At 34.3% G+C, this 144,179-nt stretch overlaps 10 protein-coding genes, 3 long non-coding RNA genes, 1 other non-coding gene and 1 pseudogene across 20 annotated transcripts; 8 read left to right on the top strand and 7 right to left on the bottom strand.

The window, feature by feature from the left end:
* Positions 1-17,965: 17,965 nt before the first annotated feature.
* LOC110808773 (BOI-related E3 ubiquitin-protein ligase 1-like) lies at positions 17,966-19,409 on the bottom strand. The gene is made up of 3 exons (XM_022034379.2): positions 19,219-19,409; positions 18,776-19,121; positions 17,966-18,633 (listed from the first exon to the last, which is right to left on the bottom strand). Exons 1-3 carry the CDS (start codon positions 19,272-19,274, stop codon positions 18,088-18,090), a joined length of 948 nt encoding a protein of 315 aa, XP_021890071.2. The 5' UTR covers positions 19,275-19,409; the 3' UTR covers positions 17,966-18,087.
* A 20,263-nt stretch (positions 19,410-39,672) lies between these two features.
* On the top strand, positions 39,673-40,452 carry LOC110808757 (Bromodomain transcription factor). The gene has a single exon (XM_022034358.2). The coding sequence runs from the start codon at positions 39,673-39,675 to the stop codon at positions 40,450-40,452; it is 780 nt and encodes a 259-aa protein (XP_021890050.1).
* Positions 40,453-42,247: 1,795 nt separating this feature from the next.
* LOC110808759 (FKBP-like peptidyl-prolyl cis-trans isomerase family protein) lies at positions 42,248-43,678 on the bottom strand. The gene is made up of 4 exons (XM_022034363.2): positions 43,321-43,678; positions 43,111-43,233; positions 42,740-42,856; positions 42,248-42,554 (listed from the first exon to the last, which is right to left on the bottom strand). The coding sequence occupies exons 1-4, from the start codon at positions 43,624-43,626 to the stop codon at positions 42,432-42,434; spliced, it is 669 nt and encodes a 222-aa protein (XP_021890055.2). The 5' UTR covers positions 43,627-43,678; the 3' UTR covers positions 42,248-42,431.
* Positions 43,679-43,720: 42 nt separating this feature from the next.
* TRNAK-UUU (transfer RNA lysine (anticodon UUU)) lies at positions 43,721-43,793 on the bottom strand. Its single transcript has one exon. It is a non-coding gene; the product is annotated as a tRNA-Lys (tRNA).
* Positions 43,794-44,328: 535 nt separating this feature from the next.
* Positions 44,329-50,867, top strand: LOC110808770 (LOW protein: exocyst complex component-like protein). Its single transcript, XM_022034377.2, has 7 exons — positions 44,329-44,589; positions 45,071-45,165; positions 45,859-46,906; positions 48,556-49,062; positions 49,634-49,822; positions 50,211-50,347; positions 50,425-50,867. Exons 1-7 carry the CDS (start codon positions 44,488-44,490, stop codon positions 50,669-50,671), a joined length of 2,325 nt encoding a protein of 774 aa, XP_021890069.1. The 5' UTR covers positions 44,329-44,487; the 3' UTR covers positions 50,672-50,867.
* A 1,098-nt stretch (positions 50,868-51,965) lies between these two features.
* Positions 51,966-66,716, top strand: LOC110808750 (ribonuclease H2 subunit C-like protein). Of its 3 annotated transcripts, none has more exons than XM_022034349.2 (4): positions 51,966-52,305; positions 52,381-52,473; positions 62,622-62,800; positions 66,114-66,274. In XM_022034349.2, exons 1-4 carry the CDS (start codon positions 52,158-52,160, stop codon positions 66,156-66,158), a joined length of 465 nt encoding a protein of 154 aa, XP_021890041.1. In that variant the 5' UTR covers positions 51,966-52,157; the 3' UTR covers positions 66,159-66,274. The 3 variants fall into 3 exon arrangements, with proteins under 3 accessions (XP_021890041.1, XP_021890042.1, XP_021890040.1); XM_022034350.2 differs by having other exon boundaries at positions 66,069-66,269; XM_022034348.2 differs by lacking the exon at positions 66,114-66,274 and adding an exon at positions 66,288-66,716 and having other exon boundaries at positions 51,968-52,305.
* On the bottom strand, positions 62,989-71,025 carry LOC110808751 (uncharacterized). Its single transcript, XR_002538678.2, has 2 exons — positions 70,291-71,025; positions 62,989-63,371 (listed from the first exon to the last, which is right to left on the bottom strand). It is a non-coding gene; the product is annotated as an uncharacterized LOC110808751 (long non-coding RNA).
* A 180-nt stretch (positions 71,026-71,205) lies between these two features.
* Positions 71,206-72,807, top strand: LOC110808775 (uncharacterized). The gene is made up of 2 exons (XR_015817172.1): positions 71,206-71,259; positions 71,564-72,807. It is a non-coding gene; the product is annotated as an uncharacterized LOC110808775 (long non-coding RNA).
* Positions 72,808-77,854: 5,047 nt separating this feature from the next.
* Positions 77,855-79,414, bottom strand: LOC148268927 (uncharacterized; annotated as a pseudogene).
* A 10,548-nt stretch (positions 79,415-89,962) lies between these two features.
* Positions 89,963-91,012, top strand: LOC110808762 (protein PHLOEM PROTEIN 2-LIKE A9-like). Its single transcript, XM_022034370.2, has 3 exons — positions 89,963-90,123; positions 90,240-90,340; positions 90,435-91,012. Exons 1-3 carry the CDS (start codon positions 90,046-90,048, stop codon positions 90,841-90,843), a joined length of 588 nt encoding a protein of 195 aa, XP_021890062.1. The 5' UTR covers positions 89,963-90,045; the 3' UTR covers positions 90,844-91,012.
* Positions 91,013-93,331: 2,319 nt separating this feature from the next.
* On the top strand, positions 93,332-94,359 carry PP2-A9 (phloem protein 2-A9). Its single transcript, XM_088213774.1, is given in 2 exon segments — positions 93,332-93,710; positions 93,952-94,359. Coding segments are annotated over 2 exon segments (384 nt in total). The 5' UTR covers positions 93,332-93,703; the 3' UTR covers positions 94,329-94,359.
* Positions 94,360-95,601: 1,242 nt separating this feature from the next.
* Positions 95,602-97,122, top strand: LOC110808745 (lectin-like). The gene is made up of 3 exons (XM_022034343.2): positions 95,602-96,028; positions 96,147-96,268; positions 96,460-97,122. Exons 1-3 carry the CDS (start codon positions 95,783-95,785, stop codon positions 96,833-96,835), a joined length of 744 nt encoding a protein of 247 aa, XP_021890035.1. The 5' UTR covers positions 95,602-95,782; the 3' UTR covers positions 96,836-97,122.
* Positions 97,123-97,124: 2 nt separating this feature from the next.
* Positions 97,125-130,611, bottom strand: IMPL1 (myo-inositol monophosphatase like 1). Of its 5 annotated transcripts, XR_015817170.1 has the most exons (13): positions 130,158-130,611; positions 127,732-127,799; positions 127,264-127,301; positions 127,043-127,171; positions 121,042-121,130; positions 117,898-117,955; positions 117,678-117,730; positions 116,810-116,908; positions 116,581-116,694; positions 99,368-99,505; positions 99,035-99,247; positions 97,692-97,793; positions 97,423-97,510 (listed from the first exon to the last, which is right to left on the bottom strand). XR_015817170.1 is itself a non-coding variant. In XM_088213771.1 (11 exons), exons 1-11 carry the CDS (start codon positions 130,461-130,463, stop codon positions 97,412-97,414), a joined length of 1,155 nt encoding a protein of 384 aa, XP_088069897.1. In that variant the 5' UTR covers positions 130,464-130,604; the 3' UTR covers positions 97,181-97,411. The 5 variants fall into 5 exon arrangements, 3 of the variants coding, with proteins under 3 accessions (XP_088069897.1, XP_088069898.1, XP_088069899.1); XR_015817169.1 differs by lacking the exons at positions 99,035-99,247; positions 99,368-99,505 and adding an exon at positions 97,125-97,166 and having other exon boundaries at positions 97,340-97,510; positions 130,158-130,604; XM_088213771.1 differs by lacking the exons at positions 99,035-99,247; positions 99,368-99,505 and having other exon boundaries at positions 97,181-97,510; positions 130,158-130,604.
* On the top strand, positions 107,809-109,942 carry LOC148268926 (uncharacterized). The gene is made up of 3 exons (XR_015817171.1): positions 107,809-108,692; positions 108,772-108,878; positions 108,990-109,942. It is a non-coding gene; the product is annotated as an uncharacterized LOC148268926 (long non-coding RNA).
* Positions 130,612-132,003: 1,392 nt separating the features above from the next.
* On the bottom strand, positions 132,004-137,498 carry LOC110808755 (alpha/beta-Hydrolases superfamily protein). The gene is made up of 11 exons (XM_022034355.2): positions 136,920-137,498; positions 136,624-136,715; positions 136,156-136,274; positions 135,594-135,729; positions 135,368-135,419; positions 134,585-134,685; positions 134,234-134,416; positions 133,700-133,857; positions 133,489-133,543; positions 133,192-133,245; positions 132,004-132,733 (listed from the first exon to the last, which is right to left on the bottom strand). The coding sequence occupies exons 1-11, from the start codon at positions 137,161-137,163 to the stop codon at positions 132,305-132,307; spliced, it is 1,623 nt and encodes a 540-aa protein (XP_021890047.1). The 5' UTR covers positions 137,164-137,498; the 3' UTR covers positions 132,004-132,304.
* Between the last annotated feature and the right edge of the window lie 6,681 nt (positions 137,499-144,179).

Genomic DNA, 144,179 nt, shown 5'->3' with positions numbered 1-144,179 from the left:
GGTCATAATCTATGGGTTCAGACAGTTGAAGAGTCATGAGAAAAACTATCTCACCCATGACTTAGAACTGGTCGTAATTGTCCATACCTTGAAAACTTGGCGCCATTATTTGTATGGAGAGACCTTTCAGATCTATTCTGATCATAAGAGTTTAAAATACATATTCACTCAAAATGATCTCAACATAATTCAGAGAAGATGGATAGAACTCTTCAAGGACTACAATTGTGACTTCTTGTATCACTCGGGTAAGGACAACGTGGTAGCCCATGCGCTCAGCAGAAAAAGTGCAGGTACATTAACTCATTTGATAGTTTCAGAAAGCAGACAGGTCAAGGCGTGTATGATGGCGACAAGCTCTAGGTCATGGGTGAGATAGTTTTTCTCATGACTCTTCAACTATTTAGACCCATAAGCTATGACATTCCCATGCTGCATCAGAATACAACTCAATCCTACGTAGGAGGCATCATTGTAAACTATATATCCACCCGATCCACTCGGCAAGACCAACACAGATGCAGTAGTCAACTACTTCTTTAATTCTGAAAAACTTCTTTCACAGTCCTCATCCCATTAAATCTTGACATTCTTCTTTGTGAGCCGAGTCGGAGGAGCAGCTAAACTAGAAAACTCTTCCACAAACCTGCGGTAATAACTTGCCATCCTCTGAAAATTACGAATCTCCTTATCTCATGTCATTTTTGTCAAATCGAGCACTGCTTCAACCTTTTCGTGGTTCATTAACACTCCATCCTTTGATATGATGTGTCCCAATAAGGTAGTCTGTTCAAGCCAGAACTTGCACTTACACAACTTCGCAAACAGTTTCTTTTCTCTAAGGACCTATGAAACTTGAGTTAGATGGTGAGCATGTTCCTCTCTGCTTTTTGAATAACCCAAGATGTCATCGATGAACACAATAACAAACTGATCCAAAAATTGTCTAAAGACCCTGTTCATCAAGTTCATAAAGATGGCTGGGGCGTTGATAGTCCAAATGGCATGATCAGGAATTCGTAGTATTCGTACCTGGTTCGAAAGGCTGCCTTGGGGATGTCTTCTGTCCTTATTTTCACCTGATGCTAACCTGAACACAAATCTATTTTAGAGAAGATATAGGCACCCTACAACTGATCGAAGAGGTTATCGATCCTGGAGAGGGGATACTTATTTTTTATTGTGACTCTGTTCAGATCTCTATAATCAATACATAGCCTCAATGTCCCATCTACCTTTTTGGCAAAGGTGACTCTAGCACCCCAAAGGGACACACTATGTCAGATAAACCCACTGTTCTGCAATTCAGTGATCTGTTTCCTCAGTTCTTCAATTTTAACATAGCTCATGCGGTAAAAAGCAACCAAAATGAGTTGGGTGCTTGACTAGAGGTCTATGGTGAATTCGACTTCTCTGTCCGCTAGCAGTCCAGGTAGTTCATCCGAAAACATATCTAGAAAGTCTCGGACTATCAAAATCTCTCGAATACAAATTTTCTTCTTGGGTTTGCCTAGTTAGAGAAAACAACAAAGTTAAAGTACTCAATAATAAGAAAATTTGTCATGATGGAATAAATGCTAAAGGATTTTTATTAATTTGTAAATTGCTCCTAATTAGGAGGATTAAATACAACTTTCTTGCTAAAATAATATACAATGGCGTGATACACTGCTAACCAGTTCATTCCTAGAATTACATCAAAGTTCTTCGTGTCTAATTCTATTAGGTCCACACTCAATTTACTATCTACTATATCTATGACACTGGCTCTGTATACAACTTCTCCTAATAGTGTCATACTCCAAGCAGAAGACACAAATGATACAGAATCAAGTTTATCAGGTAATACATTAAATTTTGATGCAAAAATAGGTGAAACATATAAATGTGATACACTAGTATCAATCAAAAGATGAGCAAGATGGTTACAGATAGTGTACGTACTCTGTACCACGTTCAGGTTGGCTTCTACATCCTGCTGGGTAAGATTGTAAGTTCGGCCTTCGATAGGAGGTCTGGCATTATTTTGGTTCCTCGGGCACTCCCTCGTATAATGTTGGGCACTACCACATATACGACAAGTGTTGTTGAGGCGATAGCAGGGTTGGTCCCATGATCCCTTTCATAATGCTGACCGATCTTATTGCGTCCTGCCATTAGAGCTTGATGGGGAGCTTGGATCATCAGCCTAGGCCTCTTGTTCTGTTTAACAGGTGCAGTAGGAACTGGTCTGCGGGGTGGAGCTGAGAGTCTAAGGTTCCCTGCTGCCTGAGAGAAGGTTTGAAAGCTCTTCTCCACTAACTGTGCCTTTGACAGAATAGCTGAATAAGTCGTAAGCTCCAGCATAAACAACTACTATCTGATCTCTAGGCGGAGACCCTACTCGAACCTTCTAGCCTTCTTGCCTTCATCCAACAATGTCTGAAAGGAATATCGGCCCAACTCTAGAAATTTGCGAGCACATTCTGACACAGTCATGTTCCCTTCGACAACCTGTACAAACTCCATCTACTTTAGATCTCAGAGATTCTCTGAAAGGTACTCTGCATGAAATGCTGCTACGAACTGTTCCCAAGTAACTGGAACAGGCAAGGGGGTATGTTTGAGTTCCCACCAATGATCTGGTTCTCCCACAGGCATGTAGGTGGTAAGGGTGACTTTCTACTCGGGAATCACTCTTAGGGTCTTAAAGGCCTTCTCTGTCTTCACTAACCAGTACTCTACATCTTCAAAGGAGGATCCCCCTACAAAGGTAGATGGGTTTAATCTTTTATACCTCTTTATGTAATCTGGGTCCATCATGGGAGGAGCTGGGTCCCGTGGAAAAGGGACTGGGCCATGCTGAGGATGGACTGGGTGGCCCTACTGTGCTACTTGTTGATACGGTAGGGGCACCGAATTATACTGTGGTGGTACTGTGGCTGGGGCACTGGATCATACTGTGGTGCCGTCGGGTGGCACTATAAAGGAGCAAGGTCGTACCGGGGTGGCTCGGGATCCTCTCATTGTAGGGGTGGCTCAATCTATGGCAGCAAGGGAGGGTCAGGTAGCTCCCTCCTTTCCTCCCGGCCCTGCTAGGCCGCAATGAGTCTCTTCAACAACTCAAATATCTGGTCAACATTTTCTCTAAGCGAACCATCCTGGGCTGCTCAGTTTAGTGGGGGTCTTCCTCTCTTCATCTATCTGTACCTACATTTCACAAGAGAAGGTTGAGTAATGATCTATTGTTTTGGTGTTCCCTGAGGATTTTATGTAAGGAATGGGTTCGAGAAACGCGGCTCTAATACCAACTGTAATGACTCCGAAAATATCCAAATGAAATAAAAGATAATTAAAGTGCAAAAGCGTAATAAATATTCAGGGTTTACATTTCTAACAAAAATAATTGAAAGTACCAAACAGTATTACAGAATTCACCATTTTGAAAGAAATACAAGAAATAAATAAAAAATAAAGAAATCTAAAATCTACTCACAATCCTTTTGCGAATTGGGCTCTGGAACCTGGTACTCTTGATCTGAAATGGTTAAACAACTGATGAGCTAATCTAGCCCAGTAAAGATATCACACTATATCACCGATACAGAAATAAATGTTGGTATAAAATCAAAAAAATACTAATGGAGCACTAAATTTAGCAAACTCATTTATTGATCATAAAAATTATTTACCGTTCACTCACCGGTATGAGAAAACCACGGTAGGGTATCCTATATCCCCAGTCCCTCTGCCATCTCCCAGAATATCCAATAAGGCTGTCATTTCATCTACTCATTTCATCACACAATTTTTACCGTTTAACCTTCTTTTTTTTTTCTATTCAGCAGTAAACACATACAATAAACCATACATGCATTTAAAGCTATAAAATTAATTAATAAGATATTAATATGTATTTGAATTGTAAAACAATTAACAAAGCAACAGTAGACAATTTTCGATTTTGGCTTCATTAGCAATCCGTAATTAATTATGCACATTTTTTAAATTTATATAAATAATGTATTATTATTTATTTAGACTTCAGTCCTATAATAGGGAATAGGGTGAGGGATCCTTACTAGATTTAATGCCCGAAAAATTAAATTGTTCGACTGTGCCTAGGACGATTCTCGATTTCTCTGAATTTTTCTTCGGGAATTAAAACGAGCTAATAGTACCTAAAAATGTCCCAAACAAACCCAAAATAAGTCCCAGAGCTCACTTGGCCAATTTTAGAATTCTGGCACGACGGCTCCGCCATGCTCTGTTGACGGCGTCACCGCCCGTATCGGCTGTCCGCCTCGGGTCGGCTGTTTTCAGCCGATTCTGCATTGATCTCTACGAGAAAACACACTAAAGGCCATCGGTTGGCCGAAAAAAATACAAAAAATCGAAACTCACCAACGCCAAGGCTCTCCGGTGCGGTGGCTCCTCCAGCTCATGTTGCGGTTGGGTATTTTGCTCTTGTCAACCTATAGAGAAGGACACAATGATCACAACGGTGAAAAAATTACACAGAATGGAAAACGAGAAGGGCCTCATCAAAGGTGTTTTGTGAAATTCTCCAAGGCGGCTCCACCAGGCTTTGCCGGCATTTTTCGGGTAATTGGTTGATCTTTTTGCTCTGATTTGACCGTGGGTGTGCTTAAAATTGAATTTCGAGCAAAAAAAATTTTTTTACCTTTTTTGGCGGTCGAAAAAAGCTCCAGTGCGGCGGCGAGTGATGGTGGTCTCCTTCCCGGCGGCCGGGTCTTCTCTCTGGTAAGGGGTTCTGGCTGCTAGGGTTAGGGTTTGGTGCGAATCGAGATTATTTATATCTATTTAGTTTTGATCTGGGCCACCCATCGCGTTTGATCTGTACCGTCTGATCGCGATTGAATAAGGAGTGATTTTGGACTATCCATCGCGTATGATCTGTACCTTCTGATCTCGTTTAAATTTGGCAGTTCGATCGTGTTTGGAGAGGGAACGCATTTAGGCTGTCCATGCACACGGGAATGGATTTGAACTATTTGATCGTGGACATGCGGATCGCCCGCATGGCACTGCATCAGTGTCCGCTGCCACACGGTGCGTCCTGATTGATCAGAGCTGTTGACCGGATGTCCCACGTGGTAGAACTTTCCTAAATTGTAGTTTAACTCCTAGTTTTCGACTTTTCTTTCAAAAATACTCTTAAACCCAAATTATTTTCAATTTCATCCTCCTTCAATTTTTACTTCATTTTTATCCTAAATTAAATGAAAAATAAATTAACAAATTATATTTATTAATTTTAAATTACATAGAATTTTATTTTGCGGTGTTACATTAATAGGAGTCGGAATTGATACTAACCAATATGTTGAATATTAATTGATATTTATCTCGTACAAAATTTTATTGGTGTTGTATAAATTTAATTGTTAATAGTAACTTATACTGATCTCTCTTGCATAACAAGAATGAGGTTTGAGTGACTTTAAGTATTGTTTGTTTTCATTCTTTCCAATATAAATGTACTTAGTAAATAGCAATGTATTCTTCAATACTCAATCCGATAATTAGTCAGATATGTTTTATTATTATCAAATAAAAAATGCATTTGTAGAATTGTATTGACTCTGTTCATTACTTTTAGGCTATTTTTCATCATAAATTTAAATTTTGTTTCAAATTATTTATACTTTAATATTTTTTTGTCAATTAGATGATAAATAATATGCTCTAAAATGATAAAGTTTGAAATTTATTATTCTTATTTGGAATAATTTTTTTTAAAAAAAAATCAATTTGTATAAGATAGTTATGTATTTAATTAAAGTAATTAAATATAAATATTTATAAAATGATTTGACACAAATTTTTAAAATAGAATTCTTAGCATAATTACAAGTGGCATTTTTTTTTTTTCCTCGAATGATAATGACATCAACCGAATGCATGAAGAATTTTGTTTAGGAAATTATGAGCTTCAATGCAAATAAGTAGGTGGTGATATTTTTTTTAGAAGCATCAAATATTAATTGATTATTTTTAAGGAAAAAAACTAATTATCTATTTTTTTAATAAATAAAAAAAAGGATATTTTTGTTTTTTAAATTTAATTTTACATAAATATTTCAAATAAAGCGTAATAATTTAATTTATTTATATTTTTAAATTTAAATTTCATTTAAAAGTCTTTACAATATTATTAACAAAATGGTGATAACTAAAGTTTATCTTTTTAACTTAGATTTAAATAAGACATCTCGTGTGTGTGTGTGTGTACATGAAATGTGGTTCTTTGAATCTATATGTGAGTGTGTGTGTGTGTGTGTGTGTGTGTGTGTGTGTATATATATATATATACACACATGAGTGTAGGAATAAGAAGAAAATTTCAATGGGACAGGCAGGTAAAGAATTTTGAATGATCTTTTTTATTGGCCGGCGGATTTTGTTGAATTTGTTTTTCTTCGTTATTTTGTGAAAACATCTCTTTCAACGACTAATGTCATTCTATCTATATAAATATATATCTATCTATGTATGTATATATAATAACTTAAAGCAGCGGTCGTAATAAACTGAAGTTTTATTACATTGACTTATCTTATTTTATTTATTCTTTTAAATGGAAATCATTCACACTTTGGCGAGCATCTAATTTCTAGATATTTGCCCACAAATTTTCTTCATTTTAAAATTTACTTCCATATAGAAATACAAAAACAACGATATATATTGAATTTTAATATAATTTTAAATTTGTACCTATCTCATTGAAAGTGAAATCAAATTTAATTCAATAGTATTATTCTAAATTCAATAATAATATAAAGTAGGAATATGCCATTAATTAAGAATATAATAATGACAAGAACTTTAATACTTAAATTAATCTCAACATTTACATAGTATGCAAAGCAAAATCATGGATGATGATCAATAAACGTCTCAACATGTTCAAAGAAAGAAAGAAAGAAAAATTCAATAAAACTAAAACAGAAATAATGGGATTTTTGGAGGAATTCTTTTGTAAAGAAAATTTTCTAAATTCTTTATTAAAAAAAAAAAAAAACTTTTAATTCAAAGGTGGATCCCCGACTAATTTATGAGACTTTAGACGTGCTTCTTGAAATAGTGTTGTATAGAAAATCATACCCAATGTAGGTTGAGGTGTGTAATTGGTAGATTGGTTGGTGAATCTTATTATGCTTTTGTTAAAGGGAGACAAATGTTGGGTTGTGTGCTAATTGGTTTAGAAATGGTTAATTTGATTCGAATAATAATAATAATAACAACAACAACAACGAGACTGGGGCACTTTTAAAGATTGACTTCAAGAAAATCTACGATATGATTAATTGAAAGTTTTTAGAATTTTTTTTTTTTTTTTGAAACAAATGAATTTTGGGAATAAATGGGTGGAATGGATCATGAAATTATTTCTTTTGTTGGAATCTTCATTTTAATTAATGAATCTCCTTTGAGACAATTTTGAATAGAAAAGTGGATCCATTGTCCCCTTCTTTTATAATCCAAAATTGTAAATAACTAGTGATTTTTTAAAAGGTTAACCTTTTTTTTTTTTTTTTAATGATTGTGGGGCCAGGAGGGGAGGGGGAATGTAAATGAGAATCAAATTATAACTCCCACGAGAGTGTTGAGATGTTTTGAATTTATTTATAATTTGAAAGTTAATTTTTAATAAGTAAGATTTTTGGGGTTGGTATAAATAATGTATGGTCATGTAGAATATTTAATCAAATTACGCATAAAGTAGATTCGTTACCTGTGTACATACTTAGGCTTTCCTTTTAAGAGTTTATCTTACTTTTATTTTATTACGCCAACAGATATTTGATAAGTTGAAAAAGAGGTTAACAGTATAGGAGAGAAAATATTTATCAATAAGGGATAGAGTGAGTTTGGTAGAGATGGGTTTTAGAGTCGACTCCTTTATTCTTTACATCACTCACAAAAATATTGATTAGTGTAAGTAAAAAAACAAAATATATTATTAAGAATTTTATAGAATAACTCACAAGATCATAGAAATTTGCATCTAATATCATGTAAAATAATATACTTAACAAAGAGGGAGGAAGGCTTAGGGCTTGGTATTATTAGGGAAATGAATGGTGCATTGTTAAATAAGTGGATGTATATGTTTCGTAACAAAAAGAATGTGCTATGGAGGAGATCCATTTATGATATCCACATATATGATGAATGGAGGGATTTTAAATTTAGAATGTAAAATTTGAGAACAAATCTTTTTGTTATTAAAAGAGATATAAAAACTTAGTTTGACATTATTTTGAGTAAGATAGGATTAAATAAAGAATATAATAATAAATTGGTTTGGAGATTTAGTGGGGATGAGATTTATCGATTGAGGAATGAAGGAGGAAAGCTAGGATCTTTTCAGGTGATGGAGAGAATAGAGATCTTGAGCCTTCTATCTAGAAGTCAAAAGTGCCTCATAAGGTGAAGATTTTTTTCTTAGGAACTGATTAAAGGAAGAATGTTTGTGTTAGACTATTTATATAGTTATCATATTCGCATGGGCACACCTAATGCTTATCTTTTATGTGAATGTGGTGTAGTCATGATGGATCGTGTTTTTCTTCATTATAAGAGGAGTTTAAAAGTGTGGGGTATATGTCTAGGTTGGTAAGATATCAGTTGGGTAGCTTCAAGCACCACTGGGGAAGTTTTGGCTTGTTGGAAGTCCTTTTTGGTTGAAAAAGGGAAAGAGAAAGTTGAGAACTTTTTATTGTATGTAATATTTGAGTGTATATTAGAGAAAATTGATAAAATATTTAGGCAAAAAAGAAATGGTTTTGATGGATTTGTAAATATCATTAGAATTAGGTTCGCATGGTGGCTTAAATCTTTCATTTCCACGTTGCCTTTGAACTACATTTTTATTTTAAATCTAATTATGCCAAATAATAAAATGGTCTCCCAAATTCAGACCTATCATATCATCTGGGATCATCCTCCTGTTGGATGTTAGTAGTTTAATGTTGGTGGTTCCTCTTTGGGAAAATCGGGTCTTGGTGGAGTTTTGAGAGATTTGTGTGGTAATATAAGAAGTTTTTTCTTTAAAAAAAAAAAAGAAATTATGGTTTTATGGACTCAATAAAGCTAAATTAGTAGCAACTAAAGAGGTTCTTGATTTACTTGTCACTCATTCTGTGGAAGGACGGGTATAACTTTATGGTAAAAAATTTGGCTGTGACATGTGGGTTGTTAGTTTGGCCAATATCACAGCAATTTAGGGATCTTTTTATGGCCTCGGTGAAAAGAGAGTGGTATTGGTAAGAGAAATTGATCCTTTGGAATCTTGTGACCCAATTGAGCTTCTTACTAATATGATTTTATTTTTTATATTTCATGTTTTGCAATGTTTTAGCGGAAACTTGGAGGAATAGATTGTTTATGAATAAATAAAGATAATTGAAAAATAGAAAGGAAAATAAGGTGAGAGATCAAAAAAGATGAATCTTATTTTGTCAAGTTATGGCTATTGCATTTCATTTTAATAGGTGTAGCACTTTTTTCTATCTTTTTTGTTTCTTTATGTGTTTTGTAATACCTGGACCCAAAGAACGACCTGAGAAAAAAAAAATTAGTTATTAATTTAAAATAATTGATTAATTTATTTTATTTTTTATTTAAGTAGAATTTTGAGAAAAAATGAAATAGGGACAAGATTGAAAATAAATTTAGAAAAAAAAAAGTGAAAATTTAGGTTATAAGGGTGTTTTTAAAAGAAAATTTAAAAACAGGAGGTCAAAATATAAATAGAGAAAGTTTGGCTGCGTAGGATCGCCCAATCAGCAGCCTCGACGAACTAAAGTGAGTCGCGTGGCAAGGCGCGCTGACGTCGGTGCCACGCGGGAGGCCACGCTAGCGATCTGCATGCCTTGCGATCGAACGACTCGTGATCAATCCCGCGCGCATGGATGGTTGAGATTCATTTTTCCTTTAGGGACGATCAGATGATCGAGATCAATCGCGATGAACAATTTATATTCGTTTCCTCCTTGGCCTCGATCGAACGAACGAGATCGATTGCGATGGATAGCCCAAATCAACGCGGAATGGTTATAAATAGTTCGCATCATACGGGAACCTAAACCCTAGCTGTCAGCCCCTGCCAGAGAAGAAGAACCAGACGCTGGAGAATGAGGTCGACCGTCGCCGCACTAGAGCCATCACCAACTGCCAAAAATAGTAAAAATTCTTTCTACCCACTGGGAATTAGATTCTGAGTACTTTTGTAGTCAAATCAGAGCAAGAAGTACGGTGGGTGAGCCAAAAACTGCGGGTAAAGCCCAGCAAAGCCACAGCGGCTAAAACCTCAAATTTCTCCGATGAACTCCTTTCCGATTTCTATTTTATGTAATTTTTTTATCATTATGTTCACCGTCCTTTTCTGTGCAGGGTAGCCGAAGAAAGAACCTCAACCGCAAAGGAGGGCCTACAGAGCCGCTGCACTCTGAGGTTTCCACTGCCGGTAGGTTCTTTTTTTGTGATTTTTCGACCAACCGAGGCCCCTAACGTGTTTTTCTGCAGAGATACGATCAAAACCGAAATCGACTAAAACTGGACAGGCCGAAATTGCCACTGTGGGCGGCAAAGTCAGCGCCACCGTGTCAAAACCCCAAAATTTGTTGTAATGAATTTTGAACACCGATTTTGGATTTTTTGAAGTATTTTTAGGTATGTCACGAGCGTTTTGAATTCTACAAAAAAATTCACAGAACTCGATACTTGTTAGGTAGCGCAGTAAACAGTTCAACGTCTCGAAATACCGATCTGGGTCAGGATCCCTTACCATATCCTCCGTTACGGTAAATTGAGAGTTAACGATGTATAATTTTGTATTTTTGTAAAAAATTAAAAAATTTTAAAAATAATTATAGGTTACTAGTGGAGTCAGAATCGGTTAGTTCACAATTGTCTTGATTTTCTGTTTATTTTTATGTACTATTCTACTTGCTTGATTTTCGTATAGTACATGTTCTTAATTTATAGTTCAATAGTTTTATCAACTTATTTAGTTATTTTAGTTATATACCGTCAGCATGAATGTAGTTTAATTGGTCTGTGAATGTGATGTAAGATATTGGTATGAGTTTGTTGGTTGTTTTATTGATAATAATATGTATGTGAAAGATTTATTGATTATCCAGGAAAAGGGCGGACGGGTCTGATACATCAGAAACCCTTCCGTGAATGTTATCTCAGTCGGACAGAGCTGAGAAGTATCTTACTAGAAAGGTTTGGGAGATATAGTTCACCTTCATAACGAACGTGGTATCGAGGTGATAGAATGTTTGGTGTCCATTACCAAACAGGGTATGGGGACAGTCGGTCGATTGTAAAATTATATATTAGGTTCCCAAGTAGGGGGGACACCCCTATGCACCCTAGGAGTACCAATAAGCAGGTAAAAATGAAAAATTATTGTTTCTCGTTCTCTTATGCATGAAAGTAAAAAGTTATCTGGATATGGATCTTCATAGGTTGTCTTTGAAAAACTCGTTATGGTAAGTTTTAAACAATTTTTTTTAAGTTTCAAATGTATTTAAATAAAGTAATGGCTCCATTAGTTATTTTTCTGATTCTTTTACCAATATTCAGTTTTCCGTATCTATTATTAGTATGATATTCTTACAAGGTTAGTGTAGCTCACTCTTTCATTAATTATTTCATATCAAAATGATTAAGATTCATATCCCGATTAATAAAAAGGTTGTGAGTAGTTCACTATCCGGACTCTCTTCAAGTGCTAGTAAAGATTGTCCTAAAATGTTTAGTTATTCACTTTTTATTTTATTTCTTTAATTTTCATTTGTTTTTTACAAGGAACATTCATGTAGCTCTATTTGGCATTCAAAATTATTGTGTAAGAAATGTAAATTCTAACTCTATTAATTGTTTCCGCATTTAATTTATAAATTTATTTCTTTTAGGGTTCTGAACATTTACAAATTTTATCATTATAGTATATTAATAGTAATATAATTATGTTTGAATTTATATTTATAGCTATAATTACATAGATAATAAGTAGGTCAAATTTAGACAGGTTTTGAGAAGCCAAACTCGAATTTATCTCGTCCTTAACTCTCTATTTAAAACAAAAAACAAAAAAAAAAAATCATATAGGATTGAATTAAAACATATCGGATCAACAATGTCATTCTTAAGCAAAAAGAAGAGTTTTATTAATGCACATAATTGTATTTTATGTCGAGTTGGAGAGAAACATTTGGGCCCTTGTCTACGAAAATAAATAAAAAATTATAATTTCCCTGGAGCAACCTATTGGGCCAATGTTTCCAAAACAATAGAGGAGGGAATCCGTTGGGCCCATGGGCCTGCCTGTTGAACCTCCAACCATACAATCATTTGTGGGTAACGTGAACAAAATATTTTTAATTACAATCGAATTAGGGTAAATTACTATCTTCTAATCTGTGATTTGTTTCAAACTCTAATGTTACGATACATGAATGTAAATATAATAAACAATAATATTTATGTTATTTTTTAAACATGTACAAAAATAATAATAATATATTGTTATCGAATTAAAAATAAAAATAAACTAATCTAATTATACATCAATTATATACATCATAATTAATTTATATTATCTATAATTTTTACTTATTAAATAATTAAAATTTAAAAACAAGTTAATAAATAACGGCTAATACAGGCTGTGCCTTGGGTCATCGTCTTGATCCCCGAGTTCTTCGGTCGTGTCAAGCCTAATGTCCTTCATCTACCTCCACCCTCGAATTCCCATGCCGTCAGCTATATTACTCGCACTATATTTATGTGTGTGTGTGTGTGTGGTAGGTATGTACTGTTTGGGAATCTACGGCGTCGTTTTTAATCTGTTATTTGAGAAATGCAGGAGGCCAACGAATCTTGGGGGGGGGGGGGGGGGGGGGGATTAATGCAACTGAAAAATTGGCAGATGGAAAGATTCAAGTCAGATTGTTTTACTGTCTGAGTGGGCGTAAGGAGAAGAGGAATCCGGCGTGCGGCGGCGGCTGCCGGAGGACCATTGAATGAAAGTAGAATAAAGAAGAGATTTCTTTATTCGATTGGGCTTTCATAAAAACACAATCATTCTGGACCCGACTCATAAAGGAAATCACCATCTTTGCACCAAATAAATCATAAATTAAAATATTGCTAAAAATATTGAAATTTCTATAAGAAAAATGTTGAAGATTAAATCTATGCTACATTCGTTAAAAGAAATTAATAAAACCGTGTTAAGTTATTTATGTATATTAATTTCTAACGCTATTCACAATATCAAAACTAATAATATTTTTTTTATAACAATAAAAATGAATTGGGAAAATAAGAGGGAATTCGAGGAAGAAAGAATATAACCTAATCACAATAGTCTTTTTGAGTAAATTTGTTCATATAAAAGGAGTTTTTTCTTATCTTTTTATGCAGAATGAAAAGGTTATATTCTTATTCGTGCTCTTCAAAATTGTGGAATTCTTGTCTCATTATTTTTTGTAACTTATATGCACTCAATAATTCTAACACACACCCTACCTATACTTACTTGCCAATTTCCCAATGTTACTCATCTTAGGTATAGTGTTTTTTTTTTTTCTCTTTTCACTTTTACTCCTTAACGAAAATGATAAAATCTCTACAATCATAACTCATGTTGTTATTGTCATTCTTACTGTTATTATATATATATCTGTAATTATCTTTATTTTCACTATTATTACTACTGAACTCATTATTTTCTAGTTATTATTGTCACAACCACAATTATTATTATATTCATTTTTCTACTATTTTTACTAAGTATATCGCTGATGTTATGAATTTACCACCATTATCAATATTATTATAGTCTCATATTTATTACAATGACTATTATTGCCAATATTATTATCATCTCTTCATCTTTGTTATTATTGTCATCGCTATTATTGTTGATACTCGTTACTATTATGTTCACATTATCTTTATTATAATTATTATTTTATTATTGTTAATATTCATACTACTATTGTTATTGTTGTAATTGTTTTAACTGAAATTTTTTACATCGATCGCTTACATTATTCTTAAAATCACTATTAATTACACGAATTAAATAAAAAGTAAATAATATTTTTCTTAAACGTATAGTAAGATAGAATTTCATAAAGGATTCTAAGCAATTAAATTTTTCTATATTATCTGAGTATTTTATGTAATGCGAAACATCACCTAAATTCCAATCTCACAAAGATAGGTACCTACTTTTCTTTTCTTTCTCGTAATACTCTTAATTTTAAATTTAAATTAAAAAAAAAAAAAAAAAAAAAAAAAAAAAAGTGAATTACTACTAGTTAAGGTAAGTAATATCGCTTCCTGTGCTCCAAAACCATTGACCAAGAAAAGCCTGTTTGCAATCTAACCTTCGTTACAGCAATGCCCATAAAATAGAGATAATCCCATTATTATTCTAACTACTTTTTCTTTTTCAGAAAAAAAATAAAATAAAATAAAATAAAAAATACGGACAGCATAATTACATTTTCTTATGCGGTAAAAAAAAAAAAAAAAATCATTTTTCTCCTTTTAAAGAAAAAATATTAATTGAAAAAGAAATGGAAATATATACATACATGTATATATTATATATTATATATTGGAATTGAAATGAGTGTATTTTGTGTACGATGGGTCAATTCTCGGTACCCACTTTGCCAGTTTGCCTATTGAGTAGTTACATAATCTCCTCACCCACTCTCTCTTTACTAGCAATGATGTAAGGTAGTATCACTTTACACATTTTGAGGTTTAAAAAGAAAGGCTCCACCCACCGTACTCGTTGCTTATTTTTCCACTAACTATTTATATGTATAAATAGTTTTGAATTGAAAAATGAACCGAGGATGGATAAGAAAAACGAAAAAAAAAAAAAAAAAAAAAAAAAAGGGTAATTGAAGTAGGATAATATATTTGTTTTAATATATATTGATATATGATGCGTAGGCACTTCGTAAAAATAGTAGTAGGTTAGAAAGAATAGGTTTTGAACTTTTGGGGGTATTGATTAGGGTTTCTTGGAGGGTGAAATAATTAGATATTTGGCTTTAGTTCTACTCTACTCCATTCACCCACTATCCAAATTCCCATATAAAAAACAAAAGGACATGCATTGAGGAAGAATGCGAGTGGGGTCATTCATTCCTTTTTTTTTTTTTTTTTTTTTTTTTTTTTTTAAATATATATATATATATTTTTAACAGGTCTCATTTCCTTCTTCCTTGTTGAGTCCTCTTTATACTCTCTCTCTCTCTATATATTTATATATATATATATATAAAAGTAATTGTGAATTGCTATAATTAGTGGTGGGTCACATTTTTGTAAAGTGAAAAGTATTGTTCCAAGGGAACAACACCCATTATTTTAAATAAAAAAAAAAAAAAAAGAATTGATTGATTCATGTATTGGGGGACCACAACATTTAATTTACCCAGAAGAAGAAGAAGAAGAAGAAGAGGAAAAATCCCAAATTCAACATTTCATGCCATCTCAATCAAACCCCACCCACCCAACTTCATGGATAATTCTGCACCAAAGTGGACTCTACTCTTACCTTTTTTTTTTTTTTTTTTAAAAATATATATTATTATTATGACACACCCTTTCTTCCATCTCAGTATGTATGTATGTATGTGTGTATGTATGTGTGTATGTATGTGTGTATGTATACAAATATATATAAATAATTGTATAACATCATCATGCCCAATCAAAACATTCAAAGACACAGACATGGGCTTAGATACTATGGGATCCCGTATGTCTTTCTTTCTTTCTTTCTTGTGGGCCCCTCTCCCCAATAGTACTAAAACCAATTAGGTGGCCCCCTCCACTCTTTTGTCATTTTGGTACTTTGCTTCAAAGTATTAGAGGAAATGGGTCCCACCCTTAAATTTTGTGAAAGGACAAATTCTATTCTCGCATTATCATTCCCCCCCCCCCCCCCCCCTTTTTTTTTATAATATTTTTTTAGTTTGATGTCAACATGTGATTCTTCTTCCTTCTTATCACAAATTTTAATTATCACAACAAACCAAAACCAATACATTCAACTACTAATAATTATCTTCTTCGTATTTTATTTATATTGAAAATTTACAATTTCAAATTAATTATTCAATATTGACATCATGCTTTGGTTTCTTAGTTCTTCCTATCACGAATTCCTCCACACACACACATATATATTTTATTTATAAACAAAGTCAAGAGAATATGTTTTTCCATTTATAATAAATAAAAATCACTTAGTTTTTTCAATAATCGAAAGTGGGTTTATAATTATTTTATTCATCCCTCAAAGTGAAGGAGACATGAATGGTTGCTCTACCTCGAAAATTATAAAATAATTTAATTTCCTCAAATCCACGGGAAATATTAAGGCGGCCAACGTACTCACTCGCAAATCTTTTAAATTAATTAGCTGACTAATCCTAATATTAATTGGTCCTAATCAACTGTTATCTTAGCCAAGTAATTAATGAATGTGAACGAGAGTTCTGGGGAGATGGGAGATTGATGAGATGCCGGTCACAGAGGGACAACAAACCAGTGGGTCCCATTTAATCAGACGTTACTTTCCTTTTTTTAAATTTATTTATTATATAATCTTTATTCTCTTGCTTCTTATGCGTGCACGTTCATCACACGTACGAGAGACATTTAATTATAAATACTTAACCCAAAGTTTCTTTAATCGAATGCTTACTTTTTGATCCACGCATCTTTTAATTGAAACATTGATTTTGATAATATTTTAAAGTCTAATAATTACATATGCTTGTTATAAATAACAGAGTGTTGTCTTTGATTGGATTGGATTACTAGACTTTGGCATGAAATTTTTGATATATGTCAGCCAAACCCAATCACAAGTTGTGGAATATTAGCAAGAGCCTAAACAAAACAAGCAAAGGAATGAAAACAGAGCCTACCACCATTCTAGCATGCATCAAATGTACTTGGTAAAGCACATGTCGTCTGCATAATTTGTGGAGCGCACACATAATCCCTAAAACCATATTTAGTTCTATTTAGGTAATTTATGTCTAGAGTGAATGTATTTTTTTATTTAAAAAAAAAAAAAGATTGAAAATGTATCATGGGAAAATAAAATAATTAATATTATATTAAATAAATAATAAAATTATTAACAAGTAAGTAATATGGAAATTTACAGAGGTTTGATCGGGTAAAAGGTGAAAAGGGTATGGTGTAATTACATTAAAAGTACACAAGGTAAAAAGTGAGATGGGGAGTGGAGTAAACGTGTCGATAGCAAAAAGCAACAACCTTTTCACGTGGACCCCTTTTGTCCGTATTTAATTAAAAAAAAAAAAAAATGTATTAATTTTGGGAAAAGTAAAGTTTGTGCGTTACCATAACTCATAAAACTGAAATATTTGTCGCCTTTGCACCCCTCCAATTTTTGCACTAAATTACAGATGGGTAGCCACCAACGTACGTTTTCTGGCGCAGGTACTCGCCGTGTTTCAAGGGTCCTCTTTATTTATTTTATTTTATTTTTTATTTCAAAATTCAAAACTCACCCAAAATACTACTATTTTTTATCAAATAAAAAGAATCCAAAGTACTTGAATAAACCTTATCCACTAATATTTAATTACTTTTTACAAATAAGAAAATTAATTAATTGGAGTGCACCTGACTCTGTCCTACTCACGTGGTGGTCCCCGCTCTTTATGTCTGTGACCCTGACGTGGCCCACTTGCCACGTGCTCCTTCTTAACGCTCCCACGCTCCCCCGTTTTATTTTCTTTTTTATTTTTTATTTTCTTTTCTAACGTGCGTCTGAGATTTTTATAGAGAGAGAGAGAGAAGCATTCAAATTGGAATACCAACAAAATAAAGAAATCAATCAAACGCGCTAATTATGTAGAGACACTGAAAAGAATTTTGAACTGTATTTCCTATCTCTCCAAAAACAAAATTTTTTTTTATGTATTTTCCTCCCCTTTTTTTTTTCTCTTAAATCTTTTTTCAATTAACTAAAAATTATAAAGAAAATTACGACATGTTAACATGTACACTTGCGTTCATGGCGGAATTACACACTGGGCAAGCGCGTAGCAGACTTGACCCACAAACCGTACACAGACACAGATGCCTGCATGGCAGCAACAACACACTCGATTCTCTCTCCCCACACTTTCTGCACATCCGATTCCCACCACCATTTCTCCCTTCTGCTTCTTCTCCTCTCTCCGATTCCTCCGCCGGATTGCAGCTTCCACAGTTCGATTCCGCGTCGTCTGCCAGGTCGTTGCCGCCGGTGGCGTGACGGTCGTCGGATACGTGCGCGAGGACTTGCTCCAGGTTCGTGCGCAAGGAGTTGGCGGTGGCTTCATTTGTCTGGGCTAAATCTCTCCAGATTTGATTTTCGACGTATAAACTCTTGACCCTTTCTTGAAGAACCCAGTTCAGTTTTCCCATCCTCTGAATCTCCTCGTCTTTTTCCTTGAGTTTCTTGATTACCCCTTCTTGGATTGCGGCTATCAGCAGTCTCGATTGTCTCTTTCTTCTCTCTTCGAGTTCGATTCTCACTTTCTCAGTCTGTCAAATTTCACATAACACCAACCCCAATCAGGAAAATCCACCAGCAGGGGAAAGGGGAAAAGGGAGAATCGGGGAAAAATCAAAAAGAAAAAAAGCATCGAACAACATAACTAATGAGAAGAAAGGAATGAATGATTACGTGTTCGGCAATGAAGCGGTCAATTTCTGATTGCTGTTGTTGGATCTGGAAGATTACATTTTGGTCGATAATGGATGAGAAGGGAGAGATTTTGTGTTTCTGAGAGGCAGCGAGAGCATCGAAATCATCAACAGAATCTCTCGGCCTCTTCTTCGGCGCAGGAATATTGTAGGTGAGACCGCTATCAGCTTTGTTGTTCATGGAGGCCTTGGCCGAATTGGGATCACAAAGAAGTGCTTGGTAGAGAGGGAGTTGTTCAGGCATTGCAGTATTGGGTAAAGCAATCCCATTATTCATCTGGGCATTGTACACGTTGCTGTTTCCTTGATTCGTCTTGATGAAATCTCTGCAAAACATTTTTAAAAAATTAAGAAAAAAGACTCGAATACATGACGGGTATCAGGGAAAAAAGAGAGTGATTTGAGAGACGGTGATGTATATACCTATTAGCGAGAAACTGAGGAGCGAAGATATTCATGTGGCCAGCCTCAACCGCCATGGAAGACGATGTGGTTTTCTTGAGCCGGGGTTTGTTCTGTTGTTGTTGGGTTATAGAGGGAGAGGAAGAAGGGGAGAGGTGAGGGGCAAGAGATGATGATGATGAGGACCAAAAAGGGCATGCAAAATAGAGGTGGCAGCACTCCGGATGCTACTCTATATAGCTTTATTTTTTATATATATTTTTTACTAGAGAGAGAAAAGTCAAAGAAGATTTATATTACAGAGAGAGAAAGATTGAAACCAAAAAAAAAAAAATCCTGCTTTACTGATGAGTTTTAAATTGATTATGATTACAAATATATATAATGTCCTGTCCACACAAATTAGTAAAAAAAAATATATATATATATATATTAATAGTTGGTAGATTTTGTTCCTAGATTCGCTTTTAATCTCTTATTTTTCTTCTACTTTTTTGGCACACAAGTAAGTAAATACGCCCCCCCAGTTTTAAAGCTTTCGTTTCCCCAAGTAAAAAACTAGAAGGGTATTTAGAGAATTTCGACGTTGAAAGTCAGTAAAAGGCGGCCTCCTCTCCTAGACTTGTCAGTCACGGGACAGAGTTTTGTATGTATCTGACGGTTGGTGACGTGGGAAAAATCTGCCACGTGTAGACACGTGCCACGTAAGCAGATACCCAGCAATTTAATTTCTAAACACATAAAATTGAGCATCTTCTAACCTACCAGTGGCAGGGGAGCAGTGGTAATTACTTACTTCCCTCCCCCCAAATTTATTATTTATTATTAATTAATTAATTAATTTTATGGTGGGGGCCCACTTGTCCCACGTGTGACTCGTGGTGGGAGTGGGGTGATGGACCGAGGATAGTCGGGTCTTTTGGCCTTTTTTGGAAAAAAGAAAAAGAAAATAAAATAAGTGAATAGAGGAGATGCCCACGTCGTCTGGATTTGGGGGTGGGTGGGGCCCATCTGAGGTTTCCCATTTTGCTACCTTGTCTGTCCCCCGCTTTAATTGGTAACGCCAAGTGTATCTCTGTACGGACAACCAGGCATACAATGATTCGGTGCGTTTTATTTTTATTTATTTATTTTTTTTCAATTATTAATTATTAATCAAATCAAATGTATGAGATTCAGAAGATAAAAATGCATTGAATGGGTTTTGATTTTAAAAGCAGCAGCCTTCCATTATTATTATTTGCATTGACAAACACAAGGTTCAATAGTTCGTTTGTAGAATATATTTATTTGGAAAAAATATCAAATAATTTTTACTAATTAAATATAATTTAAGAAAGAGTATATGAGAGGAGTTGGGGAGGGCCATAGGCAATTTAAATCAGTGTTTCTGGTAAGTTTCATTCGGTACTGCCTGCCCATAAGCCATTAATTTTCTCAACAAATATAAAAATTCATAATTAATATTTGATAAAGAGGAATAGTTTAAGAGATAGAGATCACATTGCATAAAAGCAATATGTCTTGTCTACTTTATTGGGGGAGATGCAACCTTATTATTATTGCATTTGAAACCATCTCCATGCCTTTTTTAAAAAAAAAAATTTATTTTTAAGATTATATAAAATTCTTTCATAATTTTATAGCAATTATTGAAGATTGTACCTAATTTTCTTCACATTGCAAAGCACACATACACCATTAAAAAAGCAAAATGAAAGCTTACCTAAATGGAGATTACACTTTCCACCTCTAATTATACTACCCATATATATATATAATAACTAGAGAGAGGAGGGCAACTATGTAATGATATTTTTTTAATTGTGAAACATAAGCATCTCTCTTTTTAATGTCTTTACACTTTCTTTTCCACCCTCAATTGAAGAAAATAAAAGAAAAAAAAAAAAAAAAAGGAGAGATCTTGAACCTTGATTCTCAAGATAATATAAATCTTATCTCCTTCAGCCTTTCGTGACAATTTTTTCCTTTTTTTTTTTCCAATGTGATAAACCACAACTCATAATTCATATCCCTGTCCAATACACAAAACACTTTGCACATGCTTCTTTTTTTTTTTTTTATAAATAAAATAAAATAAAAAAGAAGAATGTTAGTCTATTTCTTATAATTATAATTATAATTATTAGGGTAAAGTGTTTATAATGCCTATATTTCAAATTACCTACAATGATGTAATCCCCACCAAATTAAATAATTATTTACCATTTTCAAATGTCAAAAAAGAAATATAATTTCTTTATAAATAGCCAAATGACATTACCATTTGTTGTTTGAGTGTCAAATTTTCACTTTGCCATTTGTTGGCATTAGGAAAAAAGAAATCTTATCTTCCACCTATTTAATTTAAGTCATTTCAATTGTGATTCACATACATATATATATATATATAAATCCCAATTGAAGTATATATATATATAAATATATACATATAGAGGGAGAGAATGGGTGAGTGAATAAAGGAAGATGTGAAATTAATGAGATCCAAATTCTCCAGCACAAACCAAACATGGTCCCCCTTCCTCTCTCTCTCCCTCCCTCACTAAAAAGTTGAAAATGATGGGGAAATCAGTATAATGGGTAATTGACCAAAAAATTGAATGGGATGCAACAGTCAGCCCCCATTATGTCTTTAGACCATCTAACATTGGTCTTTAATTCCCTCAAGCATTCACTTGGAATTAAATTTTTCTAAAAAAAAAAAAAAAAAAGTAAATGGAAAAAAGATGTTGCCACCAAAAAAGGTAGCAAATAAATGCAGAGACAGATGGATTCCCACACCCATCGACACCACTCCTCTCCTCACTCTTTTTCTACCTCTTCATAATTGCTTTTCTCTTTTCTCTCCCCCCCCATTTTCATTATTTTCTTTTCTTTTTCCTTCAACCTAGTGGCATACACAGAGGAGTATGTATCAGGGAAAATGGAGACACAACACACTGCTATACAAACCACAACTAGTATAGATAAAAGAGGAATGATTATGCTTCAAAATCAAATCTTTATATATTATCTTACATTTATACCACCAGCAATCTAATGGGTATTTGCAGATTCTTGAGATGAACAAATGCGTGATTATATTTTAATATATAAGTAGAGAGATGGATGAGTAAATTTGTCTTGTATGAATTGCCCACCACCTGTTTGTGGAAATGCGTTTCTTGCTTTTTCTTTAACTATCAGGAGGAGTGGACCATTTGTCTTAATCATATCTTCTTTTATTTATTTATTTATTTTATTATGATTCCTGAATTGAGAGACACCATGTTGTATCGGGGGAATAATATACATATTTGTTATGTGCCAATCAAATTGGGTGAGAATATTAGAAAAAATTCATTTGTAAAAATCAAAGTTTGTTGGAAGCACTAGCCTGGCCACTTTCCTTTTAAAGCTCAATTTTATATGCCAACCACTAGGAACTTCCTTTTATGATCATTCAACAAAAGCTCTCATTTCTGGGATCCACAGACTCAAATATAATAAACAAAAGATTTAATTTTTAGTTTTATTCAAGAGAGTTTTTTTTGTCAATAAAAATTCTATTTAGCCAATATGGTTGATAAAATAGAAGCAATTGATAAAAAGTAGAGATGCTTTTTCCTCTACCAAGGCCAATGGAGGAGGGTACTGGGTCCTCATCAATACCTTTAAAGTTTAGGGCATGTGCACTTCTTGCGGTTTCTTTTTTATTTATTTTAAAAAAATTATTGGTAAAATAAAAAAACAATTAATGCATATACATGTATACATACATACATGCACATATATATATATATATAGATATATATAGAGAGAGAGAGAGATAGGGGCAGTTAGACATGAAATGTGCTCCTTTCTGGGATCAAATGATTTGACACCACCATACAATGATGTCCCTATGTGCCAGCCGCCTTGGCATTATCACTAGTTTGATGTTAAATTCCATCTCAAAATTTGCCATTAATTTAAACATTTGCCTAACCCACAACAAATCATGTCCCTAAATTTAACCCCTAATTGCTTCTCAGTTTCACATGACTAATCTATATCCTTAAAATAATATTCTTAGGTTCCTTCTTTCTTTATACTCAAAAATTCATTTGTGTTTTTTTTTTTTTTAAATTCCCCAACATGTAAATTTGCCCACTTCATTAATTTTACCTAACTTCTCAAACTAATGATATATTCATTTTTAGTTTATACTCCAACTAAATTTTAGTTGACAAGTTTGATTAAAAATAATAAAATATAATAAATTTTTTAAAAAAATTCATTTCATTTTTTATTTTAATCAAAATCGTACCCAAAAATGCCAATCTGATTTGTATCAAAATTGAAATGGTTCGGTCTAAAGTTCAAATTCTCACCCTTAGTTAGATCTTCAATTTGGTACCATTTGAATATTCATAATTTTTGTTTACCCCTGAGTAGTGAAATATTACCAATTAAATATATTATAATATAAGATTATGCACATATATATATAAATATTTGAGTTGTTGGAAACATCCAAGAAAGTGGATGGTGTGTATTATTAAAAAGAAAAGGTGAAAATAGTGAGGCATGATGAAAGATGAAATTGAAATTGGTAGAATCCCATGTGATGTCTAAACACTTGCTTAATTACTCTGCTAATAATTAATCACAATTTAGTTTAAAAATATTCAATTTGGGTGTGTGTGTGTTTATATATATAACTGCCGTTAAAACAAAATTAACAGTGAAATATTTCCAATTAAAATTAGACAGATTTGAGATTTGTCAAATCAAACAATATTAATTCTCCCCCCCCCTTCTCACGGTCACTGGTAAAGACAGATGAGACGAGACGAGACGAGACATTAATTTGGGAATCTCATCAGAAATTGTTTTTTTCCTTTAAAAAAAAAAAGAAAAAAGAAAAAAAAGAAGAAGAAAAAAGGTTATAATAGATTAATGAAAGTGAAAAGGATGTGGAGCGACGTCGTTTTCTTGGAATTTCTCATTTGGAGGCTGCTTCTGCCGTGACAAAACCACGGATGATGATGGATACAGAAAACGACATGTCGTTTTGCCTTGGGGTTGGGACTTTGGCTTAACTCAAAACCCTTTTTTTTTTTTTTCTTTTATATAAATATAATAATATTACCTGTGTTGTCATTAATCACTCATCTTTATTTTCAAAGAAATTTTAATTTGCACACCCACTCCAAATCCCAACTCAAAAATAAAATAATTTATTATTGAGTACATATATATATATATATATGTATATATATGTGGAGTATTTGTAGAGTAGTAATTTGTTTGTTTGTTTGTTTGTTGAGACAAATTTAACATAAAAGGTGACAGCTTGTTGGCCTCTTACTCATAAAAAGACATGCATGCATACACACCATGTCCTTTCCATATCACCAATGCCTAAAACCATTAAAATACAAACAACTTAAAAGTCATATTTTTTTGATTTATTATAGGGTTAATTTTTATTTTTTCTTTTAACCTAAAATTCATAATGATAGGTCATTATCATATATATATATATATATATGCACATTAAACTGGTGATGATGGGTTGTGAAATTTGAGAGGCTTAGGTTCGTAATCGTCTTGGCTAAATTCCAAAAAACATGACTTGTAGGATGAGAGTTCTAGTATGTAAGGTAACCTATAAATCACATTAAATCATTTCTAGCTTTTTATTATTTTTCACACTTTCCCTTCTCTTTATATCCATTTTGGGTAAACATAACCTAATTAGCAAATACAAAGCTTAATTTTTAATTTTTAATTTCAAATCAACTTTTTTAAAAAAATACAAACTTTGTATGAGGTAGTTTTATTCTTTCAAGTTGTAAATATGATACGGCGCGGACTCAATGAATAAAAAAATTTATCATTGAAAATATTAAAAAAATTTAAAATTTAAAATTATCAATGAGTAATGGATGAAGATATCGAATGTGAAAACATCAAAGTAGAAGACAAAATTTATAGCAAGATGCTTAATTGAGAAGCTTCACAAATCTTTTTTTCTATGTATATATATATATTTTTTTATAAAAAAAAAAAAAAAGCAAATAGCTTGATAATTGATTAGAAGCTTACCAAATCTAGATCACTACAAGACTTTAAACACAAGAGACAAACAAATATGTTGTAATTGTACACGCCATAATGGAGGAAGAAAGTTGTAGATGCCGAGTAGAAGTTGGAAAATGAATAGAGATGTCAACAAACGACAATCTCATTCAACACAAACAATTTCATCTTCTTAAGCACGAATCTAATTAAAACCCTAATCCAAATGATCCCAACTTCAACAAATTATACAGTTACATATGTATAATCGTTTGCATATCGTTGGAAATATGAAATATTGGGTAGTAGACCTCCGGGGGGCTACTAAATCTAAATGAATATTTTTTCTTTTTGCTACAATCGAGAAAAGCATCCCGTAACTATTCTTAACTAATATTAGTTTAACAGGACTAATTAATTAGTATTAATTAATAAAATGTGCACGTCATGCATACTAATCAATGTTGTAAAAATATTAAAATCAACATTTTTTTTTTAAAAAAAAAGGAAGAAAATAAGATGGGATGAGGATAGGTACTACTTTTTTTGGTATTTCAATGCGGCAGAAAAATCCAAAATGGGATTTATTTGTTTATTAGATAATCTTATTTAATTAGTCTGCTAATCTATTTGTTTAAATGCCTCAATCAACTAACCTTTTAATTTGTTTGTTTTATCTTGTCAATTATTTGTTCCAAAGTTAAAATTTTATTACCATGCGCTTTTGGAAAAACCAACATGTTGCATTCAGAGAAAAACCATTTTATGTACACACTGTTTCCTTTTATCGTTAACTATATTCTTGAACTATCCCATTTTTTGTCCAACATTCAAATTTTAGTTTATAATAAAAATATAATTTTTTGACTCTCATTTAATTAAAAAATTAATATATATTGTGTTGTATTGAAAAATATTATTTCTAAAATAAAATTTTTAACTTTGATATTTAATTTTTATTTTTATTTTTTATCACATCGTCAAAACAAAAGACGTAGAAACTCAAATGTTTAAGTATTAAACTACCCTATCAAATGCACTAAACTATTTATATCACCTTAAACTAATTAATTTGATCTACCGATAGACCATATAGTATATATATAATTCTTAACTGTGTTAATACACTAAATTTACTAGCTAATATGTAGCTAATAATAGGATATAATGGATGAGAAGCGCAAAGAGGCTTCCGTGTAGATTTGATCTCTTCATTTGTGAATGTTTTTTTTTTTTTTTCAGCATTCTCAATTTATTTGTTAATCACCCTTACAGGTTCTAAGGAAGCAACGTAATTATAATTGAGAATATCTTGATTCTTTCATATCCAGAATATTCATATTGAGAACACAAAAATGATAGTTTATGACACTTGTCCACCCATAAATATAGATACAAAGATTAATAGTAAACCGTTGACATCCCTCTTGTTAGAGAAATCAGTGTGAATATGAAAAGATATCAAAGTCGTCCAAATGAAATAAATCTCAGGATCATCTCTAAGAACATGTAGGAGGGATTTTGTCCCACTATGACAATCACAAATCATGATCAATGGTTTACAAGATCTAAGATCACATCAGCCTAAAATCACCTAGTTGACGCATGTTATAATTATATATATATATAATATTGTCTCATGCCCAAATACCATAAGTTAAATAAATTTTTGGTTAAAATAACTAATACTCAAAAATTTAAGTCCATATTATTAGATCACATCAGTCTAAAGTCATCTAGTTGACACATGTTCTATATATATATAAAACATTGTCTCATGCCTAAGTACCATAGGTCCAATAAATCTTTGGATTAAAATCACTAACGCTCAACACTTTAAGTTCATGTTATTGTTAGTATATTACTCGAGTTTATATATAAAACTCAACAATCATATAAATTTTTAAGAATATTTAGGATCTCTTGTTGATCCCCCAATATTCTAATTGATATCCAATATAAATGTGACAATAATAAAGCTTATGTTCTCCAAATATGAGATATATTCTAAGAGGAATAATGGAGATTCTTTCATTTGAGTATTTAGACCTGGATAATGTTTTTCTCGCAAGTAACTGTAACCCAAGTTCATCAAAAGAAGACTTCATTCATCTCTCTAGCATTCCGAATATATAAATTGCTATGTCGATTTATATGATTTTATCCTATTGAATGTTTCTTTCACTCTTTGTGAAGCCCTAGATGAACCCCAAGTTTCATCTTATAAGGAATGCCTTTAGGGAAAAAGGTTTGTCTACTTCACGTGATCAATTATAATACTAATACATGAAATCAATCATCTCGAGTTTCCAACTAAGGATAACTTGATTTACTCTCTCATGGATTAATAAGATCTCTATATATTTTCAAATATCAACTATAAAAAAATGCTATAAAATTTGAAAAACACACTAGTGGTAATCATGCTTGATTTATTGGCATTCACCAATATCCCGAGCGTAAACAAAAAATACAATGCCATTATTTCATAAATCAGAGCTAACCATGTGAAGCTTCCACAATAAGATTATCAACGAGAAAAAGTAAGTCTTAAAGTTTTTGACAAGTCATTCTTTTTCTTGACTATTAAATCGTAATGTGTTACAATCTTTACATTTAGATGATAAAGGTGTAAATGAATAATGACTCTCTTAATGGATGCCTCAAGATGATTTGAACTCCTTTATCTATTCTTCATTAATTATGTTTTCAACTTAGTTGCCAAGATATAACTGCTAATGACAATGATCTAATATTTTAATAAGTTTGTAAGACAATGTGTTTAAGTAATAAAGTCCAAATTCTGTTTGCCATAAACTCTTTTGATATTGAATTCGATAGTTATACCTTTCTTTCCTTTTTGATTCTCATTCATTGCATAATCTCCTAGGCAACAATAATGTTTCTTATGATTTGGTAGCCATGGATAAAGATAGATTAACTTGGGGCACTTAGACCATTCAAAATGCTTTGAGCCTATTAAAAATTACTACAATCACTAGTTATTCTAGATTAATGTTTGTTTTTTTTTTTTTAAGTTTATTAATCCTCGTTGTTGTTGGCTTTTTTTTTTTCTATGTTTCTTATTTGTTAGTCTTTTGACTTCTTAGAAGGAAAATCTTATTTATATGAGGAACTACGTTACGGGACCCCTTTTGGTCTTCTCTTACAAAAAAAATGAGAATTTAAAACCTATAAATTTTTTTCTGACACTTTTGTATCAAATTTAAGTGTGTTAGTATTAGTTAAAATTATATATTTAATATTTATTAATTACTAGATAAGTTGAATGTGATTCACGAAATTAAACAACAATTTTTTTAAAAAAAAAATTGCGCAACTATGCAATATTTTTTTTACTAAGATAAGCATGATTATGAAAAAAAAAATGTTTTGATTTTGAGGACATTAAATGATTGTAAAATATTGGGTGTAAATGTAAAAATGGTGTTAGATTATCAAAAAGGGAAAAAGGTTACAAGTGATCTTTAATGCTGCAATTAGTATAAACCCACCATCTCTACAGAATCATTTTGAGTTATTTGATGCTTTCTAGAGAGTCAAAAACAGATGATGGAAATTTCAATTAATAAATCGAAATTCAAATAATGGAATGGTGATGGCCGTAGAGACTTACTAAAAAAAAAATTAGAATCAAAATCAAAACCATGTCACCTGTCATGTCTAACACTTAAAAAGATAATATATATATATATATATATTAATGTTATATCATCCCAACCTACATATGAATATATATATATATATATATATATATATATAGGCATGACATTACATCACAACCATAATTTTGCACACAATATTGATGGTATTCTCAATCACCCTTTCAATCGTCTACTTAATCTTCTCTTTAAGGAAAAAGAAAAAGAAATCAAATCGTTTTCGAAGCATCCATTTCTTGGAAGCTGAAACTATGCCATACATACGTCTAGGATAGAACCAAACAAAGTTGATGTATCTAAAAAACCTAATTAATTTATGTATCAAATAAAAAAAACGTTAGGTGGTTAATCGCCATTTTCTTGCTGTATATTACACATACTATACATACAACCGACTTTCTCTTACAAAATTAACCACGACACGCCATGGTTCATGCATGAAAACCAGCATGTTTAATTTTATCACCATTTGACCTAATCAAAACTGCACCTAATAATTTTTATTTTAAATTAAAATGTCCTGTTCTTTATATAACAAATGAAGACTAACTGTATATTGAAACATCGTCTGGGAAAAGAAAAAGATAGATAAGCTAATATGTGAATATATATAATAAATTAAAGAAAATGTAAATTGGAAAAGTCGAGTGCATGCATTATTCATGTGAAGGGAGAAAGTTGTTTGTTTACTTGGTTTCTTGGACTTTGGTACATATACCTATCTGGTTGTTAATTGGTCAATTTTCATTTAATAAGCTTTCAAATTAAATTATATATTACAATGTGTATATATATGTACATACGTGCATATATCCAATTATTTCAAGAGTCCACCTAAATCCTTATCATCTATGGAAGATTAAATCAATGCCTTGATTTCGGATATGGGTACTTACTATATAAATAAATCTACTAATCTTTGAAATTTTTTTTTTCTTTGATAATCATATAACAACATTAATTACGTTAATTAAAAGAGCAACTAATATTTTTGAGACTGTCAATGACACGAAACTCTCATTACAAAATTGATGAATTAGTTTAAATTTGATAATTACACTGTCAAAAATAAAAATAAGTTATTTATTGAATTTATTAGCATATATAAATTATAAATTCTAAAAATTTTATATTTTCTTATGCAATGCAAGGAGAGAACAAGAGTCTTTCCATTAATAGAGGAAAATAATCTTACACCTAGAAGTAAAAATGAATAAGAAGGGCAAAGAGTTCATTGATCCAGTAGGAGAGAAGGTGGAACCCCAAAGACGAATAGTGGCTAAACACCAATGGAGTAGTGGTACAAACCTACTATATTTTAATGGTTATAGTAGACATATTTTGACAATAGAATCTCAAATTTCATCATTACAATAAGGTAGTTTTAACGATGCTTTTACTATTTATGAAAATGATTAAAAAATATTATAGAAAAAATACATCGAACTTTCTTTGAGTGAGAAAAAGGTTGTTAGGAAACTTTTTCTCTTTAATTAAAAGATGACATATCAAGACAAAGAAAATATTTTGTTAATGTACAACTTATGCATGACATGAATAATGTATGGACATTGGGGTGGAAGGTTGTTAAGAATGAGAACCCATTCTCAGTTCATCTGCTAAAAAAATTTGGCAAATGAAGATTTCTTATAGCCTTTTAGAGGCAAGAAGGAGTCTATTATTGGAATGTGCATGTTAAAATGTAAATCCCTTGTACCCTTAGTCATTCATTAGATAGTGTGAAACTAAAATAAAATCTATATGACTTGGTAAGTGGCTAAGACCAACCCTTCTTATAGAATGTTTTAGGTTCATAATGGATGAGAGAGAATGCATGTTGAAGGTCAGAAATATATATAGATAATTATGGATGCGTTTAGTTACAGTATGTTTGACTTAAAATTCATTGGGGTATATTGAAGAAATTCATAGAACTGCATATATAAGGTGCATTAGCATACAAGGTGGATATTTATGAGGTTTATCTAATAATAGAAATTTTAATTTCAATTGAATGTTGAAATTTTGAGTAGAGCCACCAAACATAGTGATAATTGGAAATGGATATGAAAAGTGAAGGGCCCTGGATGCGTGAGCATGATAAGTTGCTCGCGGATGTAATGCTTAAGCAAGTCTACATAGGGCAATTGTCATTGCTTATAGATGTGAACCTAAGTGATCTATTTATGACAAGGATGAAGCTTAGGTGAAACTAATTAGAGATCCGAACTAGCTAATGTTGAAAAATCAACATATAAGTTGTGGTTAGGGGTGAAATGCAACTCGAATTTTGAGCTAGTCGGTTCTACTCGAAATGCATTACAACGCAACAGTTGACTGGATATATACAGGTAAAACATTATTTTGATGCAGGCCACGAGAACGGTACCAAACCAAGACAAAATTTGAATATTAGATATGATAATCAAAACAATAAGGGTCAATGTAAGGATGATGGGAGGATAAGCTGCATCTTCAAAAGAGAAATAACCCGGATCACCAGGTAAAGAACCTAAATAACTGCTTAGTGATAAAGGAGATAGAGATACTAATATAGTCAGGAGAGTTTCTTAGAAGTAGCCACCCTTAAAAGTGTGCATAATAGCTCATTGACCGTGCATTCTTATGCTGAAGATGAACGAAGATTATTTGAGATGTATCAACAAGATGTAATCGAGCCTCCTTGCATTATGCGATAATATAGTGGATCCAAATTATCTCTTTTAACATGATGTTTTCTTCTTTATTAGTGATATGCTATGACTAGCAAAAATACAATTTGAGTATGGTGAGAAAATGTAATAGGAACAAGTGGTGTGTTCTTTTCATTTATGCTGCTTGGATGTTATGGATATCAAGTAATAGGGTTATGCTTGATGAGTGTCTCATATCTTCAGATTTTAGTATTATACACTTCAATAGCATATATAATGATATGATTGAAGTCATAGATGGTAAAGGGAAAGATAAGGCGAATTCTTGTTTTAGGTGGAAAAAACTTGAGCTGTGATAGATTAAATTGAATGTTGAGGGGCTAATGTTGTTGGAGCTGGACATGGAGCGGCTGTGCTTAGTGTTACTTTTGTCCATCCTTCTTTTTCAAGGGGGAAAAAAAAAAAAAGCAACCAATATTTGTTGTTTTCATATTATTTATATGTATATGTATAATATTTTATTTTTGAGAAAATAACTACAAAATTAAGCAATGTGTGATAAATAATAGTAGCAATTGGATCTCAAACTTAATTAATAAGGTAATTAATTAACATTAACACTAAACTTATCGGGTGGAAATCTCGTGCATATGGCAATTATTATTGTAGATTGCACGAAATATTTAATATTTAATAGTCATGGCCATCATAATTATGATTTAGAAAGTTTGATAACCTATACGGGAGCAAGGCCGAAAGGTTAGTAATTATCATATTATTATTTGGGTGAAATGAAGAGATGGCCCGTCACCGGCGAAGGCGATTCCAAAGGCATAAACGGTGTCGTTTCGCCACCTAATTTTTCATAAATATATTATGTCATTTCGTGTTTAATTAATTAATTATACATTGTTGATTCTTTGGGCCAATATTCAGTATGTGTATATATTTATATGCAAGTTATAGTAGTAATTTATAGTTTTAATTTTTTGGAATAAACTGATTAATTTTATTGGATTCGAGACCCTCCCCCCAAAATAATCACACGCATGTTACATTGCCAGAGGTGTTGTTCCACTTTAATTAACATCTTAATTTTATATTATAATTACAAAAATTGTACCTTGCAAAATTAGAATATAATAATTGTGTTTGTTTCCATAAACGTTTACTAACAAAAATAAAAAAAAAATAAAAATTAGCTAATTAGTTAATATAGTTAAGGTGATTATTAATGAAGGGGGACCCAATAAATTGGGACATGTTGTTTCTGAGTTATAATATAAAATACCCACAAGTTGCCTCCCCTCCTAGTTATAATAATATTATTTTATTTTACGATTAATCCATATAATATTATATTACTTTAAAATAATAATATATGACAATCATCAATTATCTTCCTTCAAAACCACGTATATGTTGTTTAGGTTAGGTATTATCTTATATTTTATTATTATACGTAACACACACACACATATATATATATATATATATATCTAATCCAGTTTAACACACATAATTAAGCACGCAGACCAACAGCATGATAATGACCACTTAGTTACTATTATTAAATATCATAAATAGTGCCTCGATCATATCAGATGCAACCATACAATTAAATATGCATATGTACATGTATGTATATATATATATATATATATATAATATCCATGTGTATCTGTTACAGCAATTACATAATAATATCGTAAAAGAAATGCCTTCTTCATCAAACATTCATTAAATCCATTAAAGACGAGCTTTCTCTGAATTGATTAATGGAGAAAGTTGACCAAAACTATTTGAATTTCCGAACATTACATTAATCTTTATAATTTCAAGTCAAAAATTCCACAACGCACTAATCTTCATCTGGAATTTACTTTCCCATGAATAAAGAAAAACATGACTTGGACGTACCCAGATGAATTTAACAAATTCTTTTGGTGTTAGATATAATTTGACCAACTAATTCATATATATATATATATATGTATTATAAAGTAACATTTTGATTACCAACTTACTAAACCACATAAATTAGGGTATTAATCATAATAATTTACCCCCAATTAAATCATTCATAATTTCAACATGACTAGCAAAACAATTAAGCATTACGTATAGATAACAGCATTTTTATGATGCGTAATTTAACTAATAGTGAGGTATGTACATTTTTAATCTTTGTCGCTTAAATTCAATTGTCAATTTTTTTATATAATCTTTTCGAAACAAAATATCGAATGCACACACAAAGCACAAAACTGTAAAGACCCGAAACTTTAAAGAAAATAAATTTATCTTTTTAATACGAAAGTAAATAATAAAGTTAGCGTTTACATTTCTTGCAAAGTAAATTAGAATGTCCAATAAACCTATAAGAATGTTCCTTCAACATTTGTTTATAAAAAGACAAATAGTAATTAAAAATAAATATATAGATATCCTAGAGGTTAACCTTCACTAGCACTTGAAAGGTGTCCGAGAGGTAAACTATTCACAACCCTCTTACTGATCGGGATCTGAATTTTGGTATTCTTAATCTGAAATGGTTAATAAGAAGCAAGTTACATTTCTTATACAGTAAATTGGAATGCTCAATAGGGTTACGACAATATCCCTTTTACATTTGTTCATAAAAAAACAAACAGTAATTAAAAATAAATAAATAAATATCCTAGAGGTTAATCTTTACTAGCACTTGAATGGAGTACCGGGAGGTGAGTTACTCACAACCCTCCTGCTAATCGAAATCTGGATATTGGTCTTCTTGATATGAAATGGTTAATAAGAAGTAAACTGCATTTCTTACACAGTAAATTAAAATACTCAATAAGATTACAAGAATGTCTCTTCTACATTTGTTCATAAAAAGACAAGCAGTAATTAAAAAAAAATATATAGATATCTTAGGGGTTAACATTCACTAGCACTTGAAGGGAGTCTGAAAGGTGAACTACTCACAACTTTCATGTTGATCAGGATCTGAATATTGGTCTTCTTGATCTTAAATGATTAATAAGAAATAAGTTATATTCCTTTTACGGTAAATTTGAATGCCCAATAGGGATACAAAAATATTGCTTCTATATTTGTTCATAAAAAGACAAATATAATTAAAAAAAAATAAGTAGATATCCTAGAAGTTAACCTTTACCACCACTTGAAGGGAGTCCCGAATGTGGGCTACTGATTACCCTATTGGTAATTGGGATATGAATTTTAGTCTACTTGATCTAAAATAGTTAATAAGAAGTAAGCTATATTATCCCAATAGGAATATCACACTAATCACTGATATGAAAAACCAAGGGTTGGTAAAAATCATAAAAAAAGCTAATGGAGCCATTGATTTAAGTAAATAAATTTAACTCTAAAACGTTTTATTTCATGCTTACTGTTACAAATTTTCCTGAAATCAACATATGAACACAAATAACCAAGTGACGTTTTATTTTCGTGCATAAGATAAATAATTCTTCATTTTAACCTAGTTATTGGGACCTTTGGGGGTCCATAGGGATATTCATCGATTCGTGTATCAAATATCAAGATTTGACAATTAACCCGGCCGTCCTCGTATCTCGTCCAGTAATGGACGCCAAAAAACCATCTTCTCGATGCCCTGTCCGGTGTGAGGGTGAACCATATCTCCCAAAACCCTTACAATATGAGATTTCTCAACCTCGTCCAACTGAGATAATGTCTACGGTATGGTTCTCTATATACTGGGTCTATCAATCTTTTCCCAAGATGTTTAGTAAGCTTTCATTTACTTAAATTTTCATCATCCAAACAACTACCAAAGTATACTAATGTCTCATTTCATATTCATCGATTAATTGAAAAAATCATAAAAATTATCAATTTAAATACGCACAATATAATAGTAAGCAATTTAGACAGTACAAAAAAGTAAATAAATAATCAGGACAAATGTGAACAAACCAGTTTCAACTCTATCATTGACCTCTAATTATTTTTAAGGTTTTTCTAATTTTTCACAAAACACACTATTATCGATTATTAATCCTCAATTTACCGTAACAGATGATAAGGTGAAGGATCTTTACCTGGATTGGTATTTCGAAATGTTTTACTATCTACTACACCTCTTAACGAGTCTCGAATTTTTTGAATTTTTTCTGCGTGAATCAAAATGCTCATAATATACCTAAAAACTTAAAATCAGTGTTGAAAATCCTTTTCAGCAGATTTTAAAGTTCTGGCACAATGCTGTTAGCTCCACCGCTATGGCAGTGGTTTGCCTCGGCTTGATCAGTTTTGACTAATTTTATACGTATTCCTATGAAAAAATACGTTAGGGGTTCTCGATTGGGTAAAAAATTAAAAAAAAAAACTGAACCTACTAGTGGGGGATCTCGGGGTGCATCGACTTTACCGATTCTCTTTTGTGGTTGAGGTTTCTCTTTCGGCTAATTTGTACAGAAAATGACAGTAAATACAATGATCGAAAAATTGTGTGAAACAGAAAATGGGAAGGGACTCATTAGAGGGGTTTTAGGGTTTCGACTACAGCGGCTCCGCTAGGCTTTGCTCCCAGTTTTTAGCTCACCCACCATTCCTTTTGCTCTGATATGACAACAGGGAGACTTGAAATCGAGTTTCGAGTGGGAAGGGAAATACTTTACCTTTTTTGGTGGTCGCTGGTGGCTTCGGTGTGACAGCGACTAGGGGTCGATCTCCTTCTCTGATGTCTAGTTATTCTTCTCGAGCGAGGGTAGGTTCGACTAGGGTTAGAGTTCCCTGAGACGCGATGTTTAAATACTCATTTCACGTCAATCTGGATTGTTCGTCTGCCTCAACAGAAGTGGGAAGAGTCGTCTGATTGTTGCTTAGTTAGGCCGATCGCGTAGGTGAATTTGAGGCATTCATTGCGATTGATTTCGTTTGTTCGATCGCGCCTAAAGAGAAAATGCATATGAGCTGTCCGTGCGCGCGGAACGTGATCAGGGCCGTTGGATTGCCAGATATGCAAATCACTCGCGTCATGTCGATGTCAGCGTATTTTGCCACGTAACATGCTCTGGTTCGCTGTGTGGCTGCTGACTGAACTATTCTATGTGGTCGAATTTTTTTTTTTTTTTACGATTTTACTTTTTAAATTTTTTTTAAACACCTTTATTAAAATTATTTTTAATTTTGTTCTTATTTTATATTTTTTTATTAAAATAAAATTAATTTCTTATATAATTTTTATAAATAAAAAAAAAATTATCCTAAGACTCGATCTAAAAAATCTCAACTGGCGTAGACGTGTATATATATGTAACCATGCATTAGCGCATATATATATACACACACATATAGAAGGATGTAATAAAAGTGTAGGAGTAAAAAGAGGGGAAAATTATTGAGGTTGATTATACATGCAAAAGTCACATCATGTACCTTCAATACTATTAATGATAATGCTTAAATAAATTTATTTCAAAATGTATTAATCAAAAGAAGAAAAATTGTAGGGTTGTCTACATCTACGTTCATCAATTCAATAATTTTCCAAAAATTAAAAAAGGAAACCCAAATCATGAACAATTAATTTTGTTATGGGTAGAAAATAATTATTAATTTTGAGAGGGAGGACATGAAGAATCGTGTTGATATGGTAATTGAAAGACAAGGTAGAGGACCACCAAAATTTAAGACAAAAGTAATTTTCTTTGGTGCATGGGAATTTACGAACGTGACCAAATCGTGGAATATTTATTATCATGCACTAAAAGACAAGTTGCAAGTTATACGTTTTGTTCTTGTATTTAATAACATTAAATTAAATTTTACAACCAAAGTGGTCAATTACATCCTCTTCAATTTGTGGATCCTTCATTTTTTTTTCTCTAAATATATATATATATATATATTGAATCAACTTCACTCACTCAGTATCTACATTTTACAAGTATAAGTTTATACCTTCACTTTGTCAAGAAAAAGTTACACACTTGAATCATGTTTAAAACAAATCCTAAAATAGTAGAGATATGTTTTACTAATTCACATTTATTTCAAATAGAAGAAGGTGTAAATGATATTACGATTAAATAAATCATATGAAATTGTAACAATGCCTTCTTAATTCAATCAATTTTAATGTATTCTATGCGGAATCACATTTTTATCATTTTAAAGCGGATGGACCAATTTTAATATAAACTAAATGCAAATTGTCAACTAAATTTTTTTTAAAAATATATTTTTTCAATTGGAGAGAAATTTAACTTATATAATTGGGGTTGTTAATATATATATATATATAGAATTGATGATTTATGAACATAATCCTAATTTAAAAAAAAAAAAAGAAAAAGGGAAAAAACGTAACGAAATATTGCTATAATATACTGATTATAAAGCGTAGGCTTTCGGCATCATTTCTCTTATGTGATAACTCGGCCCAAATTCCACTAATACTTTTTCTTTTAAGCCCACGAAGCTTTTAAGCCTATAAATTTTTAAATGGTTGAATGGGTAAAATCCATTAGCAATTTTTATATAACATATCAAGATATTCGGTCCATTAACATACAAGTATATATGCATAATCATATAAATATATTATTATTATTATTATTATCATACTCTGTAAAAGAACACACACACACACATATATATATATATATATATATATATAAAGTTATAAATATACGAGGCAACCCAAGAGGAGAGGGGAGAGCAATGAATTGGGTTTAAAAAATATTTGGTTAAATTAGAGTGATTCAATAAGTGATAAAATGATAGAGGAAACATATTGAGTTAATGTTGAAGCTTTTGCTATTATTGAGCGGCTAGTGATGGTGATAAGACAGATCAAATATTAAAAACTTTCAATCGGAGTGTAGTAATGCATAAATAAAGGAAGAGAGATTGCGAAGGTTCTCTCTCAAGTCATTTATTAAAATATTATTTCCACTTATTTTCAAAAATCTAACTTCACCCTTCATAAATGTTAGTTTAAAGTGCCTAATTTTACCATTAAAAGTATAGTTTCTTTTTAATCTCCTATCTAAGAAACAGTGTTTCTCCCAGGTTTTTTTTTTTTGCACATGACTTGTTAAAAATCAAATGAATACTCAATTTCTAAGAAGTTTCCTACACATCTCCAAGACTTGTTAAGAACACATAATGAAAAAAAAATCAAACCTTCTAATCACAGAGAAGAGATAAACAATGTAATGCTAAAATATGTTATTATTAAGTTTGGGTGAAATTAAAAAAAAAAAAAAAAAAAAAAGATGGAATGGGATTTAAAATAAATAAATGACAATCAAAAGTTAAAATAATTTTTAGATATTTATCTTTTAAAATCATGTCATATTTTTACTGCCTTATGCAGAAAATATATTCTGTGTAGTAAAAGATAATTTTACTGCTTTTTCACGACACAAATTATTTATTTATTTATTTTTTTAACATTCTTTAAAAATAAAACTTGGGCCAGAATACGAAGACACACGGTTAACCCAAGCAGTATGTATTTATTGCTAAACTTAATATAATAGGTTTTTAATTTTATATTGCCAAAAAAACTTTTTATTAAAAATACAAACACCAATGAAGGCAAAGAGTAGTGGGTTGAAATGGTACTTACAAACAAACACACTCCTATAATTTCGAATTCAACTACTACTCTACTCTGAGTGTTTCTACTTTGATTATTTAGACTCAATCCTTGTTAATAATGAATTCCATATGAAAAACGTGTGCTTTTTAAGATTATCCCAAAAGAAACATACCCCACCAAGCAAATAACAAATTACAAATTGTGTTCTATTTAAATAACTAACTAAATGCCAATTATTTCAATTAAACCCACAAATTTCATTCACTCAAAAAATATTCATTTACCGAAAACGTGTAATAAATTTGTTACAAAATTTGATCAAATATTGGAATAAAAAGGTGCCCAACAAAAAAAAATGTTTGGTCACGCCATCAGAACCTAACCAAATTTATAAAACAAATAATATTCCCAATTTAAAGCCCTAAATTGCAAATTTAGGTTTCTAACCAATCACCATCCTTCTCTCCCTAAAACACTCACCGCCATGAGGAAAAACGCTAAAGCAGCGTCCACACCCGCCATTCACTTACCAGCAACCCCCTCAGATTTCTCCTTCACTCTAACTAGAACAGCTGTTTCACAAATTTGCCGGTCCATAGGGTTCAAGACCACCCAGTTCTCTGCTCTCGAAACCCTAACCCTAATCGCCTCCAAGTACCTGCAAACACTAGCCAAATGGGCCTCATCGTGCTCACATGCGTCTGCCCGCACTGAATCTAACCTTCAAGACATCGTCAACGCCCTCCACGATATCTCTTCCCTACGAGGCTTCTCTGGCGCGTCGGATCTCCAACACTGCCCGCTCCGATCCACCCTTCTCAAAAACCTCTCCAGTTTCGTAACTTCCACCGCAGAAATTCCTTTCGCCCAGCCAATTCCAAGAGCGGAAGAGCCGGATATTCCGATTGGGCCAGCGACCGCGAATGTAGTGGACAACAAGAGGGGTGCCCATATCCCGAGCTGGCTACCGGCATTTCCTTTTCCGGCCGGGGGAACGTGCAATGGCAGTGACGATTTGGCGGAGGAGAAGGCGGGCTTGGTTTTGCAGAGTGGTGGTGTTGGGGGTATTTTGCCCAAGGACAGGGAGAGAGTGAGGTTTGAAGTGAGAAGGTTGGGCGTGCAAAACGGTGCGTATAGGGGTAGGAAGAGAGTACTGCGGCCCGATCGATGTAGTACTTCTGGTGTGAACGGGGGAAGTATCATCCAACCAGAGGAGAAGAAAAAGAAAAGGAATAAGTCTGTGCCTAAACGACTGCGTTTTTAATTTAATTTTAATATTCAATTTCTTTGGGTTGGTTTTGGAATAGAGGGATTTGAACCCGCGAGCTTATTGTGAAAAAGGAGGAGGCTATGGGTGACCATCAGAGCGTTTTGCTCTAGTAATTACTGAGAGACTACGAGACTCGTATTATAAAAATTCTGCTTGCTAATTTTGTAACAAAGAAATCTAACATTTTGCTTTATGATTAATTTTTTTTTTATTTCTTCTTTCTCCAGCTTTAATTTTTAAGAAGTTCAATTGAAATTTAATAATTAATGTAACAACTAGAAAAGACTGATGCTATACTTATCAAAAAAAAAAAATATATATATATATTTTTTAATTGCAGTCAACTATTTAGTTTTTCTATCAATGTCAACAGATTACCATGAGTAGTTCAAATTAAAGTTTTTAAAATTTATGACTATTGAAACCATAGTATAATATTTCCTTTAAAAAATTATTACAAGATAATTTATTGAAACGATAAAATAATATTTCTTCAAAAAATTTCTTAATAAATTTTTTCTATATGTATCAAATTCATAACAAGTTAATTGAATTAAACACAAAATTTTATTCTTAAAATGTAATAAGTTGGTACTTTAAATTAAAAAAATATATTACCTCAGAGGCCAAAGTTACTGAAGATACTATCTTACTATTGAACCCAAAAAAAAAAAAAAAATATTGAACAACAAATTTTTGGTTTGAAGTACCAACTTGATACAACTTAAAATATTAACTTTTTTATTTGAATTGATTACATTGTCGTCAAGCATCAATTTGATATATCTGGTTAAATAGAAATTATTATTATTATTATTATTACTTTTATAGATAAATACCCTACACTTATATCTAGGAAATAAGTAAGGTAATTACGGTGAGACTCTTGTCATTTATATTAAATTAATCTACAATATTTTTATTAAATTAGCATAGTTTGTTTTTCTCATGTTAGTTGTTTCCACCCAGCGATGTTGGGTGCTTTTTTCATTGTGAAAATTTTGGCAATTTGAGATAGTGTTCTGACCTATTTTGACACAATTATGTTTATTCCTAACTGAATCTAACTACGTCATAAGATATTTGCTTTGAATTTCTTCGATGTTTCTTGGGTTTCGATTTCAAATTGCTGGAGCTGGTTATGAGATCTTTTGAATCATCTTTAGGCTCTAGAATTTAAATTAATAATTAGATCATGAGAATATGTGTAAGTGATTGATTTGAAACAGTGAATGGGACACATTCAAAAGATGATATTCACACCAATTTCATGTAGAGAATAACAAGACCAATAACCAAAAATCTCAAACCATTTTTGTAACTCCTTTCAACTCTAGCAAAAAATCTACAAGTATTAATGTTAACTTTAAAATTAACCTTGAGTAACGAAGAGGGGGAGATAGTGGACAAATGTATTTGGAAAAGAGATTAGTGTATATATATATATATATATATTTTAACTTCTTACAAGCCAGCTTGAAGTCAGTGAGAGTTTCGGCTTTGCAAAACATCTTCCAGCAGTTTATCATTTACTTTGATATTTGAAATCTAAGCCTGACCATATATTATTTTGTTCTTCTCAATCTTCCTTTAAGCTGTAAGCTTTTTGTGATGTAGATTGAACTAATTTTGTAGATTCCTGTAAATCTATTCCAAACTATTGTATTTTCCTTGGTGAGAAATACAAACTAATTTCGTATGCATCTTTTCTCTTCTGCTATGTTGCCTGCGATATTCAGACCACTATCCATGTTACTATCAATCCTATTTTTTATGAGCGGACTACACATATCTCAATTGATTGTTATTTTGTGACAAATCATCTGAATTATGGAACAGAGAAGCTTCTACCAGTTAAGTTTGAATGTCAATTAGCTCATCCCTTCACTAAGCCATTATAATCTCACCTATTTTTTCATTTACTTTTTAAGATGTCTATGATTGATATACATAGTCTATCACCCATTTTTCATTCACTGATGCCTCACTCTGACAAGCTCAATATCAAAGATCAAAGTGCCCAATGTCGTACCTTCACCATTTGCAAGACGGGTTGGATTGAAAATGGTGGTAAACAGTCTCTGCCTGTCAAAGAACTGCAAAAACTATAAGCCGTAAGCAAGTAAATTCCATTTCTTAACAATGGAAAGTAACAAAGAAATTAGGAGGAAGAAGTTTTAGTTGAGAAATTGGAAATGGTAAAAGATTATAAAATGAAGAAAGAGACGAAATAGAGGAAGGGACAAGGAAGAAACAGAAAGGATGGTAGAGAAATATATACATTTGGAGGCAGAGGTTGTTGAGATGTGTTCTGATATCCTTGTGATGGGGGAATAATGACTCGACGAATACCACCTACCTTCATTGATCTCACAGCTGCTTCAATGCCTGAAATCACCTGCAATTTGTTTTCAACTACTAAAAACAGGCTTCAATTTTCTTAAGCAACCTTAATCATCATCTTGGCAAAAATTGTAAACATCAGTGCTACTTGGATAGTCCAGTGTAATCAAACTCCTCAACAATCGATAAGTTTTTTGCTTTTGAATCATTCAGCTTATGTGAAGAATACATGAACGATTCTTTCCAGGAATGGAAGGGATCGCAGATTTAGAAGTATGGAAGCTAGAAAAAAAAGAGAACGTAAGTTACTTTTCCAGAGCCGAGGGTGAAGACAAAAGGAACTGCATCGCCATTGCCGTCTTTGTGATCGTACGTTGAGTCGAATCGCCATCCTTGTTTAGCCGCTAATCTTCCATAATAATGTATCGCTACCTTCAATTTCACAATACCTCCCCAATTCACAACCCAACCCTATGTTGTTTGACATTATTATTTATCTAATAGAGAAAGAAAGAATACCTGGTCGCCGTCGACCGGGACCGCACCAGAACCAAGGCGAAGGTCCAAGGCCTTGACGCCGCCTGAGTTAGAAAGGTCGAAGAAGTCAGTATTAACGGCGGATTTTGAAAGAGCAGCAAATAAGGAGAAAGTCAATGTAGAAAAGGCTGTGGTGGTTACGATGTACATAGAGATTGCTCTTCTAGTCGAAGATGCAGATAAACAGCAAGTTGCAGAAACTTTCTTTGATGGTCGAGACTGCAACAGGAAGGTGCAAAGGCGGGGAGTAGGGCAAAGTGACGGTAATGCAACGCAGCGAATCACCATTATAATATTCTATCTCTATCCACCTTGTCTTCAGCTGCTGCAGCTGAAAGGCCAAAAAAACAGCCTAAAATGTGGATAAAAAGGGAAGCGCGTACGCCGTCTGTGGGAATCGAACCCACGACCACATGGTTAAAAGCCATGCGCTCTACCAGCTGAGCTAAGACGGCTTTGCTTTTTCCTTATTTCATATTTTTTAAATCGTCTATAATAGATGAACGTGTGCTGATTAGACTTTGACGAGACTTTAATGACCGTCCAAGAAGGTTATCAAAGCAACACAAGTTCCAGCATTGTAGCCACGCATCAGGAATGGAGGTATAGTAAATTTTAGTAATTAATAATTAATGTATAATAATAATATAAAACAAAAATAATAAATTTTTTTATATTTAGATAATTATATATTAATAATAAATATTTTATCTGAATAATAAAATAATATGATTATATTTTTAATTAAATTAATAATTTATTTATATTTATTATACATAATAATAAATAATATAAAAAAATATATAATAAAAAAATATAAAAATATAATTAAATTTATATTTAAATAAATAATTATTATTTATATAAAAATAAAATTTTTATTTAAAAAAAAATAATAAAAAATAAATATATTTTATAAAAATATAATAGAAATAAAATTATTAATTTATTAAATACTATTGATTGCTTCAGTAATTTTAAAAATTATTTTAAATTTATCATTCGAATACCGAATACTGCTCTGCTATAGTGGTGAGTTCTTTTGAAAATCAAATCCAGTGAAGAACAGGAAACTATTACTGAAGAATAAGAAACTTGCAATTGGACAACGGAAGATCCCCAAGAGGAGAAGAAAAAGAAAAAGGAGAGATGACGATGGATAGCAGTGAAGAAGAAGATGACTTCCCATCCATTGAAACCGTCACACCTCAGTCCAAGATCGACTCCCTCCACCAGTCCTTCACCGAAAAGGTCTGCCTTTCTTCTCTCTGTCTTCAATCTTCCATTTCTTGTACCAAAGTGTAAAAAACATGGCAAGTGCGAAAAGAAAAGTCAATGAAGCTGCCTCGTTTTGTTTTGCAAAATAACAACCTATGTTTTATTTGTCTTCGAGATTCCGAGTTCAGTTTACCCATATATTTAATATAGTTAGAAGCGATGAGAACATCAATTTTTTCCCTCTTATCTCCAAATTAATGCGCAAAATCGGTTCCTTGGTGGCGAGGCATTTTCCTACGTCAAATTTAAACTTTGTAGAAAGTGAATGTGCATTACTGTTCTTCTTACTTAGGCTGTGTTTAGTTGAATCAATTGAAAATCCTGCCTTGTTTGATTGCGTAATGTATTTCAGTGTATTTTACCACTTCCTTCGGCTGTTAGCTGCATTCTATAACTAGTTTCTTTAATGTGATTTTGATTTTTGTAAGCAAGTTAAGGACAATTGTGGATGCAGGGAATCCGAAATCTTTGTTGTGAGCTGTTGGATTTGAAGGATGCAGTTGAAAACTTATGTGGAAATATGCATACAAAATACTTGGCATTCTTGAGGTAATCAAATGTCAGTTTATTTGTAAGTGATAAATTGAAAGAGAAGTATGATTTAAGCATTTTTGTGGTCCATGGCGCACTGATGCATGCAAAAACAGTAAAATTAGATTTTGTATATAGAGGTACAACCTAATCATTTCTAGCTAATGCACAGGATTGGCCCATTTAGCAGTCCAAGTATCGGCCAGCACTTTCACCTCTCAAGTGCCAAAAGCCTTTAAATAAGATGCTGGATAGCACCCACTCTAAACGAGGGATTAGAATTCAAGAACTTTCAAAGCTTTGGATCATAAAGTCTAACCCTTCATGTGATAAGAAGTTTGTATGGCACACTACTTTGTGGAAATAAAAATGGGTAGCAATTTGGAAAACGAAGGAGCATAACCTGTATTAGAGATATCCTGATTGAAATAATTGACCTAGGCCCTTAGCAGTCAACTTAAATGCAGTACCATGTCTATCTGATTTTGGACATTTGAATACGCACACAACTCATCCTTAATGCTATGCTGTTCCAGTATGTGCTTATTTCTCCTGAAAAAAACATTATCTGCTGGTTTTCTTCTATATCTTTATTCTCCATCCATGTTTATCTTTTGTTCTTGATGCAAATCACTTTCAACTAATTATCTAATTTAATTGGCTGTGTTGTCTGATTTCATAATTATTTTTCAATCATGATGATCTTTGTAGACTATCTGAAGAAGTTGTAGAAATGAAACATGAACTAATAGAGCTGCGAAAACATATTTCTGCCCAAGGGATTCTTGTGCAAGATTTGATGACTGGTGTATGTTGTGAATTGGAAGAATGGAAACAAGCTAATAACGGAGGTATTGATGAAACTCAGCAAGAACCTCAAATTTGTGAAGTTCAGGATCCACCGCCAAATGAAGCAGATGATCTGAAGATGATGTTCTTGGAAAAGATTGATGTTCTCTTGGCTGAACATAAGATTGATGAAGCATTAGAAGTCATGGATGCTGAAGAGAAAAATTCCCCAGAGCTGAAAGGCTCAGGAGATACTTCATCAACAGAAGCATCCTTGTACAAGTCTGCCTTTCTGAAAAGGAAGGCAATGCTTGAAGATCAGTTGGTTGGGATTGTTGAACAGCCTTCAGTAGGAAATCTTGAAATGAAGAAGGCGTTAACTAGTTTAATCAAACTTGGGAAGGGACCTTTGGCACATCAATTGCTGCTAAAGTGCTATGGCTCACGTCTCCAAAAGAGCATTGAGGTTTTTCTTCCTTCATGTTCTGTCTGTCCCAGAACATTTCCAGCCACACTGTCTAGGCTTTTGTTTTCTATTATCTCATTAACCACAAAGGAATCCAGTCTGATATTTGGTGACGATCCCATATACACCAATCGAATTGTTCAATGGGCAGAGTGGGAAATTGAATATTTTGTACGGCTGGTGAAAGAGAACTCACCATCTGCGGAGACAGTTTCAGCAGTACGTGCAGCCAGTATTTGTGTTCATGATAGTCTTAATTACTGCTCAATGTTGGAATCACAAGGCTTGAAATTGGCAAAGCTACTTTTGGTGCTTTTGCGACCATACATTGATGAAGTCTTGGAGTTGAATTTTAGACGGGCAAGAAGGGCAGCCTTAGACTTAACTGAAATTGATGGGAGCTTGCCATTGTCACCACATTTTGTTTCTCCATTATCTATATTTGCAATAGCTTCGGATGGTGTGCTTGTTGATAGTGGAATCAGATTTATGCAAATCATTCAAGTAAGTCAATGTGTAATTGTTCTTTTTTCTTTTTTGGTTTTTAGATCAAACTGTGATAATAAGCATCTTTTCATATTTTTTGTTTATACAATAACAGGAACTCTTTATTCTTTGTTTGCATTTAGAAACTATAAATCAAACATGTCTTTGACAGATTATACTCCAGAAACCAGGACTAAGCCAGTGATTTTGGGATAGCTTAGTTGATGAAATGTGTTCAACCCTCAGTTTGTAGGATTTGAACAATAGAACTTTGAATTTTTTTGTTAATTTCTTGCTATTTGTTTTTGGGACGGCCGTGAATTTTGAAATTTTAGTCTAGTTGTGATATGATGTATGGCATTTTGCATATTGTAATCTTGACTTGTCTAGATTCTAAAGTGGTTCCTAAATAGTCTCCCTGTATCATTGTGTTTTAAAAACAAGCTTATAGTAAGTTGACGTTACTCACTAATAGCAAGAAGCTATAGTACCTCTTAGAACTTTTATCAGGTAACTAGGGAATGTTTGGTGATAATCAGTGGGTGAGGTAGTTGATATAGGATAGGAAGTGTAGGTTAATTTAGGTTTGGGATAGTTGTGTACGGAGACGAGCAAGATAGTCATATGGCTATAGCATCCATGACGTAGTATGAAATATTAGTAATTAGTAAAATTTAAAATATTAAAAATAATATAAAACTGCAAAATAGGTTCAATTTTTTTTTTAAAATTGAAGTGCAAGTCATTTTGAAAATATAAAATTATTCTAAATTATGTGTTGTAGAAGAATATGTAGAAGAAAGCATAGCATTGGCTGCAAATCACGACAGGTGCTGCAACTAGCACTTGGCAGCTTTAAGCTGTCTTTGTGACCAGAAGCTGTCTTCGTGACCAGAAGCTGTGATTCCGGAAATGTTTTCTTGACTAGATAGGTAACTGCTTTTCGATTTCCAGGTGGTATTTTGGAGATTTGTGGTAGCATCTTGTCAATTTGCTGTTCAGATGTGGTTTATGGTGGTTTCGGGCAGAGGTTTTGGAGATTCCAGCAGTACAAGTGATGGTGCTGGATTATAGTTGTGGCCTCCCCAGTCATTTGAATTTTTGTTCTAAAATGTGTGCAATGACCTTACCTTCCCTATCGAGTGAAACAATTGGGCTTAACTGTATCACATTTTTTGTTACATGGGCCACTGCTTTGGCACACTAAATAATACTTCTCTTTTTATCAAACAATTTTCTTGTCTATCAGAAGTTTTTGCAACTCAATATAATATAAAATGAAATCATCAAAGATTTGACCTTTCCGAACTCTGTGTAACTTTCTATAGCGCTCAGATAACAAAGATCAGATGTATATGAACGGGATATCCAGCAACAAGAAGGAAAAGGATTGAATGGAGGAACTCTCAAACATTTGGCAATATTTTATTTGTTCACTATTTATACATAAGAGAATCCTGGATTAATCTAAACTAAGACTGGACATCTCCATTGATTGTAGCAGTGCACGAATATTTGTTACATGCTTACAACTAAAAATTGGAAATCTTTATTGATCATGCAGGACAAAAATTAGTACATGCTTACAAATTTGCATGATTTTCTTATTGATTAGATAAAGTTTTACCCATTCATCATGTAATTCAGAGTGAAAGTACATTTTACAGGATATACTGGAGCAGTTAACCCCACTGGTGGTTTTGCATTTTGGAGGAAATATTTTGACAAGAATCTCTCAACTTTTTGATAAATATATGGATGTGCTGATTAAAGGTCTACCTGGCCCCTCTGATGATGAGAGTCTTGTAGAGCTGAAGGAGCCCATATTGTTTAGAGCAGAAACAGATTCAGAACAGCTTGCCCTTTTGGGAATAGCATTTACAATTGTAGATGAACTTTTACCAAATGCTGTTGTGAAAGTTTGGAATCCAAAGAATGAAAGCGATGAACAAAGTGAAGCCATTTTACCTAATGGTTCCACTCCGGAACTGAAGGAATGGAAGCGCCATCTTCAGCATTCATTTGACAAGCTCCGTGATCATTTTTGTCGACAATATGTTCTGAGTTTTATTTATTCAAGAGAAGGCAAAACAAGATTAAATGCTAAAATTTATTTGACTGGGGATGGGGAAGATTATTGGGACTCTGATCATCTACCTTCACTACCATTTCAGGTTATTTTCCTTTCTCTTTTATATTGGAATTCTGATAATCTATCTTCACTACCATTTCTGGTTGTCTTTGTTTCTCTAAATTTGAAATTTTCTTCTTATTGGCTTTGGATATTATACTTGGGTGTTGTAAATGTTAGCAGTCATCTTTTGCATGCTTTTGACCTTTTTTAGCTTTGATTTATTTTGTAAATTATGCCGAATTTCTTCTGCCCTTGGCATCAGCTCCATTATTTTCTTTATTCCTGCCAATTTATGTGCAAATGTGATCATAAAATTTTAATCAAAGAATGAAGATTAAGAAAAATGGAACTTTCTTTGTGTGTCAGATCACATTTTTTTAACCTGGTTTCTGTATAAGTGTAAAAATGAAAGAAAGCAACTCGTTTATGTGTCACTGCATGTTTTGCTCCATGCTTGCTGATGGAAGATGCTTTGTTGTAATGGCTTCAGATTATGTCATCATTTCATTTTTTTTCCAAAGCTCCCCTCTCAAACAAGCTGCCTTTGCTCATGTTACACATTTCCCACCAATATATCTGGTACTGATTTTGAGATTCTTATCATATTACAGGCATTATTTGCAAAGCTGCAGCAGTTAGCAACTGTGGCTGGAGATGTGCTACTTGGTAAAGAGAAATTACAGAAAATTTTACTTGCTAGACTAACAGAGACAGTGGTGATGTGGTTGTCTGATGAACAAGAATTCTGGGGTGTGTTTGAGGATCAGTCAGCCCCGCTTCAGGCTCTTGGATTGCAGCAGGTGATTCTTCTTTTCAATGACTGGAATCTATTTTTTGTTTGTGTATATATTTGTATATGTAAATGTGAAGGTATTTTTTTTGTTTGTGTATATCTTTTGCCATAATGTGAAATCAATCCTTGTGTATATTTTAAGTCATTTTTATGGTATAATATGGATTAAATACAGATCTAACATTATAACAAAAGCGGAAACAGAATTTCTTTTGTAAAAGTATTGCAAAAAATGTTACAGCAAACAGAAACGAAAAAGGAAGAGCAGAACATGGGAAGTAATCCACAGTAACTAAGAAAAGTTGGATTAAGAAACTTATTACTGATCCTTTGTTTTATCTCCGTCCCTTAGATTTCAACTTATGCACTCAGCTTTTTGTTAAATATCTTGGCAGTTAATTCTTGACATGCACTTCACCGTTGAAATTGCACGTTTTGCGGGTTACCCGTCTCGCCATGTACACCACATTGCTTCAGCAATAATTGCTCGGGCAATTAGGACATTTTCTTCTAGAAGTGTGGATCCACAAAGGTAACTCATGGCTCTTCAAATATTCTTTTCATCATCTCTGCTTTCAACTCTCAATTTACATGGCATTGTCTCATCAGTGCACTTCCAGAGGATGAATGGTTTGTGGAAACTGCTAAGTCTGCAATAAATAAACTTCTACTAGGGACATCTGGTTCGGATGCATCAGAAATTGATGATGATCACATAGTTATACATGATGACGTAGTCTGCGATTCAGACGAAACTGCTTCTTCCCTCTCATCAGTAGAATCATTTGAATCTTTTGCTTCTGCAAGCATGGCTGAACTGGAAAGTCCAGGAGATTCAACCGATCCAGAGGGCTGAAACTTGATTTTGACGTCCTGATTCCAATTCCCATTCAAGGTGAAAGGGGTCTAGATTTTGATTTTGTAGATTCAGGTCTTAATGTACAACTAATAGAATCATGCAAAGGAAATGTTGTATTTAAGTAAATCTTGTATTATTCTCAGATGAAAGTAGATTTAAACAAATTCAAGATGGTCACTCTCCTTCCTCTTCACTATTGAGCAGTTGTTCTCATTTTGCTTCAAGATTTTACTTTCACCAAAGCAAGAGAAACAAGAGAAGCATAATGGATTTATATTCATTTTGATACACAAAAGGTTTTTCCTAACTTTCTTATATATACGTATTACATATCTATACGTTTAGAAGTTAAAAATAAAAATAATATTTAGAAATGAAAATAAAAATAAATGGTTTGTTTTGAAAATAATTAATTATTTTTTAAGGTAAGGTAGACATGAACATTTTCGAAAGTAAAAACACATACTGCATATATTTTTACATTTCAAAATGTCTGAAAAAATTAAATTTTTTTCTTATATAACAACTTAAACTTGTGCCTCTATTTAATATATGAAAAATATTTTTAATTTTTATTTTCTATATATATATATTCATGCATAAAATTGTAAAATATGTATAACAGTTAAAATATTATTTAAAAAATAAAAATAATTAAAATTTGATTGCTCTTTTTTTTTTTTTTTTTTTTTAACAAAAAAGAAAAGTAATAGCTCTATATTTATACACTTCACAAACATAAACTTAGATATACACAAACCACACATACATACTGCTGACGTATACAAATACATACAGACGGTAGAACATGTATAGCATCACATATACGCACTCATACAAATATATATAGACGTTATAAGTATAAATCATTCATATCAAAAGATGCATATGTACATGCATGGACACATACTTACATATATACATTCATATAATAAACATATACATCTTATGTTTTTAGATATCAATCATATATACATATGAATGCATGCATACAGTAGTTTGTTTCTGAACTCACAAATGTATTAAAGTCTAATTTTTATGGTTAATATTAATACAAATTTTAATCTCTTTTATTGGTATTATAGTATTAATTTATTAGATAATTTATCTATATAAAATTTATATAAAAATAAATTTGATATTTTTATTTACTTATTGTAATAAAAATATTAGTAGTCCGTAGGGTTTATTTTTATCGTAATAATTAAATAATGCAATTATTTACCTGAACAAAAAGATAAGATATATATACATAAAAAATAAGTATTAATAATAAGTAAGATATAAAAAAAAGAAAAGAGGAGTTAGAAAGCGCGGGAAACAAAGTTCGTCAGTGTGGCACTAGTGAAACAAGCAGAAAAAGTGCGGGTTTGACGATTTGAGACTCTAGCCCGAGACGGATGGTTAGGGTTAGAGTTAGAGCTAGGGTTAATGTTAGGGTTTAGAGTTAGTCTGAAGAGTGAAGCAATCAAAAGGGGAAACGATGGAGGGAGAGGGACGTTCAATAAAATTAAGCCGAGACGATAATTTATCAGTGGTGAACCTCAGTGGTCACGTCCACCAGCTCCCTTGCTGCGTCAAGTACGATGGTTCTTGTGCCGTTTCTGATTACTTCAAACCCAAATCTGCCGGTAATTCCCCTCTCCTCCTCTCTCTCCTCCCTCCTTTGGGTAGTTCTCTAATAATTGCTCTTTTTTTGGGTGTAGGCATTGGGGTTGATGGGTTAAAAGTGGAAGAAGTCCATTTCAGAGGAAGGAAGCTGCAAGGAGCAACAATCCTTCTACCAGCTGGCTATTCTGGTACTTAACACAGTGATCGATAAATTCGGTGTCATATAGTTTACTGACCCTTATCTTGTTTTTACGCTCTTTCCCTAACTCTGTCCCTTATTTATTTTCGATCTCTTTTTTTTTTCTCCCCTCATTTTTGTTAAACATTTTGAGTTTTTTGGCCCATCTCTTTGAAACCGCATCGCAGAGGACATTCCCAAAAAGATGAAGGCCTGGACATCTACCATCAGTGTCCAGATCAGAAATTCAACTGAGAATGTCAACAACTTCCGAGTTATTTTTATTAGGGTAGAGTTTTAGCTTTCTCAATATGGTCCTAGCTGTTTAATTGTTAATTTGGTTGGGTCCAGTTTCCACAATAGTGTGTCATGGTCCTGCTTTTAGATCTGGTCGCATGGTCTTCTAAAGTGAAGTCAGCAAGCATGCTACACGATTTTATGATAGTGTATTACTATAATAAATCTATTTTTGGCCTTTCTGGCCTACTCTAAAGCTCATCTACTAGAACATCTTATCTTCTAGAGAAGAATTCTTGGAATTAATAGTTGATGATTTTCTTTATGGTAATATGTTTACTACAGTAAATTGATTTTGGGTTCCTATTATAATTTTAGGAATCATAATCCTGATTTTATTCCAATTCTCTAATTTGAATATAAATAGGAATCATAAGTTCAGTTTTATCCCAATTCTCTAATATAAATTTAAATACTTAATAAAAAATTTAAAAAGAATTCTAATTCTCATTGATTCCTTAAAGAAACTGATTTCCTGGCCAACTATGTACTCAAACTCCATTTCTTTACTGCTGCTATGGTTCCCATACTTACATGTCTTTCCAATAAATCTATCCTAAAGAATTTCCTGCTGAGGCCTTTTTTTCTTTTGCAATGTAACATTTCTCCCTTCCTCGAAATGAAGCTTGTCTGCAAGTGCCGACATAGAACGTAAAGAAACCAGCTTCTTACCTAACTACAGCTCTTCGTGTGTGATTTTTGGCCAAATGTTGGTCTCATTCTACCTCGGATGCACATTGCTCAGGAGTGAGGGTTGACACACTTAAGAGCTGCTTTAAACGCCATTCGCGACTCTTCCTTTTTACTTCAACTTAACCAGTGCTCCCAATTTGTTTTTATGTATTGACAAATCTAAGGTTGTGTTAGGATTTAAATTCTTCCCAAGAGAGCTTCGGTCAGTCTTGCTCAAGCCTCATGAACTATAATTGGGAATCATCTTCAAGGTGAAAAGAGGCTAAGCCCACCTTGTCTTCTTTAGCAGTCTTTTGGTGTTGGAAGAACTGCTTGCACCAGTTAATTCACCCTAGCAGATTGGTCGAGCCATTGTAGGAAGGAAATTCTAGTTTTGTAAACCATGATATCGTACTTCCCCCTTCTGCATCACTGCTGGAGTTGGTTGACTTCTTTTATTTTATTTTGGTTCAGCTGGTAGTGTTAGGATCCTCCCTCCTTGTGGCTGAAAGTTTCAGGGAGAGGTTTTTGACCTAAGCTGTGAGCTCGTGCTGCCTCTCTTTCAAGTGGGCATAGTCTTCCTGATATTGCCTTATAAACATTGAAAACTTTTGGAGTCCCTATAGAAAATATAAGAAAATAAATTTGTTTCTTTTCTGTTTTGCCTAGTGGAGAGAATTTCAGAATGGTTATAATCATTTCTGCAATTCCTTCTCCCCATAAATTTGTTAGGAAGTTGTTATTTTGTTGCTTTATTTTTTATAAATTGTAGCACCACCAAGAATGAAATTAAGACAAGTAGAAGAAGATTTTCTATTCTTCAAATCTTCATGGTATTAGAGCAACTCTGATCCAGGATAATCATCCCAATTGAGCCACTGTCAAAAATGGCCTCGAGAGAACTACCGTCTTCTCCACCCGAGATTTCATCGGGCTCTTACCATCCTTTTCCTACCAGCCATGGCTTGGTTGAACCATCCTCATCACTCATCACTGGGCATAAGCTGAATGGTAGCAATTACCTTCAGTGGTCGTCGTCAATATTACTCTTCATCTGAGGCAAAGGTTGCGAAGAGTATCTCACTGGTGAACTCTTACCTCCACCGGCGAATGACCCGAATGCTTGAATATGGATGATTGATAACAATATGGTGATGTCGTGGCTCGTAAGCTCGATGACGCCCAACATCGCAGAAAATTTCCTTCTCTACGAGAGTGCACAGGAAATTTGGGAGACAGTTCGGGAACTCTATTCCAGCAAGAAAAATACATCAGCTATCTTTGAAATTGAGTCCACCCTTCACGAACTGAGACAAGATGAGCTAAATGTAACTCAATATTATAACCTTCTATCTCGCAGCTGGCAGCAACTAGATGCCTTCGAAGAAAGGAGATAGAACTGTCCCGAGGACGTCAGAAATTTTCGGTCATTTGTGGAGGAGAAATGTATTTTCAAATTTCTGCTAGGTTTGAACAACAACCTTGATGAAGTCCGAGGCCCAGTGCTTAGCATCAAACCATTACCTAGCATCCGCGAAGTCTTTTTCGAGATTCGACAAGAAAAAAGCCGAAGAAGAGTGATGATGGGTGATGCGCAACTCACTCAATCTGTCGAAAACGCTTTTGCACTCTCGACGAGAACTCAGGACCCGAGGGGGAAGAAAGGTCGGCCTTGGTGCGACCACTGCAAAAAGTCTGGCCATGTCCACGACAAATGCTGGAAACTCCATGGAAAACCAGCTGACCGAAAGTTGCCTAGACCAGAAACCAACCACCATGGCAGTCACGCGTCTGCTGGAGAAGCCTCTTTGAGTTCTGTGGAGAGTAGCCCCTTTAGCCCCGAGCAGCTGGAAGCACTTAAGAAAATTTTGACCCAAAAAAATTATCAGCCTCCCATCAAATAATCAGTGGCACACAAAGGTAAAATTCATGATTTATCTGTGTGTTCAGCAAAACAGGTTTGGGTGGTTGATTTTGGAGCGTCAGATCATATAACTAGAGATGTGTCACTGCTCCAAAATTACAGTAAATCTGAAGAAAATATTTTGATTAAAATTGTTGATAGGTCTGTCTCCAAAGTGGCTGGATGTGGCTTTGTAATTTTATCTCCAAATTTGACACTTCATTCAGTCTTTTATGTGCCAAAATTAGACTGTAATTTGTTATCAGTGAGCAAGCTTTGTGTAGAAATGTGTTACTAAATTTGTCTCTAATTTATATGAATTTCAGGACTTAGATTCGGAGAGGATGATTGGCAATGTTAGGATGATTTCAGAACTATACCTTCTTCAAACAGACACTTCTAGGGGACAAACTCAAAGCGCAATATGTGCAAATTCTGTTTCTATAAGTCATTTAGATAATGACCAAAATATCATGTTATGGCATTATCGATTAGGACACCCAAATTTTGTTTATATAAAAAAGTTGTTTTCTTCACCGTTTAAGAATAAAGATCCTGTTTCATTTCAATGTGAAATATGCCAATTATCAAAACACATTCACAATTCTTTTCTTAGTTTACCATATAAATCTTCTAAACCATTCGCGTTAATTCATAGCGATGCATGGGGACCTTCTCGAGTCATTAACATTACCGGAACTAGGTGGTTTATATCTTTTATTGATGATCATACAAGAATTACTTAGATATTTCTTATGAGAGAAAAATCTGAGGTTGGACTTATTTTCAAAAAATTCAATGCTATGATCCAAACACAATTTCATACCAATATTCAAGTTTTAAAATCCGATAATGCATGTGAATATTTCGAAACCTCTCTTGGGAAATATTTCACCGATCATGGCATTATTCACCAAAACTCGTGTGCCCATACCCCACAACAAAATAGTATAGCTGAAAGGAAAAACCGACACATCCTGGAGGTTGCCCGCTCAATCATGTTTACCACTCACGTCCCAAAATTTGTTTGGGGAAAGGTTATACTCACTGTCACCTACTTGATAAATCGGATGTTTTCCCGTATTCTCAATTTCTAGTCACCATATAAATTACTTTCACAAACCTTTCCTTAATCCCATATCATAAATTGCCTACCACTCAAAGTTTTTGAGTGTTCTGCATATGTTCATATTCATCCACATCTTCAAGGGAAACTTGATCCACGGGCTGTAAAATGCATCTTTGTTGGTTACTCTACCCATCAGAAAGGATATAAGTATCTAGTTCCGGGTACACGTCGATTTTATAACACCATGGATGTTACATTTTTTGAAAATCAACCTTTTTATTCCATAACTGATATTCAAGGGGAGAACTTTACTCAGGAATATCAGTTGCGGGATGTTAGCATATCTCCTCTCTATTCACCTCCTCTCTATTCATCTTATCCCACCTGGAACCTGAATATATCACCAATACTTCAGCAAAAACCACACAGAAAGAACCTGAGCCAGTGTCAAGAACAGAAAATACATTTACTGCAAATAATGAGTTACATGTCTACACTAGAACGAACAAAAACCAAGGAGGGAAGGCACCTGAATCAGACAAGCCTTGCCATGAATATGTTCTGGCTCCAGGTACTAAAAAATTTACAGGTAATGAGACATTTATCCCTGCTACTGATGTTGATAATGAATTGCCTATAGCTTTGAGAAAAGGGACTCGAACATGCACCAACATTCGATACAGGACTATATCTCATTTGGTAAGTTGTCTTTAGAACATCATGCCTTTGTGTGCAGGCTAGACAGTAATTCACCAGAGCCAAAGTCTATTCATGAAGCTCTGGAAATACCGGAATGGAAAGCTGTCATCCAAGAAGAGATTAGAGCACTTGAGAAAAATGGGACATAGGAGTTAACTGATTTGCCCATACGAAAGCGTCAGGTTGGATGCAAGTGGGTCTTTACAACAGAATACAATCCTGATGGGAGTATAAATTGATACAAGGCTCGCCTAGTAGTAAAAGACTTTACTCAATCTTATGGAATAGACTATCAAGAAACATTTGCTCTAGTAGCCAAGCATAATACAATACGGGTATTATTGTCACTTGCTTCTAATCTTGATTGACCACTTTGTCAGCTAGATGTAAAGAATGCGTTTCTGAATGGTGACCTAGAAGAAGAAGTATACATGGATATCCCATCAGGATTTGAACTAACTGATTATCCTCAAAAAGTGTACAGGCTCAAAAAGTCACTATATGGTCTAAAGCAATATCTAAGAGCTTGGTTTGACAGGTTCACAAAAGTAGTAAAACAAGAAGGGTATGGGCAATGCCAATTAGATCATACACTTTTTGTTAAACACTGCATCTCAGGTAAAAAAACTATATTGATTGTCTATGTAGATGACATTATTTTGACAGGAGATCATATTGAGAAAATTCAAAGGCTTGAAGAATTCCTAGTTAAAGAGTTTGAAATTAAAGATTTTGAAATGATGAAATACTTTCTTGGTATGGAAGTAGCCCGGTCAAAAAGGAGAATTTTAGTATCACAATGAAAATATGTTCTTGATATCCTGAAAGAGACCGCAATGCTCGGAAGTAAACCTACTAACACACCTATGGATCCAACCATAAAACTTGGATTCAACATCAGTGGTAAAAAGGTTGATAAAGAAAGGTACCAGAGACTGGTGGACAAACTCATCTATTTAGCACACACTAGACCTGACATCAGTTTTGCAGTTAGTACAGTGAGTCAATTCATGAATGAACCAACTGAGAAGCACATGACTACTACATATCGAATTCTGAGATGCTTAAAGATGACTTTAGGTCAATGATTGTTCTTTCAGAAAACAAAAAAAAGGAATATTGAAATCTTCACTGATGCTGATTGGGCATGATCAGTAACTGACAGAAAATTTATATCAGGATACTGTACCTATGTCTGGGGCAATCTAGTAACTTGGTGTAGTAAAAAGCAGTCTGTGTATCTCGTAGCAGTGCAGATTCTGAATTTCGAGCACTTGATAATGGAATATGTGAAGGAGTGTGGTTGAAAAGGATATTTGTAGAACTGAAAGTTTATGAAGGTATCTCTATGAAAGTTTGGTATGATAACCAATCTACCATTAGCATGGCCAAAAATCCAGTTCATCATGACCGAACTAAGCATATAGAAATCGATCGACACTTTATCAAGAAAAAATTGGAAGATAGAACTATAACCCTTATGCATATCTCAACAAGTCAACAGGTTGCGGACATCCTAACAAAAGGTCTGCCAAGGAGAACCTTTGATAATATTGTATCCAATTTAGGTTTACTTAACATCTATGTAAACTAGATTGAGGGGGAGTATAGAAAATATAAGAAAATAAATTTGTTTCTTTTCTGTTTTGCCTAGTGGAGAGAATCTCAGAATAGTTATAACCATTTCTGCAATTCCTTCTCCCCATAAATTTATTACGAAGTTATTATTTTGTTGCTTTATTTTTTATAAATTGTAGCACCACCAAGAATGAAATTAAGGCAAGTAGAAGAAGATTTTCTATTCTTCAAACCTTCAGTCCCCATGACTAGTGACTCTAATACTAATTTGGCATGGTCCTGAGCTTTGGATCTAGTCACAGGGCCTTCTAATGTAAAAGTCCCAAAGCAAACAAGTGGCTTGGTTCTCAGGTTTTCGGCTTATGACAAGACTCGTCTAAGAGAATTTCTAATCTTTTAGAAAAGAGGTCTTTGTAGTTGGTGATTTTATTCATGATAATATACATATATATATATATATATATATAAGGAAGCTAATTGATTTCAATATAAATTATAATTCATATGCAAAAGATTTGTCATGCACTCTTCAAACTTCATGGAGGAATCATGCACCCTAATATTTGTGGAGATCCCTTTATTGCCAACATTTGCTGAATTCAAATGTTTATTAAGATCATCGTTAACATTGGAGCATCAATTGAAGCATATTAGTGGTAGTAGCTTTAATCTGTTGAGATATTCATCCTTGACCTAAAGCCTTGAGCCACAGTTAGCTTTTCCACATGATTCTTTGCACGTAATTTTTCCAGTTTGAGCCAGGCTTCATGAATGGTAGCAACTGATGCTATGAAAGGAGTAACTCCCTCTAAAATTGAAGCAAGGATTTTATGAAGGATCAAGCAGTCTTCTCTCTACTAAAGGTTGTAGAAAGGGTTAGGAATTGTTGGCAAGGCATTGGCCATGGCTCTGAATAGACATTGCTGCTATCTCTGTAGGCAAGAAGTCTAGACCAAAGATAAGAAGGAACTAAGCTTGTCATGGCAGGTGGTTGTCAGTACAAGTAATTCGAGTCTAAGTAAACCCTTCAAAGTTTATCTTAGGCGTTGAGCTAAGGGGTAATGACCGACTGGGTCAATTCATGCAATCATGTTAGGCAAGTTGGTGGGATCGAGTTAGAATTTTATTCTGTTCATAGCCTTAACGCACTTGTAATTGGGATATAAATGGGAAATTTTGACAACTATTAAGGTATGCCAGAAATTCAAATTACAGATTCAAATTTCCTCTCTTCTTTTCTCTTGACTACAGCTCTCCCTCCTAAGTTCTTCCTCTTTCTTCTCCTCTAGTTATGTTTAGTTCTGTTGCTACGAGCTAACTCATCAGAGCTAAATGACCAACGCTCTTGACAGTGGTTGTATGGTGAAAGCTTTAAGGGAAGCTGTGTTGTTTCCTTGATGGAAAGCAGTGGTTGGTTGGTGCTAGTCGGAATAACACCAGGTGAGACCAGAGTGGGTTTGCCAAAGAGGAGGTTTCTTGGAGTCAGACTTGGTGATTGAAGAAGGTTTATGAGTGGCTGGTGGGAGCACTTAGGCCCCTGATACTACTAAAGATGTCTTGGAGAATTTTCCAACTAGATTAACTGGTCACAATATATAAAAGTTTTATCAATAAATGTGAATAAGATACAAGTTGTCAAACAGTGATACATTCAGTATTAGATAGGACAATCTTAGGCTAGAGCTAGAGTTCTTCCTTAGGTGGGACTGTTGATTAGATTTGTGGTCTGATCCTCTTACATATGATGGTATCTTGACAGAAGCTTGTTTCTCTATTCAACCATTTTCTACTTTTACTCAAAAAAAATAAAAAAGAAACCAAAGCTGTCATCCTGAGTACAAAGCAGAGTTTTGCACTAATATGTCACAAGGTTTTTGATCCTTCGATTGTAAGAGAATAATAAATTTATTTATTTTTAGGTGCTAAATACTTGGCCCAAATATCGGGAGGTGCTCAGGATGTAAGTGGAACAAGTGGTTGAGTGTCCTCTGCATACTATTTGTCTACGATTATCCTGTTAGTTTTTGTATAATGATGTGAAAGTTGACACAAAAAAGTGGAAAAACAAACTGCTGGAGAGAAACCTTAAAAGTTTGTTTCTTCTTGCAGATTTTTTTCTCATGCTACTGCTTTTTACAAGTATTTTCTTCTGTACATGACTGATACATCATAAAAATAAAAGACAATAATATTTTTCATGGCACTGCTCAAGATAAGACACTGATCAAGACAACTGCAACTTACAAAAGTAAATTATGCAGGTTATAAAGAGAAACTAAACAATAAATTTTAATTTTGAAATTCACTCGGAACTCTCATGCTTAACATATTGTAGGCATTTAAGGGTAAAACAGCTATATTGGTTTTGCAGAGGCGTCTATAGTGTCTCGAGGGCAGAGTGCCAATGGATATAAGAATGTAGTGCATTATGCCAAATTGCATTAATGGTGCTTAGATGTAAAGCCAGCCTGGGAGTGTTATCATAATGTATTAGTAGGTATCGAGATTTGATTATGAACTATTGTAGAATTTGGAGAAACAATATAACTTTATTTCTTACTCTTTAATTTGTTACACTTAAAAATATTTATAAAATTCATAATCTACTAATAAGAAAATTCTTATTCTACTATAATTTTAATAATATAAGATTATTATTCTCATAAAATCTTAATTACATAATACTAAATAATTAAATAATTAAATAATTAAATAATAAAATATAGTATTTAACGTCCCTCCTCAAGTTGGTGTAGGGATATTGCACATGCTCAATTTATAAATTAAATTCTAAAGACTCATCATGTAATCTACCAGAGGTTTACGCTGCTCGACTCGGCTCAAATGGCTTGATCTGACTCAAAACGACTCGGTCTGACTCAAAATGGCTTGATCGAGTTCGAAATGGCTCGACCTGACTCAAAATGGCTCGGCTCGGCTTTAAAACGACTTGGGTTCAACTTTAAAACGGCTTGGGTTTGGTTCTAAAATAACTCAGACTCGGCTCTAAAACGGCTCGTAGTTGGCTCAAAAAACAGCTCGAAGTCGGGTTGGCTTGTCTTCTCCGGACAGATCTCTGAACGTCCGCAGAAAAATAGAATGATGTAGTCTTTTTTACCGGCATCTGTAGATGTGCGGTTGTAACTTTTTACCAGCGTCTGCGGACGTGCGGTTGTACCTTTTTACTAATGCTTGTGGATGTGCGGCTGCACTTTTTACTGGTGCTTGCAAATGTACGGCTGTAGTTTTTTACTCACGTATGCAAATGGGCGGCTGTAACATTTTACTGGCGCTTCAAGAGTGCAGCTGAAAATCACCGTAAACACCACATAACACATCGGTGGTTTCAAATTCATTTTGGGTGGTGGTGAGAGTAGATTTGGATAAAAAGGTACCAACCCAGCATATTGTGCTATTTTGGGGTTTGAAAAGAATTTTAAAATTAGAAGTCTAAAATAATTTTATTTGGTTATGATATCATGTAGAATTTGAAAAAAAAAAAAAATTTTATCTCTCACCTTTTAAGTTGTTATACTTATGGTATTTATAGAATTTCTAATATATTAATAAAGAAATTCTTATTCTATTATAATTATAATTTTATGAGATTATTATTCTTATAAAATTTTAATTACATAATACTAAATAATTAAATAATAAAATATGGTATTCAACAATTATGATAAAAATGTCAATAGAAAATTTAAGCTCTAATTCTTGACAGAATACAGCCCTCTCTGATTTCTATATTTCAATTTTATAGGCTTTTTTTGGTTAATTGGTTTTATATCATTTGGATGTTACTTTATAAGGCATCTTAAATATTTGTGCTAGTGAAGTTTACAGTGTCTCCATAAATTTTTATCGGTTAATTGATTTGATGCCATTTTTATATTTCATAACAGTTCCAAAGAATATCCTTTGAATTACCTTCCTGCAGGCTTTGTCCTTGGAAAGAGGAGTCACGAAAAGCAAAAAACTTCTGACATGAGTGAAAGGGACTTGTATTGGGAGATGAAAGCTAAATTTGATAAATTGACATATTGGAATCATGACAGCCTTCCTTCACAAGATGATGCTTTTGCCCGATCATTTCACTGGTTTCCTTTAGCAGAAGCTGTAAGTTCTCTTTCATACAGTAATAAGATATTTTTTCATCAATGTTGAGTTTATATCTAGGATCGAAAGGTAAAGTATCTCCTCCATAGCTTTTAGCAAACCTCTTGAGCTTTTATTTTCTTATGTATATGGCCTTGCTCCAATTTCTTCAATAAATAATTTAACTATTATGTTGTCGATCACTCACAAGATATAACTGGCTCTATATTATTCAGAAGAAATCTGATGTCTCAAGTGTATTTCCCAAATTCAAGAGTGGTTGAGAAATATTTTCATACCTCGTTATTCAACTCTATACTGATGATTGAGGTGAATTTCTTGAAGCACATGGCATCACTCACCTTTTGCCTCCACACACTCAACACAACAGTCTCACTGAACGAAAATATAGATACATTGTTGAAAACGACCTCATCCTCTACCAAGCTCCTTCCCTTACATTTTCGGTCTTCTTCTTTTGATTGCATCATCTGATGAATCGGATGCTCACTCTCATTCTTTTCATGATCTCCCTGTACCAGAAATCTCCCGACTTGCAGAAACTTTGAAGTTTTAACTGCTAATGCTTTCCCTGCTTCAAAACTTCCACTCATCACAAACTTGAAACAGGAACCTTAAGAAAATTGGCTGCATTTGGGTTCTTTGATTTAAGAAAAAATTTTCATGACCTCTCAAACAGGCACCTTAAGCCTTGTTTCATAAAGGGATAAATATACTCGTATATATATTATAATTTATGTTTATCATTATCATTATATTATTATATTAGTAGATTCTACATCTTAATATTTTATAAGATTAGAACGCCAGATGCTGGTGTTTTGTAACATCGTAAAAACATATTCATCTGGTAATAAAATTAACTACTGAATTGTTTCATAACTGTTCAGAGTATCAGAGCACAGAATTTTTTTGTTCTCTTTGTCACTAACGGTTTAAAAAAATCAAGTTCTCTCTCTTCTCAGTTGCAAGCTTCCTCTCATCCTCTACCAGATCGTCATTTTCCTTCCCGTCATCTTCTCAGCCGCAAGTTTCTGTCACTATCCTAGCAGCATGGTATGTTACCTCTCTCCTGCACCAAGACCACCAACCTGCGTCTCTGTGCTTCCACTGTAGACGTGCTGGCTTCGCTTTCTGTTCTCTCTCTTTCCTGGCTCAGACTATCTCAAGCCACATTCTCTCTCCTGCACAGTAGGTGTTCTTTGTTTGTTTCTCTCTTCTATAGCATCTCCTGCCTCTACTTTTTGTTGTCTCTCTTCCCTGCCTTAAATTCGCTACAGTCACGTTTCCCTCTCCGGTACAGTAGTTGTTCTGTGTTTTCTCTCTTCCTTACCTCAAAGTCTCCCCCAAAAGCTTTCTATCTTTATGCCATTATTTTTTGGTAGGCCCTACGGTTTACATATACATGCATATATTGGTTTCTAAAACTGTTTATATAGAAATAAATAATTTTTACTATTAGTTACATTCTACCACTAATCAGGCTTAATATTATTACTAATCTATTAATTTAATTAAATTAGTTAAAATATTTTTTTGAGCTGCATTTTATAGTATCCAAATAGGATGTATCTATTTTAAGTTTTATTTTTTTTAAAAAAAGTAGAATAAAAGTGAACATTTGAAACAAATAGAAAATATAGGCAATCAGATTACAATGGAAGAACATTAGGGACTAAATTATAACAAGTCCCAAATTTCGGAAATTAATTTGATATTTTGTCTTGGAATCAATCATTGGATATTTTTCATAATCATTCATATCTAACTCTAAAAGTGGTCCTGCTCATCTTTGGTTTCACCATTTCTAGAATTGTTGTTTTTCTTTTTCATCTTAGTCAGGTCTTACCACCACTTTTTTCCTTGTTTATGTTGATAAGCTGCTTCTCGCTAGCAGCTGTAACAAGTTCATGCAATCTTTTGTCATAGCTCTTCCTCAAAATTGTCCTTGAGCACCTCAGTAATCTTCACTTTTTTTGTGTGTGTAGAAACTGTTAAGAATTCCTTTAGCATATTCCTCATCAAATAGAAGTTTATATCTGATCTCCTATACAAAATCAACATGCATGATTCTAAGGTCATTAGCTTTATGTCCTTGTTGCAACCCCTGGTTCTCAATGATCCTAGCCAACCTGCTGATGCTATTGAACATCGGCACTGTAATTGGATCTCTCCAATATCTCTCCTTTACACACTATGGTAGTTGCTTTTCTATTAATAAGCTTGCACAGGTCATGCACTATCCAAAAGCTATCCACTGACAAGCCCTTCTTCACACACTCTGGTAGTGTATTCACTATTAATGAGATTGCACAGGCTGTGCACCATCCGAAAGTTATCCACTGACAAGCTCTCAAAAGGCTCTCATGAGACTTGAAGGGCATCTGACTTTGGCCTGCAATTCAAAAGCAACTTCCACATCAATTAATTATATTCTCAAATGTTGAATAGGCTGGTGATTGAGATAATCTTTGTTCTAATTCAGCCTTCATCAGTTGTCTTGGCTCTACGCCAGTCTCTTGGTGCTCCCTTAGCAGAAAATGATGGTCCGATCCTTAATTGAAGCTAAATGTCATGCTGTAGCCACCCCCATCTCCAAACTCCTATGGTGCTGATCACTTCTTAATGAGCTTTGCATTCCTATTCCATAACCTCTTATTGTACATTGCTACAATATTGTTGTCACTTGTCTGCCAACCTCGTCTTTCGCAATAAATGAAACATATATTTCTGATTATCGTTGCCTGAGAGCAAGTTCAAAATGGCAAACCAATCAACTGATCCTCTCACTTGCCTCAAACTAAGCCTCAATTATAATGCTTTCATCCTAGCTCAATGTTCTAGATGGTGACATTGACTTGCAAGGGCATATTCATGATATTACTTGGCCAAGATTGCATCGTTGAACACCACAAATTCAGAAGCTAATCACTGCCAAATTCTCACTCATCAGCATCATCACGCTCCACTATTTTTATTCAAGCATGCGTACGATCATTTTTTTTTCTATCAGATCCCCAACTCTTTATTACATACATTTTATACATTAAGGTCCTGGACATAAATAGCAGCACGTTGTAATTCTTTGAATAAGTGAAAAATAATCACTTCTCCAGCTATTAATACACTGTAACGTCATTAGCCTAGTTGATACCTTGATTTCTTGTTTATTGTATGACCATCCATAGTTTTGGATTTTGGAAAAATCTGTTAGACTTAGTTAAACACAATTCATGACAACTTGACTTCTCCTTCTCATTAAATTCAGTAAAAGGACATGCGAACTATTTCTCAGACTAGGTTGAATTTGCAGAAACTGCACCAGCAAAAAAGGTCATCAAGTTATCTACAGCTGTGATAAAAGGGAAGTTAGTTTGATGAGTTTTAGGTTTTATTACGAAATTCGAACCGATGAAAGCGATGCATATTGTTTTAGTGAAATTTTTATCTGTGCAAATAATTGAATGAGAGTTTTGTTTGACTGCAGTTGCATAAGCCGGCCACGACTGAAGACTTGGTTAAGGCATCTACTGAACTGAAGAACAAGTCACAAACTGATCAAGTGCGGTGAGCAACTTATCACCGTTGAATATTTTAGTGTAAGCTGTTGTCATGCATGTCCCTCCAGTTGGAGCAGGGAGTTAGAAGATGCAGCAACAAATGTGATAGGGGGTCGTCCTGGTTCTCCTCTATTTGAGAAAATACGTTGTTCTTCCTCATATTAAAAATTAGAAATAATGCCACCACCAGTCTTTTAAGTTAAACAACTTAACCTATTATTATAAAATTTTCAGAATACTTTTTACAAATATTTTAAAAATATCAATTTTATTCTCCATTTTACATTGCACTTGTATTATTTTGTATGACTCATTGTATAAATATTTAGAAGATTCACAAGTTTTAGTTGACTTTACATGAATTTAGTCAGCATATATCTTTTCTGACAAACAAGTTGGAGACGTTAATTAATTGCATAAATTAAAACTGCAATATCTTATCAATCAAAATAAGTTCATCTACTTTCCTCTTCCTCTTCTTTATACGTATAAAATAAGTTCTTCTACCTCTACTCTGTTTATTTCCATGGCTTCCTTTTAAGTTAAGTTGAGATCAACTGAAGTATGAGTTTCAATCATGTACTAGAATTCTTTGTCTCTAATTAATTAAATAATCAAAGTCAAATAGAGCGACTAGGTAAACATGTTTTAATTCTAGTGAGAAGGAGATAAGTATCTTCATCATGGAATCCAAGATTTTTAAAAAAAAAGGAAAATGAGCTTATTCTTCCTTTCTCTTCTCTTTATTCTCTCTCTCTCTCTCTCTCTCTCTATCTCTCTCTTTCTCTTTCTTTTCGCACAACTTCTCTCTTTCTGAATATTTTTCTTTTCCTCCACTTGATCTAATTTTGACTCTACTTCTCTCCTTTTATAGGTTAGAGTAGCAGTTTAAATCAACTTCTCTACCTAGAAAGATTTTCAAAAATCTAAAATTTTATCTCCTGTTTGTTTTCGTATTTTTTTTTGTCTTAATGGGCTGGACTTAATAATCTCTCCCTCTAGCCCATGGGAGATCTACACATCTGTTACTCAATTTCCACTCAATCCCCCTGTCTTGGTGCCAGATTGATATTTGTCAGAAATCTTGGTTACCATGTTAACTAGATCAGTCTAAATCTTCTTCTAAGAATTCATGTCCTGTTGCATTGCATTTATCCACTAAAATTTTTCTTTATGATTCTGCACTCCTTAGAAGCTCTCTGACTCCCATTTTCAGTAACTATAATATACTCAGAACTGAGATATCTAGTAAATAAATGATGTGTTCTACTTGACCTTTTAATGTGAGGTTCTTCAACAATCTGAGGTGGAGGGGACTACCCCCCTTGCTCAATATCATCAGTTATATTTACTAGTGCTGACACATAATCATTTTCATCTCCTTAATTACTGACACATAATCATTTTCATCCCCTTAGTTACTGACATTTCTGATTGTAGGGGAAATTAATGCAGAAAAATGAATCTCTTCACTTGTAGTTTTTTTTTATATCTCAAAATCCAATAAGGTTTTGTGTTCGTTGAAGATTATGTCTCTGTACCTAATGACTTTCTTCTTCACCGGATCTCACAACCTGCACTCAAACTCTGTAACTTCATAACGCAGAAGAATGCATATATTAGTCTTGTCATCTAGTTTCTGTCTCAGCTTTTTAGGCACATGCACAAATGCTTTGCACCCGAATACCTTCAAGTGAGAGTATCTAATATCATTCCCAGACTATACTCCATCAAGAATATTAAAATTTAAAGCAGTTGATTGAGAAAGATTTATTATATAGTAGGCAGTGTAAAGTGCTTCATCTCAAAATGACTTTAGTAGATTAACCATTTTTAACAAGTATCTGACATTCTCTAGGATGGTTTTGTTTGTTCTTTCAGCAACACCATTTTGTTGAGGAGTACTTGGAACAATCTTTTCATATATGATTCCATACTATAGATAGTAATTCTCAAATTCTTTTGAAGTGTATTTGCTGCCATTGTCACTGCGAAGACACTTTAAAAGTGTTTCTTTCTTTTTTTCTAACACAGTATGGAACTACTTGAAACACTGTAGAACCTGATCTTTTCTTTTCAAAACAAACACCCAAGCTTTTCGTGAAGCATTATCAATAAATATAACAAAGTATCTACTACCACTTAATGATTCCACATCAATGGGACCATATACATTAGAATAGACTAACTCAACTACATTTTATTTTTTTTTTCAGAAGAATTACTAAAAGAAATTCTATGTTGCTTATCATATGAACAATCATCAAAAGAATTTAAACTCATATCTTTGCCAAAGGAAATGAGAGACTATTTTGCTAGAATTTGCAATCCTTTCTCACTCATATGAGTCAACCACTTGTGCTACAAGTATAGTAAAATATCTTCTTCTACTATATTCAGAGTTATCTCTAATTGTCTTTACCTGAGTCTTGTAAAGTGTATGATACAATCTACCTCTAGTAATCACAATTGAACCTTTAGTGAGTTTTTATTTTTTACTACCAAATAGATTGTAATAACCATTTAAGTCAAGAGCATTAGTAGAAATCATATTAAAATGTAAATTTGGTACATACCGCACATTCTTCAGCGTCAACATACAACTAATATCTGTTTGCACACAAATATCACCAATATCCACAATTTCTACGTAGCTGGTATTACCCATCTTCATTATGCCAAAATTCTCTACTTTTTATATAGTAAAAACATATCTTCTGGGTGTAGCATGACATCATGCTGTAGAATCAACAACCCATTTAGTATTAGGATCAGTGATGTCACTATGATCTTCAACAAATGAAAGTACAACCAGTTCTTCACTGTCATCAGCTACAGTTGCAGTAGTGTTCTGATCATCTGTCTTTTTCTGATTTTTTTCACTATTCTATTCATTTTTCTAAATCTTGCAGTTTCTTTTCATATATCCTTCTTTGTCGTAATGATAATAACTGAACTTTCATTTCGACTATGATTTACCTATGAATTTATAAGATCCCTTAGGACATCTACTTTTATTTCTATCCCTGCTCTCTGTGACAAAGACTTGTGAGGTATCAATGCTCATATCATTCCTTCTGATATCTTTATTATAGAGACTATTTTTTTTTTTTACCATAAATGAAGGCAAAACATCACTTGGAGTAGAGTTACTAAGAGACACCACCAAGATCTTCTAATGATCTAATAACGAACTCAAAAGTAATAATTCATGCATTTCATCATCTATGGTTAATTTCATAATATTCAATTAATTTGCTAGATCTTGAAACTCACTCAAGTGTTCTGTTATTGACTCTCTATCTCCCAGCTTCAAATTCACTAACTTTCTGATAACAAAAACTTTATTTTGAGCATTTTTCCTCTCCTACATATTCTACAATTTCTTTCATAAATCATGTGCATTGGCCTCTTTGCTTATATAATGATGGATACTCATATCTATCTACTGTCAAATAGTTTTCACAGTTTTTGTGTGTATTTCTCTCAATCATCTTCATCTTCGTCTTCCAAATTGAATAATTTGAAGTCATCCGTTTAATCATATTACTTGTATATTCGTCTATCTTAATTTGCACAATTAATTTCGAACCACAGATTAACCTAATTTTGATATCACTTGTTGGGTTCTGAACAGAGATATAATTAATTATGTAAATTAAAATAATCTTAAATTAATTAGCAAGAATTAATAATAATAATCTCAAATCAAATTGATGTACAATCGAGTAAAAATAATAAGTAGATAATAATTTTACTAAGAGTTAAATTCTGAATTGAATATACTATTAACAAAATAATTTATTAAAAATTAAATTTAAAATAATAATAAAAAAAATAACTTTTTCTTGCGCAAAACTTGAAGAGAAAGGTAAACAAAGTTTGGATAGAGGGAAAACACAAAATAATTGATATAAGCGATGATGTTACCGAGGTGAGAGAATGACAGCCACTGCCACTCAGACCCTTCCTTTTTCTCTTCTATTTCTTCTCTCTCTCTCTCTCTCTTTCTTCTCCTCCGCTTTGATTTGATTTCGACTCTAATCCTCTCCTTTTATAGGCTAGAATAGTAGTTTAAATCAATTTTTCTATTCAAAAGGATTTCTCAAAATCTGAAATTTTGTCTCTTGTTTATTTCTAACTTTTTTTTTTTTTTTTTTTTTTTTCTTAATGGTCTGGACTTAACGAAAGGCACTTGGAAGAGATAACTTTGAAAATCCAATGACAAGAGTTTATTCAAACACTTTCGAAAAAAATAGTAAATTTGTTAAACTGGAGAATCCAGTAAATAAAATTATTAAAATATAATTTGATAAGTGGAATCTAAAACGGAATAATTTGTAGTTAAGAAGGAACTGCATTGATGAATGAGGATCAGTTCTTTTCATTTAATTGGATCAATCATGGTATATATTCTTTTTCCTTTTTTTTTTTTTTTTAAATTTTTTGTCCCTTTCAATCATTTCATTTATTTATATATACACACACACATCTATTTGAGTATTTCTATTTTGTGCAAGCTGTTATATCTATATATATGTGGCATGGTATACTGATGATTTCGTATACAAGCCAACTCCAGCACTAAAAATTCCCAGCTTGTTTGATCGGTTACTTTCTTTTGTATTCTCCTTCACGTCTTATATTCCTTGAGTCACATATACAATAAATACAAATATATATTCTCTTATATATTAATATATATATGTGTGTGTATATTGATTACTAATCAATCCATCTATATATACACATCTATTATGCCAAAGGCTTTGCGTATTAAAGGACTCGTAGAATAACCAAAAATTTAGGAGAAAATTTAAAATTTGGTCTACAATGTCTACAAAACTCAAACCCCATCACCAAGCGACGGCTGATTCAGTCGCCTGTACGCCTGACAAAGTAAGCTTAAATTTCAGCCTCTTAATTTCTATCTACGCATGCTGTATATGGAGTTGCTACTCTTATTTCATATATAGATATAGATATAGATATAGATATAGATATACATATATTTGTATATCCTATTAATTATTTCAGCAAGCCTGAACCAGATTTACTCCAACATCTCTATATATATAAAAGAAAAAGTTACATACATTAACATATATTTGAGCTTATATATACTCGAGCTTATTAATGATTTAGTCTTTTTTTTTTATTATTAAAACATGGTAATCAATATTAAGGTAATTTTCATGTGCAGGAAGGGAAATATGTTTGTATAATAACACTCAAGAACCTGAATATTACATGGGGCAATGACCCACGCTATTGGTATTTACCTAAAGATAGTCAAAGGTCAATCATCCTCTGTCTTTAATCTTTTCTGTTTGATTAATTAATTGATTTTTTTTTTTTTTCTAAATTGAAAAGTATTTCTTTACAGTAAATATTATACACACATACATACTCGTTATAAATGTTCTTGTGCTGTTCTTTTCTCCTAAGTAAGTGCGGATTTGTAAGTAAATTTAAGATCTAATCTTTTAGAAGGAAGAATAGGAGAATTTTTCTTGTTATAAATCTCGTATACCTAACATATAACATATAGAGTCTGCGTTTGACCAGGTCAGTGCATAAGAATTGCTCCGAAAACACCCAAGTGTTAAAGAAATTTTAAAGAAGATGCAATTAGAAATTTAAAAGGGGTATAGTTTGAGATCATCATAAAAACATAATATATGTAGATTTGTTGCTTTTTAATGCACTTAATCATCTGACATAAATTTTATACTTATAACGTGACACACACACACATATATATATATATATATATATATTGTAGAGTGGTGAATGGTGCTGCAGAGCTGAAGCAGACATCATGGCTGGAGGTGACGGGCAAAGTGAGATTTACTACGAAAGATGTTGGATATAGAATTAGCTTCAAGGTGTCTTTGACGGCAAATTCATTTGGGTGGAGTGAGGCTCCAGTGTTTCTCATGGTTAAGTTTGGGAGAAAGGGACAGACCATATGGAAGCGAATCAAGTCGTTGGCTCGTCACCACAAAAATAAACTACCATCATCACCAACTGATCCTTTTGATATTCCTGATCCCATCATCGATCACGGTCCTTTTGAAATCTCAAAGGATCAAATATCTTCTATTCGTTATGACGAACTTTACTTTGGATTATACGAAGTGTGGAGTGGTAAGTGGAAGGGAGGACTCCAAATCCACGAAGTTCGTTTTCAACAACTCTAATAGTCTTTACAAATTTAAATAAGAGATCTTTTTAAATGGAACTTTAAAAAAAAAAAAAAAAAAAAAGGTAAAAATCGATTAACCTAATTTTTTTTTTTTTTATAAGTTGTTTTTAATTAATAAGCTTTAGACATTATATTTGTAATTTATTTGGAAATATTTCTTTTTATAACAAACATCACAATTATTATTATTTGTATTAATGTTCACTATAGTGAACTTGAGTGGCTTTGGAGCCAAAATATGCATGGAAGTCTTTAATATTGTAATATTATTGTGCGAAAATTCTTGAACTTTTAACATGCAAATAAATAATTTGATTATTGGGTCAACAAACAGACTTTTCACCTAAGTAAAATCCTCCAATAAAAAGATTAACAATAATTGTGCCGAAAAAATTGAAGAGAGAAAACACAAAAGCTTATGAAAGTGAATGTAGCCAAGAGTCACCTTTCTTTTTCTTTTTCTTTCTTTTTTTTTTAAAAAAAATTTTCAAAAGATTAGATTATGAGAAATATAACATATTTACAGCGAGTTTCGTTGCTATCAACTAATTTGCAATATTCTTTATCAACAAAAATAGATACAAAAAAAAAAAAAATTGTTCATGATTTTTAATCAATGGAAATAAATAGTTAAAACTATTCATTGCTGACATAAGAAGATGAGAACTCGTTGATCACAATAAGATGGGGCTTCATAGTTTGAATCAAGAGTTGAAGTACTATAAAATAATGTCTGAGTTAGAAAACTATGACAACTGAAGCCAAACCGAGAGGAAGAGGAAGACAACGAAAAATGAATATTCCATAGGCATAATAAAGAGGTAAATGGAAGAGAGGCTCTTGGTCAAAGGTGTAACAGTTTGCCTCAAGAAATGAAACTTTAAAGATGATTAGTAAGTCCCATGTGTTAATAAAAAAATTATTAGAGTTAGCTTTGTGATTGAACATTTAATATGTATATTTCAAAATGATTATATTTAATAATCTGTGTTTATTTCATTCTTGTACATTCATGTCTATAGATAGAGACACATTGAATTACAAATTATGAAATTTATAACCTCTTACTTTGTATAGTACCAGAGCACGATGACAAACTTTAAAATCAACTATCTTTATCTCTCATATCAAAATAGCTTTTTATCTACTCCTTCCATCTCATACCCTTATCTTCTATTTATTATTATTCACTTTTAGTTAAGTTATCTTTCTTTGGAAGATTGTATTTTTTCCTAATCTAAACTACCAAAACCTATATGCTTTTGTTGATGGGCCTCAAACATCTCTACGTAAAATAATCTCCTCTACAGATGGATTCTTAATTCATAATCCTAAATATACTACTTTGTTATAAAAAGAATAAATGCTCATGATATGAATCATATCCTTTCTCACATAAGAAGTTTTTTCTTATGTTATTAGTCAAGAAATATTTCTACACGTTCGAAATGATTTACATAAAGTTCTTGTGTCTATATCTCAAACTCACCAGTTACAATCCACATGATCCTCTAGGAGTTAAAATAAAAGATAAAAATGTATTTTGACATCTTCAAAAAAGTAAAACTACTTATTGATGAACTTGCAATTGAAGGTAAACTTCTATCTATAATAGAATTTAATTTAACAATATTTTATAATTTAGATCATCAATACCATTATCTTATCATTACTTTCAATATGCAATCTAATTACATTCTAATTCATGAATTAAATAGAAGTTGTCTCACTCATGAGGTTCTTCTAAAATTTAGCTATGAACTCATCATTACAAATATTGCTTCCAGATCAAGTAATGTTAATTCTCAATCTTTGAGATTTCATATTAACAATTTTTTTTTGCTCATGAAAATTATAATTAGAAAAAGAAAATAGGACTTTGTTTAATATGCAACCTTAATAACCACATTATTGATTAATGTCGTAAATGGTACTAAAATCTCGATCTTACTTTTAGCAATAGTAAAATCATTAAGCAAATCTCACATACATTGACAGTTCTAATACATCTTTTAATACTTCTAATGTTACATAATATCTAAACTGTAGCCACTCACCATGTACTCTAAATATCTCTAGCCTCAGTTAGCAATAGTGATGCGAAACTCGAGGATCAAAGATTACATCTAAAATCCTACATATATATTTAGCATAGATAAACCCACAACTAATTTGTAATTGAGAACTTAGGTGATTGGGATGAAATAAGTAAGAATGAATAAATAACACAAAATAACTTGATAAATTAATTCAATTCTTGATACAACAAGAAGAATAAAAATTCTCGCTTGTCAAAGTTCTACCAAGGGCAATGAAATTCATTTAATAATTGAAGTGTGTTATATTACTTTGTAAATGAGATATTTATAGGCTACAACTCCTAAATTCTGCTAAAGGATTATAATTCGATGACCTAGGAAAACATGAACATAATTTAAATGATATAGAAAAACATGATATTAAATGATATAGGTGAACATTGTATTAAATAACTTAGGAGAATATAGTATTAAACGACCTAAGAAAATATAGTATTAAATGACCTAGGGAAACATAATATTAAATGACCTAAGAAAAGATGAACATAATTTAATTATCTACGAAATGACTAAAATGATCCTAGATATTCATTCTAAATTCTGTCCACATACTTGGATGAAATTAATGATCTTCTTTGGTTTCTTTGATTCTTCAAATAGTTCGCAAGTGTTAAGTTCTTGATGTATCCATCTTTGTACAAAATCTTGAAATGCATGTTTTAGCTTCTTGACTTGAAATCTTGTGTTTGGACCAACTGGCATTGTTGACTTGAAATCTTGTGTTTGGACCAACTGGCATTGTAATATCTTCCTCATGCTTCTCTTTAATGTCTTTTGAACCCATATCTATATTACAGGGGTAATAATAAACATTGCTAGTTGATAATGAACAAGGCTTGGATTTTTTAAGTCTAATTCGTCCTCCTTACCTCCCTCTACTCATCCTTACCTCACTCTACACCGTTTTATATTATTTTAAATTTAAAATTGTTGAAAATTGACTAGTGTGGTAAAATTTTAGTACTAATCTAATTTTTAATAAGATCAATGAAGATTATTTTTTTTTTAGTACAAGGAAAGGTAAAAGCTAAAATTTTTTTAAAGAAATCATCATGTACATCCGAGGGTAAGAGACACCCATGATATCGTCAGTGAGGAGCTGTTGGAGATCATTTGACACTTGAACATGAGAGTGGAGGCCAATCAGTAGAGAGAAACTAGCATTTACCAACCAATCAACGCATTTATTTCCTTCATGATAGACATGTTGGATCATGACTTGCCAATTTTACAATAGTAAGTGCTTGATCTCACGAATAAGAGCGACATATGCATTAGTGCCGTAATCCTCATTCGTAAGTAACTGCACCGCTAGAGTGCTATCCATTTTCATAATAATACTAAGAAACCTGGCATATTAAGCGAGTTGAAGACCATCGAAAATACTCCAAAGATCGACTTGAAGAATAGAGCATCTGCCAATCTTCCTACTGAAGTTTCTCAGGCAAACACCATCCTCATCCCTAATAAGTCTACCACAGCAGGCGAGATTGGTAGTAGCACGATAAACACCATCAGTGTTCACCTTCCATCAACCCCTAGGAGGTTTCTGCCATGCTAAAAGTTCTTTCAACCTATGCGCCATACCTAAAAGAAAATAAAGATTCATATTATTAGCTATAAAAGTATAATCAATCATGAATGAAACATCCTTAGCAAGCTCATTGATGCTGCTCTCACTCTCTTGGAAAATAAATTTATTTCTATGGTTCCACAAGCTCCAACAAGTAAGGCAAAAGGTCACTCTCCAATCCTGAAATGTCTTGCACCAAGGCGAATTGCTTTTTAGGTTTAGCACGAACCACTCATCCACAACACCAAAGAAGAACATTGATTGGGCTTCAGCAGGTATGATCTTCAACCATAACAGCTTAGCCACGCTGTAATTATAGAGAATATGATCCACATCGTCAATAGGGTCCCCACACTTACTGCATTTCCCAGTAGAGGACATGTGACATCGGTATCTCTCCCAATTTGTCAAGAGCTTCCCCTTAGCAGCCAACCAAAGGAACGTATACACCCGTTGAGCATCTGGCTAATGATAAATGTCTCTCCAATTCCTATCTGTCGAGTGCCAATGATCGCTCTCCAAGAGGGCGTAAGCCGAGCTAACTAAGAAATACTCAGAGCTCGTCATACTCCAAAAGTAAGAGTCTGAGATATTGTCATCTCCAGGGGTTGGTACTGCAGCCATCTGGAGCAGTGCACCCATTGGCAACACCTGGTGTAGGGCCTCCTAATTCTATTGGCCGAACGACACTACGTAGTCTTTGATACATCTATGGAGATCCTGTTCATCAATAGGTGCGAAAGCTAAAAGCTTAAACGGCTCTAGGTCCAATAATCTTCCCAAAACCAAACATTTATCCCCAATCCAATGGACCCTTTGATGCCAACTCGAAGGTCCATCTAGAGATGATTAAGGTTAAGCTTAAGATGGGAGATTGGTCCTGTCGGCTTGTAACTCTGTGATAAGGCAGACCATCTGTACTTGTGGGTGAGGACCTGGACCCATAGTAGATCGGGCTTCATAACCATAGCAAAGCCCAATTTCATCAGAAAAATTTAGTTTTGCTTGTGGATAGACCGAAGTTCACTTCCCCTAGCATTGTAGCGCATGCACATGTTAGTCCAACTGACAATGCTAATTTTTTAGTTGTCACTCCCGTGGCCCCAGACAAACTTCCTGACCACCGCTTCAATATGATCACATAGGGATTTAGGCAAGGCCATGGTCTGCATAACATTAGCAGGGATAGTCATGAGGACAAACTTGGCCAAAGTTAAATACCCAGCAAAGAAAAGGAGGTTAGCATTCCAGCTAGATAGCTTTTGGTTAATCTTTTCAAGAATGTAATGATAAGTATCTTGTTGACTCTATCGTGTAACAAAAGTACTCCTAAATACTTATTAAGATTATTGAAGGCTTAAAACCCAAATATCTTACTAATACGACTAGCCTCACTCATGGTAACATTACAAGAAAATAAAGTGAGGGTTTTGGTCGCACTCACTTTGTGGCCTGAGCTTGCACAGAAATCCTCTAAGACTTTTTTTATAACTTGACCCTGGTCCTCAGTGGCTTTCCTAAGGATTTCCAGGTCATCCGCAAAAAAAAGTTGTGGAGGGCAGGACCCTTCTTACCAAGGCGGATCGGCTTCCCCTTACAATTTCTTACCCAAGTGTTGATGCAAAGTGATAGTCGTTTCATGCATAACACAAATATATAAGGTGAAAGCGGATCCCCTTGTCGAATGTCTCTAGTAGGCCAGAACTCCTGGGTGAGACAACCGTTCCACAACAATTGCATGGAACAAGAGGAGATACACTACATGATGACTCTAATAAGGTTAGGAAGGAGACCAACATTAAGTGGAGTGTCCTCCATATATTCCCAACGGATGCGATCATAAGTTTTTTCTAAGTCCACCTTAATGGCCATCCACTTGTCTTTCCCATGCAAATGTCGCATAAAATGGACCACTTCTTGAGCAATAACAATGTTATCCGTGATATTCTTACCAGCTACAAAGCTAACTTGGGTAGGGTCAACCAAAAAAGGCATTAGGTGCTTGAGTCTACTGGCTATGAGTTTAGTAACGATTTTATATAACATCGTTAATAAACTGATCAGACAAAATTCTTTAATAGTCTATGTTCTAGCAACTTTAGGGATGAAGATAATAAGGGTCTTGTTAATCTCAGTAGATAACTATTCGCCATGGAAGATACCCTTGACCATTGCGCAAATCGACTCACCTACAGTCTCCCATTGGTTCTGAAAGAACGCCGCATGAAGTCCATCCATTCTGGGGGCCTTCAGTGGATGCATGCTAAATAAAGCGTCATAAATTTCATGGTTCATTATCTCAAAGTCCAATTGAGTGACTATGGTAGCTGTTAACTTCAGGAACAAGCCTCTAACAGGGTACTGTGGTATGGGTCCCTCTTTAGTCGTATAAAGGTGCTCAAAGAAAGTGGAGGCCATTATCTAAAGTTGGCTTTCATCGGTACTCCAATTATCATCCCCATCCTTAAGCATACTAATTTTGTTCTTTTTTCTTCTAGAGATGGTTTAAGCATGAAAGTATTTGGTGTTCCTGTCCCCTAAAAAAATCCAATTACATCGGGATTTTTTCTTCAATAGCATCTCTTCTTGCAGTAACACCCTCTCTAATTCCTCTTTCAAGGATTTTTCCAACTCTTGGAGCCGAACAGAGTGGTGTCTCTCCAATGCCCATTGGATCCCATCCAGTCTTGCTAGGAGGATACATTTTCTCTCAGTGATATGACCAACATATTTCTATTACAGTTCTACACAGTCTCACTGAAATTACTAATGTTCTCCTTGATAGGAAGATGGTTTTGCCAATTTCTCCTAACCAAGTTAGGGAAATCAGGGTGGGATAGTCACGCAACTAAAAAACAAAAGGGCTTGGGGTCCTTATTGCGAGTGTGACGAGTGTAAAGGATAATCAGGATAGGCCTATGATCATATTGCACTTTTAAAAGATGGTGAATGATGGCCTTCAGGAATTGGGATAACAATATCAAGTCGTTAAAAAAGGGTCCCACGTCGCCATGTAAATTTAGGCCCTACATAATCAAGCTGCTGCAAGGAATTAACATCAATGAAATGGTTAAAGAGAGTGCATCCTTTAGACCGTTTAGCCGCCTCCCCTCTTCGATCATCTGACTCCAAGATGGCATTAAAATCCCCAACAAGGAGCCAAAAGCGATCCATATTATGTCTGATAGTGATGAGCACCTCCCAAAGGTCTTTTTGTTTCTGGGGCTTTGGGCTCTCATAGACAATAGAGAGGGAGAAATCCTCTTAACCATCATTCTTGCTTATCCTAGAATGGATAAACTGATGATGGTTGTAGTCCACATTAACCTGGACAAACTCTCTCCACATCATCCAAATGCCCCTCGAAAATCCAACCGCCTAAACTTATGAGAGTAGTCGAACCTCAAGTTTTTGATTACTTTATCCACTTTCTCGCTTGCCATCCTAGGCTCTAACAACGCAATCAAGGCAGGGTTTTGGATATTGACAAATGACTTTAGGGTGCGTCGGAAGCCAGCTTTTGTAGTGCCCTGATAATTCCTCACAAAAAATGAGCAATCCATAGGGTAAGGATAAGGGAAAAAAAGAGTAGATGCTCAGAAGAAAGACTATGCTTGCTCCTTCTAAAGGGTATCAATAGCGCTCGAAACGAGGCTTACATCTTTGTTGACAAGCTCTTGAATTTTGGACATAAGGGGATTGATCATAGTGGAATCAGTGGACATAGTTGCCTCGTCCCCTTTCTTAGCCTTAACTTGTTTTTTGATTGTTTTATTAATTTTTATGCCTTTGCTGATATCAAGTCTATCTAGTAGTTTGACTGCCAGCTTGATGCGATCTCTCAAAGAGATCGTTGGTGGCATAGATCTATCGGGGGAGGACCGATTGAGTTTGTGGTCTTGGTCAGTCCTATTTTTAATTATTAAAACGGTATTCTTTGAAGTTCCAACGTAGTAGTGGCCTGACTTATTACAAACTTCTCATTGTAAGTCATTGCTGCGCCATGGAGGCTGATGTGTCTCTTTGTCCCGCTAGATTCTCCGACCATATTAGTCATAGGTATCACACGTCCAATTATGGGTTTAGTATTAGCCAGCGTTGTGGAACCCATGATTTCAAGAGGGCATCCATCTTTTGATCATTATCTTCCACCAATGATGTTTTTCTATTTTTCCTTGGGGGTTGTCTCTCACTTGAGACTCTGTACTGTTTAGGGGTTTTAACCACCAGCCAGTTTGGTCCTTCTAAGGCTCCATCCATGTCCGCAATCATATTAAATTTTGATTTATTCATATTATTCTCTCTTGCGTATCTGAGCCTTTGCTTAGCAAGATAGGGCCCTTACTTTAAACTTTTCTGCCTTTGCGTTGGACTTGCATCCAAGGACCATAATTTTCATCTGACACCATCACATTATCTGTACACTAAGGTCTATGCTTCTACTCTTAACTAACTCAATCTCCATCTCAACATTTTTCTTGCATTGGTCTTTATGGTGTCTATAAACTCTGTAGCTGAAACATATAATAGGAAAACCCTTATATTCCACTCTCTATAGGCGTCTATCCAACATAAACTTAGAAATGAGTGGTTTGGTCAAATCAATTCCAAATGCCAATCGAGCAAACTTGCCCCGTTATGTGAATTCAGTATTATAGTCAATGCGAAATACCTTCCCTATCACCCTAGAGATAACTCTGAGCATGCTCTTATGGTAATAATGGATGAAGAGGCCAGGAAATCAGACCCAGGTCACCACATTAGTGACATCAGGGTTAGTAGTAGAGAAACTTGGAGATCAAGGCTGCACCGTGAGGTAATGGCCATATATAACCCATGAGCCATCCGTAAGAACGTGCAGGTAGTCCTCTGTCAAGTGGAACTTGACCATATAATAATCATTATCGAGGTCAATCAGGTGTAATCGATTAGTAGGCTTGCACAGGCTATAAAGGTTTGCCCGTAGTGCTTTATACCCAACCAGCTTCCCAAGCAGTCGAATAACCACTGTAAGTTTTATATTTTGTGCTAGGAGGTTATGCACCTTATCCAGAAAACTAATTCTTGGTATTCCATTCTTCATGCCAAACTTAACATCCTCATCCCTGATCTTAATTTCATCTTGGCTGTTAGCAGTCTGATGACTATTGATGAGTTTATCTCTAAATGAGAGTTTTACATTCGGTGTTTCTTGTGGCGAAAGAGATTTCCTAATGTGTGTGGTTTACGATTTCTCGCCTGTAAATTGCCTAAGGTTCACCACCTCTTCACCCATTCCATAGGAACCATCCCCAATCACAACATCCACCATAGTTATATATTCCACACTCAACTTTTCCCCACCAGACCAGAGCAAGGTTGGGGCCACCGATCGGGTCGCATTAGGAGAGCCGCCTCTGTTGCCGGCTTACCCTCAATCAATGTTGTCTCCATCATCGGTTCATCCTCCGCAACCACCACCTGGATCGCGATTGGCAGGGTCGCATTCGGGCACGCAGGTCGGGTCGCACCAGAATGTTCCATCCCCCTTGTTTTTGCATCTCCTCTCATCAGCATTGGGACCAGGCTTTATTCGCCTGCCATCGACGCGAGACAGTCAGCCCCAGCTCGAGTCGCATCGTTTCACCGTATTCGGCTCGCTTCCGAGTCAAGCGGCGTCTCTTCTGCTTCCATCGCTTTCGCCGTTCCTTCCTCCATACTCTGTTGCTCATTAAAAAATGGAGAGTGATTTTTCTCTAGCCTTATCTTAACCTTCTTCATGGACTGATTTATTTTCGGGCAAGGCAGCGCCTCCCCTTTTTTCGTTAAGGCGATGTCGAGAGAGAGAAACATCTAAGGGTTTCGGTGGTTTAGGGGCGGTGGCTGAGAGAAAAAAAAAGAGCTTTTTTTGTGGGTTTATGAAGATTCTTTGTTATTAAAATATATTATTTTTTAAAAGTTTAATTAGTATGACAATAAGTTTGTGGTTTTAAATTGACAAAAAGGAAACAAGTTGGACCTAGTGGGGTTAAATGATGAGTTTTGGGTATTATTTTAAACATGGATTCTATAAAAAAAATTAGGGTTGGATTTAGAAATGTGGATTCAGGATTGAAATAAAAGGACTTTAGACTTTGAAATGAATTCAAAATGGAAGGAGCATAATAATAATAGTAATAGTAATTGTAATAATAGTAATAAAAATAACATAACAAAAATTAGTTTAAATGAAGTTAAAGCATTATGTTAATCATTTGTATTTATTTATTCTTATTTTATGCTATTACATTCATGCCTACATGCAGAGGTATATTAAAATATAAATTATAATATTCAAAACCTTTGAAAGTATACTGATAATAGGATAATATTAATAATATATATATTACTAATTAACATTGATGCTTAAAACTTAAGATTTATTGTCGTTTAAATAGGCCAGACAGTTGAGATTATAACATTATGTTTGGTTCATTTGTATGAAATAAGGCTGAATTGGCATAATTATTGTAAAGGAATTGAATAAGACTATAGCAGAATTATGGTTATATATGTTTTTTTATTTGCAATCAGTGATGAATTATTTCAATTTTTTATTTTTGGATACAAGGGGAAAGCAACAAATTGGCTAATAAAAATAATCAGACATGGGTATTACATAGTCTAGGCTAAAAAACACAAAGTATATCCTCACAGAGAATGCTCAAGAGCTCAGGAAGGGGTTTCAGTAAGGAGTGGCCCCCCATGGGCCAATTATAAATCAGGTTCGCCAAGTAGTCAACGCCTCTGTTGCCCTCTCGGTATGTATATTGTACCTTAACAATCCAGTTTTTCGTAAGCCAAGTCCTAATTACAACTAGGAGATTGGAATTTGCATTTGTGGCAATCATCTTGTTATTGATCATCTTATTTAAAAGTTGAACAATGAGGGCACTTTCTATCTCCAGGATAACACGACGTGATCCGAGGTCCAAGCAAGCTTCAGCCCCTCCAAGGCGCCCTAAAGCTCTTCCTGAAGAACTGAACAAGACCTAATTTTCTGGAGCCAGCCGTTGAGCAAATGTCCCACACAATCCCGACCCAACACCCCAGCACAAGCAACGTCACTGTTCTCGTGGAAGGCTCCATCCTTATTGATCTTGATCTAGTCCAGAGGCAGCGGATGCCAACTGACTAGTCTCGCATTTTTTTGGCTAAGGTGATCCGACAGCTTGGAATTGAAACTGGAGGCCTGAAATATATACTTTGTCATCATGAAAATCTCCTGTCTTACCTCATCCACACTGAGCAGCTAACCATTAAAGACCAGGGCATTCCGTTGCTTCCATAATAACCAGCAGGTGATGTCAAAAACTGTCCTTCAGCATTGGAAATAATAGCACCAACTATATTGATTTTGTAAATTGGTGCAGAGCCATTCGTTAGAGGTCATGCTGAAGAAAGTGTGGGTGGCTGTGCATAGAATAATCTTTTGCCATAGACCCTGGGCTTAATGACACTCCCTTAAGACATGGTTGACGTCCTCGATGCCACAACCACACACCATGCAACCCGGGTCATCTGCCGTATGCCGTTGGACCCTCTCTACATTGGTAAGGAGCCCTCTCTTAAGAAGCAGACACAAAAAACGCCGAATACATTGTGCTCCTGGCTAGTTCCATGCTACAGTCCATCTCTTATCTGTAAAAAGAGAAGAAATACCAGAAATCATATGATAAGCGATTTTGACAGAAAACGTACTTTCTGCAGAGACGCCCCAGTAGGTACATCAGCCCCTAAGCCCTCATGCAGAACCCGTGCCTTGGCCAGGTGCAGAAGGATCCTAGTCGAGAGTTTGTTCTATAATTAGTGCCAATTCTATTGACCATGCCGAGTGACCAAATCCCTAACCATTTGAGTTTTGCTAGAATTATCAAGGGCTTGGTAGGCAAGGAGCTTGAGTGGCCCATAACCTCCTAACCAATTGTCCTCCCAGAACCGTACCGTCATGCCGTCCCCGATGTGTCAAGCCAAACCTAAGTGGACATCCTCCCAAAGGCCACTTAACTTCCTCCAAATGTGGGAATAAGGACTAGAGTATTTGGTCACACTATAAAAAAGATCCCACTTATACTTATGTCGCAGGACCTTGACCCAAAGGACGTGCAACTAAGCAATAATATTAAAACAAACTTTCATGAGGAAGGCTTTATTGAGGCTCTTAAGGTTCATGATACCACCACCCCCATGCGTGATCGGCTGTCATATCTCATGCCAGCTAACGAGACTTGTCTTCTTCGCACTGATGGAGGAGCCTCAATGAAATCCTGCACTAATTGGTTAATATGATCACACAAAGAGCTAGGGAGCGAGGCAATCTGCATGGCGTAGGTTGGGATCGCCATGAGCACAGACTTGGCAAGGGTCAGCTTACCCGCCATAAATAAGTTGGTAACTTTCCACCTAGAAAGCCTCCTACGTACATTGTCCAAAATATACCTGTAGGTATCTTTAGTAACCCTTCCATGCAATAGAGGAACCCCCAAGTACGTACCCAGGTTATAAAAAACCTGAAACCCAAAAGTGTAACTAATATGGGAAACCTCTCCATCAGCAACATTGTGGGAGAAAAAGATGCGAGTCTTGGCATACTGATCTTGTGGCCGGAGCCTTGGTAGAACTTGTCAAACACCCTCTTAATAAGGTGCATCAAACTACTGAAGGCCTCACTAAAAATGATAAGATCATCAGTAAAGAGATGTGCAAAAACTGGGGCCCCCCCACACTCAGAGTAATCAGCCGCCAATCGCCATAATGGACTAATTGATCGATGTATTGAGATAATCACGCCATGCATAAAATAAAGACATACGGTGAGAGAGGGTCACCCTATCGGATGCCCCGCGAGGCGATGAACTCCTTCGTGGCTGCACCGTTCCAGAGGAGCTGCATGGAGCAAGAGGGTTTCTTCAACGAACCCCTAGCTAAGCCTATCATAAGCCTTCTCCAGATCCACTTTAATTGCCATGCAACCTATTTTGCCCTTCTTACACTTCATCGAGTGAATAACCTCCTGGGCTATGATAATATTATCCGAGATACTCCGGTCATCAACAAAACTTGTTTGCGTTTTACTAATTAGTCGAGACATAATTTTCTTGAGTTTGTTAGCAATGAAATTGGTGATAATTTTATACGAGACATTGAGCAGACTTATGGGTCAGAAGTCTTTTATAGACTTGGAACTATCCACTTTAGGAATAGGGGTAATCAAGGTTTTATTCTGGCCAAGCTCCAACTCGCCACCTTGAAAGATCCCAGTAGCCATGGTACAGATCGAGTCGCTAATAACGTCCCAATAGTGTTGAAAGAAGGCAACATGCAGACTATCTGACTCAGGCACCTTGAGGGGTTTCATGTTAAAAAAGGCCCCTCGGATCTCCTCCCTAGTGACGGGCCTACTCAGAACGGTGATACTATTGGAGCTGAGAATGGGGAACCTACATCGAATAGTGAACATAGGCCTATCAGGAGCCTCCTCGCAATATAAGTGCTAGGAGAATTCACTGGCCATCTGGCTGAGTCGACTCTCCTCCGAGATCCAATTCTCCATCTTGTCCTGGAGTATAAGAATCCTGCTGCCTTGTCGCCTAGCCATCGTTTGCGCATGGTAATAGGCAGTGTTCTTGTCCCCTAGAGAGATGAACTCACACCTTGACTTCTGTATCTAATAGATTTCTTTTTATAAGAGGAGCACTTCGAGCTCATGATGAAGAGACGCCTCAAGCTTACTCAGATACTCAGAGGAGGAAGATTCAAGAGCCTTCTGAACTCTATTGATACGAGCCATAAGTTGCCTCTTCTTACGAAATATATTATCAAACACCATAGTGTTCCAAGTCTTAGCGAGGTGAAAGAAGCTATCCATAATGGCTTGGAATGAAACGCCACCTTCCCGTCTTCTTCGAACAAAATTAGGAAACTCGAGATGGGTAAACCAAGCGGCAAGGAAGCAAAAAGGCAATGAGTTCGATGTATGGTGCGTCCTAGAACAGATGAGAAGAGGTCTATGATCAGATTGGATCCTAGTAAGGTGTTGTACGAAGGAGTCTGAAAACTTGTCAAGCCATGAGGAATTAACGAAGGCTCGATCTAGGCATTGAAGTAGAGTTCCCCGTTGCCAAGTGAACTTAGGTCCCACAAAGTCGAGTTGAGAGAGGCCATTGTGATTGATAAACTGGGAGAAGAGAGGGCACCCACCACTACCACTAATGGCTCTGCCTTATCTATCAAATCCCTCAATAATCGCATTAAAGTCCCTAGTAAGTAGCCTCGGTTTCTGGATTGTACTACTGAGCTGAGAGAGATGAGACTATGGGTAGCAATGCTTATCTGAATGGGAACTCCCATACACAGCAATAAACAGGACACTTGACTTACTACCATTGTAATGAATCTGGGTATGGATAAACTGGGCATTATTCACCAGGATCTCCACCTGAACTTGATCATTCCAAAAAAGCTAAATACCCAAGCGAAGCCATGGGCTTCCACCCTGAGAGGAATTCAAACTAAGAGAATGATGTGATCTGCTTTCTCCCCTGAGATGTGTGGCTACATCAAAGTAAGTATCAATGATTTATGTTGCCAAACAAACATTTGAAGAATGCGGCTGACTTTAGGATTAGCCACACCTTGACAATTCCAAGTAAGAATTCTTAAATCCATAAAAAACTTAACAAAAAAGATAAAACCCTAACCCAAAAAAAAAATCAACCGTCAACAGTAGCATGGCTGGCCTCTATTTTGGTCACCGTCAGACTGTCGACCACGCTCGGTCTTGCGCGCGCATAACCCAGGAGCTCTGCCGCCGAAAACATCGTTGTGTCCAAGACTTCCTCGCGCTGCTTCTTTACCTTATGGTCATAGTGCGATGTTTTGTTCACTTGGATGCCTGAGCACCGTCGATCTGAGGGCCAGGCCATCATCTAGGTGAGGGAGTTTGACGAAGGAAAGTCGACCTCCCCGATTTTGGCCAGGTCGACTTGGGAAGTCATCGCACCTCTGCATAGCCGTGTGCTTGGTCGGTTAAGAAAGGTTGGACCTTGATAGATTGAGGCCGCCGAGTCTGGACTGACTGGGAGGCCCATATTCTCCTCACTAGGCCTACTCGCAACGGGCCGCTTAATCCCAAACGCTCTAGTTATTACTGGGCCCGAGCCTTCAGGCATGTTACGAGGGCCCTATCTATATCAAGAAACTCAACCTCCCTCGACCTTACCTTTTTGTATTTTCTTCTACATATTTAAACTGTGTTCCTCATCTACTACCCTGTCACCGAGATTGCCTAAATTTCCTCTCCTCTCTTCATCAGCATTAACACCCCCCAAGCATAATCCCTCAAATTTCTCATGCAAATAAGCATTAATATTATCTTCTTTTCCAATCCCTGCAATCAACTCAAAGGGGGATCCTGACCCATTACGGCTGGCAAATCCAGGGCCATTCTTTTTCACAGAGTCATTTCCTTTTTTATCGCTCCTCCGTCCCTGCCTCGTCACCTGCATCCAAGGTTCGAATTTTTCTCCTTCTGTCGTTGGCTGGGGCGGCACAGACTGATTCCTTCCTTCTCCTTAAGTGGCTTCGTCAGTCGGGGCTTCTGTGACTTTCCTCAGGCAGTGTTCTTGGAGGTGGCTGTAACAGTCGCACTCAAAATAAATCGTTGGAAGCCCTTTATATTCCACCCGTTGAAGGTGCCCCTCTATTCGGATTTTAGAAACCAAAGGCTTGGTCAGGTCCACCGAGATGGTTAGACGTGCAAACTTCCCCCTCTCCATCGACTCTGTGTTATAATCAATCTTCACCACCAAACTAACAGTCCTGGCAATGGCTCTCAATACCTCTTTGTGGTAATACTGGATAAGCATCCTCGGAAAGTGGACCCAGGCAACCACCGAAGTGAGACGGTCATCATCGACTGAGAACGAGGTCGTCCATGGCTGAACTGTCAAATAGTGCCCATAAATGACCCAAGGGCCCCTGGTCAAGACATGTGAGTAATTGTTGGGATTAGTAAATTTTGCTAGATAGAAATTATTCTCAAGATCAACTAGTTGAAATGTTCCTGTAGGCCGCCAGAGGCTCTAAAGGCAGTTGAGGAGAGGCTGGTTGCCGATGGCTTTGCCCAACAGACGGACGACCGTCGAGTTCCTCATGGATTGAGCCAAGTAATTCTGGACCCCATCCGAGAATGCCACTGTCGGATATTCCCCATCTGAAGCCAATATCACATCCTCTTTTCTAATTTCAAAGTCGACAACCTTACTCGCCACTAGTTTTGCATTAGTAAATTTGTCTTTGAAGGACACCCAATTGCTTTCCTAGTGCCTGTAAAGTCCCCTGCTTTGCTCCCCATCCTCTGATTCTGTCAAATCCATGTCACTAGCCTCTTCCACATTCTTGTCTAAGGTTGTGGCAAATGTCCTCCTCTGTCGATATTAGCTAGTCGGGACGTTCCCTTATTCTCACCTTCTTGGTCGAGCGATCATCGTCCACGCACAGCAGTGCCGTGACTTTGTCAAGCAGTGAAAAGTCGTTCAGAGAGAGTATTTTTTTCCTTTTTAGATTTTATTTAAAATGATTTAAGTTAGTGTAGAATTGAATTATTTCAATTTTATTACTGTATGTGAGAGGTTGGAATAAAGTTGTAATAAGATGTAACTAATATTATGTCAAATTAATATAACTTGTATCATTATTACTACATTTATTGAAAATTATATTATAAAATTTATTTACCAACATGGCCTGGTAAAGTTATAAATATGTACAATACTTTAAATTTTAAATTTATGTTTCTAGTTTTAAAAATGAATTTTAACTAATATTTATGGATATTAATAACTTAAACATCCATATATTTATATTACAGATAATTATTATAAACTTATAAATTATAGAACACTTAAGAGAATATATAAGACTAGTTATTTTCACATAATAATCATTTTTTCTGACTACTTTTTTTTTTTAAAAAAGAAAAATTTATCTTGTTCTTAGAATTCAAGTAAAATATTGTAAGTTTATATTTATTTACCTTGATATATATATTTTATTAGGTTTTTTTTTTGTTCTAATTATTTAAGATCGTTATATTTTAGGGTTCTAAATAAATACATATTTTTGTTAAAAGACTAGAGATTTATAAATATTAATTTGTAGAAGAATATTTTATAATTAATTTCTAACTATTTGTGCTAGTTAAAAGTTCAAATTATATATACAAAGAGTATTTTTATCGTTAATTTTAATATCTTTGTAAAAAGACCAAAGATTCTTTGAGTATGTATTTGGCTGAAAAGAAAAAGAAAATGTATAGGAAGAAGAACTTTATTACCATGGTCCAAACTCCAAATCCCGAATATTGTTCTTCAAAAAACAGCATATATATAATTAGAATCATTTCGCTGCCGACCTAGGCCTAAATTTCAACCACTCAAACTGGTATTCCAATGAAACTGGGCCTCATACTTCGATCCCAATGGAATAAACTCATCTCTCTCTCATATATATATATACGTATATATATACTTTGATACCTTCCTTTTTTTTAAAGTAACTAGCTTCTTTATCAACCTTGTTACTTTCTTTCATTTTCTCTTTGATCAATTTGATTTTTCACTGTACGTTATAATATTCCTCGAGTGATGTCAATGCAATGAATAACTACTATATGTTGTTTATAAAACTATATATAGAATTTCCTGCTATATATCGTTAATTAGGTGTTTTCATACGATAGAGAAAGATAATTAAAAAGAAAAAAAAAATCCTTGCATCCATTGACAATGTCTTCAGTCTCCAAACCCCATCACGAGGCGTGCGATACCATGTCCCTGAATCTGGATCAGCTCTGGAAAGAGCAAGTAAGCTGCATGCATGCATGTGCTTAACTTTGTTGCATGTACATATATATATTTGTTCTTGAAAACTTCATTGACGATGATATATATTTTGCATGTGTTTTAATTTTTTTTGAAAGGGAGATGGTAAGATTAGAGTCTGCACGTTAACACCCAAGTATCTTAACATTGTATGGGGCAACGACGATCGCTATTGGAAGATACCAAAAGATGATAAAGGGTATATATATATTACAATCCAAATTATCAGTTTAATTTAAATCATATATGCGTAGACATTATAACATATATATATATACACACACACTTAACAGGAAGGAGCTTGAAGGTCTAGCGGAGCTGGTGCAGGTGTCATGGTTGGAGGTAACAGGTGTGGTTCCGTTACCCGAGGTGACGGTGGGAAAGAAATACAAAGTGAGGTTTCAAGTGTCTCTAATGGCAAAACACGCAACCAGCTGGGGAAGTTGTCCGGTTTTTCTGATGGCAAAGGTGGGGAAAAAAGGAAAGTATAGCTGGAAAAGAATCAAGTCTTTAAATTTAAGATCAAGTGGAGATGATGAAGTTCCTTTCCTAATTCCTGACAAGGATGATGGAGAACTTATAGTTACAGTAACTTCAGGATCAGCTGATAATAACCTTCTGTATTTTGGGTTGTACGAAGTGTGGAGTGGAAAGTTGAAGAAAGGTCTCAAAATTCATCATGTTTGCATATCAGAATGTTAATTAGACTATAAATAGTAATTTAAACTTTTTGGGTAATTAATTCAATCAATTATTACCCGAACTAGATATATATATATATATATATATATATCTATCATGTATTGATTATTTTTATAATTTCATAACGCTCTACTTGGTTATATAATATAATTAATTATCAACCGTATTAGTAATTGATTTATGTTTTATTCTACGTTTGTTTGTGTGTTATAACATAGATTCATATGTCATACATAAACCAAATTTGTATTTGTTTTAACCATCATCAATTGCTTCATACCAAAAGTAATAGACCAAGTTAGCAGATCCATATATAAAACCTATTTCAATAGTGGATATGATAAATCTCTCCAGCCATAATATCAACTAAATGCCATTTTAAGGAGAACCTCTATACATATATATATATATATATATATATATATATATAGAAGGCAACATAGTCAACATGAGCAGATGTTAATATTCTAATGTTTGACAATTGCTTAGAATTAATGATTTTTAGATTTGGAATTAATTTGGACAAGGAAAAAAATTATATTAACAATGAAGCTTGGATGACTAAGTGGGGTTTGATACATTCCAAAATATCAAGTTACATGACCATTTATTTATAGCCACAATTGCTGCCAAAATATGTATAAAAATTCTCTTTAAACTAGCTTACGCATATATCTTATGATACTTCAATTTTTATATCTAAAAAATGTATCATTATTTAGCTGTATATAGAATAACTCAAAATAAACTATTGATATTGATACTTGATTTTGAGTTTTTAAGAACTAGTAACTTTAGTCTAAAAAGTTATTCAATCTTTTGACAATATGGCTTTACAAATAGAATCAAGTAAATATCAACTCGATAACTTTAATTAGAGTGATTTTGAATTTTGGATTATAATTTTTGATTAGTTATTAAAAAGATACGTGATTATTAAACTTTATGTAAAAATTATTAGATCAATAGTACATGAATTTGTATATCACGTGTCGAATTCTACCTATTCAAAAAAATTTCATAATTTCCTCAACAATTGACATATACTTGCCTAATTTCACTCTAAATTCTTCTTGTTACATAACATACGGGATTAAATGATCGGCATCTATTATTGTAATATACCTTAGCGATAAAAGTATTATTAATTTTTACTTTTTGGATAACGTCAAAATTATTTTAAACATATAAAAATTTATACACCATGTACGTACGAGAGTACACAGGTAAGAGGAAATTACACAATCAACTTTCCTTCACCGTTCCAGCGTCCGCATCCACCAGTCCCTTGTTGTGTAGCACACCATTTGTACTTGTGGCATGCATGACTCTTAGTCAGCACCCACCGAACAAGATCCCATTAGCCCGCTTGATAGCTTTCTTGACTTCTTTCCTAATTCTATATCTCTCGAAATTAAATAAATCATATGTGTTGTTTCTTCGTTTCTAAATAGATATATCCGTAGTTGTAAACAAGAAAAATAGCTAACATCAATGTTGTCCACAAAGTTAGGAACAAAATTTTCCTCCATTATTTGATTATATTAATGTTTTCTCATGAACCTTCTTCCTTCCATTTAAAGATTAAACACATCTTGGTTAATTGATGTCTATAGAATCGCTCGCTAATCTTTGTCTTTCAACTTGCACAGGACTATCTCAATATTCTTCTCCCGCAACTGTCGTTTATGTTGGCACTCACTTAAACCCCATCTAAAATTAAGTGTCTAAACGTGCTTTTCTTTTTGATAATAATCAAAAGCAGTAAATAACTGTATAAATGTCCTTTTGTTGTGGACTCAGATAAAACTTTCTTAATTATACTGCTTCATATGATGCGTATATCGTTTGCAATATAATCTTCCTCTTATTTAGTAAAAATGGTATTATCTTTTTGTTTCTTTGTAGCTACATTACTAGTTTTTAGCTTATGTAAAATAGATAATTTAATCTACCGAATCACCACTTGTGTAATTAACAAGCTTATTTTCTTTTACTTAATTTGTTTTCATGTTCTTCATTCTCTGCAAATAATGTAAAATTCTTTTTGCTAATGCACAGTGTATCTTGCTCGAACTCTTATATAAATATTTGAGATATTAAATTGTTGTGCAAATGTTTATTATTAACAAAGTTGGATAATTTTGAACCAATTGTTAAAGAATATTTATATTACAAGATTGAGATATATATATATATATATATATATTGCAAATATTCTTCGTGCGTTGTCAACTGATGTTACTAAATGAAGAATCAGATAGCGTTCTTTTCATTAAATTTCTAAGCATCAATTCTTCATCTTTAGTTACAATTTTGCTTTCAATTTTTACTTTTGCTTTTGATCGTGGGATTGAAATTTGATGCATCTTATTATCTCCTTTTCTTCTTTTTTTTTTTTTTTTATCTTGACCAACTTTAATGATTCTAAAATGTATCTATATATATATATATATATATACATGTGTGTGTGTGTGGATATATATATGTAAGCCTCACTCCAATAGCGTACTGTATGACCAAAGATTAAAAAAGTATATAAATATTAAAGCGAGAAAAACGAAAAGAAATCTGCTTCAGAAGTAACATACTCTTGATGTCTAATCACGAGCCAGGTCCTGATTTTATTTCCCGGACGGTAAGCTTAACTCTTATGAACCGTCTCTAATAATTTTGTAAAATATTTTATTAAATTTAGAATAGAAAATATAATATACGTTGATACATGTACACAATATTAATTTCCAGACTAAAATTTCCACGTCTATTAAATAGGAAGATAAGAAGACTTGCATATTTAAGCCAAGAGGCTTAAACATCATATGAGGCAGAGACTTACGGTACTGGATCGTACCTAATTATGAGCCGTAAGATTATCAATTGTTTACTCGGATTTTTTGTAAACTTAGCACACGTAATACTGATTATCAATCTGATTGTTAAAGATTCTAAAATGTTCAGACATGATCCAAGATCAATTCTGAGAACTTTACTCTCTAGACCTCTAAATCTATACCATGAAAGTACGTTTCATCCCCCTCCCCCCCCGCTTAAATTTAGTCAATCCATGTGACAATATCGTTGGTTGGTTCCGAAAAGCAATTGCAGGTGCGGCTGCAGAGCTAAAGAAAGTTTCATGGCTCGAAAGTAAGGGGAAGCATAGAGGTGGGTGGGTGGGTGGAAACAAGTACGGAATAGGCTTCACGATATCGTTGACTGCAGATGCTAGTGGTTAGGAAAGAGCTCCATTGTTTCTAATGGCAAAAGTTGGGAGCAAAGGAAGAGATTTGTGGGAGAAAATAAGGTCTGTGGAGGACAAAAATGGCGAAGTCCCTTTCATTGTTCCTCAAGACAACCCCTTCATCATCACTGTTCCTCACTCCTCTCATAATCCAATTCTCTACTTTGGATTGTATGAAGTCTGGTCCCAAAAACAGAAAACTGGCTTACAAATTCATGAAGCAATTGTTGAACAACTCTCTTAAATCAAATCTAAATTAGTCATTAATAATTAAATATATGACTTCATCTATTGTTTTATAAATCATATATTCTTAATACAAATGAGATAAATATTTTAATATTATAATTTTATATTCATTCCAATGTTTAAATCAAATGAAGTGTTTTTATAATTCTCCTTCATATATAAGATTATAAATAGATCATTAGAGGATTGAAAATGTGAATAATATTAGCTCAATTCTATATCAAACATGTAAATTATAATTAAATTCATATGTTTAACCATAACTAAAAATAACTTTGCATAATTCTTCTAAATGGATTAACAATCAGTCATTAGAGATAACTTCCACAACAAGAAAATATGTAGAGAATGACCATTTATCTTAAATTCTAATTTTTCGGTTCAACAATTCATGTAAAATCAATTCTATCTATTATAATGATCTAGACCAGATGACAGACATTATTATTAGAGTAACGGTATCCTGACGGAGGATTTAGGTAACCCTTTCAGATAAATTACCATTTAGAAAGGTATTATTTACATCGATATGAAAGAAACTCTACTTCACTGCACTACTGCTAACAAACTATGAACAAAGATCAAACAGGCAACTAGTACAAATGCTTCCTGATAATCAATGACAAGGAAATTAAGAAGGTGAATGGTCATCAATCAGCAGTAATCACCCAAATTTTATAATTAGCATGATTCTGTGATTAAGCTAGGAAAATAATCACAACACTGCATTTACCCTAACTACATACAATAACATACTCTAACCAGTCTACACCAGGTTTTAAGGAGGATCGTTGTTCCCAGCTTCACAAGCATCCTCTTAAATGACTATTAGCAACCATCCAAATGCATGGACATGTTAATTATAATTTGAACATCCTAGTTAATTTAATAGTAATGCATGCATTGCAATTCATAACAAAGTAGCATTCACAACTGTATCGAAAAGATTAATGATAATATTCCCTCCGTAATCTAGTGAGTTGAAAGGCATCTTATAAAACCAAAACAAAACAAAAAACAGAAAAGATAATGAATTGAGTTTACCTGATCAGGATCTGGCAAATGGCAATAAAGCAATGATCCCAAATTCTAAAACGAATCTCGTCTCTTTTGCTTTGGCTCAAAGGAATCAAATTTTCTTCTCTTGAGCATTTGCCTCCACTTAACTTTATACCCTTTCATTTTATGATGGTCCATAGCCAGTCTTTAGATTAATGAACACACCATATGCATCACTTTTTCTTTTAATCAATTGAAGCTATCTAGTTGACAAGGAATATGCTGAACAAGAAACAGAACCTCTTGATACAATTATCAATTTTGACATAAGTTATCCCAACTTAACTACAATACTAACTTATCTTAAAATTGTTCCAACCCCTACTTGAAAGAGATTTCTGATCGATGAAAAAAAATAGCTAAACCTCCATAGGTTGCTGACATGAAGAGATGGGAACTAACTGGTCACAGGGTGAAGCTCCAGAGTTCGAACCAAGAGGTAGAGTCTTACAAATTCATGTCGAGTCACAGAATTATGACACTGAAGCCAAGGTAGAGGAGAAGACAGTAGAAAAAAATCTTCCACACAGCTTCGAGGGCATCATTAAAAACTCAGATTCAGATATTGACCGATCCTCTGTGAAGAAGCTGTATGATCAGCTCCACGCTGGAGTTTTCTTGAACCAGAAGCGAAAGGCAGGATAGATTATAAATCTAGAATCAGTATATATCTTATACATAGAATAACATAAATTTTTACAAAAACTGATATCTCTGTTATCATGGTCTTGGTTTTTGGAAATGCGTTTTACAGAGGTACTGGGTAGATAAGAAGTCCAACAAGAACTGCTTCATGGTGCTCTCAAGAGGTCTGGCAATCACTTGGGCTGAGGATGCTCGTTTCTGGCATTGGCAAAATCTTAAAGACACAACAACGTACAACAAAACAATTTTGATTTCTTGTTTTCAATTGTTTCAGTTCTGATAATAGATTTTCTTTGAATTAGTTATGTTTCATTCATTTCATTCTGGATTTGTGAGTTCCAGATAAGTTTCATATTGTTTAAGTTCATACCATATCATCTAACTATCAAAAATATCCTAATAGTAAGCTTAGAATTTTGCAGTGATGAGGTTATTGAGGTTGCAGAACTGCTGAATGTATGTTGGCTAGAAGTTTGTGGAAAGTTTGAGATAGAAAAGTTGTCACCAGCAACTTTATATGAAGTCGTGTTTGTGATTATGTTGAAAGATGCCACAGCAGCATATGGATGGGAAATTCCAGTAAACCTAAGCCTAAGTCTTCCAGATGGAAGCAAGTTTAACTGCAGAGAAAGCTTGATGACCAAACCACGTTGTCAGTGGATAGAGATACCAATAGGTGAGTTCACAACTTCAACGCAAAATGTTGGGAACATAACATTTTCCATGTATGAACATGAAGGAGGGAAATGGAAGAGAGGACTCGTGATAAAGGGTATTGCAATCCGCCCCAAGGACTAAAATCTCTAAAGACAATCAGCACAGCCCATGTAACGAGAATAGCAATAATATGTAATAACCATTACAGATTGACAACCAGCTAATGAGAACAGTGCACCATGTGTTTGTTTGGGATTACGCTTAACTGATTCAGACGCAGAGTAGATAAGCCCAAACAAATGGTGCTGTAAAATCATGTTTGGCCTGTTTTCTTGAATTTCTGTTCAAACATCAGCTGTTTCTCCTTGCTATAAAATTGCACAACTACCATTTACACTCTTTAAAATCAATTACATTGCAGTTGGTCAGATGGCAGAGAAACCAGAGTCATTTCCATTTATGAATTTGTTGACTGCAAGTGAGAAATGAAAGGAAAGAACAGAACTCTTTATTTGCAACTATACTGTGAATTACTTAACACAGATGAAGATTGTCTACTTCCCTTTATGTTAAGAAAGCAAGAAATTTCTATATGCATGACTTGGTTCATTTGGATGAATAAAAAATTAAAAGAAAGGCAAACACCTTTGCAAGAGGAGTAGACAGCACCTGCTTGCTGTGGAGAACTTAAGAGTAGAAAAAGAACTCTTGGACACACTAAAAGTCTGTGCGATAATTTTCTGGCTTATACCATAATGAGAAATCAATTCCTTCATTTTTCAGTTTCTCTGTTGCAGGCCCGATTCGCTCCAAAAGCTGCAATTTCCAAAACTACATTTTGAGGCAAAAGTACATAGTTTTGATTGTTTATGATGCTGCAAACTCATTATAAATGTTATAACATTTAACCTGATGTTAGCGCTAAATAGCTAAAGAAATGACAAAAGAAGTACAATACTCATATCAATTTTCAGAAAATTATAGACCAGAGTCAAACCTTGGCATGCAGAGCACCATTTGACACCAAAACAGATCTATCAAATACACAAAATTTTCCACCGTCCATTTGAGTAACTGTGCCACCAGCTTCTTCTACTATCTGAACAAAAAAATTAATAATTGCACTGTGAATGCAAATTCCCTCATTGCCTAAATTTCAGTTTCATATGAATTAAAGGCATGAACCTCATGAATTGGACATGAAACTGATTGGTAAATCTCCCGAAAGTAAAAGTTGATATACACACACGCGCGCGCGCGTACATAAATATATCATAAGCTTTGAAATAACCAGAGTATAATTTTGTTAACAATCTTTAAAAACCTTTGATCTCTTGTTTTTTAAAAAAATCTAAAATCAGTTGCTTAAACTTAGAAGCATGGTTGACACTGGGTCCATCTATTAACATGCTTTACCACCAAAATATTGAGTCCGCAGTGTTTCACTTTGAAAATACTTGGAAAGAGTGAGTTTTACAGTCCTTTCTTAGGATCTAGTTATGAAATTTTGTAAATAGTATGGGCTCTCTAAGAGAGAAATAAACGATTTCTTAGAGTTTAAAGTACTCAAGAAATTTTTTTGACATATTTTTTTGCATATCCAGTCCAGATTACAATGCTCTTCTTATACAAAAAGAGAGTAAAAAAATAAAATAACATAAAATTTAAAAAAAAAAAACTTCTAAGAATAGTAACTTCCCTAATAGGAAGTAACTAACCCAACATCCTATAAACCATCTAAACAACTATCCCCACATCCCACAAACTACCAACACATATCCCAAATATCCTTAAAACTACCTTCATACTTATTCCACTCTAGCAGCCACATGTCACCTAAGTCGTGTCACCCACTATAGCAGCCATGTGTCAATCATTTCTAGTAGCCATGTGGCACATAACAATACACCCTCCCTCAATAAGGTGCTTGTCCTCAAGCAGCCAATCCTTTCTCTCCCTTTTTTTCTTCTATTTTTCTCGAATATAATCCTTTACTTTTTTAATCAATAATTTTTTCCTCCAGTTCCAGATCCTTGTAGTTTGAAAGCAAATTAGTATTGGCCGCATGAATCATGTGCAGTTGTAGAAGTCTGAGGCGGGAAGGTCAAGGATATTTCCAACTTAATGGAATCCAAAATTTATTATTGGAAACCGGTTCACCCAGTTGCATCGTCGTAGAAAATTAGTTGCCAATAAATGCTGGAAGAGAACCATGTTGTTTTGTCAATAATTAATTCTTCACTAACTGGTTCCTTTTTTCAGCTCATGATAATTGCTTTTTTCATAAGGAAATGACAACAGGTGAGTTGACTTATTGGGATGAAAAGAATTAAAATTTACCATCTGATGCAGGCTGCAACGTTCTTGCCAAACCCAGTCTTGTCTGCTCTCATTAGAGATGCATAACACTGCCAAGGGATCTAAGTTATGTGTTGTTCTGCTCTCTTGACTTCCCTCATATTCCGTCTTCTCTCCTTTCTTCATCTCTGTCTACAGTGCACATTTTTGTTGAAGTCTGAACCAGATTCACACCACTATTACCTGAATCATGTTCTTATTTTGGGATCCAAACAGAGTATGGTTATCGATCTGCTTGGTCAATATTCTGGTCTTGAAACTTCCTAGCAGCCCTATCATATTTCTTATGGGGAAAATCAAGTTTTGTATACTTACAATGAGACTGCTCCCTTTTTTCAGCATAGAGACTATCGCCATAATGCTCTTGGCGACCATGATGGATGTTATCTTCTCCCAGATCATATGGCGCACTTCAACTGGCCAAAAGTTTTTTGGAGCCATCATCCAAACGATCTGCCAACAGACCAAGCTTCATACAATGTTGATCTCAATTTTCTTGGTAAATTATGAGAAAGAATTCAAATATCAAACTTAAATCACCCATAGCTTCTGGCTCTTATACCAAATTGTTACGGTTCTTTGTTAGGATCTAGTTATGAGATTTTATTGACAATATGGGATTGTTAAGAGAGAACTCAAGAAATTTTTTGACAAAATTTTCGGCATATCCTGTTTAAATTACAATGCTCTTTTTACACCTAAAAAAAATTAACTTCCCTAGTTCGAAGTAACTACCCTTACATCCTAGATACCACCTAAGTAACTACCCCAAGATCCCATAACTATCAACACTTACCCCAAATATCCTAAAAACTACCTTCATACTTATTCCATTCCAGCAGCCATGTGGCACCCAAAGCAATGTGTCACCATGCCATGTTCATGCAAACCAGCCATGTGTCACCCAAGCCATCTGTCTCAACCAGCCAAGTGTCCCAAGCAGCCATGTTTCATCCAAGCAACGGGTCACACACTTGAGCGGCCACGTTCAATCATTTCTAGTAGCTACGTGTGTTGATTACCATATTTTATTTTTTAATTATTTAATTTATTAATTAGTTAGTTATGATGATATAATTAAAATTTTATTACAATAGTAATTTCATGTAATTAAAATTCTAGTAAAATAATAATTTTTTAATTTGTCGGTTATAAATTCTATAAATATCTCAAGTGTAATAATTTAAGAAGTAAAAAATAAAATAATATTTTTTCCGCAAAAATCAACCTGCTATCAAAGTAAAATAAAGTTATTTTATGATTTTAATTTCAGAGTTTCCTTCAAACCTTAAAATAGTACAATAGATTAGGTTGGTACCCACTTATCTATATTTACTTTCATGACCACCTTAAAAAACCATATCAGACACGTGTGCTGACCGCGACTTGGAGAAGCCAAGGCAGCAGCAGTGCAGAGGAAATCGCGCGGTGGAATATCTATATCTGGCGTAACCAGATTTGTGTGCCATTTCAAGCCATGGCTACCGACGATCTGAGTCGGCGCGGCCTGGAATAAGAAAACAAAGACTCGGCAGGCGGATTTGTTCCATTTTCAAGCGAACCAAGACCAAATCCAGAAAGGTGGGTCATGGTGGAGGAAGTGCAAACGTGCGCCACTCGCACGAGGAATACACATTGCGAGGTGGAAGAAGAAGGTCGGCTCTAGTTGCCCCTGCATGAACTCGTCTATTCGTGCAGGGACTTCTGCGCAAATCTGGGTGCCGTGGCTAGTTCTTCTTCTCGAGACAGATGCATTGTGCTCAGAGATGGTCGCGCACCGATCTGCCTTCTTCCGCAGCCTCTGTGCAGTCTTCTAATGCAGATCCGCATGCTTTCCTTCTGGTGTCACGGATCTAGTCACGGGCCTTCTTCTTCCACTGCGTGCAGATCCACATGCATGAAGCTTTCTGGTCGTGCCGTGTTATGTGCATATCTGAGCTTCCCCTGTCGTGATCTGCTTCACTTCTCGTAGATCTGATTTGAGTCGTGACCAGGCTGAACCAATTTGAGCTACTGCATGAGCCACTCTCCCTTTGAGCCGCGTTTGAGCTGTTTTTTAGCCAAGTTCAAGCCGTTTTTTACTTGAGTTTGAGTCATCTTTTAGCCGAGTTCAAATCTTTTTGAGTCGTTCTCAAGCCGTTTTTGAACCTATCTTGAACTATTTTTTAGCCGAACTCGGACTGTTTTGAGTTGAACCGAGCTGAGCTGTTGCCTGACAAATTTGGTTCCAATTTACAGCACTTTTTGATATCCTTTGGTACTAGTAAACTGTAGAATGACTCTTCAAAACTTGGTATGCAAATTGGGCATGTGTGATATTTCAGTACCAACTTGAAGGGGAGTGTTAATTACCATATTTTATTATTTTAATTTATCATTTAATTAGTTATGATAATATAATTAAAATTCTAATAATATAGTAATCTCATGTAAATAAAATTCTAATATAATAACAATTTTCTTATTAGTATATTAAGAATTATATAAATATCTCAAATGTAATAATTTAAAAACTAAGAAATAAAATTAATATTTTTTCTCCAAAAATCAACAATGTAGCATATAAGAGTGAGCTAACATGTAAGGATTGGAAAGCACGGAAATGAATATCCACAAAACAAATCAACATCCATCAACTACTAAGGATCCATTGGGGGTTGTAAATGGAAAAGATTATATGAAAAAAATAGTTCTATTTTGAAGTTCAAGCAAAAGACTTTAAACTGCAAATACATATCCAGACCTACATGTGTGTGGCAGTGTGTTATATAAACATATGAAGTGAATTATATTAAGTACATCAAGAAAAAAAAAAAATTCAAAAAAAAAACTAAGTTTTACATTAAAAAAAAAAAGAAAGTTTTAAAAAGAGTAAGAATGAAAATTCTGTCTTTTTTATTTTTTTTTAGAATGATACAATGATTATATTTGTAATACAAAGCTAGTTACTACATTTGGACAAAAGAATCTTCCTAATTAGAAGGAAGATTTTTAGAATAAATAGTAAATCAAATGAGAGAATTTTGGCCAACCTTGACCTTAAATATTCTAAAATAGGAAGTAAATATTTCTATTATAGTTGTATAGCTATAATTACTCAGTTTTCAAAATTCTCCCAAGCTGGACTATAAATATTAAACAACCTTAGCTTAGATCTTATATTTTGAAATTTTGCCTTTGGTTAGAATATTTTCCCCATGTTGATTAGTTGGAATGTAGCAGATGTTAACTATACCCCATTATTTTGTAAGAGATTACTTGAATACGAAAGAGTGGGCTGGCATTTATAAGTTGGAATTTGCCTTTTGTTCGTCGGTTCGACTTCGACCGCTTTCTATGTGATGATCATAACATAGGTATGATCATGCTTTTTAGAAGGAAGTAGAAATCGTGTCATGTGCCACTATAATTGTTCCATTGAGCACCTATCCACTCATCTCCTCCTCGATGAAGTGTCTACCTATTTCCATATGTTTTATCATGTCATGATGAACAGAATTCTTGGTTATACTTATAACAGCTTAGTTATCATACATCATTGATGATATATCACTTATTTGAACTTTAAGTTCGTTAATAAGTGTTTTAATCACATTCTTTCATATATCCCATGGACCATAGCTCTGAACTATGCTTCTTCACTACTTTGGCAGCAACTATCTGCTTTTTGCTTCGCCAGATAATCAAATTTTACCATATATAAGTACAGTATCCTGTCAATCTTCGATCAATAGTGGAGCCTGCCCAACCTACATAAATGAACGCTAAAATAGTCCTGTTTTTAGTCTTATTGAAGTGAAGACCTTCTTCATGAATTCCTTTTCGAATATGTCAGAATATGATATAGCTGATCCATGTGTGTTTCAGTGGGACTATTCATGAACTGACTAGCCACACAAACAACAAAGCCAATATCCAGTCATATGTGTGTGAAAGAGATGAGTTTCCTGACTAATCTTTGGTATCTTCCTTCGTCAACTAGAGCATTGTTTTCTTCTCCATTTTCTTTGGTGATTGCTTCTATTGGAGTATTTGCAAATTTACAATCCAACATCCATGTTTCTTTGAGTAAATTAAAAATATATTTTCATTGTGAAACCACAATTCCTTATTGAAACCTTGTAACATCCATCTCGAAGAAATAGTTTAGGTTTCCTAAGTCTTAGACTTTGAATTGATGAGGTAAAACTTTCTTAAGTTCTCTAATCTCCTCTTCAAAATTTTCTGTCAATATAAGATCATATACATATAGACAATTATGATAGATATTCTTCCACTAGAAAAATAATTAACAAATAAGGTATGATCTGACTGAAAATATTTAAGTTTCTTATTACCTTAAAGAATCTGTCAAACTAAGCTCTGACTGACTGCTTAAGACCATAGAGGGAATTGTTTTAGCTTGCAAACCTTGTTTGAGTTAGTCTAATCTATGAGACCTTCAAGGATCTCCATGAGCACTTCCTCTTTTAAGTCTCCATTGACAAAGACATTTTTGATATCTAACTAATGACACCATTTGAACTCAAATGGTATCAAGTTTTGCAATAGGTGCAAAGTCTCCGAAAGTCAATGTCACAGGATTGAGTAAATCACTTAGCAACCAAACAAGCCTTGTATTTATATATGGTGTCGTCTGCATTGTGTTTAACAGTGAAGATCAACTTGCATCCCAAGGTGTTTTTTCCTGGAGGTTGATCTACAAGTTTCCATGCACCATTTTCCTCACGCGCCATGAGTTCTTTAATAACAACTTGCTTCCACTCATGAACCTGCATTGCTTCTTAAATGATATTAGGAATCTAGATTTCTGTAAATTTAGTGGTAAAAGCACGATATTCAAGTGACAACTTCTTATATGACATGAAGTTGTAAATAGGATGATGAGTACAAGACCCAACTCCTTTCCTTTGACCAATTGGCAAAACGAGATCTTGTGATGTCAACTTATCAAAAGTGTTAATTGATTGTGCCTCCTCCCAGATGGGCTTCGGTCCAGCTTCATAACTAGTTCTTTCTTGTATTTGTTCCTCTTCAGTTTCCTGATTTTTCTTTCTTAATGAGTATATTGCAAGTTCTTTCTCTTTGAGAAATACTTTAAAGGGGACTTTTGGACTAGAAGTGATTTGGAAAGTGTCGCTCTCAAATTGCTGAAAAAGATATTCTTATATATTTTCACTCTTTCCCTAAACATCATTTTTGGAGTAAAATTGTAATAACCCAAATTTTCTCTAGATGAATTTCTCGTGTTTGTATGGCCATTTAAGTCAAAGACTAATTTTTATGGTTAAAAACTAAGTTTTAAGTCAAGTGAAGCGAAAACGATAAGATTTAGATAACCAGAATTCCTTAAGAAGAGTTTTTTTCCTCATAAAGAAAAATTGAGTTTTTAGGCTTAAGAACACTTCTCGAGGCTAGAACGACCTCATAGAAGGTAAGAAAAATGTAATACCCTAAATTAATTTTTTTGTAATTTAGGGTTTAATTATAAATGTAAATTCTTAATTTTTCAATTTTTGTAATTTTAATTTAGAATAAAAATGAAGTAAAATTAATGGAGAATTAAATTGAAAACAATTTTGGGGAAAATGGGTGAAAATTTGGGTTCTTGAGGATATTTTTAAAAGAAAAATTGGAAAATATGGGTCAAAATACAATTTAGAGAAGTTTCACTACGTCATACGCCCGATCAGCAGGCTCGGCGAATCAGGACGCGCCGCGTGGCACTGGACGCTGACGCGGTGCCACGCGGGTGATCCGCGTGCTCACGATCGAACGGCCCAGATCCATTCCCGCGCACACGGACGGCTCAGATGAGTTCCTTCCCCAAACGCGATCGGACGGCTCAGAATGGATTGCAATGGACGGCTCAGATTGAATCGCGATGAATGGTTCAGATCCACTCTTTATTTAATCCCGATTGAACGATACAGATCAAACGCAATGGACGGCCCATATCAAAAGCGGACGGATATAAATAACCCCCATTCACACCAAACTCTAACCCTAGACGCCAGACCCCATCGCCAGAGAAGAAGACCTGGCCGCCGGAAGGACATTGCCGCCACCCGCCGCCGCACCAGAGCTTTTTTCGTCAGCTAAAAAAGGTAAAAATTTTCTCTTTTTCTCGAAATTCAATTTTAAGCACACCCATGGCCAAATCAGAGCAAAAAGACCGGCTAATTAGCCGAAAAATGTCGGGGAAGTCTGGTGGCGCCGTCGCAGGAAATTTCACAAAACGCCTCCAATGAGACCCTTTCCGATTCTTGTTCTGTGTAATTTTTTCACCGTTGTGATCACTGTGTCATTATCTACAGGTTGACTGGAGCAAAAGACTCAACCGTAACGTGAGCCGGAGGAGCCGCCGCACCGAGAAGCCCCGCCACTGGTGAGTTTCGGTTTTCTGTATTTTTTCAGTCAGCCGAGACTCTTTAACGTGTTTTCTCGCAAGATTCGATGCATAATCGGCCGAAAACAGCCAACCCGAGACGAACTATCGCCGCAGGCGGCGGCGCCGTCACCGGAGCACGGCGGAGCCACCATGCTGGAATTCCGAAATTTGCCAAGTGGGCTCCAGGACTGATTTTAGGTTTGTTTGGGACATTTGTAGGTATTATTAGCGTGTATAATTTCTGAAGAAAAATTCAAAGAACCTGAGAATCGTCCGTAGGTGCAGTCAAACAGTTTAGTTTTTCGGGCATCAAATCGAGTAAAAATCCCTCACCCTATTCCCTATCATAGAATTGAAGTTTAAATAAATAATAATACGAGATTTTGTATGAATTTAGGAAATATGCATAATTAATTACGGATTGCTAATTGAGCCAGAACCGAGAATTATCTACTGTTGTTTGTTGATTGTTTTTACAGTTTATATGCATGATGACATCTTATTAATTAATTTTATGGGTTTAAATGCATATATGATTTATTCTATGTGTTTACTGCTAAATCGGAAAAAACGAAAGTTAAACGGTAAAAATTATGTGATGAAATGAGTAGATGAAACGGCAGCCTTACTGAATATCCTGGGAGATGGTAGACGGACCGGGTACATAGAGAATCCTACTGTGAACGTTGTCTCATACCGAACGGGGTAGGGAGACTTGATAATTTGGCGCTCATACCAAACGAGATATGAGGACAGCCTACTTCACCCTCATACCGGACGGGGTATTGAGATTTGATAAATTGGTGTTCATACCGGACGGGATATGGGGACGACCCGTAATTGAGAATATTAAATGAAAGGGTTCATAAGGGTTCACATGTAGCGGGGACATCCCTATGAACGGATACCAGCAGACTGTTAAAAAAAGTGACAGTTATTGTTTGATTTATTGATGATGGATATACATTTATAATATGTGTTATGATTACTGATTATACATAGAATCATGATCTGTATAGATTGTTTTTATAAATCCCACTACGGTAAATGAACGATAAATGATTTTATTTTTAATAAATGTATTGGTTTAAATTTAGTGCTTTATTAGCATTTTTTATTTTCTACCAATCTTTATTTCTGTATCGGTGACATAGTGTGATTTCCTTACTGAACTAGTGTATCTCATCCCTTATTTAACCATTTCAGATCAAGAGAACCAGGTTCCATAACTCGATTCGCAAGAGGATTGCAAATAGATGTTATATTTTTTTATTTCCCGTTTATTTCTTTATTTTTTTTTTTTTCAAGAATGTGAATTTTGTAACATTGTTTGATACTTTAAGTTATTTGTGTAAAGAATGTAAACCCTGAAAATTTATTACGCTTCCGCATTTTAATTATCTTTTATTTCCTTTGGATATTTTCGGGGTCGTTACAAAAAATGCTTTGGAAAAGTGAGAAAATAATTAGATGAAGAATCGGGAGAGAAATCCCCCATGTGCGGGTGAGAATCTCTTGAGTGAGAGAGAAAATCCTTTAACAAGCTTTTTTTGACCCTTTTAGATAGATTTGTATCTTGAGACTAAAGTACTTGGAATTTTAGATTTACATTTGGCTGAGGGCTAGCCAAAATATTAAGGAAGAAGTTATGGAAAAGAGAAAAATGTCAGAAGAAGAAAAATTATGAGAAATGAGGCAAAACCCGAGAGACATGCACATGAAGGATAGTTTTGATCTTTTGGGCTTTTTTGGCCCACAAGTGGGCCAAATGGACCCGAATGAAGCCCAAACAAAAACCATGTGATAGCCGCTTGCTTGAGGAACACGTGAAGCATAGGTTTGCCCAAAAGGATTAATAATTGAGCAAGTTATAGAGTTTTGAAGTAAGTGTATGGCCATGGGCCTAACTTTAAGTGCGGTTTGGATCTTTTGGGTCTTAGGTGGACCTTAAGGGTTTGTTTGGATAAATTTCAGTGATGGTTAATTAATGTATAATAATGGCAGTAATTGAATGACAATAACATAGGATTGTAATGGCAAAATTTTTTTACGTTTGGATGATGGTATATCAATGTATGTTAATAACATATTTTTATTTGGATAATAGGATGGTATGGTTGTATTTTTAGCTAAATTACTAATTTACTCTTACATATTATATGTAATCATAATTGGTATAAAAGAAATATGTAAGAAAAGAAAAATTATTTATCAATATAATTATATTTGTATTTAAATAAATAATTATTATACATAATTAAATTAAAATTTTATATTTAATAAAATAAATAATAATTATTTATATTATCATATTAATTTAATGAATTTTTAATTGTCATGACATATATGGAATTAATTAAATTAGATAGGGTATAATAGGAAACAAATAGAATGCTCACCAAATACCACTAATTTGGTGGTTTAAAAATTCACCCCAAAATTTGTCAATCAAATACCATTTGTTACCATTCGAAGTTGAAACAAACACGGTTTTCTCACGCCTATAAAATACTATACATTAAAATTTTACCATTTAATATGATCCAAACACAGGGTAAATGGGCTAAATGTGGTCGTTTTGAGCCCTAATTTGGTCAGTAAGTAGTTGAAACTACGCCAAGTAAATGAAGGTAAAATAGGCCTGAAATTCATAAGAATTGAGGGAGTTATGGCTGTTTAAAGTGAAGGCATGTGCATGGAGTGCAGTTTTGGGCCTTACGGGTTTAGGTGGGCCTAAGGCAGTCCAAAACATATCGAATTGAGCCCAAATTTGGTACGGAAGCTCCTAGAAGGTGGATAAGACATAGGAGGAGTCTGGATAAGATCGAATACTCTAGACTTACCTAAAGGCTAAGGAAAGTAAGAGATAAGGATAAGGATGAAGCTTGAGGAGGTTTAAGTAGCCAATCACGTTTTGCCACCTCTCCCATGCTTATCAACTTCCATGGACGTCCCTTCCCTATAAACAGGGGTGTGGGAAGAAGGGAAAAGCATTCTGGAGTTGAGAGAAAGCAAGGTTAGAGAGAGAAAGAAGAGAGAGAAAGAGAAGAGAAAAAAAAGAGAGGAAAAGGAAGAAACTCAATAAAAGTGAGGGCAATTGAAGGAATTTAAGAATTTTTCCTTGAGGAAACTCTACCTAAATTATGAGAAAAAGAGAGAAGAAGGAAGAAGGAAAGGAGAAAACCGAAGAAAGAAGAGAAAAGGAAAGTAAAAGCTCACGACCAATCATGGGAGACCCGCGAGCTTAAGGTAAGTTTTCTCCTTCATCTGAATTCCATTTGTCTTGAAATATTGATGGTTTTTGAGTGATGTGAGGGATATTTTTTAGGCTACATATTGCTCAAAAGCATTTCGGAACTCTGCCAGATATTTGAGAGAAAAAGCTTAGAAATTAAGTTAGGACTCTACCGAATTTAAAGTAGCATGTTTTGCGAGGTATGTAGCTTCGAGTTTCTTTTCATGGAAACTAATTTATCTATAATGAGAACGTTTTTTAGTGTTAAATCATGATAATTCTAAAGGAAGATGTTGCTGAAATTTCGGTAGGAATTTGAAGAAATATATGGGGAAACTTTGTCCAAGTGAAAACATAAAATTCAAGTATTTTTAAGGGAGGACTCTGACCGAGTGGATAGAGAAAATTGAGAAAAATATTAGGGGAAACTGTCAGAATATGCAAAGTTTAGATTGATTACATCGGACTCGAGGTAAGTGGGTATTGTAATTGCATAACCTATGTAGTTTTCGTAGTGTTTTCAAAGTATTTTCAATATAGTAAGTGGATGTTGTGATTTCATGACCTATGTAGTTTTCAAGTGTTTTTATCAGCATTTTATACATATTTTCATATATAAAGTGCAAGTGTTTGTGAAAGTACTATTGTGTTTTAAATATTATTTTGCCTATATGTTTTGAAAAGTGATTTTAATAGGTGTGCATCACTCGTTATCGAGGCAAGCTATTCCGAAAGCACTTGCATGATGCTAGGCTTCAGTGTGCCCTTATATAACTGTCCATTTTTGGGTGTAGTGGGAAAGTAATAAGTGTAAACCCATACATAATCGTTCCCGTTCCCTTTTTGGGTGTATAGGGAAGTGTTAAGTGTTAAGTGTGCGCATAACATGCATGGCAGTAGGAAGATGTGAATGGCCCCCCATAACGGTGATGAAGTAGAGTTTATTGTACAATGTAGCGAAGTGCATCTGTTTTCTGATTTTAGGACATGTGCCTCGTTGTACAATGTGGCGCACTGTATCTACTGAGTTATCTGGTACATGTGAGAGCATAGTGCATTGTACAATGCAGCAATGTGCTTTATGAATTGTGATTCTGATTTTAGTTTTGACTGTGCATCTGTTTTCAGTAAAAGTGAATATGTTTCCGAGAAAAGTGTATCAAATATATATGTTTTGATGTGTGTAAAAGCGATATATATTGCATGTATTAGTTGTGTTGTCATAATATTTGCTTACTGAGATAAAATATCTCACTCCCCCATCATTTTCAGATAATGAGGATTGCGCTGCAGAATAGTATGTGATACGAAAGAGAATTGAGAAGTTAGAGATCAAGTTACTATTTTTTTGTATTGTAAGAAAGGAAAAAATTATAGTCTCGTATTGTATTGTAACTGATGTACATTATTCAAAAGATGTAGCGCTTCTTCATACTCTGTATATTAATAAAAATTAAGTTTTGTTATTTAATTATGTGGAAAGTGTAAGTGTGCTTCGGACACGCCCCAGAAGAAGTGGGGGCGAGCCGTGACAAAAATGGTTCATTTTCAAAGAATGTAACATCTATAGAGTGATAGAATTTCTTAGTGACAATAAAGTAGCATTAATTAATATCTCTGTTGATTTAGTTTATATCCAAGGAAGATATATTTAATGGTTTTGGGATCAAATTTGCTTCTACATTTTTTAGGAACATGAATAAATGATGAAGATCTGATGATCTTTAGAAGGATTGATGAGATCAGCTATATTGATGGATAGGTATCTTTAAAGACTTGATACAAACTTTGGAATTGTAAGGAGATGGGAAGGCATTCGATTGACTAAGTTGGCTGCAGTGAGTATGGCATCTCCCAAAAAGTTTTTGAAACATGAAATTGGATCATGATAACTCATGCAATTTCTAATAAGTGACTATTTTTTTTCAATTATTTCAATTTGTTGAGGGGTATCAATGCATGAATTTTTGTGAAAAATGTCTTTTTTTATTAGATAATTCACTAAAAATAGAATTGAAATAATTTTTGCTCTTATCTGTGCTGAGAATTTGGATTTTTGTGTTGAATTGGATTTACACATTTTTATATGACTATACCTCAAATTTTTCCTTCATAATGAATACCCAAATGAGGTGTGAGTGATTATCTATGAATGTTGTAACACCCAAACAATTTGGGCATTTTTTTTGATAGTATTTTATTAATTTTATTTAGTTTAATTTAAAAAAAAAAAAAAAGTGTCACGTCAGCAGCCACGTCAGCGGCCCAGTCAGCAGCCCTGGCCAACCAGGACCTGCCGCGTGGCAAGACCACGTCGACCAGGGAACGGGCCACGTGGGTGATCCGCGTGCGCGCGATCGGACGGCCCAGATGCGTCCCCGCGCGCACGGACGGCCCAGATCATGCGTGCGCACGGACGGCCCAGATGCAATCGCACGGACGACCCAGATGCACGCGCACGGACGGCCCAGATTCAATCAAAAACGGACGGGTCATATTTAATCAAAATGGACGGTTGAGATCAAAAGGCAAAAGGGTATAAATAGAACCCCCACACCTGACCACAAAAACCCTAGCCGCCTGCCCTCGCTGGAGAAGACGAACCAGACGCCGGAGGAGCCGGCCGCCGCCACCCGCCGCCGCACCGAGGAGTTTTCCGACCGTCAATCGAGGTAAATTTCATACCCCCGACTTGTTTTTCCACGCTGAGTCCCCCTGTGGCCAAATCGGAGCCAAAATCCCGGCCAAACAGCCGGAAAACACGGCCGAAACCCAGCGGCGCCGCCGCGCCTCTCCTCGGTTTTTGCCTCCGATGAGGCCCTTCCCGGCCTCCGTTTGATGCAATTTTTATATCACCGTGATCACCATTCTTTTCTCTACAGGTTGATCGGAGCCGAATCACCAAAACACGAACCTCGCCGGACAGCCGCCGCACTCGAGAGCACCGCCGCCGGTAAGCTTCGGTTTTTCGTAATTTTTTGGCCCCCCGAGGGCCCTAGGGTTGTTTTATCACAGGGACCGATGTAAGTGTGGCCAAATTCGGCCGAAAACGGCCAATCCGAGGCGAATCGCCGCCGTGCCGGAATTGCGATATTGGCCGAAAGGGGCCCTGGGTCTAATTTGGGATTTCTTGGAACACGTGCAGGTACCAGTAGTGCGTTTCAGTTCCCCGGAAAAAAATTCAAGAAAAATTAGGGACAGCCTGTAGGCGCACTGTGGAGCCGTGTTCGGACCCCGAAACGAGTAAGGACCCCTCACCCTATTTCCTATCAAGGTATTAAAGTTCAATAATGATAAAACGATATTTCTTGAATCAAAGAATGTGTGAAATTGTTTAAGGTCGCTAATGGAGCCCGAGTCTAGTGTGTTTGTCGGTTAACTGTTATTTGGCCTATTTTACAGTTTTAAATGCAGTATGAGGTCTGATGTTTTCATTTCATAGTTTTGTGTGCATATTTTACTGTTTTATTGATTATGGGTTGAATGACTGAGAAACCGATGCTGTATGTTGTCTTGTTTGGCATAAATTACTGTTTTGCTTGTTTGTGTGTGAATTAATGATGCTGACTGAGGAAAAGGGGAATGAAAGGTTATGTAATTGATAATTGTATAATGTGACCAGCCTGACTAGGTATCCTAGGAGATGGTGGACGGACCGGCTCCGTAGGGAACCCTACCGGGATTGTGGTCCCCCATACCGGACGGGGTATGGAGACCCTATATGTTTTGGCGCCCATACCGGACGGGGTATGGGGACGGCCCGTTTCACCCTCATACCGGACGGGGTATTGAGGTTTATAGTTTTGGCGCCCATACCGGACGGAGTATGGGGACAGCACTGGAATCTGATTACAAGTGTTAAGGGTTCACGGGTAGCGGGACCCCTATGGATCCCCATGGATACTAGTAGGCTGATAAAAGAGGAAAATATGTTGTGTAATGATTGAATTACAAAAGGCGGGATAAGTATTATGTCATACAGTCTATATGATTTCATGATGATGATAATGTTATTACTTTCGTATATTGTTTTTATGAATTTCACCGAGTTAAGTGGATGGTAAAGGTTTTATTATTGATAAAAGGATTTGTTGTAAATTATTCTCCATTGGTCTTTTTGTGTTTTCTACCCACCTTTACCTCCGTGACGGTGAGATATCGTAATGTCTTTACTGGGGTAGTGTAGCTCATTCCTTATTTAATCATTTCAGATCAGGAAGACATTGTTCCCGAGCCCGTTCCGCAGGAAGACGACGAAGGGGACGCCTAAAGACTCCATAGTCATATTCATAGCTTTTACTTTCGAGTTTCTCTTTTAGTTAGTTTGATCTTTTATATTTTGAGCACGTTTTTGGTTTTAGTGTAAGAGATGTTAATAGAAATTTTGACTTTGCTTCCGCATTTGACATTTTAAATACACATATTTCATTTTAAATTTCCGGGGCCGTTACAAATGTTATTAACCATCTTACTCTACTTAAAATCTTGACTCTTTACGGTTCCTAGATATCATTATAAATCACTGAAAAAAATGATTATTTGTATTCTTGGATAGGATAGGAATTTCAAACATATTTTGACAATTGACAAGATTCACATTGAAATCCAATAGAGTTTTGATCAAACAATAAAGGAAACAGTTTTTGAGATATAAGATATTTGCATGACCTAAACAATCGTGATATAACATTATTTCACTATACGTATTCTGATAGTAGAAAAAGATTGTCTTTCTTTGGCTGAAAAATTCTAATGATGTTTGGGTACGCTGGACATGTAAAGTCCCAAATACAAGTCAATACTACTAATTATCCATCCCATAGTTAAATCCTGAAAAATATATTATTTAGAGATAAATATAACAACACAATTTCTTTCCCTTGTAAGTTGACTAATTGACAAAAGATTCCAATCCAGATTTAGAACCAATTAAACTGAATAAGGGTAGGTTTTTAAAGAGAATAATATATCCTCTACCGTCACTTTTGAGACTGATTCACTAGCTATCTTGACAGTAAAGTTTTCAAGACAAGAAATGAGATTCCAGATAAGAGATACATCACCAGTCATATGATTAGCGACTCTAGAATTGCTATCTGTGAATTCTTTTCCACCTTATAAGTTTTGAGGACTGCCGAAAAAGAAAAAAAAACACCTTTATGTGCAACATTTTCTGTTGCCAAGGGATTAGAATTTGGAGTAAAAACTTTTTGTGCATCAGCAATTTGCTTTTGAATGATTTGCAACTGCTACTTGCTAAATTGGTTTGGTTGCTCTTAAACTGTACTATGATTTGCACGTCCTCCCTCTTGCTTTTTGGATTTTAATCATGGGGTTTTCCATGAATATTCCAGCAAGTATCATGGATGTATCCAGGCTTGTTGCAGTGCTCACGCTACGATCTTTCCTTCTTGTTGTGTTTGTCCTGTTCTTCACGATGCAAGGGTAAAAGCATTGTTGTTGTTGATGGACTGGTTCCGAGGCCCCATCTTTATCTTTTTCCAGCTTTCTTCGACTTCAATGCTGTCTCTTGAAGATTAAGTAAAGGTTTAGTTTCTAGGATTCAACTATGAACTTCATCAAAGTTTCTGTTGAGTCCAAATAGAAACTTGTAAATTCATTTCTTCTCAACGATCTCTTTATACTCAGCTGCATCCACTGAGCAGTCCTATTGAGTAGTCTTATCACAGCTAGTTGCTTCCAATACTTAGTCAGATGGCTGAAGTATTGGATGACTGAGAGGTCCTCTTGATGAAGGTCATGAAGGATACATTCAATCTCGAATGCCTTTGTTGTATCTTCCCTATTTGAGCAAGTCCCTCACCCGGCATCGCAAATTTCTTGTGTTGTTTCATATAGAACAAAATATTCTTCATCATTTGTCATGGAATTCATAAGGCATAATATTTCTAAGATAGTTTCAATTCTCCACGTCTTATAGAGTAGATCATCAGACTTTGGTTTAGTGACTATACCTATAATGTAGTCATCTTTTCCTCGACCACCAATGAACATCATAAATAAATGCAAACATTGGAGATAGTTATGGTCATTCAATTTGTGTCCAGTAATGATAAGACACTAGATTCAGATCCTCCGTTACAGCTGGTAATAGATGAGAACAAAATATCAGAGATGATTGACGCCATTGAAAAAGAAAAGAGGAAATTTGTTTTTGGTTTTCCAGAACTGTTCTGATACCATGAAGAATGAAAATTCTGCATTTTTCTTTGTTTTTCTGATAACAATATAAGAACTATATTTATAATATAAAGCTAGTTACCATATTTATACAAAATAATCTTTCTACTTAGTGAAAGGATTTTTCAAAACAAAATGACAGATCGAGTCAAAGATATTTGGTCAACCTTGGTGTCAAATCTTCTAAATTAGAAAGTAAATATTTCTAATAAGTTGTATAGCTATAATTGCTCAGTTTCAAATATATCCATGCCCACATGTGTGTGGTAGAATATTTTGTTAATTTTAATGAAAAAATATTAATTTTATTTCTCATCATTTATATTGTTATATTTAGTGTATTTATAAAATTACTAACCTATTGATAAAAAAATTCTTATTATATTAGAATTCTAATTATATGATATTACTATTTTAAAAAAAAAATTATTACATCATCTTAACTAATTAAATAATAAAATAATAAAATATTCTAATTAATACTCCTACAAGTTGGTGTAAAGATATCACAAATACCTAACTTACAGATCAAGTTCTGAAAATCATCCTGCAGTCTACCAAAGGCGTACACAAGCGGAAGGGCTGAAAAAATGACCAGACTCGTGTGAGGAGGAAGTAGATTTGCACTAGAAAGCGAAACTAGAGGTGGACTCGCACAAAAGAGCCAGAAAACGGAGTGCGCAGAAGAGCTGAAAAAATTATCAGAAAAGGCTGGACGAACCGGCTCGCGCGTGGAAGAAGCAGATATGTCTGGCAAGGCAGCGGCTCGGCTCGGCTCAGGCAGCAGTTCGGCTCGGGTTAGGCAGCAGCTCGGCTCGGTTCAAACTCAGCTCAAGATCAGCTTGGCTCATATCGACTCCAGCACGGATGACTCGGCTCGGCTTAGGCTAGACTCAGAGGGAGAGCGGCTTGGCTCGACACATCTTCGCTGGACAGATCTGGTTTTTTTTTTTCACTGCATGCAAAGCCAAAAAAACTGTTCTTCTCTATCAACCGCTACCACCCAATCTGTTCGTTCAGGGAGATCGCACGAACTGATCTGTTTGTGCAGGGACTTCCATGCAAATGGCCGCTGCAGGTAGTTCTTCTTCTCCAGACAAATATGTTGCCCTTAGCGTTGGTCACGCACCGATCTGCCATCTTCCACGGCCACTGCACAGTCGTCAGATCTGTGTGCTTTCTTTATGGTGTCACAGATCTGGTCGCCGGCTTACAGATCGCCAGTCGCCGCCCTCTTCTGCCAACCATCACTCACCGCTGCGATCTGAGTTAGTTCTTTTTCTCTCTCAGATGTGACTTTCTAGGGTGGTGATAAAAGTAGATCTGGATAAATGGGTATCAACCCAGCTTATTGTGCTATTTTAGGATTTGAAGAAAATCATGAAATTATAACCTTAAAATAGTTTTATTTGGTTCTAATATCATGTTGATTTTGAAGAAAAAACATTAATTTTATTTCTTACTTTTTATATTGTTACACTTAAAATATTTATAAAATTCATAATTTATTGATAAAAAAATTCTTATTTTATTAAAATTTTAATTATATGAAATTTATTTTAATAGAATTCTAATTAGATCATTTTAACTAATTAATCAATAAACTAATTAAATAATAAAACATCCTAGTTAACAGTGTTATATAAACATATGTCAGTATGTTATATTAAGCATATCAACCAAAAAGCTTTTGAGTCTTACCAAAACGCCAGCAGCCATATCCCATGGTTTTAGACGATATTCCCAGTATGCTTCTACAATCCCCAGTGCTACATGGCACATATCCACTGCTGCAGCACCAAGTCTCCTGACACCCTAGACATTTACAATTCATGCACATGAACAAGAGAGACAGAACAACACACACACAGAAAGAGAGAAGAAAGTAAAAATAGGAGTTGTATTAATCAGTGTCAAATTGATTATTTACCCTACTAACGTCAGTGAAGTGCTTGAATAACTCCATATTGGTAGCCCAGGGATTATCATGTTCATATCCAAAACCTGTGACTAGAAGAGATCGCTCCACCTAACACAAATAGCAAAGCTTATATAACATTGACAATTTTTGCAAATTCAAAACGATAGAGAGCTACGATCCACTATACCATACACGTCAGCAAATGTTTTTCACCTCACAAGTAAGAAAGAAGAGAACCAATACAGCTACAATTTAAGGTAGATAATTGATGTTTCATATGTATTAGAGTTAGTCAAAAATACGAAAGGCTTCTTCATTAGAAAAGCGTATTAAAGCTAAACGTTACAAAGGATTATCATGTTCATATCCAAAACCTGTGACTAGAAGAGATCGCTCCACCTAACACAAATAGCAAAGCTTATATAACATTGACAATTTTTGCAAATTCAAAACGATAGAGAGCTACGATCCACTATACCATACACGTCAGCAAATGTTTTTCACCTCACAAGTAAGAAAGAAGAGAACCAATACAGCTACAATTTAAGGTAGATAATTGATGTTTCATATGTATTAGAGTTAGTCAAAAATACGAAAGGCTTCTTCATTAGAAAAGCGTATTAAAGCTAAACGTTACAAAGGACATGCAGATACTGCCAAATGTTACAACAGCAAAAACTTAATGAGCACTTGAACTCTTCCTACCAGAATGCAAATAATGTATCTCTTCAGCCAAAGCCAAGTTAGTCACAAAATAATTTTGACTCATCTACTGAAATTAACATAAAATAATCCAAATAATACATACATATAAATGTTACAAATTCTAGATTTTTACAGTACACCCGGAAGAATAAATAAAGAAATAAAAGCTCACCTGATCCGTATGACTCACATGAATTCTCTGACCATTGCAAAATGCTCCTCCACCTAGAATAAAAAGTATCAATTCTTTCAACCATGGATAGAGAAATTAAGCAGACAATCATAAGAAGATTCTCTTGATAGACAACAGGTTTTTTTCTGTGAAGAGAAAAAATAAAAATTATCAGGCCACCAAAGCGATACTGCTAAATAAAAAACACAGAACTTCTTACCAGCACTGGCAGAAAACGTACGGGTGTTCCAACACATAGGGCCCCCAACAAACTCCACCTGAAGATTTGAAACAAATTATAATCTTGTACATCCACAATGAAGCAAACTGCCATTCACATCATATCATCCCATAATAATATTGGAGCAGTACAAGAAAGGCATAGGATAAACGGAATAAACTTGGCTAAGAAACTATTTCATCAATCTGAACTTAGTAATTATCTGATTGCAAGTGTAGAACTTTTTATTGAGAGAAATATGTAATATTTTACATGGCAACAAGAAGTGTACCACCCATGAGCCAAAAAAGTATATAGAAGAAAGTTTCATTGAGGTCATCATGCAACCAGAAAACAATAGATTAGGAGTGCAAAACCAATTATCCCTAAGCCTGTTGACGTAAAAAAGATAACCCTCAAAAACCCTCATATTTTCTTTTTTCTTGGATAGAAAAAGAAATTACATTAAGATAAGGAAGGAAACACTACAAAAAGGATAGTGGATAAGATATCCAGCTGAAATAAAAGGAAATAAGAATATAGAAAAAGAAAGCACCAAATAGAGAATAAATCACATGACTACAGCATCCCAACTCCTACATAGGACGGTGAAAGAGATGACAGTATTTCCCATGAGCGTTCTCCCATATGAGGTTGTCCTACAAAGAACGGTTTCCGAATATCCATAGATTTCTTTCAATCCAAATGGTCCAAAGACCACCAAAAAAACTCCCTACCACAATGGTCTAGCCTTAACCTTAACACGAAGCCACCCAAATTTGTGTTGATGAAACAATCCAAAGGAGTAAACAATACTAGGTTAAAAGTGTCAAAAAGCCTAGGCCATAATTTCCATGCCACTTCACAATGTAAAAAGACAATAAAAATGTGTTTTCCTGCCCTTATGACAAATAATACACATGTTTGGAGACAAAAATCGGCCAGGCCTACATATTTGCAGCAACTCCTTAGTGTTAAGCCGATCTAGAATTGCACTCCACACAAAGATGTTCATCTTCGAAAGGACCTTGACTTTCTAGAATGCTTTGGTAAAGGTACTTTGGCAACAATCAGATTTTTTGTTATACAATTGAAAAATGATTTACAGGATTATGTACCCGATGAGTCAAGGGTCCATATCCTGTAATCAAGGTTTATGTACCCAATTTACAGGTTTATGCTATACCTCGATATAAAGACATTTCTGTTGAAAAGACATTTGGAGATGTGAAAGAAGCAGGCAAAGGCATGAGGAGGTCTTGCAGAACCTCAATGATTGGGAAATCAATGAATATGAAGTAATTTTGAGTATAATGGAGTTGATTTTGTGGACAAGGATTATGATCAACCGATTTGGACACTCAGCACTACTGGGAAATTCCTTGTTGGGTCCTTCTACAGATACTTGACTAAAGAAAGAGCCCATTGAGAACAATTTTCCATACAAACAAATATGGAAAGAGTAGACCCCTTCCAGGGTAGCTTTCTTCGCTTGGAAAGACTATGGGTGTAATTTGACTATCGGTAAGCTGAAAAGGAAAGGAAAAATTATAGTACATTTGATGCTGCTTATGCAAAAGGGGGCAGAGGAGACCTGCAACCATATTCTACTTTAGAGTTCCATTGCGCGTAGCTTGTGGTCCACGGCATATGGGAATTTTGGTTTCACTTGGAGTCAGGGATGAATTATGAGCTTGGAAAGGATTAGCATAGCAGAAAAAACATTTTTGGCTTATCCTCCTCGCAAACTTTTGGGTAGTGTGGAAGAAAGAAATAGGGAGTTTTTAAGGGGGTGGAAGAAGGTTATTGATAAGATTTGAGAGAGATGGTTGCAGACCCTAAATTTTTGGTTATGAGTCAGCTGTTGTAATCCATGGAGAATTTATGAGAACTAATTGATATCTCCTGGCTGACTTATAAATAATTTTATACATGAGTTTGCATTCCCTTGATGTCTGTACTTAACGATACGTTTTATGCTTATTATTTCAAAACAAAAAAAAAAAGTTTCTAAATAAACTAAAAGTATTTTAATAATACAATATTACAATTGAATAAATATATCTTATTAATGAAATATATTCACTTCAAAATCTTCCTGTTAATGCATCACCAATCCTATTGACCTGAACCAGGTTGGAACAATATAGTTTCTAAAATAACACTATCAAATCCTGCATCTCCAGTCATTAGAATTCCTTATAAATGGAACTTCCTGCAGAAAGACATGTCTCAATGAGTCAATCTAAAACCAAGACTTCTTTGTGTCTAACCAGAAAAATAAATCTGGAACTAGAGACCTCAAAGTCTCATTGTCACAACATCTGTCATGCAACCCATCCTCATGTTGAAACCAATATGCTTAAAAAACTGCATCCAGTTCAAACATGTCCCAAAGCAAACTTTCATAGTGCAGGCTCACTCGGCTATGGAGTCATCCACCTTCTATCAAGAAAATCATATTATGATGGAAACCATTTCCCTCCATGAACTATTCCATCCACCACAGCCATTTACTTTAACAAAGTAACATTTGTTTCCTTGATGGACTGCAACCCCAACCCTCCCTCCCTAAAAGGAGACTTAAGGACATCCTATTTCACAAGATGATACTTTCTTTGCTCTTCCATGGTCACTTCATAACAATCTATACTGAATAGATTCTAACCTCCTTGCTGCTCCACAAGCAATGGAGAAAGAAGAGATGGTGGATAGGGAGATTAGAAAGGATGGTCTTAACAATGAAGGAAGGCATCCGTTGGACAGAAATTACCTCCTCCAACTGTATAATCTTCTCCCATACTTGGAAAAGATGGGGTATGCTGGCTCCCTATACTAGGATGGGAAAGGCCAACGTAGCTAATGGAAAAGACCAAGACCTTCATGATTTTCATATTGCCTTTGCTCCCTTTACAAGCATTTATATGAAAAGCAAATATTTATCTATATGTAGTTGCAAATAACAAAATTTTTTAAGAACTTTTCGTATAAATGCTTGTAAATCAAACAAAAGCAGTATCAGCAATATCAGAAACCACGAAGGTCTGAATCCGGTTGCAAGATACAAACATTACCTTAAAGATATTACAATATTTTAGATGCAGAATCAAGTACATATTTTAAGGCAAAGTATGTGATTCATACCACAGCTGCAGAAGCAGGGCTGCCACGAAACAGAACTCCCACAGAAACTGCAAAGCACGGATAACAGTGCGCAAAATTTGTTGTTCCATCTGCACAATAGCAAAAAGCTCAGATAAGTTATAGACAAATAGATAGCAATGTTCATAATCAGATGACATGGTAAAAAAAATTCAGTTTAATAGGAGTTTCAGGCATGTACTTCCTAATGTAAATTGCATGAGTATTTTTGCTATTTTTTCTTTTCTGAAAAAAAGTGCAAAGTGCATTCCAAGGAACGAAGATGGTGCTGCCATGTTCAAGAGAATTTACAAAGAGTGACCAAAAAATTAATAAGGTTCTAAGATCAACTCTATCACAGACAAGATAATGCATGACAAGTTGTAATTAAGCTAATTTATCCAAAATTTTGGGAAAGAAGCAGAAGAATGTAGGTAAACCAGAGGAAAATTGGAGATCTAGCAAATAATAAATATATGGAGAAGCAGAATAAACAGAGTAAATTAGAGAGAATAACAACCAAAAGAACAAACATAAACTGAGATAATAAAGAATAAAATCCTAATAAAGAAATTCTTAATTCATCATGTTTTGTTTTTCTCTTTATTGGTAGCTATTAGCCTTTATATAACCATTAGTTACAGCTAATAAGGAAAATTATAATAAAAGAAATATAAAAGATTCTAATCTCTAATGAAAAAACCAAAGCAAAATGGACCAAGGAATTATTAACATACGGAGGGGAGATTTTTTTTTTTTGAGATAAAAGAGAGAAATGGTATTAAAAAGGACACCAAGGGGGCATAACCTATTCACAAGAAGGAAGGATTTACAGCTCTGTGAGAATATTTATAATAGAACCTAAATCCTCAAAAGAGTTAAGGTTGTGACCAACTACAATAGTATCAAAAAAATAAAGTCACCTATCCTTTTGTGTCTTTACCCTCAAAAATCCTACAATTTCTTTCTTTCCATAAAATCCATAAAAATGTAAATGGAATTACTTTGTGTCATCTATTCCTCGTTTTAAGTCCTTCCCAAAGCAATTCGCCTTTAATAGACTTGGAAATAACCCAGGAAATGCCAAACAACTTGTAAATCATAGACCATAGTTCATAGACAACAGGGCACATGGGAGGTGGTTTCAAGACTCTAAGTTCTTCCTGCACACTGTACACCAGTTAACGAGAACAAAACCTCTTTTCATGAGGTTATCTGAAGTAAGGATACATCTCATAGCAGCTTCTCAAGTAAAGACAGAAATTCTTGGTGGAACAAAGGAGTCCCAGATAATCTTATGTGGGAAAACAGAAAAAGAGTCAATTCTGTCTCTCAAGTTCCTGTATAGTAATTCTAATGAAAAAAAGTCATTCTTGCACAACTTCCAGCTTAATTTATCAGACTCAGTGCCAATTTTCACATTAGCCAGCAGCCAGAGCAGGTTTTCATACTCCACCACCTCCCAATCTTTCTAATTTCAGGTGACAGCCACATCCCAAAACAGAGAACTAGTCCCATAAGCATTTTCAATGAGCATAGCTTTGTCTCTAACAATAGCATAAATGTGAGGAAACTGATTCTAAATACTCATTTGACCACACAAAACGTTCTACCAGAACCAGACCTTGTCACATTTTCCAACCACCCAATTGGAGTTTTTCAGAACAAGTTCATTAGAGTTCAGAATATTCTTCCAAAGATTGAGACTGAATGGGCTCTTGTTCACTTGAGCAACATCAGAAACATCATTACCAAACCATTTGCACATGATAACTTTCTTCCAAAGGCTATTGTTGACGTTCTAAAACCTCCAAATCCACTTGTCATGTAAGGCTTTGTTAAGACACATAATGGATCTTAGGCCTAAGCCACCTGCTTTGGTCAGTTTTAGAAGCTGTTCCCATTTTACCAAATGAAACTTTCTATTCAAATTATCATCCCTCCAAAAGAAACGATACTGAATAGATTCAAACATTTTAGCAACTTTTTTGGGTATAGTGAGCACTGAAAGATAGTAGATTGGAAGATTGGACAAGGTACTTTTGATTAGAGTTTGTCGTCCACCTTTCAATAAAAATTTGCTTTTTCAACAAGCCAATCTGCTTCGAAACATATCAATAACCAGCTTCCAATTGGAGTTGTTTTTATGTTTAGCACCAAGAGGAATCCCTAAATATTTTAAGGGAAGTTGGCCAAACTTGTAGCCACGAACATCAGCAAGGGATCCAACAGATTTTTCCCCGAGCATAATCAATTCAGATTTTTTCATGTTGATTTTAAGGTCGGAAACTGCCTGGAAACACAGAAGGATGCATCTAATGTGCAGTACGTTTCTGACATTATCTTGACAAAAGAAAAAGGTGTCATCCGCAAAGAATATATGAGAGAATTCCAATTAATGACCATTTTTCCCCACAAGAAATCCCCAAAACACCCCTAAGGATTGGGCTTGCAATATAAGTTTGTTGAGTGCTTCCATGACATTAATAAATAACAAAAGGGAGAGAGGTTCACCTTACCTTAAGCCCATAAAAACGTTACAGAAATTCGACAGCCTCCGTTTATCATCACAGCAAAACAAGTGGTAGTAATATATTCCTTTATCCAGCATCGCCATTTGATTCCAAACCCAAGGTTCTCGAGCATATGATCAATAAAGTCCAACGAGACATGATCAAAAGTTTTCTCCATGTCCAACTTGCAAAAGACACCTCTTTTTTTGTTTCTTATGACATCATCAACCACCTCATTAGCCATAAGGATAGCATCAGAAATTTAACATCCATAAACAAAAGCTTATTGGTTTTCTCCAATGATGGATCCAATAATTTTAGACAATCTATTAGCCAACACTTTAGAGAGAAGTTTATAGACACAGCCAACCAAACTAATAGGGTGGAAGTCTTTAATGTTTGATGTATTTTTCTTTTTTTGGAATCAAAACCATAAAGGTAGAATTTATTAATTTGAAAAACGAGAAATTCTTATGAAAATCCATGAAGAACTCCATAACATCATCTTTTACCACACCCCAAAACAAATGAAAGAATTTCATGTTAAATCCGTCTGGACCCGGGGTTTTGTCACCTCGGTTTCAGTAAATTCGACTTCCAATTGGGAAATGGCTAAATCATCTAAGTTGTTAAAGTGATGATTATCTAGTTTCGGTCTCCTAGAACATTCTTCTATAAACATATTTTGAAAATATTTGCATGCACTGTCTCTCATTTCTGTGTTGGCTTCAACTCTGGAGTTGCCAATAAAAAGTTCTTCTACATAATTAATGTTTCTACGATAATTGGCAAGGCAGTGAAAATATTGGGTATGTTTGCCATCCTCTTTAAGTCATTTTTCTCTAACTTTTTGTTTCCAAGATACGATTTCCAAATTGAGTTTGGTTGCTAACTCTAATTTAAATTGTTTTTCCTTTCTCTATTAGTAAGAGACAAACCCGATTCACCATCTTTCTTTTCCAAGATATCGAGTTCATTCATAAGCTCACTGATATGAATTTCCTAGGCCCTTTCCACTTTCTTAGCCCACATTTTAATTTTTTCTTTCAAATTTTGAACTTGTTGGCAAGGCAATAGTTAGGAGGACCTCTATAGCTTGAATTTTTCCACAGATTCAACCATGGTCTTCAAACTACCAATTTTATACCATTTATTGTCAATTCTAAATGGTGAAAGACCCCATTTGATACCCCCAGGATCAAGAACAATAGCGAAGTGATTAAAAAGAGATCTAATGAGTACCTTTTGAGTGAGACTCGGCGTGTCTAGGAGAAGATCATGATTGACAAGAAATCTATCGATACTTGAGTAAGGAGTTCCTCTGTCATTGCTCCATGTCCAATTCTCACCTTTCAGAGAAAAATCAACCAGACCATAGATATCAATAAAGGATTGAAACTCTCTAGCTTCATAAACAAAGAATTGATTGTTGGACCTCTTGCATCTTTTCAGAGTCATGTTGAAATCTCCACTAATCACCCTGTTATTACCCCATCTGTGCATACAAGCAGAAATTTATTCCCAAAGAGTTGTCCTCTCAGCATTGTTATCTCTACAGTACACGCCTGTGAAGAACCATTCAAAACCGTTTAAAGAGCTATTGAATAAACAGGAAGCAGTAGTTTCCCCCGAAAGCCAATCCATGTCTTTATTCCACATAACCAGAATGCCCCCAGCATTTCCCCAAGCCGTACTGGAAAACCATCCAATTGAATTCAAATTCCACAAACTTTTAATGATTTTCTCACTGACCTCCTGGATTTCGGTTTCTTGGAAGCATACCATCGTTGGTTTCCATCTAGACAGACAACCTCTTATAATGTTTCTTTTATTTGGATCATTGAGACCCTTTACTTTCTAAGATATGGTTTTTCCCATCATTGAGACACTGTTGTATTCTCTGAAGTAGTCCCCTGCATTTCTTTCCTTCCTGTCATAGTTTTACTAAACATTGAAGTCGCTTCAGTTCCTTTAGCCCCACTTCTTATTGTTTCTTCTTTCCCTTATTCGTCTGTAGACTAGTAGCATCCTTCTTACCATTTCTTTTATCCCACTCAGCAAACAGTGCTAATGCTCTGTCTTCAAACCCCTTATAAGAGACACCGAACAGTTGGTTAATACCTTTGATATTCTGAATTACGCAAGAGGAGTATATCTGGGCAACTCCACTCAGCAGGCACATTAGAAGGCTGCTTAACCACTCCATTTCTTTAGAGATCGGCAAAGGGGATGAAACAGACTCATCATTGATAGCCAATGCAAATGGGTTTTCAGACTCAAGAAATCGGAGTCAACACCTCGAGAGATTGAGTGAACCCAAGAGACGGAAGAGCAACTTCATTGAGAAATTTCATATTTAGTGTGATTTCATAGTGAGGGACAGTGTCTACATACCTCTTCTCGAAACAAAGCACGACCATATCTTCAATATCTCCTCTTTTAGGGCACAAGTCCGAAGGCAGAGCGGAAGTTTTTTTCTGAAGAAATGCCCGACTCAGTGTTTTTTAGCAATTTAGGGTTAATATCTTGTGTCGAGTTGACTTTTTTGGGCCTCCATTTAACTTTCGGGCGTCTTGTTTTGAATTTTGGACTTCTAGCCTTGGCCCCAAGTATCTTCCAGGTTTCCTTACTCGCCCCCACATGATCAATCCATTTACCTTTTTCAGCCCGAGTGAATTTGGGCTTTTTCGGAGTGGGCTTGGGTGAGATGGATATGGAATTTCCTCCGCCTAACACAGGAAAATGGTCCCCAATTTGAATTTTGAAATTCGAAATGACCAGGTCGGATCCCTTCTTCTCCAGCTGGGATGTAGACATAAGTTAGGATGGATTCTAGCAATATTTGGAAGACTAACAACTCCCAGTTAAGGGTCCAGTATGATGCTCATTTGATCACTCCCAGGCTCTTCTCCTGACAGCTGCACTAGTTGGCGGCACAGCTGGCTTTTGACTGGAACAGGCACGCAGGACGGTAGGCACAGCTAAAACAGCTGACTGGACAGCTAAGCAGAAGGTGGTGCAGCTAGAAGATCCTGGTCATGCAGTTAGGGCACGACTGAGCTCCTACTACTGATGATTAAGGTTGGTCTGGGTTGCTGGTGGCCAGTTCTTTGGTGGCCAACAGCTGGTTGTGATGGCCAGCAATAGAGGCTAGTCTCTTAGGGTTTTGTCTTATTTCAGCAATAAAGGCCAAATAAAATTTGTAAAAAAGTTAAAGGTTTCTTAATCTAGAGTTCTGATACCATGTTAAGAATAGAATGTTATGTATTTTAATGAATAATATGTCCCCTATATATACAAATTATACGGACTAAGAAAGGAAAGCCACCATTATTTACAAAGGAAATATTTACCCTCATACTTTTTGACCTAGTTTTCGCTAATTACACATATACATTTTTTGACAATCCTAAAAGGTAAAACTACATTTTCAAATTCAATACACATTCTCCATGCTATGTAGCTGTTGCACATTTGCAAAAACATCATACCTAGAGGATCAATGCACCAGAGATAATCAGATGACGAATCACCTATAACTCCTCCTTCTTCCCCAAGGATGAGGTGATCTCCAAAGTTCTTTCTCACTATGTCTAAAATAGCAGTCTCACTCATTTTATCTGTGCTGCATGTCCACAAATGTGATGTAAATTTTTTCAAGCATACTTCAAGAATCCAATTATTTATTGAAGCAAGGGAGATATTACCTTACTTGGAAAAAGAAATCTCATGCAACAAAACCTAAAGAATCTAATCAACAATGAATCAGTACTATTAAATACACCAAAGATCTCAGATCAAAAGAAAACGTATGCATTAAGAAGACTCCTCTCAAGACCACTGTAAATAAGATTTGTTGATATTTCATAGACTTTTGACTCTAAACTATTTAAAAGAACATGTTAAAATATGTTCCTGACTGCAATTTAGCATTCAATGAGAATGTATAACTTCATATTTGTAGAAAAGGTAACACCAATTTCATGCCACCATTTTTGAACTGTAATCTGACAGATGCAATGCTTGATGAGAAGCTGATATCATTACCTAAAAATAGTTGCTTTGCTATACCAGTTCTAATTTTACAGGCTTTAAAGGTGTCTTTGATATATTTACACCATCAATTACTTCTCATGGCTATAAAAACCTTTAAAAGTGAGATTGCCTTTTAAGTGCTTACTCAGTTACTAAGTCAGTCAGTCCTTTATATGTGATATTTCGAGGCTTATTAACAGCATCCATCACGACCTGTCACAAAAAATGGAAAGATTAACCAACCAGACAAATGACAATTAAAGTGGTGCATGTCTGTATAAGGGTTCACTTGATTGATAGTTGCAGAAAAGCAGGCATCACGACAAAAAAATTGAGATCCAGGTAAAAGTAACCATATTGTTGGAGCATTTATGCAGTATAGAAATTACCAATTCTATTATCCATGTAACAATTTCCTTATACTGCGATAGTTTTTCAACAGCCATTCAGACCCAACTTAACCTTCATAGAATAGAAAGATACAAGAAAACACAAGGAAGAAGAAAAACAAACTGTCATAACATCTCGAACATGAACTCCTGACAGTACTGAGAAAACATTAGACTTCACAAGAAAATAATTCATGAAGCCACATATATGCATCAAGAAATGGAATATGTAACCAAGAGACACAAATTTTCAAGTACAAACATCAGGACATCAACTCAAGAACCGCATACTTAAATGCAAGCAGAAATTACCAGAAATACAGAAGTAAGAAGGAATATGATCAATTACAGGAAACCATAAAAGAAACTACAAAGAGCTCAATCTATATAATTTACAGTATAATTGACTCAAGAGAAGTGAAGTTAAAGAAAATGAAATGAGGGAATGCCTACCCTTATTTCACTTGTTTGAATAAAAAACAGTAACTAAAATTGGGTATGTTGATTATCTTTATCTCTCTCTTAAAACTCTAATTTTTCCTCTTCTTTACTTTTTCAGAAGTTATCCAAACAATAAAAACATTTTCCTTTTCTTTAAAAGCTCTGTTTACTTAGTATTTATCTTTATTCCTCAAAAAAAGTCTTTTTCTTTTCTTTCATCCTCTCAATTCCTTTCTTCAACTTTTCCTCACACATAATATTGAAAAGATCATTTTTATTAGAATTTTACAATTCCCAATTTGAATCTTATACTTTAACTTGATTCAATAACAAATAATTTGAAACCTATTGGTGAATCACAATCTATCATGAATATAACCGAAACTTAAAAAGTGGTAAATAACTTATTTCAATTATTTTAATTAAAAGATCCAATATTTATAAAATTTGCTCTAGAAACAAATGTTTTAATTATCATATAAATCTTCTAAAATATTTTTTTTTTAAATAAAAATATGTATATTACGTATATGACTCTAAAGGGGTGCCGCCTCTATACAAAATATTTACATGTCCGTTACTACATCAAATACCATCCCAAAATCATTCCACCTGTATACATTATGACCCAGAATTAGAGTCTCAAAAGTATGTAACCACCTATCTCTAATTCTACCAATATCCCTAACACAACCATTGAATGCTCTATTGTTTCTCTCTTTCCGCACCATCCAAAAAATAGTTAAAGAAATCAGTTTAACAATCTTTGATCTTTTCCCAATCCCTCCCCAAACCCAAAGTTCATTTTTTACCGAGTTTCCAATTACCCAATTGATACCTAATAAAGTATGCACCATATGCCATAAACTATATGTCATTGGACACCAAAGGAGAAGATAGTTGCAAGATTCAGCAGCTTCCATGCAAAGATAGCAACCATTGACCATAATATGACCCCTTCTTGTCAACTTGTCAATAGTAAGAATGCACTCCCGACCCGCTTCCCAGAAAAAAAAAAAAAAAAAAGCAATTCTCAATGGCGCATTCACTTTCCAAATCTGATGATCCAGGAATTTCAAACCATCATCCTCCCTAGTTATCAAGTAGTCATATAAGGATTTTACAGTATAAATGTCATCTTTCTTGAACTTCCAAGTAACTTTATCCCTAAAAGTATCCAAATGCACATCAGCAAGAACTTGAAGGAGTCTTGTAAACTCATCAATCTCCCAATCATTCAAAATCCTAACCAGATCGATGTCCCAACCACTCCTCTCATCCACTCCCCTAAACACCTCCTCTACCACCAAATTCTTCCTCATCGCCAAATTATAAACTCTTGTAAATTGGTTCTTAAGACTACCCCTCCCTAACGAGTCATCCTCCCAAAAATTAATGATATTACCCCTCCCAAGCTTCCACTGAATACCCTCCGTAAACTGCGCCCTCCCCATACTAATACCCTTCCAAAGTCCCACCCCATGAGGCCTAGCTATCCCCCTGCTATATAAATCTTCTAAAATACTTAATGTTGGATATTTTTCTTTGATTAGCGAATTAAGTTTTGAATATTACAATTAAATTTGACTGATGATTTCCAACTCAATAAACTGAGTTTTCAATTAAGAGTTTGAATTTCAATATCCTGGCTTAAAGAAAAAACAAGACCAAAAAATTTTTATCTGGGCTTAGCATAAGATAAAGAATACAATGAGAGATAGAGAGGAGAGAGAGCGAGAACCTCAGCGCCAGTTTTAGCAGCAGTCTCAACAACTTGAAGGAGCTGAGTTGGAGGAATTGGTCCAGTTACTTGGGCACCCACTTTTGGGAACTTTTTCTGATTGGAGACATCTGATAATGCAGCTCTCATGCATAGTTTCTTACTGGATTTGGTGTTGAAAAACTGAATTCTTTGATACCCACGTTGAGAATCGCCACTAACTATCTGAACTCCATACTGAGTTGGGGGGTTCAGAGGTGGAATCAATCTGGGTCGTGGAGAAAATCTGAGAGGACAGTTGGTGGAGAAGACAAGAGACCGACCCATTCCAATTTCCGGTGCTTGTATTAACAAAATTTTCTTGCTACCTCCTCCTCTCCCTCCTTTTCAGCCTTTCTCAAATCGCATGTGTGTACGAGCTTTGGCCTGTCACCAATGGCAGAAGACGATAAAATGGAATAATTACAGGATGAGAAAGAGAATAAGCTGCTGAGATTACCGTTTTTACGGAAATTTCCTATTTTATTCCCATAATTAGGTAAAATTTCTTATAATTTAATTCAATTGTTATTTAATTTTAAAATTTTAAAAAATTATCTTAATTTATAATATTTTTATAAAATTAAAAATTTTCAATAAATAATAACAGAAAATTTACCTGTTTTATTCATATTTTACTTTTAATAAAATTTAAAAATTATAAACATTAAAGATTAATATCACCAAATAAAAATAATATATTTATTTTGTTGAAGTAATATGAATAGTATTAATAAAAAATAAAAGAATAAAATGGTATAAGAAGTTATTTTTTTTATGCTATTATCAAATAATACAAAAAAAATTATTATTTCGAAAAAATTCATTAAAATATTAAATTTTTAAAATAAATTATAAGTTTAGAAACTAAATAGTAACTATATATATATATATATATCAAATTATAACGTAGTTCATAGTTCATTCAGTAAATTTCAAATTCATCTTAATTTTTTTTTTCAAAAACTTAAGAAATTAAGACAATTCAAATTGTTACGTTCTTCAACTAATTTGGATTCATGAAATATCTAATAATTTTTAATGAAAAAATATTTATTATAAACTTTCAAATCTCATAATTTATAAACTTTTACATATCTTTTATTTTTTATAACATCTCAATTGATAATTTATTTTTCACTTATTTCATATTTAATTCATGATTTAGTTTGAAAATATAAGTTATAAAAAGCTTAAAAGAAGTGGATTTAAAAATTTATATCTACTTTTCTTGTGTTCTTTTTTTATTATTTTTGGGTGTTTCTATCACATAAGTTACATTACAGCATGATTTTAGTCTCCCACAAAAAAAAAATAAAAAATATATATATATATAAAAGGAAAGGTCACGATGGATTAATATTGTACCTTCAAATCCTATTGATTTACCATAACTTAGAGATATTTTTTTAATAAAAAATACACATTTTATTAATTAAATAATACACACACAATAATTATAATACAATTAATATATTGACACCAACATATAAGAATGTATAATTTAATCTACACACAACTGTTTATAAAGGATTCAAAATTACTGAACTATTGATTTAAAAAACACTCTTCTTAATTACAATACAACTTTATTTTTTTCAACCTATACCCCAAATTCAAACTCATGCTTTTGTACAAGTATTAATCATTCAATTATAAAATATAACTTTAATTCCTATGATCTTAAATTATTTAGTAACTCGTGTCATTTCACGTTCAAATATAATGTTTCAAAAAAGAATAAATAAAACTTCTAGTTAATCTTTTTTTTTAAATGAAATAAACATTAGATATACAGTGCGTAATTTTGTAAGACTAAAATCAACCATTCATCGGAATCTGAAATTGTTGCCACTGTCCATTGCCATTTAGAAGTTCTAAGGGACAATTACCAATTGAACAAGATACCATAAATTTTCACTACATCCTAACAATTCAAAGTAAAAGCTAAACGTCCGTACTTATATAATTTACAGAGTATGACGTTTTCCATTTTAAGAAATGACAAGCAACATTAATGTTCTCTGTAACAGACAAAGGTTAAGAAGTCCATATCACCTTAGACAAAGCTCCTATATACAAACATGTACAACATTTGGCACTCCATTTCTTTCTGCTCGAACCCAGCTTTAGGCGTCAACTGAAACACTAACAGCATTAAGCTCAACATGCTGCTTACCCTCAGTCTGGGGATGAATTATAACAGTGGCACGAGCCTCTGCCCGAGAAGAATTATTTTCTCCTCCCTGAGAAACAGATATGGAGCTTACTAGAGGCTCTCTTTTAGCAACATTGTTGTCCACATTATTATTTTCTTGGTCTTCTGAAATAATTTCCCATTCTTCTTTGAGTGAGGTGACCTGTATGCCTTCCTCTTGATGCTTTTCCATTTCAAATGCAGTCGGTAGGATCACATAATCATTTAAAGGGTTGTAGTATGGATCTATTTCACCTGCTTTAAGCCAGTGCTTGAGAATTCGAAACACATGATGCTCACAAAGAATTCCCCGGTGTTCACCGGGCACTCCAACCCTTGCTTCTGCCTTAAGCCCATCAGCCTGGAAATGATTAAGGGAAAAGGCTAGCTAAGAATCTGCATGGAGTTCAGCATTTGTAAAAATAATGACAAGTAAGAAAATTGCAACTTCCATCAACCCCCCATTTTGGACTCGGTCTCTCTCATCCTCAAATTTTATTGGAGACTTATAGTTTAACTACTTTCCCAGCACTGCCCACTCTTCCAACCAAAATGGAAGAATCCATTTTTCCCACCGTTTTTCCTCTCTCCCTATTCTGCTTCATGAACTTAATTTTGGGTCAACAGATTTAACAGTTAAGTTGACACTAACACATTCTTTTGCATTAAAATAAATTAATTTCTCATTTATAAATTTGAAAGAAAATAATTGATTGCAGTGGATCCAAAAAAAAATCAAGAACAGATCCTTTGTAGAAAAGGTGAAATCATAGCATAATCAAATAGCTAAACAATAGTTATACTTAAAAATAGAACAACCTTAGCAGATTCAGCTGGAACTGTTCCATCACCATCTACGCATACATATGTAGGCTGAAAAATTAGAATACAAATCACCATCAGCAAATAATCAAAAATGACAACTTCATAGCAAAAGACTATATATTTAATAACAAAAGAAAGCAGAAATTTGTTTGCATAAATGCAAATTGCTTGAACTATGGAAGAAGATTTTTCAAGCTAGGATTCCCAAAAAAGAAAAACTTTGCAGAAACAGCACACATTATATACTACACTGCATCACAGCAAAAACAGAACTCAATAGAAAAACATGACCTGGAAATATCGTAGTTGTTTCAGATCTGTAACGGGTATATCCTCACTTCCATAGCTGCAGATTAGTAAACCAAATTAAAGATATACAGACCCATGAATATATAGAAAATATTAAGTAAAACTGGTGGCATGAAGCATTTAAATTAAGGAACCACATTAGTAAGTCACTGAAACAATGATGAAGTCCTTCATTCTGAAGCAGAAGCATTACCAAACACTGTGTGGCGTTTCAAGATTTATTCCATATATGTTATAGAATTTAACTTGAGGAGGAACTTTGGCACGGGATAAGATCTTGTGTGTTTCATCAGTCCATTTCAAGATCTCTAAGTTGAAAGGAAGAGAGATATTCTCGCCATCATAATTGACCTGAATCATGAAGTGAATGTACACACACAAACCAAACAATTATCCTAAATAAGAGAGCCAATACAGGTCGTAAAATAATGCAAAACTTAATCCACAAATGTCAAAGCAGTTCTCTTGGAAACCATAAAGGAATGCTTTTATATAAAGAAAGAGGAGGTCTATAAAACAAAATAAAATTAAATAAAGAGGAAACCTATAAGAGCGGGATAATCTGCAGTAACAAAAATTACTTGACCACATAAGCATCATCAGGCATGTCTCAACGTGAGATAATTAAGCAGATGTCCCATTTTATTGAACCTTTTACTTCCTAAAAAAGTTACACCTAAGATGTCTATCTTTATCATCACTTTGCATGTTATGCACTGTACCTCACCGTATTACTCAAAAGAGCTTCCTTAAAGACTTTGATGCTCTCTATCGGGGGGTAAGACTCCAGAATAACGCCAGGGTTTCCGTCACAACCTTGTTTCTCTCTCCACAATTCCAAAAGAGGACGGTGTTGCCATTTGAAATCTGGACAAGCCATCAATTCATATATTGATGGGCATTCAATAAGCTGAAACATCGCAGCAAACAACAACATTGATGTTGACTCAGTAATGAACTTAATCTTGTGTGTAACAGGCAAAATTTATAACAATTGGACCTTAGGGTGCCATTATAATAGATGTTAAGCCACAGAAAAGAATCGCTGTAATTCAAAAGCCAAAACAATGTACCATACCAACTGATGCATGCTCCACTTTGAAATAAAAAGATTTTGCTCCCATCCGTCGACAAATGACATTCCATTTAGAAGGGCAGATGCAATATATCCGGGAGCACCTGTTGACAAATGTTGAAAGCCCACCTCACTTGACAAAACTTAGAGGAAATAAAGTTTCAAAATAAGATGGCTTGATACTTCTAGTTGAATCACTGGAGATAGAAATGCAAATCAATACCTTAATCTAGTCTTAAACATTCAAATCCAATAAAAATTAGGACCAGATTAAATATGGAAGATGCTAAACACCAGGCTAATAAACTTCCAAGAAAATATACTCCAGTGAAGAAATTCAATAGACGAGTTCACCACCTGGTATTAATGAGCTAAAGAAAATGCAATCCTGTACTATGAGCAGAAAATACTACGAAAATCCTTAAGCATTCTTTCAAGCATAAACACTGAACTAATTCTGATAAACAACTTTATTGCAAAGAAAAGAATCATGTGCACTGATCCTTGCAGAATTTCCTCACCTCAATTCTGTCTAGATTTCCTTACTGTGTTTTTCTCTTTTTTTTTTTTTTCTTTTGAAAGGCAATACGCTTTATGTGCTTCAACTTCACACCCGGAAAAGCAATCAAATCACAGTACTGAAGTCAGACCACTACTCTTATTTATAACCTTAATTACAATAATTTGAGTGTTCATTTTCATTCTGTAGGTTATCTTGTGCAATAGAAATTACAGTCTGAATATTACCCTGAATGTCCACTCTACAAATTGCTTACAACCACTTACCACGGAATGGTGCAGCAATAGCAATCCAGTTCTTCACATACTTCTCAAATATCTGCATAACAGAGCACCAGTAGATTATAAATACGTCAACTTAATTTCTCGTTCTGTAAAAAGATATATTGGCCACCAAAAATGGTTATACAGAGTGTTATAGAGAGAGAGAAAGAGAAGATGTTCACAAGAATAAGGAAGATAAAGAATTCAAATTCAAAAGAGGATGGTTTACATCACTATGCAGGCTCATGAAACATTTCACTAGAAGACCTCCCATCGAATGACTTATAATATTTATTTTTTTCTCTCCTGATGCTTTATAAACAGACTCTAATTTTGCAGCAAAGCGATCTAAGGTCTCCTGCAATCTGAAAGATTATAAAGCATTTAAAAAGAGCATAAGATTGCATCGAAAAATATTCTCCAAAGCAAGAAAACAACATGCATCAGGTTGCCAGCAACATTTTAACTCACAAATACCAGTTTACTCCGTGAACAGATTGACAAGACACTTTATAAATGAACTAGTCTAATGTAACAAGACATTCAAATCCTTCAGGGGAACCAAATATGGAAAGCCCATTTCATCATAAGATGGAACTCAATTATAATGTGCCATGCTACAACTGCGAGTATTACCTTCCAGCAGTTCATTATTCTTCCATAAATTAGGCATCCTGTGGTCAATGTTCAATTACTTCTCAAAGAATTGTGGCTTTTTATCTTCAACAGAAAGCCAAAGAAGCAAAGGAAATGCATATTATTCACTCTAGCCACCAGAAAATGAATGGTACCTGTTACTTTGCCGAAAATCATACCCAAATCCAAATAGTGTCTTTCCCTCTTCAAAACCCCACTTCAGCAGTTCAAGAATCATATCATGGAAATAGCAAACGCATTCTCTGCCAATTATCTGCAGTGGACATGGTAATGGAACCATCAGTTAGTTAGCCTTGTTAAAGTTTTATGCAAAGTAGATTTTGAAGAAAATTGTGAACGAAGCATCATGAACTAATCACAAAGTTCTCCAGGGGTTAGCATGCCATCGTCTACAAAAGTTTTAAAAAGACAAATGATAGATTTCATACAAGATAAGTTTGCATAAAGCATCACGTGAGATAATCCACAAATATACTCTCAAAGCACAAAATATCCAAATAAAACCAATTTTCTACGGATTCTTCCAAAAAAAAAAAATAAACAAATTTTCTACCGAAAAAAACTGCAGAAATCGTGCATTAAAAGTCAAAGACGAAAGGTACCAAGTCAGGGTCCAAGATATCAATTGCGTACAATCCATATCGATCCTCAGGAACCACAATTCTCGTTTTCGGATCAAGAGTAATGGTTTTACCTGCAAGATAAATAACTACTTAACAACAAAAATCGATTACTTAAAACCCTTAAAGATTGATGAAAAATCAAAATGTTCCCTTTCCGTATATTCTTTCTTTAGTACCGTCTTATTAATTAAATGCACGCTCTTGTAATAACGAGAGAAAAAAAAATTCCCCGCCCAAAATGAAAAATTAAACGTTCACGAAACGGCAACAATTACCAGTAGAAGGATCGAAATAGGACCAAAGCTTTGTTCTAAACGTGTAATCGGCCCCCAAAAGCCGGACCCAAACTCTCTCTTCTTTCCCTGTCTCAACATCCACAGCATTTAAAATGGAACCCGCAATACCCGGTACCAACAGAACCGGGTCGAGATTCGGGTCCACATAGGGTTGTGGCTTTCTCCTCCTCAGTCTCAGCCATAGCTCCACGGATTGCACGATCTCATCCAACAACACGGCCATAGTAAAATCAACAGAAATGGAGAAATTGAGCTCTGATTAGCCCCTAGCCGGAGGAAGAGGCAGGAATGGAGCTGAAAGAGGGGCCTATGAAGTGTGAACTAAATTAGAGTAATTTTAAACCCTAAATTGAGGTTTCTCAAGTGTTTGAATTGAAAGGCAAATTAACAACTGATCAGATTTAGGAATCGTATCTTGAAGTCGGTTGATGAGATTGGGAGCGTAAGAATGGAAAAGTAAAGCAACAGCCGTGAAGACAAAGGAGACAGCAGAGGCTCACGGAAGCTACGGAAGAGACAGAACACAACTCAGTTGAGAATTGAAAATGAGAGTGAGATATAAAAATTTAGAATAATTTATATTTTATTGCCAAAAAAATTATGTTTTAACAAGTGACAATATTTTGAATTATTCCAAAGTATCCTCTATGATACATGAAGTACTTATTTTAAGAAAAATAATTAATAAAGAAAAAATTATTTTGAATTTAACCAAGCAATAATAATGAAATTTATCAAAATATAAATAACATTAAAATATTAAATTAGTATATTAAAATTAAAAGAAGAGTTACATACTTCAATATAAAATATGAAAAGAATAAACAATATTAATAAAAATAAAATTAGTATAAGTCAATATTATATATGGAGAGAGAGAGTGAGAGTTATCATTTGACGCCACATTTGAAGCTTGTCAAGGGCCAAGGGATCATGGCTTCCTCAAAAACTTTTTAGAATTCAAATTATATAATATGATTTCTATTGTAGGATTTAATTAAAATTAAGAAAATATGATAGTTACCATAAATTGTTTATTATCTAATTAAATTTTTGAATAAATTAAGAAAATTATCATTGTAGAATTTATAATATTTTGTTTAGTATCTATTTGTTTTTTATTGTTAAAAAGTCATAAATCTAACCAAAAAATTCCCAAGTTTGTTGCTTCTGGTCATTTCCTGCATTTATAAGAAACCAAAAAAATCAATTGTTCTCCAATTTTCCCCATCTAGGATGAAATTTCTAGACCAAACTTTATTATATATATATATATATATTAGTTCACACACTACATTTAATGCACTAATTAATCTTCTTTCAAATTTCAATCGTATATAATATATATATATATATTATATTATATAAACATCTGAGGCAGCAAAAACGATTTCTTTTTCTAAAGTTTCAGTCACGTGTCATCTTTCTTCTTTTCATAATATGTATATAACATATATATATATATATAGACGTCAACAAGAGCAATGATTAAATTTTTTCTTCCTGAATTTCAGGGGAGTGCCTTTTTTTTTTCCCCCTCATATATATGACATAAAAAACTCAATTTGGTCCCCTTCATTCTGGTCTTTGGTTGGAAAATTAATCATAATTTGGCATTGGTCTAATCATAATTTGGTATTGGTTTTGCCACGTCGTCAAATATTTATTTCTTTGAAAAAGTTACAAAACATTAATCATATTTAATCTAATTTAAGAAAATATATACTCTATATTGGAATTATATGGGAATATAGTATCTTATTTATATTCTCTTGTATTTATTAATTAAAAAATATTGAATATTTTGATTAAATCATATTCTTATATTAAAATCATTTAAAATGAATAAAATATTTTATATAACTAAAATACATCTATAAAGGGAAATGAAATGTTAGTGAAATGTAGTCGAGAAGGACACATATATAAAGTTGAATTCTTTTTTTAAGTCCTCTATGTATACAAAAGAAATGAAATAAAATAATGAAGTAAAGAAACAATGGCTCTATTATAATCATTCATATGAGGTTTTAGTTTTAGTTTTGAGACTACAAAGTCATATTATAACACTAGAGTCTAGGATTTAGGTTCTTGATAATCAAAATTATATTAATAATAAATTTAAAAAAATTATTTTTATTTTAAATTTTTTTTGAAGAAATATATATTTTGAGTGCATTTAAAAATAATTTTCAAAAGTCAAAGTCAAATTGAAAATAAAAAATTATCTATCTGAAAAGAAAATTAGAGCAAAAATAAAAAAAACGAAAAAGTGGCCACATAGGACCACCACGTTAGCAGTGCGGTCGGTCACCGTGCGCAGCGTGGCAGACACGCGGATACACGTCCACGCCGGCAATCCACGTACTAACCTATCTTACGACCCAGATTTACTTCCGCGCGCACAAATGACCCAGAATCGTTTCTCATTTAGGCGCGATCGAACAGTCTCGATGCATTTGATCATGCAGTCCTATTTTATTTCCTAAATAAGATGGATCTAACAGCAGAGATTGCGCCACGCATCCTCAAATAGACGACCTTAATTGAAAGAATATGAGTATTTAAACTCCTCTTCCACCGAAACCCTAACCCTAATTGCAACCAGCCCGCTAGAAAAGAAGAAGAAGGGTGGCCGGAAGAGAAGTCGACCATTGTCACCATTGCACCGGAACCCTCATCGACGACGGAAGGTGAGTTTTTTCTTCCCTTCGATTCCCATTTCGATTCTAAGCCACCCCAAACCCATATCGATGCCAAAAAAACCAAAGGAGAAGCCGAAAACAGAGGACAGAGCTCGGCTGAGCAGCTACACCTGCGACCCAAAACCTCTCTGGTGAGCCTGAATTCCCTTTCCGTTCCCTTTTATTTTCTGACCATTGGATTTCTGACTTATTTCTAATGTAGGGCAACCGAAGAAAAACTCTGACTGGAAAGGAGAAACGCCAGAGTTGCCACACCAGAAACCCCACCCGCTAGTAAGTCTCGATTTTTTTCTTTTTTTCCACCAATAGAGACCACCTAACCTCAAGTTTTGCAGGTTTTCACATAGGACGGACTGAAATTGGCCATACTAAGAGGAGGCACCGCCATAGGTGTCGAAGTCAGTGCTGGAGCAAGGCGGCACCGCTGTGTCGGAACCCTAAACTAGCCTCGAAAAATTTTAAACCCTTATTATGCCCATTTTTCAAGTATTTTCGGATATTTGATGTGTGTTTTTGGTTTTCGCAGAAAAACTCAAAAAATTCAAGAACTGAGAACTACTGGGAAGTGTAATGAAAAAAGCGGTGTTTTAAACACCGACTCGGGATAAAAATCCTTCATCTTTTCTTCCGTTACAGTTAATTAAAGTCTAATAAATAATAAATGGTGAAATTGTAAATATTGACAACCCCTGATTAATTAAATACAGGTCATTGATGGAGTCGGTAATTGGTCAATATGTAATTATCCTATTTTATCTGTACGGTTCATTTATTGTTATGTTGTTTTGTTTGCTTACTGTTACTACATGCACTTTAATTTATTAGGTTTAATTAATTTCTCACGGATTAGTTTACTCAACCATTTTAGCCATTTAACTTATTTGAATGAATGTCTTGATTTCACATTCTTTAATTATCGTGTATTAAATTACATTGTCTATTTAATTATCATCCTATTGTCCTGTAATTATAAAATGAGATTGTTGCATGTAATGGGTGGTTAAATGATGATGTGGACATGTATGTTTTAGTTAACATTATCAAACCAAAAAAACTTACTAGGTGTCATGGAAAATGATATACGGACCCGGTACACAAGATAAACCCTACCATAGATGTTACCTCGGCCGAACAGAACTGAGAAGTTCCATACTGAAAGGGTTGGGAAGTATTTTGTTCACGCTTAAACCAGACAGGATATTGAAGCGGTGGTATGTTTGGTGCCCATTACTACACGGGGTATGGAGACAACTGGTTGATTAATATATTGAATATTTGGTCCACGTATAGTGGGAACCCCTATGGATCCCCAGCGGCACAGGTAAGTAAGTAAAAAGGTAAAGTCTGATTATTGTTAGTTTTTTAGAATGTATTATGTATATTACTATTATCGTTCTTTCATTCACAAATGGTATCTGGGAAACTCAACACCCTATTTGGATAAATTTTAGTGATAGTTAATTAATATATGATAATCGTAGTGATTGAATGATAATGACACAGGATGAGAATGACAAAAATTATTTATGTTTGTATGATGGTATATTAATGTGTATGTTAATGACATATTTTTGTTTGAATGATATGATGATATGGTTGTATTTTTGGTCAAATGACTAATTTACTCCTACATATTATATGTAATAGTAAATGGTATATAAGAAATATGTAAAGAAAAAAAAATTATTTACCAATATAATTACATTTGTATTTAAATAAATAATTATTACACATAATTAAATTAATTTTTATATTTAATAAAATAAATAATAATAATTTATATTATCATATTAATTTAATTTTAATAAAAATAAATTATTTATATATTAGAAACAAATAGTTGTAATTATATATTATTATATTAAATCTAAAATTATTTTAACAAATAAAAAATTAAAATATGCTTGAAATAATCACATACTATAAGTTAATTTATTAATTAATATTGTTTAAAAAATTAACCATCAATAAAATTCTATGTGCGTAATCATTTTTTTTTTATTAGTTTCAAACTTCTAAATTCATTTTTTTAACAAAAATGTATAGCATATATGTACATATGTAGATATCTTATATTCATATTCAATAATAGAAAAATATTTATATTTTATTACCAAATTATTTGAGAATTAAACAAATACCATAATAAACCAAAACTGCTTCAAAAATGTAAATAGTAAAAAATATTGTCCACAAACAAGTAAAGAAAGATAGAAGAAATTAGTTTATTTAACATAAATTAATCAATCCAAAATAACAAATTAGCCCATTAAAATAATAAGATTCATCTATTAAACATCCAATATCAGTTTGATAAAGGTTCTTAAAACCATAATATAATCTTGCTTTTCAGCAATAACAACCTCCATTTTCAATTATCTGAAAATTCGAATAAAGAAAATAATCAAAACCAGCAAAATAACAAATAAAAAATATTCGAACTTAAAATATAATATTAGTCATTACCTGGTAAATTAAGCAAATTGGTCATGAAAAAATTACACCGATCAGGAGAACAAGTCATTAAAGCTTTACCCATGTTTGGTTTATCCATAAGTAGCATAACAGTTTTTGTTCTAGAAGGGGATCTAATCCCATATGAGAAACTTCTTGATATAACTCTTATGCTGAAACATGCGCTTTTGAAATTGTTAGTATTTGCTTCATTGAATTTAAAATAGTTCGAACTTCATCCATATATTTTTCTTCATAGACCGTTGTCCAATGTCTCACTTTTTTCTGCATGAAAGACTCTTGCACCTCATGTTCAAATTTTGAAGTAAGAGTTTCGGGCGTTGGAGCCTTATATGAACTATCCAAACTATAAAAATTAAAATTACCACTTAAATCTTCGGTAGTGTCCCACTTGTAGCATCAAGACCATGTTCATCACCACTCCTCTTTCTTTATTTTCAAGGGTTTAGGGATGTCTCACTTGTAGACCCACTAACTCTATCCCTTCCATATATTTTTAAAATTTTCTTGTAAATTCGCATGCATTTGTTTCTTAGTTCCGCTGCATCAAAATGAGCCTAGAATGAATAACTATATTAATATTTGAACAGTATAAAAAATGACAAATAACATATAATAAAGTATGAGATTTACCTTTATTAGTTGCTCCCAAACTTCTTTTTCTGCTTCGAATTGTTCAATTGTTGGATTCCAAGCAAAACCACTCATTCCACGTTTGAAAATATCATAATATTTTGAGAATTGTCTTTTTATATTTTTTACACGGTTGTGTATTCGCTCTTTATCAATGTTTAGATCTAGAAATGCATTTGTCAGTTCTTTAAGTGCACAATCAATGGCGTGCGATGTGAATGTCCAACCCGATCTATGACAAAACAAATGTTGATCGTAAAATGAGTTTATTAGGATGTCATCCATATGATCTAACCAGTGGATCATTTAACTTCCTATATCTGCATGTCTATTCCTCCTAGCCATTTTCTAAAACATTTATGAAAATACTAAATATAATTATATGCAAAAAAATATAATATGATTACAACAAAATAAATTTCAAATTGTAGCATTCAATTAAAATATTTAAGTTACACAAGCATCATAAGTCATACAAATGTCATACACTATACAAACATCATAAACTATACAAATGTCATAAATTACACAAAATATAATCAGCCCATATATAAGCTGCTATTGCATCTCTAATTGCTTCGCGTTTTCTCATTTCTTCAGTATTGTCCCTAAAGTTATATGTACTTCGTTCGTCTAGAGAAACATTTCAAAGTTCTTCATCAACCTCTTGAAGAAGTTCATCAGTTTGATCCTCACCCCGTAAATAATTATGCAAAATGGAACAAGCAAATATAATGGTATTAACAGTTTTAATTCAATAATGAGGTTCAGTTGAGGTTTAGATAATTGAAAAACGTTTCTTTAGAACTCTAAAAGCACGTTCAATCGCATTACGCAAAAAAACATGTCGTATATTAAATAGCTCACGAGTATTGTGTGGTGGATTCCTATAGTATTCACTCAAATGGTAATGTTTTCCTTTATATGGTGTAATTAGTCTATCTCGCAACATGAACCCAATATCTATAAGGTAAAATTTATCTATGAGCAATGAATAAATTAAATTATAACATTTTTCTTCAAAGGTATACATTACATATTGAAGTTAAATATATTTTAATTAGCTTCAGAAATTACTAAAGGATCATCCACTTTGTTTAACGCATCCTTTATTATTCTTGAATTTGATGCGGTTCTCTCCCACCCAGCTAAGGCGTATGAAAATTTCAAATCAAATGTACAAGCTGCTAACAGGTTTTGGGTGAGGAAATCTTTTCTCCCGTGAAACCGTGGAGCATCTTTTCTAGACACTTTAACACGTATATGTATTCCGTCAGTCGCATCAAGACAATCTTGAAATTAATTATTTACTAATTAATTAAATATGCACTAATGTTAAAAGAATTAATTAAATGTATATAACTTATATATATACCTTAAAAAATGGTAAGAATCTGGGATTGTTAGCTATTTCCGGAGGCACTTG

Source organism: Carica papaya, chromosome 2 (genome assembly GCF_054855325.1).
Source record: "Carica papaya isolate Zhongbai chromosome 2, ASM5485532v1, whole genome shotgun sequence".
NCBI lineage: Eukaryota > Viridiplantae > Streptophyta > Magnoliopsida > Brassicales > Caricaceae > Carica > Carica papaya.
This window is presented reverse-complemented; position numbering and strand designations above follow the sequence as displayed.

Bases quoted from the DNA above. Each gene is read 5' to 3' on its own strand.
- LOC110808773 (XM_022034379.2), bottom strand. From the start codon at position 19,274: ATGGCGGTTGAGGCTGGCCACATGAATATCTTCGCTCCTCAGTTTCTC. The intron at 19,122-19,218 runs GTATATACATCA...AATGTTTTGCAG, and splicing joins CCTCAGTTTCTCGCTAATAG to AGATTTCATCAAGACGAATC. The intron at 18,634-18,775 runs GTAATCATTCAT...GAAATTTGACAG, and splicing joins ACCGCTTCATTGCCGAACAC to ACTGAGAAAGTGAGAATCGA.
- LOC110808757 (XM_022034358.2), top strand. From the start codon at position 39,673: ATGAGGAAAAACGCTAAAGCAGCGTCCACACCCGCCATTCACTTACCA.
- LOC110808759 (XM_022034363.2), bottom strand. From the start codon at position 43,626: ATGGTGATTCGCTGCGTTGCATTACCGTCACTTTGCCCTACTCCCCGC. The intron at 42,857-43,110 runs GTAACTTACGTT...AACAAATTGCAG, and splicing joins TCACCCTCGGCTCTGGAAAA to GTGATTTCAGGCATTGAAGC. The intron at 42,555-42,739 runs GTATATATTTCT...TAGTTTTTGCAG, and splicing joins AACAACCTCTGCCTCCAAAT to TTCTTTGACAGGCAGAGACT.
- LOC110808770 (XM_022034377.2), top strand. From the start codon at position 44,488: ATGACGATGGATAGCAGTGAAGAAGAAGATGACTTCCCATCCATTGAA. The intron at 46,907-48,555 runs GTAAGTCAATGT...TACATTTTACAG, and splicing joins GATTTATGCAAATCATTCAA to GATATACTGGAGCAGTTAAC. The intron at 49,063-49,633 runs GTTATTTTCCTT...ATCATATTACAG, and splicing joins TACCTTCACTACCATTTCAG to GCATTATTTGCAAAGCTGCA.
- LOC110808750 (XM_022034348.2), top strand. From the start codon at position 52,158: ATGGAGGGAGAGGGACGTTCAATAAAATTAAGCCGAGACGATAATTTA. The intron at 52,306-52,380 runs GTAATTCCCCTC...TTTTGGGTGTAG, and splicing joins CTTCAAACCCAAATCTGCCG to GCATTGGGGTTGATGGGTTA. The intron at 62,801-66,287 runs GTAAGTTCTCTT...GTTTGACTGCAG, and splicing joins GGTTTCCTTTAGCAGAAGCT to TTGCATAAGCCGGCCACGAC.
- LOC110808762 (XM_022034370.2), top strand. From the start codon at position 90,046: ATGTCTTCAGTCTCCAAACCCCATCACGAGGCGTGCGATACCATGTCC. The intron at 90,124-90,239 runs GTAAGCTGCATG...TTTTTTTGAAAG, and splicing joins ATCAGCTCTGGAAAGAGCAA to GGAGATGGTAAGATTAGAGT. The intron at 90,341-90,434 runs GTATATATATAT...CACACTTAACAG, and splicing joins ATACCAAAAGATGATAAAGG to GAAGGAGCTTGAAGGTCTAG.
- LOC110808745 (XM_022034343.2), top strand. From the start codon at position 95,783: ATGGGAACTAACTGGTCACAGGGTGAAGCTCCAGAGTTCGAACCAAGA. The intron at 96,029-96,146 runs GCAGGATAGATT...TGCGTTTTACAG, and splicing joins TCTTGAACCAGAAGCGAAAG to AGGTACTGGGTAGATAAGAA. The intron at 96,269-96,459 runs GTACAACAAAAC...AGAATTTTGCAG, and splicing joins AATCTTAAAGACACAACAAC to TGATGAGGTTATTGAGGTTG.
- IMPL1 (XM_088213771.1), bottom strand. From the start codon at position 130,463: ATGGGTCGGTCTCTTGTCTTCTCCACCAACTGTCCTCTCAGATTTTCT. The intron at 127,172-127,263 runs GTAAGGTAATAT...CATGCAGCACAG, and splicing joins CATGAGATTTCTTTTTCCAA to ATAAAATGAGTGAGACTGCT. The intron at 97,794-116,580 runs GTAAGACTCAAA...TTTTTTGTTCAG, and splicing joins ATATGGCTGCTGGCGTTTTG to ATAGTAGAAGAAGCTGGTGG.
- LOC110808755 (XM_022034355.2), bottom strand. From the start codon at position 137,163: ATGGCCGTGTTGTTGGATGAGATCGTGCAATCCGTGGAGCTATGGCTG. The intron at 133,858-134,233 runs GTGAGGTACAGT...TTCATGATTCAG, and splicing joins AAGCTCTTTTGAGTAATACG to GTCAATTATGATGGCGAGAA. The intron at 133,544-133,699 runs GTAATGCTTCTG...ACTAATCTGCAG, and splicing joins GAAACGCCACACAGTGTTTG to CTATGGAAGTGAGGATATAC.